Source organism: Sorghum bicolor, chromosome 2 (genome assembly GCF_000003195.3).
Source record: "Sorghum bicolor cultivar BTx623 chromosome 2, Sorghum_bicolor_NCBIv3, whole genome shotgun sequence".
Taxonomy (NCBI): Eukaryota; Viridiplantae; Streptophyta; class Magnoliopsida; order Poales; family Poaceae; genus Sorghum; species Sorghum bicolor.
Window position 1 is genome coordinate 7008027 of NC_012871.2, and position 121896 is coordinate 7129922.

The 121896-nt window shown below is 42.2% G+C and overlaps 9 protein-coding genes, 1 long non-coding RNA gene and 1 pseudogene across 10 annotated transcripts; 5 read left to right on the top strand and 6 right to left on the bottom strand.

Annotated features, from left to right (window-relative positions):
* Positions 3021 to 6084, bottom strand: LOC8078399 (F-box/kelch-repeat protein At4g19930). Its single transcript, XM_002461601.2, has 4 exons — positions 5895 to 6084; positions 5732 to 5814; positions 4235 to 5395; positions 3021 to 3649 (listed from the first exon to the last, which is right to left on the bottom strand). Exon 3 carries the CDS (start codon positions 5370 to 5372, stop codon positions 4239 to 4241), a length of 1134 nt encoding a protein of 377 aa, XP_002461646.1. The 5' UTR covers positions 5373 to 5395; positions 5732 to 5814; positions 5895 to 6084; the 3' UTR covers positions 3021 to 3649; positions 4235 to 4238.
* Positions 16064 to 17121, top strand: LOC110432236. The gene is made up of 3 exons (XR_002449645.1): positions 16064 to 16151; positions 16246 to 16375; positions 16474 to 17121. It is a non-coding gene; the product is annotated as an uncharacterized LOC110432236 (long non-coding RNA).
* LOC8078400 (putative F-box protein At1g47765) lies at positions 18303 to 22145 on the bottom strand. The gene is made up of 5 exons (XM_021452666.1): positions 21977 to 22145; positions 20706 to 21878; positions 19181 to 19213; positions 18867 to 19059; positions 18303 to 18781 (listed from the first exon to the last, which is right to left on the bottom strand). Exon 2 carries the CDS (start codon positions 21853 to 21855, stop codon positions 20710 to 20712), a length of 1146 nt encoding a protein of 381 aa, XP_021308341.1. The 5' UTR covers positions 21856 to 21878; positions 21977 to 22145; the 3' UTR covers positions 18303 to 18781; positions 18867 to 19059; positions 19181 to 19213; positions 20706 to 20709.
* LOC8078402 (protein YLS3) lies at positions 55297 to 58744 on the top strand. Its single transcript, XM_002459466.2, has 3 exons — positions 55297 to 56053; positions 57866 to 57952; positions 58339 to 58744. Exons 1-3 carry the CDS (start codon positions 55699 to 55701, stop codon positions 58527 to 58529), a joined length of 633 nt encoding a protein of 210 aa, XP_002459511.1. The 5' UTR covers positions 55297 to 55698; the 3' UTR covers positions 58530 to 58744.
* LOC8063678 (exocyst complex component EXO84B) lies at positions 61955 to 70773 on the top strand. The gene is made up of 7 exons (XM_002459467.2): positions 61955 to 62485; positions 63990 to 64087; positions 65735 to 66776; positions 67525 to 68034; positions 68670 to 68858; positions 68932 to 69065; positions 70265 to 70773. The coding sequence occupies exons 1-7, from the start codon at positions 62267 to 62269 to the stop codon at positions 70425 to 70427; spliced, it is 2355 nt and encodes a 784-aa protein (XP_002459512.1). The 5' UTR covers positions 61955 to 62266; the 3' UTR covers positions 70428 to 70773.
* LOC110432852 lies at positions 72040 to 73182 on the bottom strand. Its single transcript, XM_021453826.1, has one exon. The coding sequence runs from the start codon at positions 72793 to 72795 to the stop codon at positions 72385 to 72387; it is 411 nt and encodes a 136-aa protein (XP_021309501.1). The 5' UTR covers positions 72796 to 73182; the 3' UTR covers positions 72040 to 72384.
* On the bottom strand, positions 75337 to 104400 carry LOC8078404 (annotated as a pseudogene).
* Positions 81143 to 88462, top strand: LOC8063680 (coatomer subunit gamma-2). The gene is made up of 18 exons (XM_002459469.2): positions 81143 to 81443; positions 81678 to 81775; positions 81886 to 81936; positions 82381 to 82494; positions 82581 to 82781; positions 82890 to 82991; positions 83216 to 83323; positions 83394 to 83624; positions 84336 to 84586; positions 84685 to 84856; positions 85247 to 85402; positions 85502 to 85552; positions 85795 to 85935; positions 86016 to 86216; positions 86309 to 86440; positions 86524 to 86697; positions 87387 to 87626; positions 88022 to 88462. Exons 1-18 carry the CDS (start codon positions 81395 to 81397, stop codon positions 88214 to 88216), a joined length of 2667 nt encoding a protein of 888 aa, XP_002459514.1. The 5' UTR covers positions 81143 to 81394; the 3' UTR covers positions 88217 to 88462.
* Positions 95853 to 97867, top strand: LOC8063682 (UDP-glycosyltransferase 91C1). The gene is made up of 2 exons (XM_002459471.2): positions 95853 to 96589; positions 96731 to 97867. The coding sequence occupies exons 1-2, from the start codon at positions 96143 to 96145 to the stop codon at positions 97727 to 97729; spliced, it is 1446 nt and encodes a 481-aa protein (XP_002459516.1). The 5' UTR covers positions 95853 to 96142; the 3' UTR covers positions 97730 to 97867.
* LOC110432556 (DEAD-box ATP-dependent RNA helicase 52B-like) lies at positions 108358 to 113440 on the bottom strand. Its single transcript, XM_021453255.1, has 7 exons — positions 113248 to 113440; positions 112057 to 112907; positions 111896 to 111979; positions 111112 to 111354; positions 110113 to 110280; positions 109841 to 109954; positions 108358 to 109154 (listed from the first exon to the last, which is right to left on the bottom strand). The coding sequence occupies exons 2-7, from the start codon at positions 112858 to 112860 to the stop codon at positions 108627 to 108629; spliced, it is 1941 nt and encodes a 646-aa protein (XP_021308930.1). The 5' UTR covers positions 112861 to 112907; positions 113248 to 113440; the 3' UTR covers positions 108358 to 108626.
* Positions 115549 to 121223, bottom strand: LOC8078405. Its single transcript, XM_002461607.2, has 8 exons — positions 120723 to 121223; positions 119964 to 120127; positions 118728 to 118933; positions 117320 to 117574; positions 117111 to 117197; positions 116520 to 116692; positions 116285 to 116394; positions 115549 to 116069 (listed from the first exon to the last, which is right to left on the bottom strand). The coding sequence occupies exons 1-7, from the start codon at positions 121148 to 121150 to the stop codon at positions 116286 to 116288; spliced, it is 1422 nt and encodes a 473-aa protein (XP_002461652.1). The 5' UTR covers positions 121151 to 121223; the 3' UTR covers positions 115549 to 116069; position 116285.

Consider the following 121896-nt stretch of genomic DNA (forward strand, 5'->3'; position numbering starts at 1 on the left):
AAACCTGCTTTGGCTCTGATATTGGAGCATTTTTGGCTACCAGAGCACCAAATGAGGTGTCAGACCCTCAGTATACATTTGGGCCTTGTTTAGTTTAAAAATTTTTGCAAAATAGAAATAGTAGCACTTTCGTTTGTATTTGACAAATATTGTCTAATTATAGACTAACTAGGCTCAAAAGATTCGTCTCGTCAATTCCGATCAAACTGTGTAATTAATTTTAATTTTTATCTATATTTAATACTCCATGCATATGTCTAAAGATTCGATATGACGGGGAATCTGAAAAATTTTGCAAAATTTTTCAGAAACTAAACAAGGCCTTGGAGCTGCCCTGAGAAACAACTTCTTTGGTGGAAGTCAAACCTATGGGACATTGAAAGCGATGTCGTGGTGTCACTAATTGGTTGCTATACGCTCTGGTTCATGACAAACTTTGCTTTTTTCTTCCAGATTTGTATTCAAAAATATCCAACAAAATCTGTATCCATATGAAGAATATAGTATCTCTTAAAACAATCGGAAAGCTATTCCTGTGGCTAGTGACTAATAGTATTGATTTTATAATATTACTAATATGTACCATTTAAACTATACAGCATATATAAATAAAGCTTTAATTAATTTAATATAACTAATGAAATTAATTTAATTTGACTAACTAGATTTGTTTCAGTTAATATGACCAATGCTATATAATGTAAGCCAAAGAATTTTTTTTTCCTTATAACGTTTGCCTTTTACCCCATATTTCATATATTATGCTGGATTGAGCAGGTGTAATGTTTAGTGTTCTGTGAGGTTTAGAAAGTTTGCGACAACGCACATAAGGAATAATGAAATCTATTACTTGGCTCAAATGTATGCGTGTGGAATTTTCTTTTCGGCAAAGTGTATGCATGAGGGTTGAGGACGTGTGGATGCTATGATCATTAATTCATCCTAATAGTTTGATTGCATAGTAATGGAGTTGTCTTGAAGTCGCTGGTTTTCTTGAAAGCTTCGGGACAAGGAACCCACCTCTTTCCGTTGTTTGTAGCAAGTGCCATTTTTATGTTTGGCTTTGGCATTTTTGTTTCCATTCTTCTATCCGTTTTTATTTACATGTCATATTAGGTTTGTCCTAATTAAGTCAAACTTTTATATCTTTGATTATTGATCTTCTAAAAAATTATATAGGTCTATGATATAAGATTTATGTTTTTAGGTTCACTATGAAGAACACTTTCATAATATATAATCCAAATGTTGTAAAGCTACAAGGATTTTTCGAAATTGATGAACAAAGTTAGTAATATTTGACTAAGGGTAAACTTAGCGTGACATGTAAAATAATGACGGAGTAGAATGCTCAACCTTTATTCGTTGAACATTTTTTTGAAGTACACACTGAGTTCTGACCAAAGTGCAATTGCAGTAAACTAAGAGCAGGTATAATAATGAGCTTATAGCTAAGCTAATACTGATGTGGAGGAGAGAAGAGAGGAGTGAGATAATAGCTTGACTCTTGTGCAAGCACCAAGCTGAGCATAAATGCATAGGCAGTGGTAGACCCAAATAGCAAGTATTGTGATGAGAAATAGAAAAGAGAAATTGTCTTACAGATAAGTATGAGACTATTACTATATAACTTGGTTCTTATCACTTAGCTTATAGTTAAGCACTTGGCTTTACTATTAACCTTGCTCTAAGATATTAATAGCTAATAAACGGTTCCCATACGTTGGAAAACATGTAGTTTTGTGATTTCCACGTCGGAACTGATTTCCATCTGAAACTAGCCCTCTAGAACTGCTCCGGCTCTTGAGAATTAGCTTCTTTGTTGAAATGAAACCTGCAACAGTACAATGGAAGACAGACACCAAAAGTGTCTGTTGTTAGGATGGTCTTAATGGAGGTTTTATTAGAATTTCATAGCATTAAATATGTTGATGTGGCACTATATCGATAAAGAGAGATGATAAAAGTTTTATGAAAATAGTAAGTTTCATAGGGATAAAACTATTTTGCACTATCTGTAAAATATGGTTGTGCTGAAAACCGAGCATGAAATCCCCACTAAAACCGACCAAACTCTGGTTCATGATAAAATTTGCTAAAAGACATGCTTATTGATCAGAGTCCATTTTATGTTTTCTCTATCCAATTCCAAAACTGTATTTGAAAACATCTGATAACATCCTTATCTCTAAGAATATAGTACTAGTTAAACAATCTAAAAGTTATTCCTATGCCTAATGATTATTCGTATTAATTTTGTAATATTACTAATATGTATTCCCTTCATTCTAAATCATAAGATGTTTTATTTTTTAAGATATATAGCTTTTGTTATGCATTTTCGTATACACTAGGTCTAGATATATAGTAAAAATAATATATATATATATATATATATATATATATATATAGGAAATTTAAAATGTTGAATGGAGTACCATTTAAACTATTTCAAGTAATTACTAATAATATTAATTTTTAATATAAATAAAAATATCTAAATAAGCTTTAATTAATTTTTATATAAGTAACAACATTAATTTAATATAGCTCATTATGTTAATTTCAGTTAATATGACTACTGATATATAATATATTTTAAATAGTAGGTATTCAACTTTAAAATGTAGAAAATATTTAAAGGTTATGCCCACGAGTATTAGTAGCTCGTGTTTTATCTTAAATACTTCCTTCTAGATATGTAGATTTTACTATACACTTCTAAATACAAAGTAAAAATAATGTATTGAGAAAAAGCCAAGAATTTTTATAATTTGGAACTGATTGAGTATTAATGATGCACATATAATTATGTGATTTCTAATTAGTAGTTATGATTATTTTTTAATTATAATTAATATGATAAATATTATGACTAACAGCCTTTATTATTGTTTATCCATATGTGTCGAATATAGTATACTTATTTCAGTGTCTCATCATATGATTTTGTTTCTCTAAAATTATTGATTGATATTTATATAGATATAATAAAGCTAATGGATCCGAATGCAAATCTGTATTCAAACAATACATTTTTTGTATTAGTATCCGAGAATATTTGAATACATATCGTTTCCCAACAAAAAAAATATGGTAACCAATAATATTCATATCAAGTTCCATGCGTATGCACCCGTAGCGCGCAGGGTACAGGTACCGTCCCCAGTATTCCACCTGGCAGCAAATGAGCGGAAGCCGGCTACACTTCAGGGTTCACTGAGCAGCTATCTTGCTAGTAAATAGTTGCTTGATGACCGTCCATCACATATTCACAATGACATCAAGGTTGCTCAACGATCTCAGGTTTCTAGTGGACAAGGACATACACAAGGGACTATTGACCAAACAGTATCACATTGGATATGCAACCTGCTGCAATTGAAGCAATAGACATTCTGTAATTCATATCAACTACTACTATTTCTGATCATGGAAGGATAGCAATATATGCGTAACAAGTTCAAGCCATGTAAGAGCAAGAGTATACGATCCAATTAATAGCATGCAGGTGGACGGAAGTTTTCTGTCTTCTTCAGAGGTGAGCCCTGAACTTCTTAAAAGCACAGCATGAATCTGTCTCCATTCCATACAGCTTCAGCTTTCAGGATTATGTTTTAAGCTTCTTCCTCCAGCAAACAACTGCTTCCTGCAATTTTTAGGTGAAAATTGCAACAGATACACCAAGGTTAAAAAATAATGGAACCGTGAACTGTCTTTGCTAGAGATAGTGTCAAAATGTTTCAAAATATGCAGAAAAAAGGAGCAAAAGTGTTGCCAGACAGGTTAAAAGAAAGTGATCCAGTGACATCAATGTTTACTATTATTTCCTATACAGTTTCCAGTTAACTAGGCAAGAATTGTTGACAATAATGTTTGTACCTTGTTGTACGGATGCTGTATTTCATACATTTATTTTTCATGGAGAAACTCAGGCGATCAGTAATTAGTTGAAACAAGTGAGTGACAATGTGTCAGGTGATCTTTTGCGGACTCTTCTCCACTTGTTATCAGATTGTTGGCTCATTCAGATAAAATCAAGTAATAAAATGGCTGCACTTTAAAAGGCATATTGTTCTCAGGACATTTTTGCAGAACGTTTTCCACTTGTCATGAGGGTGGTTGCTCATTAATATTAAATCAATTAGCAAAGTGACAACATTGCAAATACCAAAAAGTTCACCTCATTAAATTAACTGGATATAATAGAAGAGCAGGCAATTGCAATACTCACTTTATTAAATGGCATCATTTGCTATGCTCAATAGGTTTCCCGTGTACAAACCAATTCCAACACGGGACCCCATCTCTGCCACATCTGTGTAAGTGTTGATCCTTGGATTATAAATCCTCAACAATCCTCTAGATCCAATATAAGTAACTATACTCCCATTCTTCAGTATCACCAAAGGATGTGCAAGGAATTCATCATGGATACTCAAATTGATCTCTACGGTATGTTTTCTGACCCATAAGTTCTTTTCAGTGTCCACCAGAAACCACAGGTCCATCGAAACATGTAACATACAATGGACCAGAACTAAGGATCCATTAAGGGCAGCCAGAGAAAGATTAGAATAGTAAGCAGGGATGCTTACAGGTCCTCGGAGAATTGACCTCCACTCTTCTGTCAGAAGGTCAAAGGAAGCAATGCCTTTTGGTAGAACTTGTCGGTTGATCAGATCCTCGTCCAAGAGAAAATACACAACTCCATCGATGACGACTCTGCTCAGCGGGCTCATATCAACACGATCCTGAGCGGCCTTCTTTCCTCTCCACCGAGCATCGCCACTGCCACCGAATGTGAAGACCTCACACAGCTGCATGTAGCGGCTGCTGAAGAAGGCATTATCAATCACACGAAGCAACTTGAACTCCCCCGTCGAGGCAACCTGTCCCAATGCAACAGAAGCTCTGTAATTCATGAAGTCGAGCTTCCTTGGCGTGTGTTCTTGGGACAATCCTTCAGGCAAGGAGAATCTGTCTCCAGTGACTAGGTTGAGCAACTGGCAGCTCTTGCTTGTCCCTTTCGCAATGCAGGCGAGGTTACGCTGGGTCGATATCAGCCACTCGTCTTCTGTCGAGCGGATGATCTGCTTAATGACCCGGCCAGAGAGGTCTATGATGTCGCAGAGGATGCCGTCATCACGAAACGATTTGTCGTGGCCAGCGACGATGAGCGGCCGGCGGTGACGGGTGGCATGAGCAGCGATGAACTGTGGGTCGGAGAGGAGAGATCGCCATGGCCGACAGACGGCACGGAGGCGGCAGAGATCCTTGACCGGAAGGCGGATCAGGATCTCATAGAGCGTGTCGATAGGCAGGACGCCTTCCCCTGCTTGTGTCCTGGAGCGCAGAGTCGACGACGCCATAGCTGATGCTGGTAACAACTGACCTGCAACCGCCGAAGAAAGATTTTTCCATTTGTGACTGCAAGAATTCCATGTAAAACAAGAAGAGTTGAATGAGCGGCCCTAAATATGGGGTGGGTGCTACTTAGTTCCCACGAACTTTGAAAATGTATTGCTCCAATTTACAGATTTAGGCATGTGTGGTACGTAACAAGTTTGAGACTCAGAAATGTGTTAAGTTCTTGGACCTAGGTGTAGGTGGCATATCTCTGTTCAGAGGCTGCCGATGCATTTTTAACTGTAACAAGAAGCAGGCACAGACGAGAAGGAATGAGGGTTCTGCAACCGCAGGTCTAGAGGGGATCCCAACGAGAGCTTACCAGGCAAGCGCGGCGGAACCCAACCGGGATGGACCACCGCGGCCGCGCCGCTTCGCTTGAGCTTAATTGCGGTCGATGTGCGGCTGCGGAATGGAAAGATTGCAGTGATTAGCGGTGCCCCGGCCGGAATCCAACGGATGCGGTACATATTCTAACCGCTTACCAGCAGATCGCGACGGGGAGTTGTTGTTCGGGGGACCGTTCCGGCGGGCACGAGGCGGTGATGCGCCGTGTGCGATCCTGCGCTGCGCCCAACCGTCGACCGGAGACTGTGAGGACGCCGCTGAGGAGGAGCGGAGAGGGGAAAGCGGAGCGCCCAAGCAAACAGCAGCAACAAAAGGCGAAAGGCGTGGGCCGTGATGAACCTTCTCGACTTCTTCGTAACTGGGCCAATGGGCCACACTACTGCTGACCTGTGAATACGCAAATTCCACACCAATCAAGTGGTACTTTTTTTTTCCACTCAAAAAAAAAAGTGGTACTTTTTTTGGTTAATGAAGAAGCATACACAGACACAGGTATAATCTTCCCTAATTTTAATTCAATTTAAATAAAAAATCAGTTTCATCAAATACAACTTAAGTTTTTTTTTTTTGATATAGTGCATTCATCTCGTACTCTTCCAAAAAAAAACTACAACTAATTTCGTAATAATAATGGTCTATTTGGTAGAACTCTAACTTAAACAAAAGAGAGATGCAGCTATAACTTCTCTAAAGAAACAACTTGATGAAACCCAATAATAATCACTATAATGTACAGAATGTTGAAGGCACTTTATTTAATTTCGTTAACGAGCCTCAGAAAATCTGTTGACCAACGCATCTGTGAGGGTTAAGGCAATCATGATAGCTAACAACAACTGCTCTGAGGGTCACCCATGTTACTTCGAGCAGCTGTCACCTTTCAACCATTGTCAAGTCCGAGCATAGCCTTGTCTTTAAGCAGTGGGCTTGTGGCAAATGCTAACATTGTTTTCTTCGTAACCATCTAGGAATAGTTAGCTCGTGTCGACCCTTGGGTTACATTTGTGACCTGGGTACAAGGACTAGAAATGATGTAGTGTCGCTAGCCCCAACACCAAAAAGAATTATATATAATTAGTTGTGGGACATCTGGTTCATGACAAATTTGCTGCAAGACAAAGTTGCAAAATTTTAGGATTTCGGGTACTGTAGCACTTTCGTTTTTATTTGATAAATATTATCCAATCATAGACTAACTAAGCTCAAAAGATTCGTCTCACAAATTACAGCTGTGTAATTAGTTTTTGTTTTCGTTTATATTTAATAAATCATGCATGTGCCGCAAGATTCGATGTGACGGAAAATCTAAATTTTTTGGCAAAATTTTTTGAGAACTAAACAAAGCCTTATTAATCTGAGTCCTTTTTATATTATTTTTTCTGTATTCGGTTTTCATATATGTACCGATAACATCCGTGAGAATATGTACTAATGGAGACTATCTAAAAGTTATTCTAATTACTAAGCTTTAATAATATTACTAATATATACTTCCTTCGTTCCAAATGATTAGCTTTTTCTTTTTTTTTCTAGATACATAGCTACATATATATTATATCTAGATACATAACATCTAGAAAAACCAGAAGATTTACAATTTGAAACAGAGGGAGTACCATTTAAACTATTTCAAAGTAACAGATAATAATATTAATTCTAATATCAATAAGGATATATAAACAAAACTTTAATTAATTTATATATACTAATGAAATTAATTTAGTATGGCTCATTATGTTAATTTTAGTTAATATGACCAACGGTATGGAATGTAGTTTTCACATAATTTGCATTCAACTTAAAAATGTTGAGACTATTTAAAAGTTGTCTATGAGTAGTTAGTAGCCTGTATTTTGTTTTAAATACTAATGATACACATATAGTTAATGTGATTATTGATTTATATTCTATATATTTAATATGATTATTGATTTTTGACTAATATAGTTACTATGATTATTGCTTTATAATTAACATCATAATTAGTATGACTTATCGTGTTTTATTCATATGTACATAACTTAGTATTTTTATTATATTTTGATATCTCATTGTAGGATTTTGTTTCTCTCAACATATAAAAAAAGTTAAATAGGTATCTGAATGCAAATCTATATCCAAACTATCCATTTATATTAATGTCTGAGAATATTCAAATATGTACCCATATATCCGATAAAAAATATGGTAAATACTGATATTCATTCATATCCAATTCGATGCATAACCAACCCGTTTCCACCGTTTTTCCTAGCAACAGAGAAGTAGAGGTAGGCTATTACACATCATTTTTTTAAAAAGAGTAAAATACACTGGCGGTCCTTTAACTTGTCAGCCTGTGCCACGGTCCATGAACTTGTAACCCCAAAAAAGTGACCTCTGAACTTGTCTGCCTGTACCACTTTGGTCCATGAACTTGCAAACGCAAAACAGTGACCCCTGAACTTGTCGGCCTGTGCCACTTTGGTCCATAAACGTGTAAAGATTCTTTCAATGCATCAACAAATATTTATTTATTTCATAACTAATTATTAATAAAATGCTAAATTCATGAAATGTTTTGTGTAGCCTCTTCATGTGTACTTTGACTAGAAAAAATATGAAACCTAGAAAACGAATAATTTTTGCTTGTTTTAAAATTATCTCTTTTAATTAATAAATGCAACGAATTGATATATTATTTGATATATTTGACGTTACGAAAAAAATATATCAATTTTGTAAATTAAAAAAGAAGTGCTGACATCATCGCTGACGTCAGCACCATAAAAGGTGTCATGCATGGCCTACCAGAGGCGGCCACGTGGCAGAACAGTGCCAATGCAGCCGGTGTTATTTTCGTATTTCCATATTCATGGACCCATGTTCATGGACCAAAGTGACACACGTCGACAAGTTCAGGGAGCACTTTTTCACGTTTGCAAGTTCATGGACTAAAGTGGCGCATGCTGACAAGTTTAGGGACCTCTTTTTCGCGTTTGCAAGTTCATGGACCAAAATGGCACAGAGCGACAAGTTAAAGGACTGCATGTGTATTTTACTCTTTAAAAAAAGCACTGCTTTGCGGGACGAGGGATCAAACCCCGCCGGCCGCCGGAGCCTTCACCGCTGGGCCACATGGACATATAGGCCACTGAGAAAGAGTTGTATGCCTATTATTGAATAGTTGCTTGATGACTGTCCATCACAAATTCAAAATGACATCAAAGGCTGCTCAATGATCTCTGGTATATAGTCAAGGGACAAGAGATATAGACAAGGGACTATCGACCAAACAGTGCAGTATATAGTACACGCAACCTGCTGCGAGCAATACACATTCTGCAATTCATATCAAATACTTCCTCTATCCACAAAACAATGCAATTCTCGTTTTTCAAGAAATCAAACAATTTAAAGTTTGACCAATTCATATCAAATACTTCCTCTATCCACAAAACAATGCAATTCTCGTTTTTCAAGAAATCAAACAATTTAAAGTTTGACCAAAATTATATAAAAAAAATTACTAATATTCATGATGCAAAATTAATATCATTAGATTAGCCATAAAATATATTTTCATACTCAATTTATTTGGAGACATAAATATTAATACCATTTGCTATAAACTTGGTCAAACTTGACCTACCTTGAACAGCATGCATCGCATAATTGCATTCTTTCCTGGATGAAGGTAGTACTATTTCTGATGATGGAAGCACAGCAACATGAGTGTAACGATTTTAAGCCGTATAAGAGTTATACTATCCAAGAACAACCATGTGGAAGGAGTGTCATAAAAAAACGTGGAAGGTCTTCTGTGTCCAAGGTCGTCTTCAGAGGTGAGCCTTAGCTTTTTAAAAAGCACAGGATGAATCCGTTTCCATTCCTTCATGTAGCTTCAGCTTTCAGGATTAAGTTTTCAGCTTCTTCATCCAGCAAACAACTGCTTCCTGCAATTTTTAGGTGAAAGTTGCAACAGAGATACCAAGGGAATTTGGCAGAAAGGTAAAAAAAAGAAAAAAGGGGGCGATCCAGTGACATCGATGTGCTCAGTCGCAACTTTAGCTCAAAAAACAAAAGGTGCAGGCATATTTGTCCAATTTTTTACAATTTGGCCTTTTTTTTGAAAAAATTTCACAATTGGATCCCTGGAAAACTTAAATGCAGAAATGGACCCAGGGGTCGGCGCCATGAATCATGGCGTCGAGGTATCACGTCTCGACGCCATGGTTCACGGCGCCGAGGTCCTGGATGCGGCCAGCATATATTCCGACGTGGCATTGGCAAAAAAAAAAATATATATGTCGGCGCCACAGATCTCGGCGTCGAGCTCGGCGCCACGGATCACGGCGCCGAGCTCGGCGCCACGGATCCTGGCGCCGAGGTATTGAGACCAAAAGCCCCGCCCGAGGCCGCGCCCGAGGCCGCCTCATCCTCCCGCCCGCCACGCCCGCGCCTGCCGCTGCGCGCCTGCCTGCCGCCGCTGCGCGCCTGGCGCTGCTGCGCACGCCCGCCGAGCCGCTGCCCACGCCGGCCGCGGGCGCTGCCCCCGGCCGCCGCGGCCCCTGCCCCCGGCCGTGTCTCCGCCGGTGCGGCGGCCGCGCCCCCGCCGGTGCCTCGGACGCGCGCCGAGGCTGCCGCCTGCCGGCCCGGCCGGCCCCGCGGCTGTCACCGGTCGGCTCCACGACTGCCCCGGCCCCGGCGCTGCTTTGCTTAGGTAAATTTTTTGTTCTTGTTCTAGTTGTATAATTGTTTAGATAATGTAGTTTGTTTTCTAAGTTGTATAATTTTTAAAATAATTCTTGTAGCAATTTTCTATATTGGTATTATTTATATGAATATTGTTATGTAATTTAGAGTTGTTTATTTAATTTAGAGTAGTTTATTTAATATTTTAGAATTTAGTTATGTAATTTAGTTAGATAAATCTAGTTTGTAAGATAGATATTTAGGTGTTTTATTTGTATTAGTTATATGCCTAGTAACATGGTTGTTTTGTATATCAATTAGATGGACAATTTAGTAACCTTATATCATGGAGGAAGTGTGGAGAAAGATCAATTTGGCAATGTTGATTTTGTTGGAATGCAAACGGTCCCTTTGATGTTTGATGAGCGGCCCTTGTTTTCTGAATTGATGGGTGGTGCTCGTGATGAGCTTAAATGTAATTCGAATGAAGAAGAAATCTTAATTGAGGGGGTCATTCACCATGGCGGGTCAGGGACAATTTTTAGGCGGTTGGTCCCAATTGTATCCGATGTTCAATGGGACAAATATGTCAAAACTGTCATGAAGAGTGACTTTAAATGTTTGGATTTGGTTGTGCGCAACTTGTCCAAGGAGCCAGGCCCTCTAGTGGATTCTCCTCTTAATTGGCAACCACCCATTGGTGGGTTCTCGCCGGAACCGGACAATCCGGCACCCTCAGCTTCTCTTATACCCATTCAGGACGTGGGTGTGGAAGATGTGGTTGTCGTTCCTGATGCTCAATCCGGTCCCAATGAGTCTGGAAGATTTGTCGGTGGTGTTGGTGTTGGCTGCCTAGAGACCCCTATGACCCAGACTATTCAATGTAAGTGGCGTAGTTGCATTATTCATTTTGTTAGCCTTTCTTCGTTCTATTTAGTTGTCTCAATTGTATCCATATTTGTGGTTTTGTTGTAGGTGACAATCCAAGTAATGATTCTTGTCATCCTGTGCCTCCATCATTTAATGTTGACGCAGCTTTTATAGCATCTAATAGTTTGGATGTCCATATTGAGGATGATGAGGAGCCCTATGGCACAGCTAGAGCTGTTGATTCCGATGATGACCGCCCAGTTGCACCTTTAAGTGAACAAGAAATGGAGCTTATCAGACGTTTTTGTCCTGATCGTGATCCACTAGTTCACGAGTTTAGTGACCTCAGTCATTCTCAAAATGCTTATGCAGAGGGAAGAGATGATGAGCTGCTGGAGGCTCCTGAGCCTAGTGACAGTGTGCAAATTCAGAAGGGCATGATCTTTAATGACTTGCCCAGCTTAAGAAGGTGGTTACAACAATATTCTGTAATACGTAAAAGACCCTTCAAGGTGATGCACTCCCATGTTGAGCGCCGCTACACGGTTGTGTGTGAGATGTCAGATTGCAACTGGAGGGTCTGTGCTCGTAAACAGAAGGCCACCGGGAAGTTTAAGATCACAAAAATTGTAGGTCCACACACTTGTGCCCAGACTGACCTTCAACAGAAGCATCGACAGTTGACCTCTACACGTACGTTATGCACAACTTTAAAGGGTCAGTCCAACTTGAAGGTCAGAACAATTATGGACATGGCTCAGAAGATATTTAAATATGACATAAAGTATGGCAAAGCATGGAGGGCAAAGCAAAGGGCCTGGAAGATGATATATGGGGACTGGGAGGAGGGGTACGAGCAGCTGCCAGCAATGTTCAATGCAATGAAAGCAGCTAATCCAGGCATGCATTACGAGTACATTCCGAAGCCTAATGAATGGAGGAATGGGAGGCAGATATTCTTTCGTGCATTCTGGTGTTTTCCACAGTGTGTCCAGGCCTTTAGGCACTGCCGTCCAGTGTTATCAATTGATGGTACTTTTCTGCTTGGCAAGTACATGGGCACTCTTTTGGTAGCCATTTCCTGTGACGCTGACAACGCATTGGTTCCTTTGGCTTTTGCTTTGGTGGAGAGAGAGAACAAAGACAGCTGGGGTTGGTTCATGCGCCTTGTTCGGATACATGTCATTGGCCCACATAGGGAGGTTGGTGTCATATGTGATAGGCACCAGGGCATACTCAGTGCCGTACAGGAGCAGATTCCTGGTTATGCACATTTGCACCATCGTTGGTGTACTAGACACCTTGCAGAGAATTTACTTCGGAAAGATGGTACGAAGGACAACTTTCCTCTATTCGAGGAGGTTGCTCGAATGCTTGAGGTGCCGTTTTTTGAGGAGAAGTTGGAGCAGTTAAAAACCGCAACAAATGCAGAAGGTAGGCAGTGGCTGCTAGGTTTGATGAGGGAACCTGAGAAATGGACAAGAGCCCATGATAATGGTGGATGGAGGTACGAGTTTCAGACTAGCAACATGGCAGAGTCATTTAATAGTGTGCTCAAGGGTATACGTGCCATGCCAGTCAATGCCATTGTATCTTTTACCTTTTATAGGCTAGTGGCCTGGTTCAACGATAGACATGCTCAAGCTTTGCAATTACAGAGTAATAATATGAAATGGGCACCTAGACCTAAGAAGCACCTTGACAAGGCAAAGGAAAGAGCTAGGACACATGACATAGAGTGTTTTGACCATGCCACTGGCAAGTACCAGGTCACTGAAAGGGGAGGTACAACGTCAGATGGTGAGATCCGACCATCAAGGAGTTATATTGTTGTCCTTACTGATTTTTCATGTGGATGTGGGAGACCAAGACAGTACCACTCTCCTTGTTCTCACTATATTGCAGCAGCTAGGCATCGCAACTTTGACTACGAGACCAAGATACCATGGGAGTTGAGTGTTGATAGCCTTGTGCTAACTTGGTCGCCCCGTTTTGAGCCTTTCCTAGATGAGGGGCAGTGGCCAGAATACATTGGCCCAAGGTACATTGCAAATCCAGGTGCTCGCTGGAACAAACGTGGAACCAGAAAGCGTACGAGGCATAAGATGGTCATGGACCAGATTTCAGGTAGAACGAGGCGAGGGAGAGCAACCCCGTTTGTTACTGACCCTGAGCAAAATCAATGTGGCAAATGTGGTAGACTTGGACACAACTCGCGTACTTGCCATTGGCCGCTAAGTCAGGTGCTCTTAATATTCTATGTACTTTAGTTGTTAAATACTTTCATATGCAACTTACTTTTTGGCAGACATACATGTTCTAGTGCTCCTTTGTTTAATATAATGACATTGTAATGTATTATTTTTTTCCTGCTTAATTACTAACTAATGGATCAAATTTGTTTATAGGATGGAGCAGTTCCACCTCCTGGATCCATACTACGAGGAGAAGCACCGACGACGACTCACTGCCGAGGGAGCGGTACTTACTTTGATCTTTGCTTTTCAGTTATTATTAATTTCTGTACTTATTATGCATTAAATAACTTGATTGTATGGTTGCAGGAACTACCCCCGCTTCGACCTCGAACGCATGACAAGTTCGAGGAGATGCGGTATGACGACAGGTACACACCTCTGCTGCAGAGGGCTGGCCTGGATGTCATATCGTATCAGGTTCGTCGTGGGTTGCCTCCAATTAACCCCGCGGCGATCACAGCTTTGGTTGACAGGTGCACCATTTATCCATAGTAATCGTATGTTTTTTTCAACAAACTTTATCTATCTTTCTAAAAACCCTAACAACAATGTTCTTTAAATTGTAGGTGGAGGCCAGAAACTCATAGTTTCCACCTACCTTGTGGAGAGATGACTGTTACACTCCAGGACACTCAGAAGATCCTGGGTTTGAGTGTTAGAGGTCGTCCAGTTATCGGACACTGCAGGCCCGATGGTTGGAGGGTCAGAGTTGAGGCCTTCCTTGGAAGACCACTTCCTCCGGAGGCACCGACGCAGCGCACCACTGGGGTACCAATTGCTTGGCTTAGGCAGAGCTTTGGTAATTGTCCGGCACATGCGGACCAGGAGACAGTTGCCTACTACTGTAGAGCTTGGATCTTGCACCTATTTGGGTGTGTTCTTTTCCCTGACGCGACAGGGGACACTGCATCGTGGATGTACCTCCCGTGCCTCACTGACTGGGACACCACAGGTACTTTTCCCTTACACAGTTATTATTAATTTGCTTACTTATGTTTACTTATGCATTGATTAAATTGATTGCAACTGTTACAGGTACTTACAGCTGGGCTTCGGGAGTGCTGGCTTACCTATACCGTAGCCTTTGTGAGGCGTGTCGTCGGACCGCAAGTAGTTCTTCCGTTGGTGGTTGTGTTTACCTACTGCAGCTTTGGATGTGGGCTCGTCTTCCAGTTGGACGGCCCATAGTTGACGCTCCTCGGGAATGGTTTGCAGTGGGCAACCCTCGTCACCGTCCGACGTTTGCCCATCTTTGGGACCAGGCGAAAGTCGCCTTCAGCAGGACTTCACGTGCGTACGTACAGTATGCCAATGAGCTCGACACGCTTAGGCCCTCCATGGTGAGTAAAATGCAGTAGTTCTTGTTTAATGTATGCTCGATAGTTTGTCTAACTTGCCATATACATGTCTTATGTTTGCAGGTGAATTGGGAGCCGTACACGGCGAATGATGCGCTGCATCTTCGAGTAAGCAGCATGTGTAGCGAGGATGAAGACTTGTACTTGATGATCTGCCCTCTGATTTGCTTCTATGCTGTTGAGTGGCACCTTTCAAATCGAGTAGCCCGCCAATTTGGCTTGTGCCAGCAATGGCCTGTCCCTCCATTTGATACTTCCGTGGAGCTGCACAAGTAAGTTATTTTGGTAATTTATTCCATGCAATTGATAGATATGTTGACTGCAATTTATTCAAAGTTCAATATTTATTCAATGTTCAATACCATAAATGTTGCTGAAAATTACATGATTGCTGAAATTTATTTGCTACTTGGTCCAATATAAATCCTTGCTTAAATTTATTACCCCCTATATGCATGTTGGTACTTTTTACATGCTTGCTGAAATTTATATAAATGTTGCTGAAATTTACATGCTTAGTGCCTATCCATGCTTGCTGAAATTTATAAATGAGCTATTGCAGATCCATGCTTGCTGAAATTTATATCCTTAGTCATTTTCATCGTATTTGATGTGTGCTACTACAACCTACTTGCTGAAATTTATTTCATACCAACTATATTCATGTTGCTAGTTCAATATTTTAACCCCGTACTGAGTTTTAGAATCAATGTTGTTAAATCTGTATTATTATTTTCATCTTTAATATTTAATTTTAGGATTGATCGTCAGAAGCAAAAGAAGACAGTTGAGTTTCAAACGTTGCATCGTCAGTACATAGAGGTGTGGGACCAGTTTCATGACAACCTCTACGAAAATGAGCAACCACATACCAACTACAATTTTCGTGCATACCTTACTTGGTACCTAGGTGTTACACGAACAAGGTTGAAAATTCAGTGGACCCAAGCAGATTATGCGTACCTTGAATCATCTGAGGATGAGGACACTTCCTATGACCTAGCAGCACGACAAGGGACACTTATCGAGGCAGCACCTGTCTTAGACCGAGTGGTACATGTCCTTTTCACTATACAATTGTACGATTGTTGTCCTTTCCACTTTATAAATTGCACCTATATAAACTATTACATGTCTTATCTTATAGGGCAACGCAATAAAGCAATCTGTACTTGACATCGAACGGTTTCCAAGAACAGGTGTGGACGAGCACACACTAAACAACTTTCTTGGAGTAAGTACTTGACATCGAATTTATCTAAGAACAAGTATTACGACCCTCATTTATCATATATCTAACAATATGAATTTTAATCTTTGCATAATAGAGACTAGCACGTAGGCTTAGGCGTGCTGCAGCTCGGTGCGGTTGCGGTACTAGTGCTGCGATGAATGTGCATGTGCCACAGGAACGACAATGCAACACACCTGTTGTGCATGGTACATCTTCTTTGGGAGGTATAATTTTATTAAATTTGTTGTTTATTTGAACTGAGCAATTTTCATGGTATGAGATAATGAATTAAGTGCACACATAATTTGAACAATGTTTATAGGATCTGGAGGACAGAGCTCGTCTCGGCCAACTATGGACACTTTTCAAAGCGATGATGATGAGGACGAAGAGGGGGTGGCCAAGGAGCGTGACTATGACGAGCTTGGGTTATCTCAGCTTCCTGATGCTCCTTCTACTCAGCCTACGCAGGTTGCAAGAAGACGACGTCGTTCGCCTTGTAGGTACACTCCAGGCACCGATGCTCTTGGCCACAAGGGTAAGGGTAAGACTAGGAGGCAGTGAGGATGACTTCTATGCTAACACCATGGTAGCAGCTTAGAATTGATGGCATAACTTCTGTTTTTTTGCATGTATCGACACTGTGAACTTTGTGGACTATTTGTACTATATGGGACTGTATGGTCTCTGTGGACTATCTGAACTATCATTCCTGATGGCGTATGTGCTTGTGTTGTGATATTTGGATGAATCAATGTTTGTATTGTACTCTGATGTCTATTTATAACTGTGGATGTACCAAAAACAGGGGAAACTCTTGCAAATTTTTTCCATGAATTATTCAATGTAGTGCACATATTCTGTGGTCCATTCCTATTGGTTTTCGCAGTGTAGGCTTTTCAGAAACAGTGAACCAATATGGCTTTTCATTGAATCATCACATCCGAAACAGTGAACGAATCTAGCCTTTTCAGATAACAATCCAAATAGACTTATCAGTTTTCAACCTTTTCAGTAATCGAATCTAGGCTTTTCAGATGACAATCCAAATAGACTTTTCACTTTTCAACTAGGCTTTTCAGTAATTGAATCTAGACTTTTCAGGTGCATTTATTATATACTACAACGGCTACCAACTATTGGGTTCCTATATATATACGCAGTGGTGAGAGCGTTGCTACTCACTTGAGATTGTTCAGTTCAAGTAAAAATGTCTGGAGGGTCGTCTAGAGGGAAGGGAAAGGGAAAGGCGGCGATGAAGGGTAATCCCTTTCTTTGGGAGGGTCCTCTTGGTCCTAAAGACTTTGAGGAAGCAATTTATGATAGGTTCCCCCTTGAGAGCAAACATAATTTTACTAAAGAGGCACCACTGAGGGCATATGATGACCGAAAAGAAGAGTGGCCAAAATGCATGCATGGTGAGGATTGTTTGGTGCAGATGTACACAGAGGGGATAGATGGAGGGCGTCGTTTCTTCAAATGTCCACGAGCATGGGTAAGTCATATTACTAATTCAACCTTCAATAAGATACTCTCTTGTGCTAAAGCTACATACTTATTGCAGTCATCCTTGTCAAAAGAGAATTGTTGCTTCACCAGATGGGTCGATCCTAGACCTATTCATCCCCATGCAGAGTACATCTACTACCTGCAGGACCGTATCTTTGATTTAGAAACGGAAGTTAGCTGTGGTTACAAGGACGACGAAGAGGACGACAACAGCAATGCTACTGGCTCCCAAAACACAATATGCAATGATCCATACTGCACATGCCCTAATCACAAGAACAAGGGCCCTCCTTCACCACCACCCCCACCACCACCACCACCAACGAGAGTATACTATGGAGAAGGGGCAACACAGTTTGCTATGTGGCCACACTACTAGGTAGAACTGAACTAATTCACAGGCCACATCCATATGTTTGTTGTTTGGTTTAATCACCTAAGGCATGTTAGGGTTAGTCGAAAGAACTATGTACCTTTGTGTGGTATATGTTCTCACATGCCATTCCCTGTGCTTGTTAATTGCTTGAATTACCTAAGGCATGTTAGGTTTAGTCTCGGACCTCTGCACCCTTGTTTGGTGCATGTTTTGACATGCCATTCAATGTGATGTGTGCTACTAGTTATGCAATATACTAGTTCGTTAACTTCTATTTCAACTAATTATCCTCATTTCATTGCCTATGCAATACTCAAATAAAAATATTGTCTACTAATAATGAAACCAAATTAAAATTGCTAAAGTGCATTACATAACAACAAATTGAAAAGTCCAACACAAAACAATATTGTCCATGAACCAAACAAAGAACAAGAAGGTAATGTAACTACTGAGTGCAACGAGGCCACTTTCCCTTCCTCTGGGCATCTGGATTCTCATCCATCGCTGCCTTCGCTCGGCGCACACGCTCAAGCTTCTTTTCCCTCTCCTCCCGAGCCGCAACAACACGTCTTCTTTCCTCCTCTTCCTTGTGCTCCCTCTTTTGAGCCTCCTCTCTACGTCTCTTCTCTAATATCTCTGCACGCTCTGCATCCCACTCCTTTAGGCCTTGTAGAAGCCGCTTGTCGGACTCCTTAATCTCAGTGTCGATCCACTGCTCAAAATCACACAATGGTGGAGGGGTCTGCAACAAATATATTTGTTCAAAAAATTAAATCATGCTTCATAGGACACAAATTAATAAGTGCACAATAGAAAAAATAACTTACAATGAAGTTACTGCGGCGTTGTTTTGGCGTAGGCTCCCAGACAAAATTCGAACACATCCAATACCTCTGCCGATAGGTTTCCTCGTCTTCCGAAATTTCTACCTTGCAAGGATCACCACAAAAGCACATAGGTACTGGAACACCGCTAGGAAGCGGCTTGTGGATGTACGGACTCCCGGTCGTCCGGCCATAGCTACAGTTCAAATAATTCAATTCTAAGAAATCATAGCAAATAACGATTGAACCGAAAACTACAATTTACCAAATGATAAATAATAACGAATGAAATTTATCGAAACATGTCGAAAGGTTACCTTGGTTTGCTACTTTTTCCACGACGTGGCATTCTACGATTGCATAAGAAAAATATTAATCATCCATTCAAAAAACTATAAATGGTTTATCTAAGTCTACAACATACGTGTAATATAGGTCAAATCAATGTGTCAAAAACTAATATGTGAAAGAGTATACCTAGCTCTTCAAGATCGATGGAACAAATCAAACTTTTGATGGTCGAAATATTGAATCCAAATTCGTGCTCGGTTTTTGGAGAGAAAGAGCCGAAAGGGGAGATGAAAATAAGAACTGCGTCCACGGGTAGCGAAGGGCGTCGGCTGGTTTGTAGTAGGTAGCTCGGCGCCGTGATCTGTGGCGCCGAGCTTCCTGCCACGTCAGATCCACGTCAGGAGGCAGCCAGGGACCTCGGCGCCTTGATCCATGGCGTCGAGACGTGATACCTCGACGCCATGACTCATGGCGCCGACCCTCTGGGTCCATTTCTGCATTTAAGTTTTCTAGAGGTCCAATTGTGAACTTTTTTCAAAAAAAGGGCCAAATTGTAAAAAATTGGGGCATATTTGGGTGGTTGTGCTATTCTCTCCCAAATGGTGTCTCCAATTCACTAAGCCCAATGATTGTTGAAAATAATGTTTGTATCTTGTTATACTGGTGCTGCATTTCGTATATTCATTTTTCATGAGAACAAACTCAGGTGATCAGTATTTAGTTGAAAAAAATGAGTGGCAATGTTTCTGGAGATCTTCAGCGGACTCTTCTCCAGTTGTTATCAAATTATTGGTTCATTCTGATAAAATCAAGTAACAAAATGGCTGCATCGTAAAAGGCATTGTTGATTGTTCTCAAGACAATTTTTGCAGAACATTTTCCACTTGTTATGAGATTGGTTGCTCATTAGGACGAAATCAGTTAGCAAAGTCACCACATTGTAAAAACCAAAAAGTTCAAGATTACTTTCTACTATCTGACAGTGGACCATTACTAACATTCTCCTATAATGTATGGGTTTTAGAAGTTTCGTTTTTCCTAGACAAGATTTCTGCCTCATGTCATTTTTATATTTTTGCATTACATTCTAGAGTTTGTAGGATTCTTATGCAGCATGATAAGACTAGATAAATTTCCTAAAACAATTCCCCCAGCCCCCGCGTCACTCTCTGCAGGGGTGGCTCAGGCAGCGCCGTCACCCCTCCCCCAGCCTCCGAGCTCCTCCCAGATAAAATTTTGCATGCATTTTCAAAATAAATTGTTGCCATGACATTTATCTAAACGAAATTAAGTATTATATATATATAACCCATGATGGAGGTCAGTGGATATACTGTGAACTCAAATTCATTATAGAAATTGCACAAAATCCATGATGGACAGCGGATGCGAACTCGTACATAGCATTGTTTAAATGTTGTTTAATAGGTCAAAACCTTTAATGAAGCACAAATAGCAATCTAGAATCCCACCAGTTTTTTGTCAATGTATCCAGACAAAGATATCTGCATCAATGGATAAATTAAAAGAGCAAGCAATTGCAATACTCACCTCATTAAATGGCATCATTTGCTATGCTCAAAAGGTTTCCGGTGTACAAAGCAATTCCTTCACTAGACACCATCTTTGCCACATTTCTATAAGTGTTGGTCCTTGGATTATAAATCCTCAATGATCTTCTAGATCCAATATAAATAACAATACTCCCATTCTTCAGTATCACCAAAGGATGTGCACGGAATCCATCAAGGACACTCAAATTGACTTTGACAGTATGTTGTTTGACCCACAAGCCCTTTTCAAAGTCCATCAGAAACCACAGGTCCATTGAAACATATGGCCTACTATGAACCAAAACTAAGGATCCATTAAGGGCAGCCAGAGAAAGATCGCCATATCTACCTTTAGCAAGGATGGATACAGGTCCTCGGAGAATTGCCCTCCACTCTTCTGTCAGCAGGTCAAAGGATGCAATGCCTTTTGGTCGAACATCTCGGCTGCTCACATACTCATCCAAGAGAAAATACACAATTCCATCAATGGCCACTCTGCTCAGAGGGCTCATATTAACATGATCCTGAGCGGCCTTCTTCCCTCTCCACGGAGAACCCCTGCTGCCACCGTGTGTGAACACCTCGCATAGCTGTTCACGGCGGACTTCGTCAGAGGCCTTCTTATCAACCACACGAAGCAACTTGAACTCCCCTGTTGAGGCAACCTGCCCAAATGCAACAGAAACCTTATGATTCGAGAACTCGAGCTTCCGCGGCGTGTGCTCCGGGGACAATCCTTCAGGCACTGGAAATCTCTCTCCAGTGACAAGGTTGAGCAACTGGCAGCGCTTGGGGGTCCCTTTTGCAACGCAGGCGAGGTTGCATTGGGTGGATATCAGCCACTCGTCTTTTTTCGAGCGGATCTGCTTGATGACCCTGCCGGAGAGGTCCATGATGCGGCAAAGAATGCCATCGTCAGGGTCTGATTTGCCGTGGCCTGCGACGAAGAGCGGCCGTGGGTGACGGGTGGCATGAGCGGCGATGAACTGCGGGTCGGAGAGAAGGGATCCCCACGGCTGACAGACGACACGGAGGCGGCAGAGCTCGGCGGCCGAAAGGCGGATCAGGATCTCAAAGACCAAGTCGATAGGTAGCACGCCGACCCCTGTTTCTCCTTGTGCCCCGGAGCGCAGTGTCGACGACGCCATAGCCGATGCTGGTAATGGCCGACCTGCAATGCAGCCGCCGGAGAAAAACTAAATTTTGCACTTGTGATTGCACAGATGACAGATCCAACCAAATAACAAGAAGCGAGCGCAGGTAACTTACCAAACAAGCGCGGTGGAACCCCCGGGATGGACCGCCGAAGCCGAGAGTTTACCCCGCCGGTGGCTAGGTTAGCCTTGCCTCCGCTGCCGTGCGGCTGCGCCTGACTGTTGTTGTGTGCGGCCGTGGAATACTGTACAAGATTTCGGTTGTTTGGAGATGACAATGAGGTTTTTCCACATGTGCCATTAAAAAATATAGTTCCTTCCTCGGTGGATATAATAGTGTTAGAGCATCTCCAAGAGATTATCTAAACTAATTATCTAAATTTAGCCATTTAGCTATTTTGTATAATGAGTTTTACTTGAAAAAACTAGAGTACTCCAGCAGATTGTCTAAATTAAGACTCTCTATATTCAAAGTCATGCCACGTCACCTGATCTCCCGTCTTTTTTGGATTGCATCGACCGCATCCGGTCTGGCTGCTCACAGGTGCCAGACCACGAGGTCGCGGCGGCAGTGACATCTCGCGCCGTCGCCGGTGATTGGTTGGGGACCACCGCAAGGGCCGTGGCGGAGGAACTGAAGCCCGCTAGGAACGCGCCCTCCTGCTGTGCTCCTGCTGTGGCGGACGAAGCTGATGCGTGCGTGGGGTGCGTGGTCGCTTGTGCGCAGGAAGGAGGCATCTCGCGCGCGGGAAGGAGGTGCCTGGCGCGCGGGAAGGCTTTGCTGGCGCGCGCGGAAGCCGAATAGCGACCGGCGCATGATATCCATCTTTGGATACCGAAAAATCCGGGAAGGAGTGTTATCCAATTTGGAGACTCATCTAGACAATCTGTTGGGAGCTGTTTTTTCCTCATATTAGCCAAATTTACATTTACAAAATGATTTAGATACTCTGTTGGATATGCTCTTAGGACACTTTTCTATAGGTCCTCTTGCTTAGCCAGCTAAAATTATTTTAGCTACTTTTGGATAATTATTGAAACTAAATTATTTTAATTTTTTTTAATTAGGCTCCGTTTGGTTCCTCTTGCTAAAATTTAGCTAGCTAAAATTATTTTAGTTACTCTTGGGTAACTAGTGAGGCTAAACTATTCTAGCTTCTTTTAGTCAATGTGTTTGGACTTTAGCTACTAAAGTGACTAAAATTTAGTTAGCTAAAATTTAGTAAGATGAACCAAACGGGGCCTTAGTGTATTTGTAAGTTTAACTACTAAAGTGACTAAAGATTAGTTGGCTAATGCCTTGTTTAGTTCCAAAAATTTTGTAAAATAGACACTGTAGTACTTTCGTTTGTATTGATAAATATTGTCCAATCATGGACTAATTAGGCTCAAAAAATTTGTCTCATAAATTATAGATATGTGCAATTTAGTTATTATTTTTATCTATATTTAATGTTCCATACATACGCCACAAGATTCGATGGGATGGGAATCTGAATTTTTTTTGTAAAATTTTTTGGAAACTAAATAAGGCCTAAAATTTAGCAAGGGAAACAAATAGAGCCTAAGTCATTCCATCCATATTCACTGCTAACCTTAACTGACGGAGCTGTAAATAAGGCCTTGTTTAGTTCGCAAAAATTTTCAAGATTCCCCATCACATCGAATCTTTAGTCGTATGCATGGAGCTTTAAATATAGACAAAAATAAAAACTAATTTCACAGTTTACCTGTAATTTGTGAGATGAATCTTTTGAGCCTAGTTACTCCATGATTGGATAATGTTTGTCAAATAAAAACGAAAGTACTACAGTAGCCAAAAAATCAAATTTTTGCCAACTAAACAAGGCCTAACTTAAATGCCCTTAGAAGCAAGATAAAAGTTTTATTTTCTCTTATGCCACTCTCTTAACTTGGTGAGTGTTTTGGTACCAAATTAATTGCCATTAGCCATTCTTGACCATAATAATTTAATTAGCATTTTAATTATTTATAATACTTTTTAGTTTTTGAATATGAAAATTCTTGTAAATAATTTTATGCGCAGATGACAGCATATTAACGTTCGACCAACAAAATCTCAGACATATTATCTCTGTCTCACAAAGTCACACACAATCAGCCTGCATTCACATAAAAAACGACAGAAACCGTAAACTATTGTTGCCATTTTAATGCGCACATACACACTTCTCTTCTTTGTATTCTTGAATGGAAAAAGTCTATATAACCCCCCAAACTATCTAGGGTGGACTACTTCACCCTCCAAACTATAAAATCGGATTTTCTACTCTCTGAACTTTCAAAACCGGTGAAATAACCCACTGGAGTGGTTTTGGATGGTGATTTTGTCTTTTTATTTTTTTATTTATTTCTATTGAATCTTTGAAAAAACATAATAAATTGTAAAAATCATAAAATAAAAAATTCAATTTTGTTGGACTCCTGATGAGTAGATCTACACAGTGAATATATAATATGATATATTTTAGTACAAAGTTTTTGTTGTAGCTTCAAATCTATGTTTTTCTGTAATTAATTCAAATAATTCATATATGCAGTTTCTATGGTCCAATTGTGTTAAAATTTTTATGATGGGTTCATTATTGTATGCTTGAACTACGTAAAAATTACGTACTCATTGGATCACGTATAACTTAGTTATCGATTTATTTAGCTCTATTCTTGTTAAATCTATGCATTCACATCGAATCAGATGAGAGAGAAGTTTCATCCATATAAAACTCATGTGGCTCGGTTACCTAGTTTATAGTCTTGATAACTGTGTCATGAAATTATGCATTGAGACTAGCCTTAGTGGCGGAACTAGCAATTTTAATTAAGAGGAGCCGAACAAATATGATCATATTTTTTAATGTGATAAAATGTACATACTTATATGTTTGAAGAATTTTTTGAAAAAGTTTCATTATTTCTTACCAAAAGCATCATATTTTAATAAAAAAAGATGAAATTGATATTTTTTTTTTGCTATAAATATTAATATCTAAGTATTTAAATGAATCACTGTGCTTGGGGACACTGCCGCCTCATAGCCCCCGGTTCCGCGTGGTGGCATCAGTGATCAGAGATAGCCTTTCTGTTTCATTGTACGTACAATCAGGTAATAGGCTGCACCGTGTCGACCTCGCCGCCGCCACACATGTGCTTCCTCTTGACACCAGGTGAGGAGGGGAGAGGACGGCCGTCGCGGAGCTCGCGAACGCGCAGCTGCGGCCGCTCCCCTTCCGCTCCTGCTGGTGGCGCACCGGGTGTCGGGCGCCCCCGTCAACGACGTCCTTCATGAGGCAGTCCACTTCGGCGCTGCAGACAAAGAGCGCGGCGCGCGAGAAAGCGGCGAGCAGAGAGCTGGCGACGGGCACAGCGTCGAGCACCTCCTGCCCCCGCAGCTAGCGCCTCAGATCGGAGCACCTGCACCTGCAGTGAGGCCGAGAACGACTCGTCCCGCACGGCCACCCCCGCGCTGCCCTCCAGCAGCGTCGACGACCCCCGCGCCCGCGCTGGTGCAAGAGGCCTCGGCGCTGGTTCACCTGTGAGTGCTTCGGGCGGTGCGCGGTTCTCTCCTCGCCCGAGTCGACCGACCGAGTACGCGCCGACGAGGACGACGACGACGAGTCCAGCGAAGACGCGCGTTCTCCGCCCAGGCCACCACGGCCGGCGCGCGAGTGAGGCCGCGGCAGCGGGGCTAGTGCGAGGCGGCCTTCCTCTACTGCACCAGCAGGTGGTGGCGGTGCACCTCAGCGGCATCTTCTACGGCGCTGCTGGTGGTGGTGCTTGTCAGACCCCCGCTCGCTGCGGCAAGGATCCGGCGAACTCTCCTACTTAACGGGGAAGAGAGGAAGAGGGAGTCCGCCGCCGGCAACCAGCCGCACGGGGATGAGTGCTTAGGGTTTAGAGTTTGGGTACAATGTATTTTGTTACAGAAATACCCTCCCTTCTTACTACTTATACTTCTGTCCTTCACACCTTGTTGAGCAGGCCTTGCAGCTCCATTCCGGTCCAGAAACCTTAGCGTTTGGGCGTTTGGGCCGGCTTCCATGTCTGGCAACGGAGAACAAACAGGAGTAGCAGAAGGAGGAGCTGGCTTGAGAAGGGAGACATGGAATACCGGGTGAATTGAGGAGGACGGAGGCAGTTCCAATTTGTACGCCACTGTCCCAATCTTTGCAATGACTTTGAAGGGCCCGAAGTATTTGAAACACAGCTTGTTGTGGGCACGGGGGGCCAGAGAAGACTGCACATAAGGTTGGAGACGGAGGTAGACATGATCTCCAACGTTGAACTTGCGGTCCGAACGTTTCTTGTCAGCCTGGTGTTTCATGCGTTGTTGTGCGCGAAGAAGGTGTTGACGCACAACCGCAACCATTGTCGCACGCTCCGCCAGCATGGACTCAACATCGGGAACAGAAGAGACAACAGCATCAGAAAGACCGAAATGCTTAGGGGGATGCCCATAGAGTACCTCAAAGGGAGAACGACCCAGTGCCGAATGTTGACTTGTATTATACCAATATTCTGCCAAAGATAGCCACTTGAGCCACAGCTTGGGACATGAGTGAATGAAGCAGCGAAGATATGTTTCCAAGCACTGGTTTACTCGCTCGGTTTGACCGTCAGATTGAGGATGGTAAGCGGAACTTAAGCAAAGCTGAACCTTAGCCAGCCTGAACAATTCGTTCCAGAAGGCACTGGTGAAAACCGGGTCTCTGTCGGAGATGATGTGTGTGGGCAGTCCGTGCAGCTTGAACACAGAGTCTAGAAAAGCCTGAGCCACCTTGCCAGCAGTGTATGGGTGATGTAAAGGAACAAAATGCGCATATTTGCTGAACTTATCGACAATCACCAAGATACAATTGGCAGTGCCAGAGGTGGGCAGACCATCAATAAAGTCCATGCTGATTACCTGCCAAGAAGAGGATGGCACAGGAAGAGGGGACAGTAAGCCTGGATATCGGGACCGGTCAGGTTTAGCCTGAGCACAGACTGAACATGTAGTGACAAAGTTGCGGATATCTGCCTTCATGCCCCGCCATGCAAAGTGTTGTTTGATCCGGGCATAGGTCACTGGGAAACCAGAGTGCCCTCCCAGAGCGCTGTTGTGGAGAGCGGACATGACCCTGTGGTGGAGAGGAACATTGCTGCCCAACCAAATGCGCCCTTTATATCGAATGATCCCACCAGTGAGACTGTAAGGGGGCGAGCTGTCAGGATTCACAGACAGTTGTTGCAACAGTTTAGAAGCGTAGGGATCGGAGGAATAACCAGTCACCACATCAGCTAACCATGTAGGCGTCACTGAGGATATAGCCTGCAGCTGAGAAGGCGCCTCAGGATGGCGGGAAAGAGCATCTGCAGCCTTGTTGGTGGTACCAGGTTTATAAATGACCTTATACTGCAGACCGGCTAGTCGGGTATACATCTTAAGTTGCCAAGGAGTGTGAAGGCGCTGATCGGACACATGTATGAGGCTGCGCTGGTCTGTAAATATGGTGAACTCATTGTGTTGCAAGTAAGAGCGCCACTGATCAACTGCAACTAATATGGCCAGGTACTCTTTATCATAGGTAGATAAGCCCCGAGTGCGCGGTCCCAGAGATTTGCTGACAAATGCCAAGGGATGCCCATCTTGCATCAGCACTGCTCCTACACCGGTATCGCTAGCATCGGTCTGGATTTGAAAGGGCTTGTTGAAGTCCGGAAGAGCCAATACAGGAGCGGACATAAGAGCGGACTGCAGAGCCGAAAATGCAGTGGAGTGAGTGCTGGTCCAGCAGAAAACAACACCTTTCTTGAGCAAATCATACAGTGGGCGAGCAATAACTGCGAAATGCTGGACAAACTTTCTGTAATAACCAGCGAGGCCGAGGAAACTGCGTAAATCTTTGACATCCTTGGGTACAGGCCAGGAACGAATGGACTCCAGCTTAGAGGGATCGGTGCTCACTCCGTCGGCACTGATCACATGGCCTAAATAGGCAATAGATTCTTGTGCAAACCGGCATTTGCTCAACTTAACCAGCCACTGATCTTGTTGGAGTAATTCAAACACTTGCCGCAGATGCACCAAATGTTGTTCCCAAGATGGACTATATACTAGGATGTCATCAAAGAACACTATGACACAAACGCGAAGCAGAGGCTTAAGGGTAACATTCTTGGCGCCCTGGAATGTATTAGGGGCACCAGTAAGGCCGAAGGACATCACATTGTACTCGAAGTGGCCCCAGTGGGTTTGAAAGGCAGTTTTGTACTCCTCGCCAGGTGCCATTCGGATCTGATTAAAGCCAGCGCGTAAGTCCAGACAGGAAAACCAACGAGCCTGAGCTAGCTCATCCAGCAGTTCATCAATGACCGGGATTGGAAACTTGCTCTTAACAGTGAGTGCATTCAACATTCGGTAATCAACACACATACGCCACGACTGATCTTTCTTTTTGACCAGAAGGACGGGAGAGGAGAAGGGACTGCGACTGGGCCGAATCATACCAGTGCGAAGAAGCTCAGACACTTGTGACTCAATTTCAGACTTGAGCTTTGGCGAGTATCGATACTGCCTGATGCAGACTGGTTGGGCTCCAGGAACCAAAGGAATGGAGTGGTCACAGTCACGACGCGGTGGCAATGTTGAAGGTTCTGCGAAGAGCTGACTGAACTCATCCAGGATAGACTGAACTTGGGGATGGACTGTGTGTGTGGGTTGATCAACGGCATCAGATGAAATACTGAACACCATAACCGACGAACAATTCTCTGAAACATCGCCTAGACCGTGAAGCAGCACAGAACCAGAACCATAAGAGATTGACATCCACTTGTTGCGCCAGTTAACTTTCATCGGCGAGAAGGCTTCAAGCCAATCCATACCCAAGATGATATCATAGGATCCCAAGGGAAGGACACGGAAAGTGGAGTGAAAGGTGTAGCTCTGGACTGACCATTCAACATCTGGAATTACGGTCTCGCATAAGATAGTGTCCCCATTAGCGACTTTGACCGACACTGGGTGAGGCAGAGGTTGGTGTCCTGACAGCAGAGAAGCAGTGGCTGTGCTGATGGAGTGAGAACTTCCAGAATCAACCAGAATAGAAACCTGATGACCCAATAGCTTGCCACTGAATTGCATTGTATGAAGTGAGGACTGGCCCTGAACTGCCGCCGCTGAGCAAGTGAAGAACAGATGTGAAGGTGCGTCAACTGCAGGTTCCTGATCATCAGAATGAGGATCCTCCTCCTCATCTTGGAAAGAATCCTGGAACAATTCCCAGACCTCCTGGAGAGCGTGAAGTTGTGGCTGGGAAGAACATTTGTGTCCGGGAGCCCATTTTTCGCCGCAACGTATGCACAAGCCACGGGCGCGACGGAAGTTCTTGAGAGAGGAGAGCTTGTCCTCGGGAGAAGAGAATTTTGAACCCGACGGCTTATCATCCGCCATACGACCCTGGGGCATTGGGGACCCCAGACCGCCGCGGCCAGCACTGAACTTGGAGAAATCCGTTCTGCGGTCCCTCGTCCGCACAGGACCACCAGCTTCTTCCTGCAAAGACGCCAAAGTATACGCAGCATCGAGAGAAGCAGGACGAGCAACAAGAATAACAGCACGAATGTCCTCGCGTAAACCATCGATGAACCGAGTTGTATAGGCTAGTGTGTCTGGGTTGGGGTTGTAGGATTTAAGCTGGTCAATGAGTTCGGTGAATTTGTCGATATACTCGGACACCGACCCAGTCTGACGAATGTTAAAGAGTTGGCGAAGTAACAGCTCGTGCTGGTCGCGACTGAAGCGTTCGTGCAGGAGGGAACAAAAAGACTTCCAATTAAGGGAGGCTAAGAGATGTTCAATGGACTGGAGCCAGCGTTTAGCTGCGCCTGTGAAATGCATTGTGGCCACTCGTATCCACATTGATGGTTCCACAGCATACATCTCAAAGTAATTGACCGCACAAGTGATCCAAAACTGAGCGTGATCACCATCGAATTTGGGAAAGTCTAGTTTAGGCAGTCGCCCCAGCTGGGCAGAATGGAAAGTAGGGGAGGACACAGGCGCGGAAAGAGCGGCAGTGGGGTGAACGATGCTAGTGGGGTTGTGCTGCTGGGGAAGGAATTGGGCAGTGGGTTGGGTGGGGGCAAAATTTTGGTGGAAGGCAAAGGCGTGGGGGTCGGGAGGAAGAGTAGGGTGGTGAACTCGGTAGGGATGAAATTGGGTAGGAGATGGAATCGGTGCAGATGGGATAGGGTTCATCTTAGGAAATGCAGGAGGATGATCACACGTACCGTGAACTGCAGGGTGGGCGAGGGTCGTCACCGACCCATAGCCCTGCTCGCGGTGCCCGTAGGGCCAGTCGGCCTTCTCTCCGGCAGGTGGGCGCGCGGAGGCCGACTCGGTGAAGGGGGCGACGCCGAGGCGACCGCTGCTCGTGCGCGTCGCAGGAGACCGCTCCACCCCCTTCAGGCGCTTGATCTCCAGGCGGATGTCGTGGACGGAGGCCTCCACCCACGGGCGCCATTCGTCGAACACCACGGCCGCGTCCTCCAGAGCCGCCACGCGGTCGTCGCGTTCGTCCCGCATCTCGGAGAACCGGATCAGCTCCAGGTCATCCATCTTCTCCTCGAGCTCTCCGACGCAGTTGGAGAAGCCCCGGTTCCATTCTTCGGCAGCAACAGCCGCCTCCGAATTCGCCGAGCAGTAATCCTCGAGGGCGGAAAGTCGGGCGGCCGGCCCTGGAACGGAGCTGGTGAAGGCTTCCACCGCCGCCAGACGCCGCTCCGTCTCGTCGTCATGATCCCGTCGCGCGGACTCCGCATCCGCGAATCGGGCTTCCCACTTGGCGTCGAAGGAATCGAATCGGCGGATGAGCTCCTCGAATGCCGACTTGACGGCGGGATCCATAGCTCCACGAGATCGCTGCAGCCGGGTAAAGTGGGTGTGCCCGGCAGCGAGCTCCAGCGCGAGGCTCCGGTCGACGGCTTTGATACCAATGTCAGACCCCCGCTCGCTGCGGCAAGGATCCGGCGAACTCTCCTACTTAACGGGGAAGAGAGGAAGAGGGAGTCCGCCGCCGGCAACCAGCCGCACGGGGATGAGTGCTTAGGGTTTAGAGTTTGGGTACAATGTATTTTGTTACAGAAATACCCTCCCTTCTTACTACTTATACTCCTGTCCTTCACACCTTGTTGAGCAGGCCTTGCAGCTCCATTCCGGTCCAGAAACCTTAGCGCTTGGGCGTTTGGGCCGGCTTCCCCTTCTGGGCCTTGCAGGGCTCCCATGATGGGGGATGCTGACAGTGCTCGGAGCAGCTGCGGCCGCTGGCCGCCGGGATGAGAGGTCCCAGCGTGCGGTGTTGAATGCAGGCATGCACTAGCCAAGAACGCGGTCCCAGCGTGCGGTCAAAACAGACGTACACAAGGGACTATTGACCAAACAGTATCAACCTGCTGCAACAATTAATACACATTCTGTAATTATTTATATCATCAACTACTATTTCTGATGATTAAAAGATAGCAATATGGGTGTGACGAGCTCAACCCGTATAAGGGGGTGTTTAGTTCTTATTTTTTCTTAAAAAAAATTAGATTTTGGTCCATCATTTTGCAAAATAGAACTAAACATCATGCAAAATTTTTTGGCAAAAAGTAGTTGTTCTCCATTTTGGATTTTGGCCTGAAGAGGCAAAAAATAACTCAAAATGAGTCTCAAGAGGCTTCATGACAACAATAAATTTTGCATTTTGGATAGAACTGAACATGACTCTGAAAATTTTTGACATTTTGTATTTCATCACTCCAAAGTAGTTGACATTTTGCATTTTGGATTCTATGGGGAACTAAACACCCCCCAAGAGTATGCGATCCAAGAACAAGAAGCTGGAAGGAAGTTTTCTGTGTCCAGGATCTTCTTCAGAAATGAGCCGTGAACTTCTAAAAAAGCACAGCATGAATCTGTCTCCATTAATTCCTTCATATAGCTTTAGCTTCCAGGATCAAGTTTTCAGCTTCTTCCTCCAGCAAACAACAGCTTCCCTGCAATTTTTAGGTGAAAGTTGTAACAGATACCCCAAGGGAAAAGATGACGATGGAACTGTCTTTACTAGAGATGATGGCGTTAAAATGTTTCAAATTAAAATATGCAGAAAAAAAAGAGGAGCAAAATGGTGTTTTGCCACAAAGATAAAGAAATTGATCCAGTGACAACAATGTGCTCAGTCACCGCTTTAGTTCAAAAGGGAAAAAGTATGGGCATATTTAGGTGGTCGAGCACAATAACTATTTTTATATCTTGCTATGTTTGTGCTGCATTTCATACATTTAGAAACTCAGGCGATCAGTATTTAGCTGTAAAAGGTGAGTGACAGTGTGTCAGGTATGCACGTATCTATAACATGAAAGAGATAATTTTCTGGAAAGTTGTTTAAATTCAAAATTAAGCCTTTCAATTATACTACAGCCAATCTCAACATCCATGGTTGCAAAAAAAGAGTTTTCCTGTATTGATTGTTGATTCTTGCACGGTCATGAGGTGACACATATTATACAACTTGCTATAGTTGAGCTATGCTGCTCCAAATTGCTACCTATATGTGGTATGCAGCAACAATTCAGCTATTGTGGAAAACTATAATTAATATACATGGTTTATTCTAATGGGATTTCAATTTAATCTGCACACAATGTGCTTGTTTTATCTGGGTGAGCACCTTTGAAACCTTGGGATCTATTGGTAACAGCTCTTCCTCTCATCCCAGTACATGAGACTGTATTTTTTCATAAAAGATGGTTTGTAGTTTAGAGATTATTAATTTTACTACTAACTTATGAGCACCATAACCATATAGGAGTAGTAAAATGTTGACTGTTTTTTTTAGTGCCATTCTGTGCTTGAATGTTTTCTGACAAGCACTCCTATGTAGGATTTTTTAGTGCCATTTGCTTGAATGTTTTCTGACAATTACTCATGTTCAGGATTCTATAGAGATTTATCGATACATACTCGCAAGTTAATGGAAAATGAAATACTTTTCTGGCTTTCTCTTGCAGGAAATGAGAGAAGGTAGGAAATGTATAGCAACTTCCATTTGCTGTCAGCACGCACCTTGATTTATTGGACACATGATTCATCCAATCTGGGTATCACGTTGATCTTTGGTTAAACTTGCATGTGCTTCCGTTCCTTGATTTTGGATGGAGGGTTTGCGGCATTTCATTTATTGATGCCAATTTGTATTTGCAGGACTTTTCAAGAGGTGGGCAGTTGTTAATATAACCTATTTTCAATTTTAATTTCTTCAACCTTGATCTGGAAGGTATTTTCTTTAATAATGTAGTAAAAAATGATGGAATGCCATGTTAGAATTGCTTGGATTACTTCTAAGTTCGATTTAGATTAGTCATGTGCAAGGGTACAAATTGGATTATTCGTAGGTCATGTTTATATCATATATGTGTCCATAACTCCTGAAAATACAGGCCTACGAGGCATTAGAATAAGCTCTTGCTTCCTTTCGACCAGCCATTCGCATCCAAAAGAACCCAACCAGGTCCCTCACCCTGTACTAAAAAAAAGGTTAAAATGCTTTGATCATTAATTTAAACCTAGCACCAACTGACATAGAAGATATGTCTTCGTCCAATTTTATATTGATTCAAACTCTTTTTTTTTTGCTTAGGCCACCAACAGGAATTCTTCTGCCACTTTAAAGCCAGGACTCGGCAGCCACAAACATGAGTGCTAACTTTCAGGGAAGGATGCTGTACTTGAGCATTTTCCTTTTACTTATTAGTGTAGCATTTTAAACTTTGGTGTAAAACAATAGTATTCTAGTAGATAATTAATTTTTCTGATTTATTGGAGGTCAATTTATTTCATGCTAAGTTTAGAATTTTTTGCTTGTTCCATGAATGATCACTTAGATGTGTGGGTGAATTTGAGCATTGATGATATAATGGCAACTTAGAATTTTGAAACTCCTGTATGAAAGGTCCTAATATGGCTAGAGGGGGGGTGAATGGCCTATTTAAAAAATCTACAAGGCACTAGAGCAAAGGATTAATATAACAAAAGGCGTAAAGCAAATTTGCTCTAGCTCTACAAGAGTTGCAAGCCACCTATATAAAAATTCTAGTTGTTATAATCACTAGGCACAAGCAATGACTAAGTCACTAATCTCTACAACTAGTTACAACTAGTTACTACTAGCCAAAACTAGGAACTACTAGTTACAACTAATTTGCAAGAAAGTAAAGAGGTGAGTGATAATTATACCGATATGTAGAGGATGAACCAATCGCAATGTATATCAATATATTCACCGGGAGAATACCAATCACAATATTGACACTTGTATTTTTCTCCCGAGGTTCACGTGCTTGCCGACACGCTAGTCCCTGTTGTGTCGACCAACACTTCGTGGTCCGGCGGTTAATTGGGATTCCACACCCAAGCTCACCACAAGCACCGCAAGGACCTACCACAAGTGAGGTAGCTCAAAGACACGCGCAATCCACTAGAGTGGCTTTTGGCACTCCGCCGGGGAATAAGCCCAAGAACCCCTCACAAATATCACCTTGATTGGGGGCGGACACAATCACCAAATCCCCTCAACAAATCCACAACCGTCTAGGTGACGGCAATCACCAAGAGTAATAAGAAATCCACAATTGCAATCACAACCTAGTGCCACAAATATGAATCACAAATGCATGAACACTAGGGTTTCCTCAACTCCTCTCACCAAAGAGAACCAACCATGGGAATGGAGAGGAGAGGGAGGAGATCCTCTTGGAGCTCTCAAATCGATCTCTAGAGCTTACTCTCTCACTAGAATGGAGCACAAATCCTTGGGGGTAAGAGAGGAGGAGGAGAGAGCTTTTCTTTTCTTGGAGTTCTTCAAGAGAGCAAGAATGGGGAATGGATTGAGGAGGAAGAAAGGAAGGGGTGAAACCCGACCTTATCCTCTGCCAGCCACTCATCCGACCGTTGCAGCAGCCCAAACTCGCGAGAAATTCCAGTGCGGGTAGGAAATAATTCCAGTCGCACACGCTTTTGACCGTTGGCGTGGGTGAACTAAAGTACCGGAGAATTTCCAGTGCGGGTAGGAAATAATTCCGATCGACCCCTCTCTGTTGCAAGCACAAACACTAGAATATCCAGGTAGGACAGTGAATAAATCCGATTGACCCCTTGCTGTTTGGGCATGACTACTAGCTCGGTTTTCCATCTCAAAACCCCTTTTTAAGTTGCTAACTTTCCCACGAAGTACCAAAAACAATTGAGCACTTAAGTTAGCATTTTCACAAATAAAATTTTTAGGGCTTTCTCAAGTATTCTCACCACGTCACTAAGCGCAATGCATATGCAAAAGAGACTCACACTTAGTGGCACTAGATAACCATTGCAATTAAAGATTTCCCCTCTTTATAGTACGGTTATCTATCCTAAATCCACCCACACCCTCTAAGTGTCTTGAGTGGCAAAACAAAATGGCCCTATTAAAAATACCTTTGCCTTGAGCCCATTTTGTTTTCTCTTTCTTCTTTTCCAAGTTGGAGCACTTGAATGTCACCTTTTGGTCATCTCCATCACCATGACCATCATCTAGCTCCATCACTTGGTGTGTACCAACCTATCTTTTTATTTCACTCATGAAAAAGGTTAGTACACATAGGTTTCATCAATTATCCAAAACCAAACTAGAGCTTTCAATCTCTCCCTTTTTGATAATTGATGACAACCTCTTCACAAAGATATTCAATAAAACCTTTTAGGTTCATGTTGCTGGCCCAAGCATTTTACCATGTGTAAAGGGTATGGACAAGTTTCATAAACTCGAATTGGTAGCATTGGCTCCCCCTACATATGTGCTAAGAGTTTGGATTTGAAAGCTTGCACATATGCTTTAGATAGGAGGCATAGGAGACAATGGCTACCAAAAGATGCTAAGGCGTAAAGAATGGACCTTTGAAGCGCGATACCAATCGGAGTTGCCATTTGAACACCATCCTTAGCACCATGGTTAGTTAGATAGCACTTGCAAACATAAACACTAGATACCTCGTGAGATCAACATTATAAACAAGGATCTAGTACCACTTGTAAAAACGAAACATGCAAGGAGCATCTAACTAACATCCTATGCATGCTAGTAATTTATTTCATCAATCAATTTTACAACTAGCAAACACCACACAAGCATGTATCGGAGAGAAAAAAAAATTGTGCTATGCAAACAAGCATATGTAATGCACATCCAAATGCAACATACAAATTTATGATCTTGCTCCCCCTACTTGTGTGCTTTTTAAAAAAATTGATCCTCTTCTTTTAGCAAAACCTATCTTTGTGAATTACTTCTCCCCCTTTGTCATCGATGACCACAAAAGGTGAGCTCAAATTTTAGATAGGTTGTGTGAAACCATGATATGTGAGGATTAGTTTCCCAAATTTGGTTCAATCTAGATTACATGCCTAAGATATTCAACTCGGTTTGATCCAATGGCAAGCTTTTTCACACCTCATTTCAAGGGTTATCTTGACAATGTTGAGTTAAACACTTATAGCTTATTTTCTAGATCAAACACTAGGATTGCAAGCCCACAAACATGTCATATGCTACCACTAGATCATTTCAAACATAGAAGCAATAGTGGTACCATACAATCATAAAATTCATTTTATTTTCATAAATGAGCCTAGGACATGTGAGGAATGACTAGATGCACTAAACAAGTCCTTAGCAAGGGATGGATGACATGTCAAACAATTTTACCTTGCTTTGCTCGAAGGTGAGGCATGTCATATTGTGGTGGTGCATCAACACATATTTGAGAAGTCAAGTATGTTCAATTCATTTCTCAGCTTGCAAAACCTCTTCTCATCAAGTGGCTTGGTGAATATATCAGCAAGTTGATCATCGGTGCCTATACTTTCAATACAAATGTCCCCTTTTTGTTGGTGATCTCTTATGAAGTGATGGCGGACATCTATATGCTTTGTTCTTGAATGTTGAACTGGGTTGTTAGTGAGCTTCACTGCACTCTCATTATCACATAGCAATGGCACTTGTTTGAATTTGATTCCAAAATCATTTAAAGTAGCCTTCATCCAAAGTAATTGAGCACAACAACTACCAGCTGAAATATACTCTGCTTCGGCAGTTGAAAGTGCTACACTATTTTGCTTCTTTGATGACCAAGATACAAGTGATCTTCCCAATAATTGACATGTGCCTGATGTGCTCTTTCTCTCAACTTTACATCCCGCATAATCAGAGTCAGAATAACCAATCAACTCAAAATTTGCTCCTTTGGGATACCACAATCCAACATTTTGTGTATGTTTCAAGTACCTCAATATTCTTTTTGTTGCCTTCAAATGACTTTCTCTTGGTGAGGCTTGAAATCTAGCACACATGCATACACTAAACATCACGTCCGGCCTTGATGCAGTCACATAGAGTAGGCTTCCAATCATAGACCGATACAACTTTTGATCCACCATGTTGCCACTAGCATCACTATCCAAGTTTCCATTAGTTCCCATAGGTGTGCTAATTGACTTTGCATCATCCATGCCAAACTTCTTGAGCATGTCTTTTATGTACTTTCCTTGACTTACAAATGTGCCATTCTTCATTTGCTTGATTTGAAGACCAAGGAAGTAACTAAGCTCTCCAATCATGGACATCTCAAACTCATTTGCCATCATATTTCCAAATTCTTTACAAAATTCTTGATTGGTTGATCCAAATATAATGTCATCAACATAGATTTGCAACACAAACAAGTCATTGCCTATCTTTTTAGTGAAGAGAGTGGTGTCAACCTTACCCATAATAAACCCTTTGGAGAGTAAGAAATCCCTTAACCTCTCATACCATGCTCTAGGTGCTTGTTTTAAACCATACAAAGCTTTCTTTAACTTGTAAACATGGTTGGGCTTCTTGTCATCTTCAAAACCGGGAGGTTGCTCAACATAAACCAACTCATTTATGTACCCATTCAAGAATGCACTCTTCACATCCATTTGATATAACTTGATGTTGTGAGCACAAGCATAGGCTAACAAGATCCTAATTGCTTCCAATCTAGCAACCGGGGCATATGTTTCACCAAAGTCAAGACCTTCAATTTGTGTGTATCCTTGTGCTACCAATCTTGCTTTGTTCCTTATCACTATCCCATCTTGATCTTGTTTGTTTCGAAAGACCCATTTGGTTCCAATCACATTATGATCCTTAGGCCTCTCTACTAACTCCCATACTTGATTTCTAGTAAAATTGTTTAGCTCTTCATGCATAACATTTACCCAATCAACATCTCTCAATGCTTCTTCTATCTTCTTTGGTTCAATGGATGATACAAACGAGAAATGTTCACAAAATGATGCCAATCTTGATCTAGTTTGCACACCTCTTGATATATCCCCAATGATATGATCCAATGGATGATCTCTTGCAATATTTGTTGGTTGGAGTATTTGCACTTGATTGCTTGCACTTGGTTGATCATTTGATTGGGATGGTGTACTAGCTTCATGTTGTTGATCTTGCACTTGAGATGATGAACTAGCTTGATTTTGGTCATGAGACCCACTAGCTTGCACATTAGAGGTAGGAAGCACTTGATCTTTGTCATCTTCAACATCAATTACCTCTCTTGGCCTAATATCATCAATTTCCATTCTCTTCATTGCATCGGCCAATTGTGTGCCTCTCACATCATCCAAGTTCTCTTCTTCATCTTGAGAGCCTTGAGTTTCATCAAATTCAACATCATGCACTTCCTCAAGTTGACCACTTCCCAAATTCCATACTCTATATGCTTTGCTTGAAGTGGAGTAACCAAGCAAGAAGCCTTCATCAACTTTCTTGTCAAACTTGCTCAATCGAGTGCCCTTTCTCAATATGTAGCATTTGCATCCAAATACTCGGAAGTATGATATGTTGGGCTTTCTTCCATTTAATATCTCATAAGGTGTCTTCTCTAGGAATGGATGACAATAGAGTCTATTGCTATAGAAGCATGCCGTGTTGATTGCTTCGGCCCAAAATGAATGACTCACATTATACTCATTTAGCATTGATCTTGCCATATCAATTAAAGTTCTATTTTTCCTTTCGACTAGCCCATTGGATTGTGGTGTATACTTGGCTGAGAATTGATGCTTGATTCCTAACTCATCACATAGCTCATCAACTCTTGTATTCTTAAACTCACTTCCATTGTCACTTCTCACTTTCTTGATTGTGGTCTCATACTCATTTTGCATTCTTTTGATGAATAACTTGAAAATGTCATATGCATCACTCTTGTCACTAAGAAATGCCACCCAAGTGTATCTAGTGAAATCATCCACAATCACAAATCCATATTTGTGGCCTCCAATGCTAGTGTATATTGTTGGCCCAAACAAATCCATATGCATCAGCTCAAATGGCTTACAAGTACTCACGATGCTCTTCTTTGGATGAGTGTTGCCAACTTGCTTTCCGACTTGACATGCACTACAAAGTTTATCCTTCTCAAATGTGACGTCCTTCAAGCCTCTAACTAGATCATGCTTCACTAACTTGTTGAGTTGCTTCATTCCAACATGACCAAGCCTTCTATACCATAGCCAACCCATGCTTGATTTCGAGAGCAAGCATGTTGACAATTGAGCTTCACTTGTGTTGAAATCAACAAGATAGAGATTGCCATATCTAAACCCCTTGAAAGCAACATTTGATTCATCAACACTAACCACTTCAACATCATCAACACCAAATATACACTTGTAGCCAAGATCACACAATTGAGCAATTGATAGCAAATTGAAGTTCAAGCTCTCCACTAGCATCACACTGGAAATGGACATATCATTTGAAATTGCAATCTTTCCAAGACCAATCACATCACCTCTACTATTGTCACCAAATGTGATACTCCTTACACCACCATCATTTGGCTTGATTTCTTGGAACATTTTTGATTCACCGGTCATGTGTTGAGTGCACCCACTATCAAGAATCCAATGCCTTCCTCCGGCTTTGTAATTTACCTACAAAACAAATCAATGTTTCTTAGGTACCCATACTTGTTTGGGTCCTTGGAGGTTAGTGACTAAGCCTTTTGGTACCCAAATGGCCTTCTTCTTTGGACCCACAATTGATGTACCAACAAACTTAGCATGCACACCCTTCTCACCCTTGGTAAGCACATAACAAGAATCAAAAGAAATGTAAGATACATTAGCATTTTTCTTGTTCTTGTTCATTTTATTGCAATTAAGCTCTAGGTGCCCAACTTGCTTGCATCTATTGCAATAACGACCATTACTCTTCACAAAGCTAGGCTTGTGAGTTGCAAAGGCCGTCTTGCCTTCCTTGGGGGTGTAGCCTAATCCCTCTTTGTTGAGAGAAAAGCGTTGGCTACCCAAGCACTTAAGCAAGCGGGCCTCACCGCCATAAGCCTTGCCTAGAGCGTGAGTAAGCTCATCCACCTCCCTCTTGAGGGTCTCATTCTCAATCATGAGGGATGCATCACAAGTGAAACCATCACTCATACTTGAGCTTGAGTCGGTTGTGGTGGATGAAGAGCTACAAGAAGGGTTAGCTTGTGATATAACAATAGGTTTATAAAAAGATTCATCTACAATATCACAAGTTAGTCCAATGCTTCTTGTCTCCTTCACGTCCTCCACCTTTGCTTGATCAAGAAGAATAGAGTGAGCTTTTGCAAGCTTGGTGTGAGCATTCTCAAGTTCCTCATGGTCTTCCTTTAGACACTCATGAGACGCTTGGAGCTCCCTAAGGGACTTCTCAAGATCTTGGACTTTCTTGAGTAAGCCCTTACACTCCTTTCTCTTCTTTTGGAAGCCTTCATTTAGTTGCTCACACATGTCCATGAGCTCCTCCTTGGAAGGGTCCTCATCATCATCACTACAAGAGTCATCATCATCACATGCATCATCATTATATGTTACCTTGGTGGCCTTAGCCATGAGGCATGTTGATGTAGCATCATCAAAGAGAGATTGTTTGTTGGAAATAGCAGCACCACCGAAAGCCTTCTTCATGGCCTCCAACTCCTTCTCATCATCACTAACTTCATCATCATCGGCATCACTATCCCACGTGACAATATAGCCACCACCCTTCTTGTTCTTCTTGAAGCTCATCTTCTTGGACTTCTTCTCCTTCCTCTCATTCTTTTCCTTCTTCTTGTTGTTGTCATCATCATCATCATCAAGATGTGGACAATTTGCCACCACATGATCGGGGCTCTTGCATTTGAAGCAAAGTCTTCCATTGCCATTGCCTTTGGTGAAGTCTCTTCTCTTTCTTGCACCATAGCCCTTCTTCTTCATGAACTTACCCATCTTGCGGACTAGAAGTGCCATAGCCTCATCATCACTATCCATTTCTTCTCACTTGACTCTTCTTTCTTGCTCTTGGAGGAGGATGAAGCCTTGAATGCCATACTCTTCTCTTTCTTGTCATTCTTTTCCCTCTTGTCCTCTTCTCCTTCACTAAGATCATCATTGTATTGAGCATCGGTCATTATGTCACCAAGCACTTCATTTGGAGTCACCTTGCTCAATCCTTCTCTAAAGATCATTCTTCTCAAAGTAGAGAATCTCTTTGGCAAGCACATGAGGAACTTATGTGAGAAGTCCTCGTCCTTCACTTTCTCTCCAAGGTTCTTAAGATCATTGACTATCACTTGGAGTCTATAGAACATTTCAGGAATGGACTCATCTTTTTCCATCTTGAAGTTGAATAGCTTGTCCTTGAGCATGTACAACTTGGCACTCTTGACATTTTGGTTGCCCTCATATATCTCAATCAATCTTTGCCACACTTCACTTGCTTTCTCAAGATCTTTGATTTGTTCAAACACTTTTGAATCAATCCCTTGATATATGGCATTTAGAGCGGCATTATTGCATTGTTGGTTGATTTCATCCTTGTCAGTGAGATTATCGGGATCAAGGATAACAAAGTCATTATTGGTCACATTCCACACTTTGGTATGAATGGTACCAAGGTGCATCTTCATCTTTCTCTTCCATTGATCAAAAGATGTGGTGCCATCAAACATTGGTGGTTTGCCCCCAACATGGTTGAACACAACATGAGCCATAATTTGCACACCGAGGTTGTTAAGCCTTCACTAAACGGTGACCACGGCTCCGATACCACTTGAAAGGTCCTAATATGGCTAGAGGGGGGTGAATAGCCTATTTAAAAAATCTACAAGGCACTAGAGCAAAGGATTAATATAACAAAAGGCGTAAAGCAAATTTGCTCTAGCTCTACAAGAGTTGCAAGTCACCTATATAAAAATTCTAGTTGTTATAATCACTAGGCACAAGCAATGACTAAGTCACTAATCTCTACAACTAGTTACTACTAGCCAAAACTAGGAACTACTAGTTACAACTAATTTGCAAGAAAGTAAAGAGGTGAGTGATAATTATACCGATATGTAGAGGATGAACCAATCACAATGTATATCAATATATTCACCGGGAGAATACCAATCACAATATTGACACTTGTATTTTTCTCCCGAGGTTCACGTGCTTGCCGACACGCTAGTCCCCGTTGTGTCGACCAACACTTCGTGGTCCGGCGGTTAATTGGGATTCCACACCCAAGCTCACCACAAGCACCGCAAGGACCTACCACAAGTGAGGTAGTTCAAAGACACGCGCAATCCACTAGAGTGGCTTTTGGCACTCCGCCGGGGAATAAGCCCAAGAACCCCTCACAAATATCACCTTGATTGGGGGCAGACACAATCACCAAATCCCCTCACCAATCAACAAATCCACAACCGTCTAGGTGACGGCAATCACCAAGAGTAATAAGAAATCCACAATTGCAATCACAACCTAGTGCCACAAATATGAATCACAAATGCATGAACACTAGGGTTTTCTCAACTCCTCTCACCAAAGAGAACCAACCATGGGAATGGAGAGGAGAGGGAGGAGATCCTCTTGGAGCTCTCAAATCGATCTCTAGAGCTTACTCTCTCACTAGAATGGAGCAAAAATCCTTGGGGGTGAGAGAGGAGGAGGAGAGAGCTTTTCTTTTCTTGGAGTTCTTCAAGAGAGCAAGAATGGGGAATGGATTGAGGAGGAAGAAAGGAAGGGGTGAAACCCGACCTTATCCTCTGCCAGCCACTCATCCGACCGTTGCAGCAGCCCAAACTCGCGAGAAATTCCAGTGCGGGTAGGAAATAATTCCAGGCGCACACGCTTTTGACCGTTGGCGTGGGTGAACTAAAGTATCGGAGAATTTCCAGTGCGGGTAGGAAATAATTCCGATCGACCCCTCTCTGTTGCAAGCACAAACACTAGAATATCCAGGTAGGGCAGTGAATAAATCCGATCGACCCCTTGCTGTTTGGGCATGACTACTAGCTCGGTTTTCCATCTCAAAACCTCTTTTTAAGTTGCTAACTTTCCCACGAAGTACCAAAAACAATTGAGCACTTAAGTTAGCATTTTCACAAATAATTTTTAGGGCTTTCTCAAGTATTCTCACCACGTCACTAAGCGCAATGCATATGCAAAAGAGACTCACACTTAGTGGCACTAGATAACCATTGCAATTAAAGATTTCCCCTCTTTATAGTACGGTTATCTATCCTAAATCCACCCACACCCTCTAAGTGTCTTGAGTGGCAAAACAAAATGGCCCTATTAAAAATACCTTTGCCTTGAGCCCATTTTGTTTTCTCTTTCTTCTTTTCCAAGTTGGAGCACTTGAATGTCACCTTTTGGTCATCTCCATCACAATGACCATCATCTAGCTCCATCACTTGGTGTGTACCAACCTATCTTTTTATTTCACTCATGAAAAAAGTTAGTACACATAGGTTTCATCAATTATCCAAAACCAAACTAGGGCTTTCACCGTATCAACATACGGACAAATACTATTTATATATGTACTCGAACTTGTAATGATGGTATGAAGATAGGGTAAAATTTATTTATGGATTTATTGGCATATGAAAAAATGGATATCAGATAATTCATCCTGCTGATATAAAACACCATCTTAGCCGCATCACGGAAAGGTCTGTACAATATAGTTTGTGAGCCTGCGACGCCGGGCTCTCCTTGACTATGTTAACTTTATGAATTTTACTTTTTTGATTAAGTGTCACTTTAATGTTGGTATTTAATTTCATAGTATTGTTATCTTATCGTACGTTCTGTGTGTTTTTAGTATACAACTTTACTTGTCCCGTAGCAACGCACGGGTATGCTACCTAGTGCTAATATCATATTTAAACATGAAAATGGTTCCTAGATCCATAACATAAATTACAAAAATACCCAAAGTGCATTAATCCAAAGCATAATTAATATTATGTAACTAGTTGGAAAACATAATATTCTATGTTGTCAAAGCAACAAATAAACAAAACTGACAAGGCTTATTCTCAAAATCCAATACGTAGGTAACGTCATGCTGATGTCGGATAAAATAGAATGATAAGTCCTCTTCTTATACTCACACCATGGCCACCTCCTACTAGTAGCATTGAGTATTTACCTTGGAGCCTCCTGCAACAAACCAACATGTAGTGTTTAGTACATGCTTATTCAACAAAACAAGCTATGGAACAATCAATTACACAAGTAAAATTAATACCACAAAAGCGTCAAGAGACAATTAGCGAAAAAGGTACCATTAAACAACCTGAATCAATTCACTGTGTTCTAGTCATGTCACAACAGGAACTTGCTTTTGTATCAGGCAAATGCCAGTTAGCAAGGAAAGGGAGAAGATCAGAAGATTACTAGTGTCACACTTACATCCCTTGTCTAAATTGAAAAGTGAAATAAATAGAGGAACTACTACAATTCACGAGGAAAATTATGTTAAGAACCATACTGAACTCAGAGCTAGTCAGTGAGTTATTTACTAGTATATTAAGTTACTAACTATACAAGCGTCCATTCAAAACTCAACAGAAGTTAGTAATTTGTCTGTTTCAAGTATAACTTCACTAAACACAACGCTAATAACTAATTCATAATGATAGTAAGAGCATGTATATGAACCGAAAATACACTGTTAGTTGATAAACAATTAGGCCAGCCATCCATTTCAATCCTTTAGGGTGTGTTTGGCAATTACATGGGAAGAGGATAGGAATTAGTGGTCGGAGTTGATAGAGGAAATTAAGGTAGGAATTAGGGTGTGTTTGGTATGGGGGTTTTGAGGGGGGGAATAAAACCACAAATCATGATGGACGGTGAAGATCTATTTTTCTTTTATTTAAGAATACAATTCTCACCCAATTACCATCCCTCCTGTAGGGAATTGATTAGTGGAAGTTGGCGCTCTAAATTCCCCTTTCCCTTCCGACTAAAACTCCCATTCCCTCAAAACAAACAAAAGATTTCAAAACTCTTGTCTCTGAACTCCCATTCTCTACTTTCAGTTACCCCAACCAAATGAGCCCTTAGTCCCAAACAACTCATATAACTAGCAACATACTTTCTTTTAAATACCACAAGAAAATCTTAATCTTTAGTGGCACCTCCATACGCCAAATTTTCTGCGACACTTTAACCCATTATTGACAAGAAAGTTGTACATTGACTTAACAGAGAACACTCCATTTTTATGTAACCGCCATAAGTTTTCCCTATGAGAAGTTCTAGTCTTTTTTTCCTATAGTTATTGATTTGTTGTTAGAGGTTGGTTTTCATAATATTAAACTCTATATCTCTTTTGATGGTTGCATGTTGTATGCTAGAGGCAAGAACATGCAATCAATGGCAAATGTACAATGGAAGGTATGAAGCATTGTCACATAAGAATTTGTTCTTTCACTTGCATAGAAATAGTTTTTCTTTGCCTCTGGATGTAAGTGATTGCAAAACTTTCAAAACCATTGGACAATTGATTTGCATAACAAATTACAACCTCTTATGTGTAGGCCAATGCTTCATCGAGTGCTAACTCACAAGCTGAAGGTAGAGAATGACACTTCTGACATTAGAAATAATACAACAGTTGATAATAATACTTCATGGATCGAGACTGGACTTAACTACATTATTAGTTATGTACTTATAAATTATTGGTACACAACTTCCTTCCCACCATAAAATTAATAAATGCACGTATATATACCCATATAAGACAACAAAAAAATTGCATACCAATCATTATTGATGCCATCTAAGTAAAAAACCAAAAAAAAAAAAGAGTACAATGCAAGCATGGCAATACTGAGTTACTAACCTCATTAGTTCTCACCATGATGTAGGCTCAAGAAGCTTCCAGTATGCACACTAATTCGAGAGGAATGCCTTAGCATCATCAAACTCGCGAATGTACTTGTTCTTGGGTCATAAATCTGCAGCAATCCCATGGATCTAATAACCGTGACAATCCTGCCGTCCTCTAACACCAACAAAGGATGCATCGGCGAAATGTGTCCAGAACGCTCAATCTGCACACTGTACTGTTTGACCCAAAGGTCTTCCTCAGAATCCTTCAGGAACCACAGGTCCATGACGCGGCTTGACTCCTGAACAATGACCAAGGAACCATTCAGGTTGGCCAATGTAACATACAAATTGTGCCGGCCGCCATGAACGAGGCCTCTGGGTCCCTTGACGCTCGGCCTCCATTGCTCCGCCTCGAGATCGAACCGGACTATCCATCCTCGCTCATCGGCACGGCGATTCACGACGGCGAAATACGCCGCCACGCTCAAGCAGTAGACCACCCCACCGACCACCACCCTGGTCCATTCATTCCACACGAAAGACCTCGGAGGTCCATGCATTCCCCTCCACCGTGCACTTCTGCTGAGGGTGCAGACCTCGAACAGGTCGTCACGGTCACCGCCGCCGCCGCCGCCGCCACACCGTCGTCGAAAGGGAAGCATCCGCAGCACCTTGAGTTCGCCTGTTCCGGCGACCTGCCCAAACATGAACACGGGCTCCCCATAGTCGCGCAGGCTGAACCCGCGCGCCGCGTGGTCCCGTGCAAGCTCGCCTGACAAGTGGTGCACGGCGCCGGTGACCGGGTCGAGCAACCGGAAGCTGCCGCCGTCGATCGTCTTGACGACGCAGACGAGACCGGCCGAACCGGAGCACGCCGCGACGCTCACGACCACGTCGCTCGCGTGCCCCGCCGCCACGTGCCTGACGATCTGCCCCGACGACATGTCCAGGACGTCGACGAGGCTGTCGCGGTCCAGGTCCACGTGGTCGACGTAGGACGCCACGACGTACGGCTCCCGGCGGCGCGCGGCGTGGGCGGCGGCGAACCACGGCGCGGTGAGGAGGGTCCGCCACGCCCGGCACACGGTCCGCAGCCGGCAGAGCTGCTTGCCCCGGAGACGCAGCAGGATCTCGCACAGCGCGTCCAAGGGCAGAGCGCCCGCGGCGGCGGGAGTGGCGGGCGCGGCGGGAAGCCTGCGACGTTGCTGTGTGTCGCGTGGCTCCGGCGAGGACATGCTGGATACACGATCGATGGATCTTCGACGTGCAGGCTGCAGAGGTTAGATCGTATTCTACAGTTAGCTAGCGCGATCGAGAAGGCGCCGTTGCGAGGGCGGAAGAGGGCACATACCCACCCACCACGCGGGGACGCCGTCGCCGGAAACACTGTCGGCGGCAGGGAGCGCGCGGCGAAGACGAGGAGCGGGTCGCCGAGGGAGTTGGGGCCTAGCCTATGGCGTCCAGCCGAGGGTAGTCGAAAGGCGGCGCGGTGAGAATCTGGGACGGAACTGCCGCCGAATCTCCCTCTCCGCCTCTCGTGTACTAGCATCTTTGTGCTGACGAAGCAACGGAAAAAAATGGACCTTTTTTTTTGAAAGAGGAAAAAAAAATGGACATTGTGGACGTTTTCGGGCTTCTTCGAATATAGACGGCCCACGGTAGGGCTCATGCTGGGCCGGCGTTGGCCCAAAAAAAGGCTTTGGAAAAAAAAAACACGCCTAAACTGTAGTGACGTTGTTTTCCTTCAAAAACGTAGTCATATACCGTACATCATAGAGCATAGTTCAACGTGGAATGCAGTTCCTATTTTATTTGGAAAAAGTCTATATAACCCCCCCCCAAACTATCTGGGGTGGACTACTTTATCCTCCGAACTATAAAACCAGATATTCTACCCCCTGAACTTTTCAAAACCAGTCAATTAAACCCCTTGATCGGTTTTGGAGGGTGGTTTTGTCTTTTGCTTTTTTATTTATTTTCGTTGAATCTTTGAAAAATCATAGAAAAAACATAAAATGAAAAAAACTAATTTTGTTGGACTCTGCATGTGTAGATCTACACAGTGAACATATAATTTGATATGCTTTAGTACAAAGTTTTTGCTATAGCTTTAAATCTATGTTTTTCTGTAATTAATTAGAATTATTCATATATGCAGTTTTTTTTGATGAGCTAATTATTGTATGGTTAAAGTATAGTAAAAAATTTGTACCCATTGGATCAAATATAACTTAGTTATAGTTTTATTTAGCTTAATTCTTGTTAAATCTATGCTTTATCTATAACTAAGTTATACGTGATCTAATGAGTATGAAATTTTTACTATTGTTCAAGCATACAATAATAAGCCCACCATAAAATTTTCACCACAATTGGACCTTAGAAACTACATATATAAATTATTCTAATTACTTACAGAAAAACATAGATTTAAAGCTATAGCAAAAACTTTGCACTAAAATATACTATATTATATATTCACTATGTAGATCTACTCATCGGGAGTCCAACAAAATTAGATTTTTTATTTTATGCTTTTTTATGATTTATTATAAATTTTCAAATATTCAGCGGAAATAAATAAAAAAGAAAAAGACAAAACCACCCTTCAAAACCACACAAGGGGGTTATTTGACCGGTTTTGAAAGTTCAGGTGATAGAATATTCGGTTTTATAATTAGGAGGATAAAGTGGACTACACTGGATAATTGAGTGGGTTATGTAGACTTTTTCCTATTTAATTTTATACCAGCAAATAGGCCCGCGCATTGCAACGGGAGGAAATCTAAATATTCATAGAAAACAACGACAGAATAGGATATATCTATTTATGTTTGACCATTTTTATAAAATTTAAAAGCTATATTTTATTTATGATGGCCATGACATCCCAATAATAAGATAATGTCCAACTTAGGTGTATCAAAACAAAATACAACATTGATAAAAGAATTTATTCTTTTTAGAAATATTCGCTCACAAATATATCATAAGTTTATTTTTATACTATTGAACTATTTGATTATTAGACCATTGATTGATCCATTTGCTCACATGGAGACGGAGTCAAGAGATCCAAACACACCTTACGGGACCAATTGCCGCCTAGCAAAAGTGTCCATACGTTGCAAGGGAGTCGTTAGCAATTTCTAACTTCTATCTGACTCGCCTTTCACACTTAGTAATGGTGGCCTCGACCTCGTTATACGGTAGATGGGTCATGGGGATAACAACAACGTAGTTGGCTGAGCTCCAAACAACATGCAGTGCCATAGTAATCATAAAATAAATTAGTTATGAAGTCTTATAAAAATAATAAAACATAATTAACAAAAATATAATATTTATATTATTGTTTGCTATATGTTTAGTAGTTTTTTCTTGTACAACATACGGACATATTTGCTAGTCTTAACTACATCAACAACTTAGCAATGAAAAAGGTTGATTGCAGTTATTATTTATTTCATATATTTAGGAGATAAAATATATATATGACACGGTAAAATAGAAAAAGAAATAGGGTACAAAACTGGACTCCGTGTAGAAGCATAAGAAAAAAAACAAATCTACACAAAAAGATCGGACATGATGTGCTAAAAGGAAAAATGTAACAATCGTATTAGAAAAATAAAGAAATAGTGATGGACGTGATGGACTCTAGATTGCAGACTTATCTAAAAAAAGGAATAGTATAGGAGGAAAATATGTATTTGGCAGCTTATGATTCCGGATCACATATATAACCCAATATATTTTGAATCGGATTTTGTATCGTGCTAGATAAAAGCTATTCTAACACAAGATACGGAATATGAACGTGATTGCCTGGGTATTGACAGATGCTTTATTATTGCCAGACAGAAAATACCTGGTTCTTTATTATTGCCGGATAGAAAAATATTTGGTGAACTGAAATTTTCACAATTATATATTAGAAAAAGATAAAAAGAACTATTCATTTCAACGTATTTTCAAATATAAATGGTAGCGGCTGCAGCAGTATAGTGATACGGGCACACGGTCCAAGATTTGTTGGTGGAAATTCAGAGTATGTTAGCTTAGTTGATAAACTATGACAGAAAATATTGTTGGTTCTATTATGAGAGAAAAATATTGCTGAATGGATAGCAGATTCAGCTGATAAGTTCAAGTAGACAGTTTTCCATCTCGAATGAAGTCGACTTTGAGCTGTTTGATAAATACCCAACCACATACTCCTAGGCATTTGCATGGATTGCTACAGGTCCTGATCATCGACCTATAATTATTACAGCTTGTTGCAACTAGCCCACTTGTGAGCGTTGGATTTGATTGATTGCAGAATGCAACCGCTAGAAGATGCCATGGCGTGTCATCAATCAATTGAACTAATGTCATAACTGTGACCGTTTCTGGTTCAGGCCCAGCTGACAGCTTGATCCATTTCCATCGGAACAGTTGGCTGAATAGCCAGTTTGTTTGTCCCTGCCCGTGCCAGCTCCTCCATGGCCATGGCGACCCGAACGGCGAGCTCGAAGCAGCCATCTCAGGCCTCGTTTACATCTATTTTTTTTATTTTAATACTGTAGTACTTTATTTTTATTTGACAAATATTTTTCAATCATAGAGTAACTAGACTTAAAAGATTCGTCTCGCGATATACAGATAAATTATATAATTAGTTTTTATTTTCATTTATATTTAATACTCCATACATATGCGGATATGCCACAAGATTCAATGTGACGGGGAATCTTGAAAAGTTTTTTGTTTTTAGTTTTTTGGATGAACTAAGGCCTTGTTTACTTCCACCCTAAAACACAAAATTTTTCAAGATTTCCCGTCACATCGAATCTTTAGACGCATACCTGGAGTATTAAATATAAATAAAAATAAAAACTAATTGCACAGTTTGGTCGAAATTTACGAGACAAATCTTTTGAGTCTAGCTAATCCATGGTTGGACAATAATTACCATAAACAAATAAAACTGCTACAGTGAATTTTTTTTCCTTTGCCAACTAAATACGGTTATACGGCCTAAACAAAACCCTCAGTAATTAAACGTACATTCTCCAAAAGTTAGCCGGTCATCCGGTGCTCCGTTCCTTTCTGCGCTGCTGCGCTGTGCTGTGTGCGCTCGCCGCCGTCGTCGTGGCGTCGCTAGTAGTTCCCCGTGTCGTCTCGATCGATTTGCCTGACGATGTGCCGTAGCCCATAAGTCGTTGAGAAACCTCCACACGCGCGTCGTCATCCTCCGCCGCATATCCGCGGACACGAGACCAGAGAACAGTGTCGTCGGCCGGTGCTAGCTCATCGGGTCGCGATGGTATAATATAATGGATTCTTTGCCCTCGCTCTTCCACCGGTTCATGAGTGATTCTAGTGAAAAATATAATTAAGAAATATTTAGCCAATCAGATGGACTATTTAAAGATCCGAGCAATTTTATTTTATGTTTTTTTTTAAAAAAAAAACAGTGCCCAGTTATTGTTAATAATATATATATATTGAGCATTACAACAGTAGGTACATGAACAAATGCATCAAGAATTTTTGTTTTTAATCAGCATAATAGACAACTCTTTTTGTGTATGTGTTTTTGAAAAATGCCAAATACGTGATGAAGTTAGGAAAAATAGTCAATATCGAAGTCTTTGACCCATCAATCAAGGAGTCAATCTTAGAAGTAGATATTATCCAGAGAAAAATATATAATTTTTTTGAAGGTTCACTGTCAAAATATCTCGCAGATGTTATGAGAACCGGATGCGCCGTAACATATACGGATGTCAGTAATGACGGAATAATTAAGAACAAATCTAATGACCACATCTAGGCAACGTGGGCTGTGTCTAGTAGTACGTATATTGTCTTTTTCTAGAATGTAGGCTACTTCAATTTTGCCACGAATATTCATTAATTTTGATTTGACTAGGTTCGTACAAATATGTCTTAGTAGTATATAGTATTTTTTAAGATAAATTTATTCATATAGTTTTTATATTTTCAAATTCAATAACTTTTCATAATTTATATTTTTAATGTTTGACTCAAATCTTATCTAAAACAACTTTCTTTATACATACGGAGGGAGTGAGTACAGGAGTTGAAGTTTGAACCCATGCATGTGTTACTGAGCTTCCAAAAAATTTTAATGTTAAGATTGACCAATTTGATCTTAAAAAAACTCTCTTTGTCTAGGGAAAAATGCAATTATGGGATCTATGTCAGTCAAAGTAACTCAAACTTAATCAAGTTTATAGTAAATATAACATTTATGTCTCCAAATAAATTCTATTATAAAAATATATTCTATAACTAATTTAATGGTACTTAAATTATATCATGAATGATAGTAATTTTTATATAAATTTAGTCAAAGTTTAAACGATTTGACTTCTCGAAAAATGAGAATTACATTCTTTCCTAGACGGAGGGAGTACATGCATAATACTCCATCCATATTGGCAATTCAAGTCGTCTCACACAGTGACATAGAATTCAAAGCATAACTTTGACTTCTTATTTTTATAAAAATATTTATTAAAAAGTGACATATATATTTTTATGAAAGCACTTTTAAGACAAATCTATTCATATGCATGGTTTTCATATTTCTAAACTCAACAACTTAAAATTTATTCATGATTTATATTCTCAATATTTCATCCAAGTCTTATCCAAAACGACTTGAATTACCGTTATGAAGTGAATAAGTACTAGTAGTTATGTAATATATTATCATGGTAAATTCATTGGGAGATATAAATATTCATGCTAAAATTAAGCGCCTAGTGGGCGATCCTTGCCCGGTTCTAAACTCCATGGAGCCGGATCGATAGACTGTGAGCATTGGTCCTATAGGATAGAAACAGAGAACCAGGTGCTATGCATGGGAGCGGGTCGTAGAGCATCCGCAATGTATAGATTCAACCCCAATTCTATATAATGATTTGACACCACTTATTAAAATTGATCACAATATATAGAATCAGCCTTGAATCTATAAATGGGACCTACGAGAATAAAAATCTATCACTCGAGAGAGGGAGCAGGGAGAGAAAAAGGAACATAGTAGCTCATTCTTCAGCCATCACTTAGTATCTATTTTTTTTATTCGATCGGAGCCGGTTCCATATATGACACCTGGTCCTTCATCGATCCAACTGCGCAATGTATAGGACTTGATTCTATAGCAGCAATAAATGTATCAAACCGGGTAAAATGCAACCACTGCGGAGACCCTAAAAAATTGTTCTTTCTCTCCATGGGCGGATTTAGGGGTATTCCCCTGTATTCCTAGGAATACCCAAATATTTTGGTACACTTTTATATAAATATGTATATATACTTATATATATATATAGGTACAATGCTATAATATATAGTATTTTCGCACTTTTGAGCTCAAAACATGTAAAAAAACTGGCATTTTCAATTAGAAATCTATATTCTAGAAAGCAAATTTTGGTTTAAATTTGCTGACTTGTAGTGCAATTAGCTATATTTTAAGCCTATGGATTCGACTTTATGAAAATGGAAATGCCCAAGTTTCAAATCCTGACTCCGCCACTGCTTCTCTCCTGCCCTTTTCTCTCTCTCTCTGTTCCATTGCCGCTGCCAGGGGTAAAAAAATACCACTAACTAGATTGTTTTTCACTATATATATTTATCAAATTATGTATGTTTTCTTAGTAGTATATCATCTTAAATTTAGAGTTGGCTTCACCCTCGGCTCTTGTTGCACACTTTTCCTCTACCACTGCAGTACACTGGTTGAATTCTCCTCTACCACTGTAATATCTCGAAAGTACTGTTGGCTGATTTGTCGTGAGTTGACAGATTCGGCTGATAAGCTCAAACGAACAAGGAAACGCCCTAAGTCAAACGTCACAGGAACACGTCTAGTTGAGTCCAACGCTACAGTTGTATGGAATGGAATGGAACGCAACAAGGCGGGGAAGAAAACGATCGTGCGTCCCTTTCGTAGTACCGTCACGGGATATTTTGATCCCAAGCAATCCGCACAAGCAAGGGGCGGTTTATGGCACCTGTACAGGCATTACAGCAGCCCCCACCTCCCCCCTGTCACGTTGCCGGGCTACAAGACGAGCACAGAACAACCCGTCAGACGATCGGTTACCAGACTGCCACAGTTGCCTCTGTTGGCTAGGCTTTGTTTAGTTCATCCCAAAACCAAAAACTACAGAAAATTAAAATTTTTTAAACTTAGTTAGTTTATGATTAAATAATAATTACTAAATAAAAATAAAAATACTACAATATCTAAAACTAAAAAGATTTTAGGGTCTTGACGGCTTGACGACGCCCTAAAACCAGTGGCGGACAAATGCAAAGCTGTAGCGGATCATGGGAGGTCCGGCACCCTCCGAAACGCCCAAACCTCACACTGCTCTGTTGCTGCATGTATCCGTCTCTTTGATATCCTGTCGGTTTTGATTGATTAACATGCATGCATGCAGGGGCGAAGCCAGTGACAAAATAACCCTGGTGCACAGCTCAAATGACATATATAACTCTCTTGAAATATATGGTAAATTTGAAGTTGTTTAGTAGTAAAATATTTTTTACCCTGGTGCCTAGGCACTCGGCAAGCTGAACCTGGCGTCGCCCCTGCATGCATGAGTGCATGATCGACCACGAAAATTAAACCTTATCTTTTTTTTTCCCCTTGAGATCGAAGGAGTGATTCAATCACCAAGTCGGATTTCCGGTGATATATTCTCTTTTTTTTATTCGGGTTTGAGGATAAGGACAGAAGACAAGACCCAAAAAGAAATGTGTATATCACAACTCAGTTTCAACAGCCATCTTTTTTGTGTGTGCAAATACTTGCAGAGAGCGACGCTTCTTAGGTCTTGTTTAGTTTGTCACCTAAAAACTTTTCACCCATCACATTAAATATTCGGTCATAACTGTTGCACATATACTAATAATGGATTAATTAGTCTTAATAAATTCATATCCGAGTTTCTATATCAGACGAGCTATGTAATTTGTTTTTTTATTAGTCTATATGAAACATGTACCGACATATTTGATGTGACACCTAATTTTTTGTTTCATTTTATGAACTAAACAAGACCTTAATTAATCACCGAGTATACTACTATCACCAGAGCATCCATCCATAAGGCTTGTCCCTCGCCGTCGGCATATGAACAGAGGCAAAATAAGCAGCGAATCAGCACTCAACGTAACGGCCGCCGTCGATCCACGCACGTCACCACCGCTACATCACTTGCGTCACGCCGCACCCGGCCGACCGGTGCTCCCACGGCACCCGTCCCGCCGGAGCCCATAGGCGACAGCCACACGTCCGCGTCCGGCCGGTCCGCCCGCAACCAACTCCCGGCCGGGTCCCGCGCACCGGCACCGCCGCGCGCTCACACCCTCTATATTCCGCACCCCGCCCGCCTCTCGCCATAGCCATATCGATCCCTCCCGGCACAGCCGCAGCCCAAGCAAGTTCCCAACGCCCCAACCCAGCCCTTTGCAACTCCGATCCGTTCCGGTCCTCGATCTCTGCCAGCAGCTCCGGCGGCCGTCGGCGGCGGCGGGGCGCCATGGATTCGAGGAGGGTCGTCTTGGCTGTGTCCGCCATGGCGGCGGCGCTGATGGTGGTGCTGTCGGCGCCGGCGGGGGTGGGCGGCGACTTCGCGGCGGACCGTGCGGAGTGCTCGGACAAGCTGGTGGGGCTGGCGACGTGCCTGACTTACGTGCAGGAGGATGCGACGGCGGCGGCGCCGACGCCCGACTGCTGCGCGGGGCTGGAGACGGTGCTGCAGAGCAGCCGCAAGTGCCTGTGCGTGCTGGTCAAGGACAGGGACGACCCAAACCTGGGGCTCAAGATCAACGTCACCAAGGCGCTCCGCCTCCCCGCCGTCTGCAACGCCCCCGCCAACATCTCCGACTGCCCAAGTACGTACTGTTCGATGACTAGTAGCTAGTACTAGTGCTACCAATTATATATATTAATTGCCAGCTGATTGCTGCTTAATTGAGTGCTTAATTGTGATCTTAATTGCTGCTTTACGTACTCTAGCTAATTCCCCACTTGGTGGTTAAGACTTCTCCGAGAAAGTGCCAAGTACAGTTTCTTTTCTTTTAACAATACGCTTAATTTTATACACTAAGACTTGAGTGCTTGATTTTCCTTTTTTTTATAAGAAAAACTTTATGGACGGGCCGCATGCAATGCAAGCATGTATGGTCGATAGCTTCACCTCAACCTTTCAATTTTGATATACGCCGATCCATGTGTCAACCAAAGAAAACCTCCATTACTGGCCTTGTTTAGTTCCGAAAAAATTTCGGATTTCGCTGATGTAGTATTTTCGTTTTTATTTGACAAATATTGTCTAATCATGAATTAACTAGGATCAAAAGATTCGTCTCGTGATTTACAGACAAACTGTGTAATTAGTTGTTGTTTTCATCTATATTTAATGCTTCATGCATGTGCCGTAAGATTCGATGTGACGGGGAATCTTGAAAACTTTTTGGATTTCGGGGTGAACTAAACAAGGCCTAGCTTTCTAGAAAAACAGGAGTAGCTAGAAACGAATTGGTGTAAAAATCGATATACGACCAGGGCAAAGCCCCGACAGATATGATGGGTCCTAAATTTGTAGACGTCACGGCATGCATGCAGTAGTTTCATGGCAGCCGGCCGGCGTCGTCACCTCGTACGACGAACGAGGAACACAACGCCGTGTCGCGACAAAAAGCCTAAGGACATGTTATATTATATACTATTATTAGGACAGCAAAACATGTCACGAGAATTCCGTGTGCCGGAGGAGACACGTATCGGGAATAGTATCTCGGGTCGGGACCGACCGACCTCCCGGCCTTGTTGACTTGCTGTTGTCTCGGTGCAGTCTGCCGCCCGCGGACGCGGAGCCAGTGCAAGAAAGGCCTTGTTTAGTTCCCAAAAAATTTTATAAAATTTTTCAGATTTTCCGTCACATCAAATCTTTAGACGCATGTATGGAGTATTAAATATAGACGAAAATAAAAAACTAATTACATAGTTTGGTCGGAATTGATGAGACAAATCTTTTGAGCCTAGTTAGTTCATGATTAGACAATATTTGTCAAATATAAACGAAAGTGCTACAATATGTGTTTTGCAAAATTTTTTAGAACTAAACAAAGCCATAGGCGCCAAAACGCGCGGCGGGCTTCCTTGCGGGCGCACGGCAGTCTCGGCAGCAGGGGCCACCCCCGTGATCGGCGTGATCCATCGATCGATGCCGCGGCCGGTTCGGTGTGGTGTCACGAGTGGTTGTATCAGTGATGATCATTGTGGCCACTTCTGGGCTACACCCGGCCTGACGGTACTCTGACAGGGACAAGTGTGGACTCCCCTGCCTGACTCTAGTCCACACGTACTCACCCACCACACTCTGCAACAAGAAAAAAAAAAAGGAGGTGCAAATCCAAGCAAGCAACAAGTCGGCAACAAAATGGACCTAGTGGCTGTAGCTGAGTTTACTAGTAGCTCGTTAGGCACGGGATTACAATTCCAAACTGGAACAGAAGTCCATTGCACGGCTCTTTTTTTTCAGTCAGTGAAAAAAAAAACATTGGAATAAATTAACACACAGACAGCTAGCTGGTTCATGTGTTTTTTTCCTCGGATGCTAATGATGCAAACCTGCAAGGCTGCAACTAACTGACATGTGATATGTTTTTGTTTTCGTGGCGACGACACGACACGTACGGCAGGGCTGCTGAACCTGCCGCCGGGCTCCAAGGACGCGCAGGTGTTCGAGCAGTTCGCCAGGCAGGCGGCGGCGCAGGGCACCGCACCCAGTAAGTTCCACCCATGCTCACTACTACTACTCACTACTAGTACTTCTGTATTCGTCTCCTTGCATGGTTTTCAGGGTGGTTGTTGGCAAAAAATAATACTGTATACGTACTACTCCTATGCATGTAGCAGTGCTCTTGCTGTCGGTTCTCTAAATTTGAAATTTCAAGGTCATCGACTCGATCGTGGCGATCGAGCATCTTTTGGACCTCGCTTTTGCACTTGTGTTCCGACTGCAAATTGCAATCATCAATCATCATCACTAGCTTTATTTATTTATTTATTTATTTATTTATTTATTTATTTATTTATTTATTTATTTATTTATTTATTTATCTGATGCTGTCTAACGCACGCCTGCCTAACCGTGCTGCATGGTGCCCTCCAGGTGGCGGCGGCAGCGCGGCGAAGGCGAGCGCGAGCCCGCAGAAGAGCGGAGCGGCCGCCGGTCACGCGCAGCGGTGGTTGGGAGTGGGGAGCAGCAGGGTCGGTGGTGGTCGTGGTGATGGCGGCGCACGCGCGGTGGCGGTGGCGCTCGCACTCTTCGCCGCCGGCCCGCTCGCCTTCTTGCTTGGATAGTTGGCGCCGGCCGGCTTTGTGGCGTGTGTCGTCGGGTGCGTGGGTGCGTGCGTGGTGCTGTACTTTTCACACTGGGAAACCGGAAACCAAAGAAGTTGTATCAAGAGTTTGAATTAAAAAAGAGAGTGTGTCGTTGTACAATTTCCTTTTGTCGCGCGCCTTCCTCCAATAGCTCTAGTAGTTACCGTCATTTTAATGAATATGAATTGAGAGCCATGTAGCACCATGGAAGTGATTAAGAGGGAAGTTGTCAGCAGGAAGCGGATACAATTATGAATTATTCTATTTAATTACAAAAAAGCATTGATCTAAAGCTACGGCAAAAACCTTGTACTAAAGACTACCATACTGTGTAGATTTACTCATGCGAAGTCTAACAAAATTGAATTTTTTCTATTTTATGATTTTTCTATGATTTTAGTAAGATTCAGCTAATAAATAATAAAGAAAAATTTAATAAGATGATCAGTTTAAAAAATTGACGAGTTGTTTTACCTAGTTTAGAAGTTTAGAGAAAAAAATATTTTTTTATGCGCGTGCGCGCATTGCAGCTAAGGCCTTGTTTAGTTCCAAAATATTTTGCAAAATGTGAATAGTACCAATTTCGTTTGTATTTGACAAATATTGTCCAATCATAGACTAACTAGGCTCAAAAGATTCGTCTCGTCAATTCCGACCAAACGGTGTAATTAGTTTTTATTTTTGTCTATATTTAATACTTCATGCATACGTCTAAAGATTCGATGTGACGGGGAATCTGAAAAAATTTTGTAAAATTTTTTGGAACTAAACAAGGCCTAAGAGATGAATGGCATGTGCAATCTTGGGCTTGCGGGCCATGGGATCTTCGGCTAGGAGGGCCCGAGGCGGCCATGCAGCTGAACGCTGACGAGTTTCGAGCTCGGCGCATCGGGCTGTAAAGTCGTTCAGGCCTTCGGGCGAGCAGTGCATCAAACAGGCCCAATGAAGTGGTCGAAACTGCTACCACTATTGTGGCAAGCCAATGTAATTTACGTAGCAAAAAGAAAAAAAAAATCTTTAGTTGATCGATGGTCTGATTCAACATTTCATCCTCTTACCAATTTACTACATATAGAGTACTACAGTATTTATTAAACCAAATCCTTCTCTAATGTCGGAAATTTACGTTGAAGTCATGCATTATTACAAAATTGACGCTAAACTATTGTTTTTTGTGTATATATAGATTGCCCTCATAAAGTGCATTATCTATTGATTTGGTATACTACTCGAATTGTGTATTCGGCTTTCGTCAATTAGTTTCTTGTGACGTATTTTGTATCATTCCACTTCGTTTTTCCTTCGAAACTGCTTTAAATGCATACATTGACTATATGGCTTGAGTTCAAGAATGTGAAATAACATGGTGGTTTAGGGCCGACTATTTGGACTCTCCTACACCTACACGTGATATCTCACCAATGTGCTATGCTACGTTACACGAGTACGGGTACGAATATTGGATACAATACGTATCGGATACGCGGATACACACTTTCTAAAAACAAAACCCACTAAAATGGTGTATCCGAGTATCCGTATCCGCGTATCCGACGAGTATCGGATACGGATACGTCACCCCCCTTGGAGTATCCGTGTAACATAGGTGCTATGTATTAGCCATACCTTGATGTCTAGAATTTTCGTTGTAATCGACTAAAAAACAAATCTATAAATTGATTAGGTCAGAGCTCTATATTAACCATACACCTCTAGACTATATAAAAAGTACAAACTCCTAAACGTACCTAATAGACATATATAATACTCCTCAATATATGGGCACACACAATACAAACGTCATCATATACGGGGCATAGTATACCCTGTGTCTATAAACTACTATAAATAATATGTGGTTCCTCTAGGCGTACTCTAAGGCCTTGTTTAGTTCGTAATTTTTTTTGAATTTGGACACTGTAGCACTTTCATTTTTACTTGACAAACATTGTCCAATCATAGAGTAATTAGGATTAAAAGATCCGTCTCGCGATTTACAGATGAACTGTCCAATTAGTTTTTTTTTCATGTATATTTAATATACCATGCATGTACCGTAAGATTCGATGTGACGAGGAATTTTGAAAATTTTTTGGAACTAAACAAGGCCTAAATCTTCTACTCACAATACATTCTATAATTGTTGGTTGTGGTAAAACAAGAGATAGTTTTGTTGCTAGAAGAAACTAGGGATGAATTTGACTACAGGGACCACTAAGCACACTTCATTTTTTGAGCGTTTCAAAAAAATTTCAACTTTCTATTCTAAATTGTAAATCATCTAGACAATTTATATTGAAGTGGAGGAAGTAATATTTACTATACGACTAACGCGTGAGTGAGGGAGAGGAAGTACTCTCTCCATCCCAAATTATAAGTCATTACAAGAATATTGGAGAGTTAAAGCATTTCAAGTTTGAAAAAAAATATAGAAAGAATTGCATAGATTTATGACATCAAATAGATATAATATGAAAATATAAGTAATAAAAACCTAATGATACTTAGTTGTTATTATAAATGTTATTATCTTATGATATAAATTTGGTCAAACTTAAGGTGATTTGACTCTTCAAAATTCTTGGATGACTTATAATTTGGTACGAATGAAGTAGTAGCTAGAGACCAAGAAAATCTAGAAGACCAACAAATGAAAAGAAAAGAAACTACTAAAATGTTGGGAATAACATGTAGAACATATTTACTACTATGTTTGAAAGAAAATACAGTATTATTCTAGTTCTATCTTCATTCAAATACAATCGATCAAATTCACAGGAAAAATCATTAAATATCTATGTCACTAAATATGTATACATTGTTATAAAAAAATATCTAAAAGAAAATAGTGAATCTAATGACAATTTTTAATTAAGAACATTTTGATTATAAAAATAAATTAACTTTAATTTAAAATAGTTTGACTCGGGCAGAACAGAAACAAACCTGATGGCCCAATCTATATCTATATATCCTATAAAGACAAACCCCACTAAGCTAATTCTCTTGCACCTCCTTGCGCCACATCATCCATTTATCCTGTTGCTGCATGTAATTAAGTGCCCACTCACAAATAATTTCAGTAGTGGATGCAGCTGCCTACACATGACCATGCATGCATACTGCTAGCAATTATTTTCTCACATGATCTCCTCTCTTCTTCTTTTGAAATTGACTACTAAAACTATATATAGATGACTCAATAAACTACAGTAAAACTATATTTATATTCCCCTTCATACCCGCAGCAACGCGCGGGGAATCCTCCTAGTTTTTCTAAATTCCAAGGTCATTGTCATGTACTCCTACTGTAGACAACAGCTAAAAGTCTGGGCGGAAACTTAAACTTCAGGCGCACGCGTAATCCCACGCACAAATCATCATCGCCTATCCTTTTTTTCGACACAAAAATACAAAAAATAATCGTATTCTTCCGCGAACCAAACCAAGTTGTACCAAACCCAAGCCAGCCAACGCAAGCCCAACTGCCCAAGTCGCCCCAAATCATTCGTCTCCTTCCTCCTCCGCTGCATTTCTTCGTTTGATTGCTCGATCGATTGATTGATTGGCGAGCAACACCAACTCCCACCACCCGCAACCGCAGCAATCTCTTCCCTCGCCAACTCCGTCTCGTCGAGGAACCCCATTCGCATTCGCCATTGTCAAGGAGGAGGAGGAGGCCCGGTCGTCGCGTGAGGAGGCGTTGTGGATCTCGGATGGCGTCGGCCAAGTCGTCGCGGTCGCGGCCCGCGGGCCACTCGGGGGTGTTCCCCGTGGGCAGCGCCGCCGCGGTGGGGAGCGGGGGCGGGGGCGGGGGAGGCGGAGGAGGCGGCGACGGCGGGGTGCAGCTCGCCGACAAGCTCAAGATCTTCAAGACCGACAACTTCGATCCCGACGCCTACGTGCAGTCCAAGTGCCAGACCATGAACGAGAAGGTGAGCCTGCCCTGCCCTGCCTGCCTGCTTGCCATCTCTGATCCGGACTAGGCGAATGTGGAGATCTGTGGATGCACTGGTTGGTGTTGGAATTGAGGCGAATTGCGCAACAGCGGTGATTCTGTTCTCTGGGCGATTGGTGATTCAGGGAATGCACTTTGGCTAATTGCAGGAGGGTGCTTGATGGACATCTCAATGTGTGTGTTCTCAGCGCAATGGGTACTTTGTGGTGAAAAAGTGATCTGGCATAACTTGTGGGGATGATATCGGAATTTGGATGCTTCACTCAACGAGACGAAGAATTTTTATACTGGTCCAAATATATTTTTTTGTTTACTGTGTTGTGTGTTGAAATTAGAAAACATGTCGAAAACAAGAGGAGTATTGTCTTGTGATTTTATCTGCACATTTGAGTACAAGCCGGGGATTTTGAAATGCTTGAGTTTACGCTTGGATATACTGTCACTCTTCAGGTTGCATCATGATATGGTTATGTGTTGGGTTTTACTTAGAAATGAAATGTGGTCATGTTGATGTTGCCATTTAGAAATGAAATGCGGTTATATTCAGTTTTCTGGTGGACATGGGGAAATCATGCCATTGCTTTGGAAATAGTGCATTTTGATTTTGGTATGACTATTGCTACAGAAGTTTTGAGTCCAAACCTAATTATGATGATCAGAACAATTAAAGGGATCACAACCGTGCTAATACATTTCTTTTTTGGCGACAGAAAAAAATGGTGTTTTGTTCTTTTGGCATCATCTGCAGCTTGAAAAGCTACTCAATTTAAAGAATTTGCCCTTGCATGCTATATTAATTGAGTTAGGGTTCTTAATTTTGTGGTAACTTTTGAGTAAATGATTGAGAATGCAACAGATTTTGTATCATGTGTTTCCTCTATCTATTCCTCACTAAGGGTGTTACTTCAATGTTTGCTTTTTGTGGCAACTGGGATAACTTCCTTTCAGCCTAACAAGATCCATGCGAGTTTAGAAATTTTTAACTTTTGCATCGACAGCCATCCCTTTGTAGGAGTATGGTTTAGTATAACCACTGTGTAATATGCCTGATTTGTTCTTGCTAAAAAAACAAATTCTCTTCGTTTGACTTTCATGTTTGGACAGTGGATTTGGTTCATGAGAATAATTTGGACTGAGTTTCTTGCTCACTTTCCATAGCTTTTAATTTTATCATTTTTCATTATCTGGGATGCCGGTATGTAGTAAATGCATGTCCATGGATTCTTTATGGATTCTTTATAATGCACTAGCTAATGCTATTTTTTTGAGGCATGATGGCATTGGCATTGGTCTTTCTACTCTCTTGGTATTTCGCAATTATGTTTCTTAAGACATCTGCCCTTGTACTCTCGTAGTCATCTGCTTATTGTTGTTTCGTATGCTGCTGACATTGTTGAAGTGTTGAATTCCACCTGAGCGATCAGTATATTGTTAGAGTGTGCACCAGACATAACTGACAAGGAAAACCAAATTCATTGCAGGAAATAAGACATTTGTGTTCTTATCTCCAAGACCTAAAGAAGGCTTCAGCTGAAGAGATGCGCAGAAGTGTGTACGCAAATTATGCTGCATTTATCAGGTCTGGCATTCACCTCTTTTGCAAAATTTCCTTAAATGTGTTGTGCTATTTAGGGATGGCAATGGGTTGGGTTAGATATGGGTGCATTAAACAGCCCTCCACCACAAATCTTGGGACATAAAACCAAGCATGCACCTGCAACACCCACACCCATGGCTAATCGGCACCTGAGATCTAGTTGTCAGCCGATGGCTCTCGCCGCAGCAAGAGAAACTCCCCTCAAAAGGGTGGCACAAATGCAATAAATTCAAGAAATCCATTCAGCCAAGCAACAAATGCATACAAGAAACTTGGGCATCCATCAAAAGGACAGAATTGATTAATGATGGATCTGACTGGTTGCCATGACTGTCGTCGCTGTTCTCAGCACCTCATGCGGTTGCCATCAATGCCGCAGCCATGGTTACGAATGGTCCTGTGGACATGGTGGCTATGGAGTGGCCAGAATAGGGAGGTCAGGAGGGGGCACAGTGGATGGTGAGGTCGGTAGGGGGCTTTCACCTGCAGTGGACTGGGAGGTTGGGAGTGGACCTCAACCTTGTTGCTTAAGGAGGCGAGCAGCATTGCTGGTGAACAGTGACATGCACTGTTTATGGTGATTTTGGTGTTGTGGCTGGGCACATGAGGGAAGGGGCTGAGATGGTTAAGGTGGCAGAGGAGGGCATGCCTGAGAGCCGTGGTTGTGTAGTATGTCCTTGTATTCAGTTACATGTTTGGCACCCATGGGTAAAATCGCAGACCCACACCCAACCTGCTTCATTTCAGATAGTGGACCTGCCATACCCATCGGTGGGATTTGCACCCACACTCACAACCATTGAGTACACACCCACATACCAACTGTCAGTCTATGACATCTGGTCCAGTTTGAATTGGATCTATAGTGGCCTATGTTGTGTATTAATGTGAGATTATAGGGGTTTAGTCCCACCATGGTTGTTGAAGGTGAGTAGTCCTTACCACCATCCCTGGGTTAACCCTTTTATATGAAGCGAGAGCAAAAGCATAAGTGGGTTAGTGGGACTGTGGGAGTGTGTGGTTCACTAAGCATGCAGAGTGGATCTGAGCCAGCCGTTTGGACCCAAGAGCATTACACCATCACCTTTGAGATATCGAAACTCCCTTTAATCATGATGATGTATGTACCCTCCATAGACCAGCCCATGCATTGTGTAGTATCTTTTTATTATCATTTATTTTTCTTTCGCATAAGCATAACAGCTCTTAACCATCATCATGCTGAATGCTGCCTACAGAAACAGCTATTAATTTTTTTAGTAATTCAGTGCTATATCAAATCTTTTTCTTTATGAGTTGAATTATTTAACCCATTAAACCAATGCTTATGAAAAGGTATTTGCTTACTTTTATTGTTGTGTTGATAAATCTTTGTCCTCTCATTTATATGCATATCTGGTTTTGTTTCTCTCAAATGCTTTGACAATTCCAAAGATTATTTCCTTATCTAGTATTAGCATACCTGTTTTTATTGATTGAGGGTTCTATCAATGTTATCTTTTTATATTCGCCCTGAAATTTTCTTCTTAAATGTCTAGTTTGTGACATGTGAAATCAAAGTTTGCATTGTACCATTGTGGGACATCTTTTGCTCAAATAATTACTTCGTATGGATTTTCTTGTCATCAGAACATCTAAGGAGATATCAGACCTTGAAGGGGAGCTACTGTCAATTAGAAATCTGCTTAATACACAGGCAGCTTTGATTCATGGTCTATCTGAAGGAGTTCAGATAGATTCATTGACTTCAGGCCCTGAAGGTTCTGTAGAAGATGGCATATCCAATGTTGAAGATCAGGAGCCTTCAGAAATACAGAAATGGTCTGCAGATTTCCCTGACATGCTTGACGTTTTGCTAGCTGAACGAAGAGTGGATGAAGCACTGGATGCACTGGATGAAGCAGAACGGGTTGCTGTTGATGCAAAACGAAAACAGACTCTAACTGCAGCTGAAGTTTTGGCTTTGAGAAGATCCATCTCTGATAATCGTCAGAGGCTGGCAGATCAGCTTGCTGAAGCTGCCTGTCAGTCTTCCACTCGTGGTATTGAGCTTCGCGCTGCGGCTTCTGCCCTCAAAAGACTTGGTGATGGCCCCCGAGCTCACAGCCTCTTACTCAGTGCACATAATCAAAGGCTTCAATGCAATATGCAAACTATACATCCATCTAGCACTTCTTATGGTGGAGCATACACTGCAGCACTTGCTCAACAAGTTTTTTCAGTCATAGCTCAGGCACTCAGTGACTCTGTGGATGTCTTTGGTGATGAGTCATGTTATGCATCTGAACTGGTAACATGGGCTACCAAGCAGGTTTTGTCCTTTGCGCTCCTGGTAAAGAGGCATGTGCTGTCCTCTTGTGCAGCTTCTGGAGGCTTGAGAGCAGCTGCAGAATGTGTTCAGATATCACTTGGCCATTGTTCTTTGCTGGAAGCTCGTGGTCTGTCTGTTTCATCTGTTCTCCTCAAACAATTCAAGCCCAGTCTTGAGCAAGCGTTAGATGCTAACTTGAGGAGAATTGAGGAGAGTACTGCTGCACTAGCCGCAGCTGATAACTGGATACTCACATATCCAACAACTGGTACTCGTCCATTAACTAGATCATCTGCTGCTAATTTGGCACTTCAGCCAAAGCTCTCTAGCAGCGCACACCGTTTTAATTCAATGGTTCAGGTAATGGTTACCTCTTATTGTTAAATTGCAAGAATGAATCTATCTTTCTGTTGTGTCCAGACAGATGATAATAATCTTTTTTAAAATCTTGTACCAACAAAGATACTGTTTGGTTCTCTAAAACGTAACAACCACATTACAGAGAGTATGCATTACTGTTACACTTGTTTGCTTCCTACTGTATGTAATCTATGTTACCTGAATCCATTTCCAGTTCTAAACAGAGATCGCAGTCAAGCATCCTAGCTCTGATTACAGTGTTATCTGATCCCATTTCCTTTTGCATTATCACTCACTGAACCAAAAACCTCGAAAGTTGTAGCATATTAATGGCATGGCATAGCGATGTGTCTATGACTAAATATATCTTTTGCCACTACCTCAGGCGTCCTTTTCAACTCATTTGTTTCCTGTTCTTACTTGCATTGTCTGTTGAACTTATGTTCTCATCAAAGATGCCACAGCCAGATTGACCAAATATTGCATTGATTTCTCTGAAAATCCTCAGTTGGCCTTTTTCTCCTGTCTTTTTTATGTATTTCAGACTAGTTATAGTGTGTTGAACTGATACAGTAGGTGTGCAATCACTAGAATGATTGATGATGCCAGCAGAGTTGTCTTGAATCACGAAAGTTTTGCTTAAACTTGAAACATAATTTTCTTTGTCCTCACTTTTGCACTCAGCTTCTTCGGAAGTGATGATTAGCTTGTATCTTGGCTCTATATTAAGCCTCTTGTTGAATTTCAGGATTTCTTTGAGGACGTTGCACCACTACTTAGCTTGCAATTAGGTGGTTCAACAATGGACGGGATCACACAAATTTTCAATTCATATGTAAATTTGCTTATAAGTGCTTTACCTGGTTCCATGGATGATGAAGCTAACTTAGATGGTTTAGGTAATAAGATTGTTAGAATGGCAGAGACTGAAGAGCAGCAGTTAGCTTTATTAGCTAATGCATCTCTACTAGCTGAGGAGTTGCTACCTAGAGCAGCCATGAAGTTATCATCAATAAACCAGTCTATGGATGATTTGCGTAAAAGAGGAACAGATAAACAAAACCGTGTGCCTGAGCAACGTGAATGGAAAAGAAAACTACAACGAATGGTGGACAGGTTGAGAGATAGTTTTTGTAGGCAGCATGCTCTTGAACTTATATTTACAGATGAGGGTGATACTCATCTCAGCGCAGAAATGTATATCAGCATGGACAATACTGTTGAAGAACCAGAGTGGGTTCCATCTCCAATTTTCCAGGTACTTACTGGAATCGCTCGTTTGGGTCTCTCATGTAAATACCTCGAATTTTAGATAGTTTTCAGATTATTAACATATGCTTTTGTCCTTCTAATTCCCTTTCGAAACTAACGTCTCAGTCTATGATATCTTCTCATTCTATTGCTTGGAATCCTTTATGTATTATGACCAGTCCTTTTATCATGATCATATACCTAAAAGAGGACATTCGGGACTAAATTAATTGAGCATATGGACAAAAGTGAATGGTTTTGGGAACCCTGTGTTTAAGTCACTAGAATGGATGGGTTTCATGTAGAATTCTGAAAGAGAAGCTTATATTGCCCACCTTAATTTTGACTTTTCTTCAAGTTTCACCATGGAATATATTTTAAAAAAATCATATTAGTACAATTTTAATAGCCCAATGTTTCACTATCAAAATTTGAGTAGCATAGTCCTTCATGGACTTTCCACTTTGATAAATAGGCCTTCTCTGTTGCTTATATGCTTCATATTAGATGTAATTTGTTAAGATAGCAGGTTTCATGGGGAAGATTCGTTTGTCCAAATGAGTTGTTTTCCTTTGCATGGGGCAAGCATGTCATAGATAATACTATAGTCTTTGGATAAATGTCATTTGCTGTTTATTGCAGGAACTGTATGCAAAGTTAAACAGGATGGCAAGCATTGCTGCAGAAATGTTTGTTGGTAGAGAAAGGTTTGCTACTTTGCTAATGATGCGCCTCACTGAGACAGTCATACTGTGGCTCTCAGAGGACCAGGCCTTCTGGGAAGAGATTGAACAGGGAGCAAAACCTTTAGGGCCCCTAGGTCTGCAACAGGTAAGCTCCTTTACTCCTTTTTATTTTCTTTACATCGCCAACTGTTATTTTTCAAAATTTCCATTATTTGCAGTTCTACCTGGACATGCAATTTGTCATCATATTTGGGCAAGGTCGTTTTCTCTCTAGACATGTACATCAAGTCATTTTGGACGTCATCGATAGGGCAATGGCTGCATTTTCTGCTACTGGAATGAACCCTGATAGGTACAATGCTTCTCACTTTTGCCCTTCTTTTGGTTCAGAATTAAATGCTGATTCTTTTCTTTGCATACTTCAAAAATCAATTGCTAATTTTCGTTATGTAACTTTGTTGTATTTTGCCTTGTATAAGTTGGACTACACCGATGTTCCTCTCTCTAGAAAACAAGAGGATGAATAATAAGTTATAACTTGGGTTATATGTCCCTGTAGGCTGTAGCCTGCTGCCCTCTGTAGCCTACAGTAATTGCAACTGACAGCCAGTAGTAACCTAAACAATTTGCCCTACTGGGATGGTTTTTACTTTTGACAAAAATGGCTATTAGACAAGACCTTGATAAATTATTCAAATTGCTTTCAGAAAATGAAAAAGAATGGAAGAAGCATTCTCTTAAACTTCAGCTAACTGATACCAAACACAGTATATCATCTACCTTTTGAATTCATTATTGTCTGCTGCATGGTTTTTAAGGTGGTAAGGCGAGGCGTGGTGACAATACCCCCTCATAATGCCTAGGGGCCTTCATAAGGCGAGGTTAAGCGATGCCTTACCATCCCTAAGCATATAGGAAAATAACAGCAGGGAGGAAAGAAAAAGGAAAAAAAAACTAGAAAAGGGCAAATGAAAAGAGTGATTGGCTGAGCTTGCCCACGAGGTCCCTCTGCTGATCTGTGGCTCTGCTCCTTCCCTCTCTCTTGCTGCTGCTCCCTCATATCGATCTCTGTCGTGTCCCCCTTCTGGATCAGCTGCCACCGCCACAGATGATCCAGGTGGTGCTGCTTGCTGGCCACCTGTGCCTGATTTGGTGGGGATGAGAGAGGAGGTGGCTCAATGGTCTTTCTGGTTGGTTCCATATCGTTTTCCTCTGTTTCGCCTCCAGTCTCCTTGGATCTCTCACTAGTTTTGGCTAGGCGACAGGACGCCTTGCTCCCTGCGAGCACCTCATCGCCTGAGCGTTCGATGCCTTAGAAACACTCAGTACTTTAACACTAACAAGGCTGTGCAACACTTAGTTCAGTCATACTTCCGAAAAGTCTTGGAAGGATTCCCTCACATGTTTCTTGATACGTGAGGCTGTGCCTCTGAGGTAGGAGTAGTTTCTAATAGAACTACAGCTGGGTTTCTCTTGCTCATGAGGCCATGAGGGAGTTTCACATAATTTTGCTTCTACTATCAACAAACCAACATTCTTGCTTTTTTGCAGTGTCCTTCCCGGCGACGATTGGTTCATGGATGTCTCCCAAGAAATTGTCAGCATGATAAGTGGAAGGGGTAGAGCTGCCAATGGTGACAGGGAAGTGAACAGCCCAACGGCCTCAGTTTCAGCGCACTCCATGTCATCGTTCAAATCCCACGGAAGCTCCTAGTTTGCAAGTTGGTATTTTTTGTAGGCAGATCATTGTATAATAATCAATAGTATATTCTTTCAACCTATTCCTCCACTCATTTGTTTTTCTTCTTTTCTTTTCCAAAACTTTTGTGCTAGTATAAGTATAGAGGGATAATTGTTTGACCTAGGAAAAGAAATCTTGAGTCATTTTGTTTTAGAGAACTGAGGCCTTCATGTGTTGCACGGCCGTATGGCATGAGATCTGCACCTATCTGTATCATTCTTTCATCAGTTTTTACTTGCCAGTTTGGCACACCACATTTCATCGATACAGGATTCTGCGCTTGAAGTTGTTTGATATTATTATTGTTATTATTATTATTTTTTGATTCTGTGTACAGTGCCCGTCCTGCCCTAACATTACTACATTAGAGCTTTTCGATCTTTATAAACACTGTCACTACAGCATATGGCTTCATATGCTCACTGAACTAGTTTGGCGGCTATTCGTCCAAGTTTCATGAAAAATTCGATCATGACACGATTGATAGAAAGATATTTGTGTACAATCTTTTCCATGCCAGCTCATTGCAAGGAACTTAAATACTGAATTGCCAAATCTTTTATAGGTTTCGTATAAATTTTGTTGTATATGACTTGTGAATTCGTTTATGCCTACAATTACTAGTCAAGTAAAAAAAAACGCTTTTGATTTGCTCCAGCAAATTGTTAAACCAAATCAATTGGTAAGAAAAATGAAAGGAAAAGACAAAAGTTGCGTCGTGATGCCCTCATGACAGAAATGATTGAAAATACTATTCATTAATTTATTGTAAAGAAAAAAACACTAAATTTGGTAGGGAACCGAGGAAACAAAATGCACAGGAAGCCATGCGTCTCGAAACTTGTTTTGAGCGTGACAACATAAAAACGGCACCGCTATGCACCGCCATTCTTCAGGAGTTCCACCGTCATATCTACAACCGTGACTGGCATTTCTAAGGCTATCATTTTGGGTTATATATGTAAACTGACCATGTGTTTCGTGGCGTCGGCATCATTACAACATTTCTACAGCTTGGAAATGGAAGACTCACCACAAACTAGCGTATTCGTTCGGTTGCATGGGAATGATTCCCAGCCGAACAGTTCCTCTAATCTTTACTAGCGCGGAATGGTTCCGGGCATGGAACAGTCTGTTCCGGTGCGCTTGCCGCTAAGCTATTTATATTTTTTTCGCTATTACGCGCTATAGCGTCGCTAAGTTACATTTGCTATGACAACTTTCACCGTTACGAATTATAGCGCCATTATGATAAATCTTCTCAATCTGACTCTCAAAACTCCATCTTATACTTGATTATCATTTATCATTTGCAACCAATTTGGTATTTTAGACAATTAAGCTTTCATAAACCATGTTGTAATATCATATTAGTATTTAGTAACGTTACCTAGACTTACGAAAACATATTTTTATACATCAAAATTCATTTTACCATATTTTTTTTATCAATTACTCGGGTTTTTTAATGTATTTTTAATAAAACGCTATCTGTCATAGCGCTATTATAGCTGTTGAAAAAAGTTGTCATTATTTTCAATAGCCCGCTATTTTAAACTTTGATTAAAAAAGAAAAAAAATCAAATAGTGGTGTTAATATAACACACCTTTCAGTCTTTTTCACTCTATTCGCCACATATACAAGTTTTAACATTTTTAACCGACCAGCCTACACAAAACTGAAGCCCGTGCCGAGTGCAACGCAATTGATAATTCTTCTATGATCTCCTCGAACCTCGACCATACAAAAGAGTAAAGAAAAAAAATTTACAAGCACAATCTCACAATTGCACACACGATGCCGGCCGCTTGCGTCGTCGCGAGAAAGGAGAACCCCAACAAGCAGCACGCATGCATATGCATATGCATGCGTCGCCGCGCGCCAGCCATCCCAATTCCCAACCGCATGCAGTGCAGGTAGATGCGCACCCTACTGCTGCGCGTGCGACGCCGGGGGATGCCCCATGCAGGCGCAGAACGCGGACGAGATCCGCCGCCGCCGCCTCGCGGGCCTCTCCTGGCGCTCGCCGTCGTCTGCCCTGACGACGACGACGACGCTGGCCGCCGCCGCCGGGGACGCGGAGGCCACCACGTCTGGGCTCTCCACTATGACGCCTGCCGATGCGGCGGCGCCGGCGCCGCCGCCCCCGCAGCCGCTGTGGCGCATCAGCGAGCGCGACACGACGCGGGGCGAAGGGTCCCCCGCGAGGACGACGCTGGGTGTCGTCGTCGTCGACGTCGACAGCCCCTTGAGGTCGAGGCCTCTCAGCGGGTCGTCCCAGATGCGGCCCGACGAGCCCTGACGCCGGAACGACACCGACGACCTCTGCAGCCTCGACATTGACGACGGCTGACGGCCGGCCGGTCTCTGCGTGGCACGAAAGGCCGATGATGGGTGCGTGGACTCCAGCTCGAAGACTCGCCTTTTTCTCTTCTTATAATGTAGCGGCCGGCGGGCCGCCGGCGATGATGCGCTGGTGGTAGGCAGGTATGGACACCCGTACGTCGTTGTTCTGGTTGGTTAGCCTAACATAGGAGCCAGTTTGGCGCGAAAACATATATATAGGGTGGTTGCTGCGGAAGGGGGTTGAACGGCGCCCGTCTACGAGTCCAACGTCAATCACATGGTCTTCAATTCTTTTTTTCCCTTATTATTACCGAGAATGTCTTACAGTAAGTCAACAAGAAAATGATGGGAAATATAACATATCACTTTCAGTTTCGTATCTTTTCCTTAAAATTGAAATTGATATAATATTGTTGAAATTGATATAATTTTAAAATTTGCATAATAAAAAGTAGGCTCTGATTTTATAAAATAGAAAGTTGGCTATCTCTTAATTTTCGGTGGTCATATATGGCCAACCACTAACGCTAGCTATCTAATTTTGTAAAATAGCAATACTATTGTAGACCTATAAAAAGTTTTCTATTTTATAAAATGACTAAACAATGGAATCTAGCTAGTAATTTTAGCCAAGCTCTTGGGACTAGCTAAAATTAGTTTCCAAATTGCAAGATTTGTCTATTATGTAAAAATAGAAACAAAAATGCTCCTTCACAGTCGCTTGCTTGATATGGAGTTTATCCGTCACTCGCCTTCCTCTGTATGGTTCGCGCATGTGAGTTCCTTGGTCGTCCGATTCGCCGATGCTCGCGTCCATGGCATATGTAGAAGAAGAGGCGGCGGCGGCGCCGTCCTCCCCAGTGGCCGCGCCCACGGCCGATGACCACCCTACCCCCTTCTTTCCCTACTCTGGTGGGCTTAGAAGGGGCTGGCTGGGGGAGGCAAGGCGGCCAGACAGTAGGGATTGTGACTAGGCGGTTAGAGCCCCTGGTGGAGGTTGCAGCAGCTGGGCCAAGAAGGGACAGGGGAGCTCCATGGCTGGAGCTCCACGGGCATGTCAAGCCAGGTCACCGGAGTTTCATGGCCGGAGCTCCATGGCCAAGCTAGATCAAGGTGGGAGAGTGAGAGATGGTGGCCGCTGCGGGCACGCTAGGGTTACACCAGATCTCTGCGACCGCGGGTAGCCACCAAGCTCGGGTGCAACCCTAACACGCCGCGGTGGTGCAGTGGGTGGCAAGGCGGCAGAGGAGAGGCGCCGGCGAGGCAGGCGGGGGTAGGGCTGAGGACGTGGAGATCGGCACGGGTGAGGACAAGGTGGAGGAGTGGCACTGGAGAATTATGCGGCTGGGCACACAAGTATGAGGGGAGGGGCGCATTGCGGAGGAGAAAACGACTAATGGTTTTGCTAACCATGAGTCGACTACCAAGGAGACATACCCAAAATAGAAAACACACTAGAAAACTACAAGAGCTTGTATAAATTTTTTTTCTTGTCCATATTTAAAATAGAATATGACTTCATAGTTGCATGCTATAATGTTTATCTATCATTGACACGTTCGTGCGCCTACGCCCACACGCTTGATCGTGCCAGCATCCACGACTAGGGCTCCGACGAGGACCTCGCCGGCGTTGGAGACGATGACCTTGTCGGTGTCAGGTAAGTTTAGCGCCCTCCCTTCTTCCTCACTCTGGTGAGCATAGAAGAGGGTTCAGGGGAGGAAGGCTGGTAGGTAATGGGGAACGATGGCATGGTAATTTAGGAGCCCTAGTGGCGGTGGAGGCGTTCGGGCAAGGTCGGGGTGGGAGAGCTTCATGGACGGAGATCGCCGCACAAGAAGAAGGGGGTGGAGGAGAAGGCGGGCACACTAGGGTTTCATCGGAGCTCGCTCCACTACAACTGCGGAGCTTTAGCAAAACCCTAGTGCGTCCCGGTGGGGTGGTGGGCGGCAGCGAGAACGTTAGAGGAGGGGCATCGGTGTGGGAGAAGATAATGACCGCACACGAGAAAGAAGGTGGGGAAGGGGCGCAAGGAAGAAGTGCGAGGAGCCGTGATATTGGGATGGTGACCGATGGTTTAGCAAACCATCCTTTGCCGACCGACCCTATTTAAAATTACCACATCATCACGTTTCTTAGAAGAATTTAGAATTAGATCGCTCTACATGTCGATCCGCCCAATATCCACTGCTTCTGAACCGGCCGCTCGGTGCAGAAGCTGCAAAAGTAGTGTTTTTCAATTAAAAAATAGAGACAAACCTATAATGCGGAACTAGAGAGTTTCAACAGAAAAAAAAATTGAACAAGTGAGTTTTAACTGAAAAAACAGAGACAATCTCATAAATGCAATGGTGACTTATTAAACTGAACCTATTGATGACAAGTTCTAATAAAGTGAAATGCGACGCTGATATCATGTATAGCAACAAGAAAGTTCTGATAAAGTGAAGTACTATGCTGAAATCGTGGATAGCAACTTTCTTGTTGAAAGGTAAGGTTAACACTTGAACAAGTTTCAGAGAACTCTGACCTCAACTCTACTATATGCATAGTTATGGAAATGGATGATCACATGGAAGGACATGAATTCTGATTGTATATGCATAAATGATGCCTCTATGTACGTTGATCCGCTCTTATTGTACAGGTCTGACGGGAAACATCACAGAAAACGGCTACAAAGAATTCATTTGTAGCTCTGCAAATACTCGACGAGATCATCGACGTACTGCTCCTGCCTCGCCCTGTCCCCAAGACCCCAACGACCTTCTGCAGCTCCCGGGCATTGCGCGCCAGCTCCCGGCCCTCCTCCTGGTCCGCCGCCATCACCCGACGAACCGCCGCCGCGACGTCGTCCCCACGGAACGACCCGTCGTCGTCGTCCCTTGGCACCTCGACGCCGACGCCGTGCGCCGCCATGGACCGCGCGATGAGGCCCTGGTCGACGACGAACGGCAGCATCACGAGCGGGAGGCCGAACCGGAAGATGCTCTCCACGGTGGAGCCCCAGCCGCAGTGCGTCAGGAACGCGCCCACGGCGGCGTGCTGGCGCACGCGCACCTGCGGCACCCACCCGGCGCGCGCCACCCCGCGCCCCGCCACGCGGGCCTCGAACCCGTCCGGGAGCAGCGGCAGCGCGCCGCCGGAGTGGCCCGCGGGGCGCCGGACCGCCCAGAGGAAGCGCGCCCCGGAGCGCTCCAGCCCGAGCGCCAGCTCCCGCACGTGGTCCGTCGTCACCTGCCGCTCGTGGACGGCCTCCCGGACGGCGCCGAGTCAACGGCCGACGTCCTGCCGGAGAAGGTCGACCTCCTTAAGGTCGCCTTCGACGTCCTTGCCGATGCTTGCTGCGCCGGCGGCGGAGAGGAACGTGCCTTGTGGTCGTCGGGTGGATGCCGCAGGTGAGCGTGCGCGGTGGGCGCCTTCATGACGCACGCCGGGTGGAGCTCCCTGACGGAGAGCTTCCTGTTCGGCCACCCGCTGGTGATGCTGCCCCTGTTCGCCGACCAGGGCCTCACCGCGCGGCTGATGGCGGAGCGGCGGGTCGGCCTGGAGGTGCCGTGGGACGACTGCGGCAGCGAGGACCGTGCGGCGGGTGATGGTGGAGGAGGAAGGGAAGGAGTTCTCGTGCAACGCAAAGCGGCAAAGGGATTGCAGGAGGTTCTTTGGGACACGGCGAGGCAGGAGCGCTGCATCGATGAGTTGGTCGAGCACTTGCTGCAGCGCCGGGGAGATTATTAGGACGCCAAGTGCCAACCTCCAGCGTTAATGTATCCGTCCAACAATAAAAATGAGAAAAACTCATAGGAATTGCTACACTGTTTTCCCAAGATTTTGGGGGGGGGGGGAAAATTATGTACGACCCGTTTGTAGCCGGCGTAGTGCAGACAGCCACACAGCTAAGCTAACCATAGCACGACACGTGAACAGAGAGAGCGAACACCGGCAGGGAGAAGGGTTGAGTTATGATTTCTGATTCAGTGTCCACGTGTCGTGTCGTGGTTGGTTGTCCGACCTACATAATTTTCTCTCTCCAAAATTTCAGGAGATGAATAGTAGCTACTGGACCTTAATTCAACCCTACCTGCTCAACTGCTATGGTTCTTCTTCAACTTCCCTTTCTTTTGTCTAGATTGGTTCCTCACGATCGGCAGCCACCTTCAGTTTGACACCACTACCAAGCCTGTCTCTGATATTCTTCATCATGTTAACCTAGTGTCATCGGACCAGCGTTATGATTTCCCTATGCATCCCTGATCCAATTGCCATCTCCCGCCATTCGCGGCTAGCTGTGGCCCTACCGCTACGCAGCCACACCTACATGCTACTGTTGACTGACTTACCTCCCATGTGTCCCTTTCTAAGGTCGTTGGTTGTAGACCGCTAACATTGGGATGAAGCAATCGATGTCGCCTACAGAACTCTAAGTTTTGAGCCAACTGAACAAAGTAAAAGACAAATCACCCTAAGCAAAGTGCTAGCTCACCTGGTTCTCACATCCATCTATTCATCAAATTACTTTTCATCCCTCATCTCTCAACTCTAATTAAGGACCTATTAAAAAACTAATAAGGAAATATATATAATTAGAATCGGTGGTGGAGCCACGTTATGACCATAGTGGGCCATGACCCCCTATCCTATATAATAGTATGTACTGTATGCATATTGCATTCAATTTATTTATCTCCCATAGAACTCTGTGACTCTATGAGAACTATCCAATGTTCTATTTGTTGATCTGTTTAGATATATATGCTTTCAGTGGTAGATGACATCCGCATCGACAGCGAAATACCTGTGGTGACTTTGTAAATCTCGCGATTTGCCGACTCAGTACTTCGCGTACATGTATTTATAGGGGTGAGTGTGTGTGCATACTATGAGTGTGTGCGTTATACCGTGTAATTCTAAAATAATAGACAAGAGCTATGCGTCATGCATCATCTCATATTGAGATTGTACCACATGCATATTACAATCAATTCATTTCTCTCCCTCACACGCAAGACTACACTGCACACACATTAACAAATTTAACAATAGTGCAGTAGCAATTACGCCATACTTGTTGTTTAGTGGATTGCAGCTCGCAGTATACACTACTCACCCACCAGATATTGATTTGTCCATTCTACTTTATCTTTATTTCTCATGCAACTTTAGTTATTCATTGTTCTCATCAGTTTAGTTTACATAGAACTTGAGACCAAGAAAGACATTTCCATTACATTTGAATTGTTTGTACTACCGTTGGTTACTAGGGTAGCAGCGTAGCTTTGGATTGCGCTCCTAGCACATTCACGCAAGCTCCGCCACCGATTAGAATGCGACAAAATTCAGTAATAAAGAAGAGAAGAAGTCCCCAAATCGAAGGATGAGGAAAAACATAGAAATTGATACCAATATGGTGTTTCAAACTCATGAATACAAAGAACCCTAAATTTTTTAAATTGAAGTTAGTTTAATGTGGTTAGAGGCGGCACACATGGGTTTCTTCCCTCCATTTCAAGGGCCTATTTGGTGTGGCTTATGCTAGCTCCAGCTCCACAGTGCGCATGAGGTAGAGCTGGTCAAGCCAAAATTTATGGCTTCTCTCACTACTACGAATCATTTTTAGAAACATAATTTTTTTTAGAGACAGCTCTATCAAAATCTACCTCTAACAATGTTATTTTGAATCGGTATACCTCTAGTGTAGAACTTGATTTGTTGAGGTAGCTCAATTTTGAAGCTAGCATTTCTAGAGGTGAACAAGAATTCCAACTGTCTCAGGAAATGGATTTATAGAGGTGATTGGTAATTTGGCCAACCTAAGAAAAGTGCTATATAGCGAAATCCTAGTCTTTGCAATAATAATTTAGTACTCGAAGAGATCTACAACTTTGTGATTGACAACTTGGTCATTTGAAATAATTTAAGGCCCAAAAACTTTGTTTTATATTTTCATCATTTGAGATTCATTTTTTTTTTAAAAAAACAAGTGACCCCGGATGGAGGAACTACCTAAAGTGAAGTCGTATTACTCGAAGGGATCTATGATTTTGTAGTTGATTAATTTTTTATTTGAAATTATTTAGTGATTAAAAAATTTATTTAATTTTTTTTAGATTTTGAAATGCACTTTTTTAAAATTTTAAAGTACCACGGATGAAAAAACAGCCTAAATCTTTGAGACGGTTGCATTGATATCCTAACTCTTGTGAGCTCTACTTGTTCCTCATCTTCCCGTCACACGACAATTGGAAGCAACAACAATCCTTGCCTTAGTTGGAAAATGCGGGGATACATGGGCTGGTGCGGCAAGTCCTTCCTCCTAGTACTGTTGCCACCGCAATGCCTAAATACCTAGATGTAACTTTGATATTTATTAATAGTCGGGCCAATTCCAAATATACATGTGAGTTGAGAAGTAATTTGTAAAATTTATAGCAATTTTCGAATGAAAGCATTCCTGTCAATATGTTCGATAAATGTGTTAGTTTTGGTGGGCTCTGAAAATTCTGAGCGAATAAAAGAAGACAACAATGTTTTGTGGCTAATGCTGGATCAAAGCATGTCATTTTAATCTTTGATAAGTAATTACCATTCATATTTTTGTTAGTTCATGTCACTGTATGCTACACTAGATTGAAGAATATTATCACCTAACTCCAAAATTAGTTTTAGTAAAGTGAAGCTAGTGATTCTGCATATTACATATTTATTTACATAACTAGACATAACTTGCTGAAAGAATATTGCTCAAACGCTAAACTGCACATTAAACAACACATTGGACTATGAAACTACAAATTTGCATAAATTGGAGAACTAAATTTTAGATTTTTTGGACTCTCTCTTTTATTACATAGCATACTTTCGAATTAATAATTTCCTATAGTTTGTGTATCTCAATGATTATAGGTATTTATGCATACATAATCAATGGTAATTTATCTCTTACCTTTAACCATCCAATTCGAGAACTATGCATGTAGTAGAAATGAGGTAAGAGTTGAAACTTATTTAGGTGTCAATCTAATTTGCCATCAATACAATAGATAACCTGCATATCTAACCAATTTTATCTGAAGCTGTGTTTTCAACAAGAAAGATGTCTTCACTACAACTTTTGATCTTATAGCGATTTAATTTGGCATTGCATAACTCATGATGACATGATTAGTTTCTTGATGTTAATCAAAGACTTGTTTCTCCACCATAGCTTTGGTTCCTTGGCGTTAAGTTGTCATTTGCTCTTGCCCTTGTTTAGTACCTCGAAACTAGATCCTTGCTTAACCCTTCACCTTATCTCTTACATCATGTTACTTTACATCAACACATAAATCAAATTTTTTGGTATCATAATCCTTGCTTGAATGTTTACTTCTATTTCAATGTCGTGATCAATGAAACTTCCATATTGCGTTTCCTTTGAAATATTGATTTGTTACACAACTTTATTCGTTTTTGATTAAGAATACCATTCATGACCAAACAAAGAAATTCCCTTCGATTCACCATTGCTCTTAACCACACATCTTGACGTATAATCAATCTTGATTAATACCAATGAACTATCAATATTTTTCTCGTAAATACAAGCAAACCATCATTAAAATAAACATACCTATTTTCCTTTGTCTCTTTTAATTTATCAATGCAAGATTGCATTGGAGATATGACATGAGCTAGCAACATCATTTCATTCCTTTGCAATGAAACATCTTCGAAACTCACCAAATTCATTAGTGTTTAACTTGTTTTGTCAGTCAAAGACCAAAGCCACTAGAGAGTTTAGATGCACTTTCACTTAATCCAAGCTTACAAACTACACTCGTTAAGGACAAAGACAATATATCTTATACTCAAAATCATACAATAATTATATATTGTATATGAAACTAAAAATGAATGGACCCATAATATTTATCTGCCTCTTCTTCTATTGATGGTACATTGATACCATCCGTGTATTGTTCACCTCTGAATTTGAATTTCATCTTAGTGGTTTGAGTGGTTTCCAATACTTAGGTCTCGTTCAGTTCACAATGTTTTTTCGTCTTTGGCTATTGTAGCACTTTTGTTTATATTTAACAATTATTGTTCAATCATAAACTAATTAGGCTCAAAAGATCCGTCCCGCAAATTACAGGCAAACTGTACCATTAGTTTTTATTTTTATCTATATTTAACGTTCTATATACATGTTTCTAAAGATTCGATTTGATGAGAAATCTTAAAACTTTTTGGAAACTAAACGTGTATCATTTTTAAATAAACAAACAAGTATAATAAAAATTTAATAATAAATAATATGATCAAGGATCAAGGCGTCGGTGTCCACAGTTGAATTGCATCCGAAGGAAAGGAAACGCTGCTCAACGACTGGCAGGGTGGTGTACCCCTCCCCCCTCTCTCCCCCAACAAGTCCTTTCCCGGCGCCAGATTCAGATCCATGCCGCACGCTTCTCCATTCCTGTAAGCTCCGCGCCTCCTCCACTCCAAATCCAGCGAGCCCACCGCCCGGGCCCCGGGGAAACCCCCTCGCGCCGCCGCCGCCGGCTCGGGCGCCCTCCCGCGCGCGCGCGTCGCCCCGACAGCAGCCGCAGCCATGGCGCAGCCGCTCGTCGTGAAGAAGGACGACGACCTCGACGAGGAAGGTGCGTGCGCGCGCGCGCGCGTCAGCGCCTCTCGTCTGTCTTTCTCGCCCCGTTCCTCCGTTGCGCGCGCGCGCGCGCCTCGGGTTGTGTGTGTGTGCGCGTGTGCCCGTGCGCGCGTGTATGTGTCCAGATCCGCGCTTGCAGCGCCCTAGATCTGGCGCGTTCCGGCGCGGATCCCGGCGTCCGTCGCCATTGCGGCTGGCTGATTGCTCGCTTGCTTGGTTGCTGCTGCAGAGTACTATTCGCCGTTCCTCGGCATCGAGAAGGGCGCCGTGCTGCAGGAGGCCCGCGTCTTCCACGACCCTCAGCTCGACGCGCGGCGGTGCTGCCAGGTGTCTGTCTGCCCAATCGTGTTTCACCCCCCTCCTCCCCACGGGATCTCCAAGCTTGTGCGAATGTGAATCAGAATGTGGTTTCTCATGCTTTCTACCTGCATCTGTAGGTTATCACCAAGCTCCTGTACCTGCTCAACCAGGGTGACACCTTTACCAAGGTACAGTGGGACATCGTTGATCTTACCGCGATCATAATTTGGCTCGGTTTTTAGATTCAGAAGATTGCCAGTACTCGTAGTATATCTAAAATTCTTGTGAAGTTTGGCCATAGTTATCGTCCTCTAAAAGGAAGTTGGTACCTACAAAGTTAGGTTCAACACCTGGTACCCTGAATAACATTAGGTGAGGAGTTACTTGCTAGGTTAATGTGCAGAGAGTAGACCTTATGCATGTTTCAAACACTACAAGTACAAAAGGGATCTGAGAGTACATATAATCACTTGTGATGTAGTGCAGTTCCTCAATACACTAGTGTGCACATTGAGCTCTAGTCCAGGACGTGTGCTACTTGATAATTTTACATGAGTGGAAAAATGCCCATTGTGCTCTCTAGTCCAGGACATGTGCTACTTGATAGTTTTACATGAGTGGAAAAAATGTAGGTTGAGGCCACAGAGGTCTTCTTTGCAACAACCAAGCTGTTCCAGTCTAAAGATGCAGGACTTAGGAGGATGGTGTACCTCATGATCAAGGAACTCTCGCCTTCAGCTGATGAGGTTGGTGAATATTGGTTGCTACTATGTGGTTTGTCACATTATGTGCAATGTGGTAATGACTTTCATTTGTGATCTATTGGGTGTAGGTTATCATAGTAACCAGCTCTTTGATGAAGGACATGAATAGCAAAACCGATATGTACCGTGCAAACGCTATTAGAGTTCTTTGTCGTATTATCGACTCAACTCTTCTCACCCAAATCGAGAGGTATTTGAAGCAAGCCATTGTTGACAAGAATCCTGTTGTTGCCAGTGCAGCCCTTGTTAGTGGCATCTACTTGCTTCAAGTATGTCCTGCAATTATATTATGTGCTCCAGTTGGATATATTGTTACTAGTTGGTGGCAGCTTTAGATCCTTCTGATTATGTTTTCTGCATGTTTGTATTATTGGCAGACAAGTCCGGAAGTTGTAAAAAGATGGAGCAATGAAGTTCAAGAGGCTGTGCAGTCAAGAGCTGCTCTTGTGCAGTTTCATGCCCTTGCTCTTCTTCACCAAGTGAGTTCAACATTTGGTGCTTATTAAGTAGGATAGACAGGCATATCCATAATATGTCCACAATATCCTCAACCTCAAATGATAAAATGAATTAGATGCTTGGCAAAAACTTAATTAGTCAGTTCTTGTTTGTCTGCTACTTATGCAACATGGAGCACTTCGATATGCTCAAGTTATTTGTTAATGCACAAATATGTCATAATCTCATCTATGTGATGTTTCAGATTAGACAAAATGATCGGTTGGCGGTCAGCAAGCTTGTCACTAGCTTGACCAGGGGTTCAGTTCGCTCTCCTTTGGCCCAGTGCCTACTTATTCGCTACACAAGCCAGGCATGTGTTCCATATCTGCCAGATCTAATGTAGATAGATCATCGGTATCTGAAATATGTGGCATCTACAGGTTATTAGAGAGTCTGGCGTGAATCAAGGTGGGGATCGTCCTTTCTTTGATTTCCTCGAGTCCTGTCTCCGGAACAAAGCAGAAATGGTCATACTTGAGGCTGCAAGAGCAATTACTGAACTGAACGGTGTTACAAGCCGTGAGCTTACACCTGCAATCACTGTGCTGCAGTTGTTCTTAAGTTCATCCAAACCTGTTCTCAGATTTGCAGCTGTTCGCACACTTAACAAGGTTGGTCCGCTGCTCTGCTTATTTCTTTACACTAGCTGTTACTTATTTTGGTTTGTGATGGATTTTGTATTTTCCATGAATGGTACCTAAGAAGTTAAGGTCTAAATCTCAAGTATCTAAATAATTTTTTTAACATAACATTCAGTTTGTGCATTCTTTAAATTCTCTCAGTAGCCATGTGATATAACTGGAAGATAGGACAGCTGATCTATCATCTCCTTGATTGTTCAGTCTTGTTACATATGCTTTGTGTTTCAACAACTATTTCATTGAATTCTTGGCTGTATGTTTGTTTATACATTGTGATCCATACCAGCTGATCCTTGGGTAGGACAAAGGCATGCCATTTGGTTACTGGACTGAATTTCATTTGTTTGATGCAAGATCAGACATTTCAGAATGACATCTTTTATCTAAAATGTTTTGAATCTGCAATTTTTCTTTCTATTGCATATAGCGAGCAACAGATGACAACATTGCGTTATCTTTTACATTTTGTTTGTTTGGTGATCATATGCATTTTCATTATGTTGTTTGATCTGTTGTGGAAAATTTGTCCCCCCTTCTGGAAAGCGGTTTTATTATTCTGGATTTGCTGTTGGATTAACAGTTTCCTACTGATATTATGGCCCAGATTGCTTGTAGTGTTCTTATCAGAATCATTGTTGATTCCATTATATTTACTGACTGCTCATGTGAATAATTGTACAGGTTGCATCAACTCATCCTTTGGCTGTCACAAATTGTAACATAGACATGGAGAGCTTAATCTCTGATCAGAACAGGAGCATTGCGACCCTTGCGATTACAACACTGTTGAAGACAGGCAACGAGTCAAGTGTTGATCGTTTAATGAAACAGATGACCAACTTTATGTCAGACATAGCTGATGAATTCAAGATCGTTGTTGTCGAAGCAATAAGATCTTTGTGCTTGAAGTTTCCTCTGAAATATCGCTCATTGTATGTACATAGAAGCATATCTTCTTGCACTATTATTGTTAGATATTGTAAACTACCTTTTTCATCTATAAGCCTTGATTTCCATTTATCTTTTCCAGGATGAACTTCTTGAGTAATATTCTACGGGAAGAGGGTGGATTTGAGTACAAGAAAGCCATAGTTGATTCAATCATTATACTCATTAGAGATATTCCTGATGCAAAGGAAAGTGGTTTATTTCACTTATGTGAATTCATAGAAGACTGTGAATTCACCTATTTGTCCACCCAGGTAATTATTAATTAATCATTCTGCAGGCATGTAATTTCGAAAATAGTTGTAAGATTGATTTAATTTCCTTTTTGTAAATATGTTATTTTTCTTTTGCTTCTGTATATATAATAGGCTGATCAAATTGAAATAGTGACTGCTGAACACATTTTGTTTCTAATTATATATCATTATATCTTCTGCTGTGAGCTGTCTAGAGATGGGTATTTTCTGCTTCTGTAGATATAATGAGCTAATCGATTTGAAACCTGCAACTGAACTCATTTTGTATTTTTCTATGTTAACACTGACATTGATGATTATGGACTAGTAAAATACCTATTCCTAAACTACTTTAGTAAGTCAGCTGATTTCTTCATGTAATCGAATTGCTTTTTAATCTTGTGGCAGATACTTCACTTTTTGGGAAATGAAGGCCCAAAAACATCAGATCCCAGTAAATACATACGTTATATATACAATAGGGTGATACTTGAAAATGCTACAGTTCGAGCTAGTGCAGTCAGCACATTGGCAAAGTTTGGTGCCTTGGTTGACTCACTCAAGGTACTTACATGATTTTTTTTATACTTCAATGATGTTCTTTCTGTGCAGTGTGTTTCTGATTTATCAAATGTCTATTGCACTTACAATCTTTTTATCCAGCCTCGCATATTTGTGCTCCTGAGACGCTGCCTGTTTGATGGGGATGATGAGGTTAGTGCAAAAGTTTTCCCATGAAGATACTTATGCTCTGTTTTTCATGATTTAATAACCCTTTCCGCTGCGCGCCTTCCTCATTTACTGTTTTGCCACCTCACAAGTTTTTTTTTTTGAGGAAACAACTTTAAGTGTTAATTGTAAAGCAAAAGTTATATTTAGATAAATGACCTGGCTCGATTCTTTGTTTTTCAGATAGAAATATTTCCTTGCTGATGTTTGAATTGCTTACCTTGTAGGTCCGTGACAGAGCGACCCTTTACCTCAAATTGTTAGGTGGGGAAGCTACAGTTGGTGAGACAGAGAAGGATGTGAATGAATTTCTCTTTGGCTCACTTGATGTTCCACTAGCAAACTTGGAGACGAGTCTGCGGAATTATGTATGTCTTTGGTCACTGGAATATAATTATGCTTTTGCTCTATTATCCTCACATCTTATGTTATCATTATTTGTTGACAGGAACCTTCGGATGTACCTTTTGATATTTCATCTGTTTCAAGGGAGACAAAATCCCAACCCCTTGCTGAGAAAAAGTCTGCAGGCAAGAAATCAGCTGGTCCGGCATCTGCTGTCAGTGGCCCTGTTTCTACTGTTGATGCTTCGTATGAGAAGCTTCTTTCATCCATTCCGGAATTTGCTGATTTTGGAAAGCTATTTAAGGTCGGTATATACTATTGTCCTATAAAAGATATCCATTATGGACCTGTCTGAATCTCGTTTCATGTGTTGTAACTTTTTGCTCGCTCTTCCAGTCATCTGCACCTGTAGAATTGACTGAAGCTGAGACTGAATACTCAGTAAATGTTGTGAAGCATATTTTTGATGGACATGTTGTGCTTCAATACAACTGTACCAATACAATTCCTGAACAATTGCTTGAACAGGTATGTAACTCCTTTCATATGTAGGTTTACATGCATATGTTGCGTGTTTATGATTCAGTGCCTATAACTCCTCAATTCTACAGGTGGTTGTTTTTGTTGATGCTTCTGAGGCTGATGAATTTTTAGAAGTTGCTTCGAGGCCTTTAGAATCATTACCATATGATTCTCCTGGACAGACCTTTGTGGCTTTTGAAAAGCCAGAAGGTGTCATTGCCACTGGCAAGTTCTCAAATATCCTGAAATTCATTGTTAAGGAGGTATGTGTTTTGCTTGCTCCTCCCCATTATCTTATGTTTTTCTATGTGCATTTTGTGAGGATAAGTGCCCATGAACAAATGGAAGGCATTCTCGACACCTTGGCTACTGCAGAAATCAGTGCTTTGTGTTTAGCTTGTGATGTTTATATTGAAAGTTCAGTTCCAGTTTTTGTTCCTTTTGGGAAAATGCTAACCAGGCCTTCCCTATCGGAAGAACCATTCCTACTGAACAAAGAAGGCAGGCCATGTATGAAAGCTTATCATAAAACATGATAATTTAAGTGGAACTATCTGGTTCTCCAGCCTAAGGCCCCTTGTTAGTCATACCAGTAATCGTGGTTGAACTCACTTTTTATCTGTAATCTTTGGTTTTTTGTCTAAATTGTGGTTGATCTGTACCGAAAATGTTGTGAACTGGAAATCAGCTCTACCTTCTTTGTTGCTATACGCACTAGGATATTGAGCTTCATGGTCCTTTTGAATTTTCAGTGAAATTGTTAAATCTGTTAGTTGGATGCCCTTGACTCCATGCAAATGTGTTAAACTATGATCTACATCTGTGTTTGTACTTTTCTGAATAAGATCATCATATGACATATATTCACTTAATCGGCTCAGATAATTTGTGAAATCCTTTCCTATCTTTCCATTTGAAGCGACAAATGATGATTTGTTGATTTTGATTTAAGGTTGATCCGTCCACGGGTGAAGCTGAGGATGATGGTGTTGAGGATGAGTACCAGCTTGAAGATCTTGAAATAGTTTCTGCGGATTATATGTTGAAGGTGGGAGTATCTAACTTCCGAAATGCCTGGGAAAGCATGGATCCGGAGAGTGAGCGTGTTGACGAGTATGGGCTTGGAGTAAGGGAGAGCTTGGCTGAGGCTGTAAGTGCTGTGATAAGCATCCTTGGCATGCAGCCTTGCGAGGTTAGTCTCCTTCATCTTTCTTTTTCCTATGGAATGAATGCCATGGTCATATAATAATAAGTCGATTTGTAATAATTTTGCATAAAAAATTATACAGTTGTTTCTACTTCGTGGAGAGAAATTGCAGGATTTAGAGCTTTTTTCTAGAAATTTCCAAGGCCTGTACTAATTAGCAATCCTGGTCACTAATAAGTTGTATATCCTTCCCCGATATTCATTTTTTTTTTAATTCCTATAAAATCTAGCAGTATTGATAGTTCAAGCAACCAACACCTCAAAGGGTTATCACCTTGATTTGGAACCCGGGCCATTTCACATATTTATGCCCTGCCCTATGCAGGAATTAGCACTGCTTTTCACCTTAAATGATGACTTGTTTCACCTTTGGTTTGTAGGGAACTGACGTGGTCCCTAGCAATTCAAGGTCGCACACTTGTCTGCTCTCTGGCGTTTTTGTCGGTAACGTGAAAGTCTTGGTGAGACTGTCATTTGGAATCAGTGCACCGAAGGAGGTGGCCATGAAGTTAGCAGTTAGATCTGATGATCCAGAGATCAGTGACAAGATCCACGAAATTGTCGCCAATGGCTAAGAACACTAGTATAATATTTTTTTTGACTCCTTTTTTGTTTTGGCTTTCATGCTACGGGAAGCTTGAGGGGATTCAATTAATTCTAGTATATGTAAGCTTGGTTTCCAGTTGGATCCATCTTTTGTTGCACCACCATTCTTCCTCGACACAATACAACAGTTTTTGGTTGATTTGGATCTGTACAATTTTCCTTATATACCGGGGACATAATAGTATATGCAATAATAATCAAGTAAAGTTTTGTTATTGACGTCACCAACAAAATCCTATTTTCACGAGGTAACTGCTTAAATTCGTGGTCTCATAAAAGGTGTGGCTTTCACTGATGCTTATGTACTAGTATTTGGTTCAGTTGCGAGATTTGAAAAGCTGCCGTGAGCTGTAAAAAAGTAGATCCGACCTATGTGCCGTGAAGTTGTAAACTGTTGTCTATATTTCTTGAAATTAGCTGTGAAACATCTCTTTGTTTTCATCCATTAATACAACCAAAAATAGGATTCAAGACCCTCTGTCTTTCTTGAAAACGGCTGTGAAACATCTCTTTGTTTCACCTATTATTTTCATCCATTTGAGAAAGCCAAGAGCCAAAAACAGAGCCAAATGCTGTGAAATTTTACTATGCATTAAAAAGCAGTTTCTTGTTTCAGCATTTTCGTTGACGTGCTGCTTTTTGGCATAAGCACTATCTAGAACACAGCCGAACTCCTAGAAATAGTCTGTTTCAACTGTTCGACTCTGTTCTTCAATATTGGATCGTTAAAAGTGGAGGTATTAAGGCCATATTTGGATCCATTTGCAATGGCAACTTTTGCTGCTAAACTTTAGTCCCGCGTGGGATGTTTGAATTTGAATCCATGGCATAAGTTTAGTCCTCCATCCAAAAATGACTAATTTATCCTCATTAAGGCCTTGTTTAGTTCCCAAAAAATTTTGCAAAATTTTTCAGATTCTCTGTCACATCGAATCTTTAGACACATGCATAAAGTATTAAATATAGATAAAAATAAAAACTTATTGCACAGTTTGGTCGAAATTGACGAGACGAATCTTTTGAGCCTAGTTAGTCCATAATTGGACAATATTTGTCAAATACAAACGAAAAAGCTACAGTATCGATTTTGCAAAATATTTTGGAACTAAACAAGGCCTAAATTAAGCCATGGGAGAGAGAGGGCACGGGTGGGTGGATGGGGAGTATCTGATGTCCAGTGCGCCTCCAAAGACGTTTTAGTCCAGTTTTACATCCCTTGAGGTGCAAATGAGTTAAACTTTAGTCCACCTTATTTGCTCACTTTTAGCCCACTTGTTTGGATCCACATGGCAAAAAAATAGGCTAAAAGTATAGGACTAAAGTTTCATAAACAGGGTCTAAGTTATGGGGTTGTGTTGTGATGTTGATATACCTTGAAGGTTGAAGTGTGATCTGTCTCCATGTCACTTGATCTTGTTTTTTAGTCAATTATTAGATCAACATTCAATGCTTCATCTGTTTCTTCTACCTGCGGATTGCCAATGCTTCAGAGATCTTGCATTGCCAGTCGCCAGTTTGTCCGCGGTGGAGGGGTAAGGGCACTCACCACCTATCATAGAGTCTAAAGTTATTTATTACCTCGAACAATATGGACTTAGAGTCTAAATAAGACTTGAAGTCTTATTTTTTCTATCTCTTTCTTCAATAAATATGCTGCCACATCAGCAAAATACCATAAATAATATATAATTAATTGTCTTGGACTCTGTGATAGAGTCTTGCATTGTGAGTGCATTGCTAAACTTTAATTACTTTAAGAGTATCTCCAAGAGATTAGATAAAATTATATTCTAAACTATAAGATTTAGCCATTGTGTAAAATAAAAAAAACCCACACAAAACATAGAATTTCACAACAGTCTTTGTATAGGATAGCTAGTGAGGACAATATGCTATATATGTCAAGCGAAAATTTAGGAATAACAAACTTGCTATTTTAGCAGACCATATAGTATACCTGTTAGACTTTAATTTTTGCTTTAAAAATGTAAAAATAGCATAGATAGCATAAATAACATATCTATTGGAGTTACTCTAACAGCTAACCTTTCAAACATACTAACTAAAAAGAAACTAAAATAGTTTTCCACTAATCACTCAAGAATAGCTAAAATAGTTTTAGCTAACTAAAATTTAGTAAGGAGAACCAAACATCTCTAAGAGATTCGCCAAATCATTTTCTAAAAGTAAATTCGACTATTGTTGAAGGAAAAACATCTCCAATAAACTTTGTAAATGACTCTTCAAATGTAGTAGCTCTTCAAATTTAGTAGCTCTCCATCCCACCTTATTTGCTCTCTACTTTTGGATACCCTACGTCACTAGTCATCCTTTATAGAGTTTGTTGAAGTACTCTGATATTTTCTTGACAAATCTATTTTAGAGAGTAGCTAAATCAGTAATTTTGGCTAATCTCTTGGAGATGGCTCTCAGTCCTCTACTCTTGTGCATTTCGCTCCAAACAATGGCCAGCTCGCTGAGCAGGAGCAGCCATGGCAGAAACCCAGCAGCATGAAGGCGGCGCGTCGTCTCCTCATCATCTGCACGTCGTGGTGTTCCCATGGCTGGCGTTCGGCCACATGATCCCGTTTCTCGAGCTCTCCAAGCGTCTGGCGCGGCGCGGCCACGCCGTCACCTTCATGTCTACGCCGAGGAACGCCGCCAGGGTGGGCGTCGTCCCGCCGGAGCTGTCCGCGTGCCTCCGCGTCGTCGCGCTGGGCCTCCCGGACGGCGCCGAGTCCACCGCCGTCCCGCCCGAGAAGATCGGCCTTTCCAAGAAGGCGTTCGATGGCCTTGCCGCGCCGTTCGCCGACCTCGTCGGGCTGTCCTGCGCCGACGCCGCCGCCGGCGGTGGTAGTGAGGATATCAATATCTTGTGCTCCACTGTAGCCGACAAATTTTGTGACCCGTGTTCCCACAAAAATATCTCGGTTTTCTGAGATTTGTTTACTCCTGTATAAACCGTTAAAATTTAGTTCTAAAATTATTTACTGATCCATCCTCGTCAGTTTTTTTTTTAAATTACAAAGTACAAACACTCACAACATAAGCATACTCATCCCTATAAACACACGCACGTAAATCCTACCTTTATGGGCACATTCGATGGACTGACCTAATAAATCTCGAGATCCACGAAGTTACCATAAACGTTTCGCTGTTGACGGAGACGTCGCCTAACACTAAAAAGAGTAAAGTCTATCACCGGTTCCTAAACTTGTTCGGGGATGTCATTCCGGTCTCTAAACTCGCAAAACGACTATTTAAGTACCTAAACTTGTTCGTTTATGTCATCCTGGTCCTTAAACGTGTAAATCTCTTATATAGGTCCTCAAACTTGTTCAATTGTGTCATCCCGGTCCCTAAACTTATTTTTAAGACTTATCTGGATCAAAACAGGGTGAATCTAAAAACTTTTTCATATGAACTCAAATAAAGATAAACTTTATATCAAAATTGTAGCCAGCAGCACGATATACAACTTTGTAGTTGAAAAGTTTTTAAACTAAAATCATTTAGAGTCTCAAAATTTTTTATAAGATTATAGATTTTGAAATTTAAAATTTAAAATTTAATTTTGTTACACTAAACGACATCAAATAAAAAATATTCAACTACAAAGTTATGGATCACATTGAGGGCTATAACTTTGCTATAAAATTTGTCTTCATTTGAGTTTATATAAAAAAGTTATGAATTTTTTTTAATATAGAGTTTTTAAATCACTTTGTTTTGACCTAGATGAGGCTCAAAACTAAGTTTAGAGACCAGGATGACATAATTGAGTGATTTTTAAGTTTACCGACCGGGATGACACAGGTGAACAAGTGGACCGAAATGACAGAGACGAACAAGTTCGAGGACTTAAACGGACGATTTGTGAGTTTAGGGACCGGTACGACACGACAGTACAAATTTAGGGACTGGGAGTGGACTTTACTCCACTAAAAAAGATCTTATTTTTTTTCTTGCTTAATTTACTGTAGATCGCGGGCGCCATCTTCCTCGTCCTGCTGGTGTCCATCTTGGCGTTTTTGGGCCCGCGACACGTACCCGAAGCACGATGGCTCGGCACGAAGCACGCTATTTTAGCCCGGCACGAGACAACTAGCAGGCTCGGGCTGGCTCGGCACGGTAGAGCAGGCCGTGCCTGGGCCACACCCCAGGCACATGGGCCAGCACGTCACGACCCGAAAAAAGCCATGGGCCTGTTGAAGGCCCGACACCTCATCGAATATGTAGGGCGCACGACACAGCCTTCTCTTTCCTTGGCCGCATGGCCGCATCCGCATGCATGCTACTCTTCCTCTCCTGATGCCTCTCCTCCGTGATGGCGGGAATGCATGATGGACGAGTGGCTCCTCGCGCACTGCAGAGGATGAATGCGTCGGCGGCCATCCACGATGGCTCCTCTCCTCCAGTCCCTCTGCGCTTGGGGTGCGAGGACAACATGCTCGTGCTCTGCCCCACCCAAGCCTCGAGATTCTGCTTCTCTGCGGCTCGCCGAGTCCCCTCCACCACCGGCACTGCCCTTCTCTCTCTGTTCTTTGGATCTGTGTTGTGCCATGGGCCGGCACAGCCTACAGTTTTGGGCATGCTCAACCGTCCGGTCCGACACGAATTCTGGCCTGTAGTGCCATGCTTGGGTTGGTGGTCAGGTACGAGGCCTGGAGAGGCACGGCCTAGTGAGGCATGACATGCCGTGTCGGCCTAACCCCAGCGGGCCGTGCCTGGTCCATGCCCGGGCCAGGCCGGCCCGATGGCCATCTACACATCGACCCACGGTTACCAGGGTCCATTCAGGTTGTGATGGAGTGGATTCAGATTTCATGTGTTTAAGGTCACTCACAATGCAGACTCTATCATAGAGTCTAAAGTTATTTATTACCTCGGACAATGTGGACTTGGAGTCTTATTTTTTCTACCTCTTTTTCAATAAATACGGTGCTACATCAGCAAAATACCATAAATAATATGTAATTAATTGTCTTGGACTCCTTGCATTGGGAGTACCCTAAGAGTCCACCGGGGTATATTTACAGTAGATACGGACTCGATCCATCTAGCCAAAACGAAGAAACCTAGCGAACCTAGTTGAATGGGCCTTTGTCTCCATCTACATCTATCTCCGCTTCGTCTAATCCGACGTCAAACTCCCGGTCGTGCCCTCGTCCCGACGCCCGTGCTATCCCCGCCCCTGCTGCAGCATGAGAATGACGACGGGAGGCGGGAGGCAGAAGAAGGTGGTTGACAATGCAGGCCAATGATGATAGATGAGTTCCATAGCTAATAGTAGCTAACATGTAAAATGCCATCCAACTCAACCCACCCAATTGCTCAAACAAAAAAAAAATGAAATGGCTTCAGCCCTCAAATCAATCATAAAATGTGTTCAACCCAGTCCTTAAAACTAGAATAGATCCAACTCATCCCACATCATTTCTAAACCATATTTTTTGCCTAAATACTCTTTATGCAAAAATATAGGAAACCAAAGATCTCTTTTCTCAATCTGATGAAGTTGCTCTTAGATAGAGATATATACCAATCTCAATGTCCGGATGGCTTGGAGCCATCATGACTAGTTGATGTGAACCCACTAGAGTTTTCGTCCGATCTTTCGATGAGAGGCGCTGGATAACTCGATTAGTGAATGGAGATGACGTTCACGGCCCGACTACAGCCTTCCAAGGCCGCGCCTTAGCAACCGATACACCGCCTCCAATGGCTGTCACGATCTTGTGGAGCGCAACACCCGGCCACTAGGGCACTCGTCCTGCAAGCAATCGAAGAACCAGCAAGAACAAGTAGACAAGTACTAAATTACTAGATGTAAATGAAGGTTTCAAACTCAATCTCTAATGAAGTGGGGTTTCGAAAACAAGAAGACGGGCGGCTGGATCAGCACGCGCGTTTACAAGCAAGTAGCGAAGGCTAAACTTTATCTAATCAAAACCCAGTTGTTCATGGCAGCTCTAGATGTAAATAAATAGAGGGGAGGACGACCAAAGGGGTGCTAGAGTCGTCCTCCAACCCTAGGACGCGTCCCTAATGGACTCAACTTGATACATGGGCCATTGGTCCAAAATAGGGTGACGCAGCACCAAAACAGAAAAAGGTGTCGGCACGAAAACAAGGACTGCGCCCGACTCATAAGCTGCATAGATATGTGGTTGGACCCATTGGAAAGTAGACTTCATGAGCTTTCCAACAAGTATAGGAACGTCCCAGTTGGAGTCCATATGACGCCGTGGTGATCCATACAAGTTAGAGTTATTTTCCAGTCCGAATCCAACTCCCAAAACGTGTTGGGTTTGGACTCTTTGTTTCCTTGCTTTAGAAGCGACGTGGTAACTTGATAGAGGATGTTGTGGAGGCTTGGACCTGACCTCCAACCACCTTTGTTAAGTTATCACTCTTCCCATATGCAATCAGCCCTTGAAGTTGGTGTTGCCTCAAATTCCGAATGCAGTTGAACCTTCCCTTGCTGATCTTGTCCATTATTCCTGAGCAACACGAAAGTGCACGTGTCTCCATTGTTTGAAGGTTGAGTTGACGGGCACGAGCACGAGTAAGAGAACCAACTGGTGTAGGTGCGGATATATCGATGGTGTTGATGTCCTCATCATCGCGTCTGGTTCCATGCTAACCTGCAAGGGAGAGATTATGAAGGTAAGGGGTTGTTTGGTTGGCAGCCCTCACACGCTACGCCACATGTGTGGCCGCCATGCCACTTTTATCAGTTGTTTGGTTGAAGAGCCAACTTAGGCGGCCAGAGTTCATGCAGAGCCAAAACTCGCCACATTCTGTGGCGGCCGATTTCCACACCACAAGCTGTGGCGTCGCCACAGTGCACCACACATCAGGTGGCAAATGATGGCTGCCATCCAAATAGTCTCTAAGTGACTAAAAGGTCTTCTCCAAAGTGTCAAGGTGGCCTGCGCCGCCTCAGCTTCCACCTTTGCATCCAACTTTGTTACACCTATAAATGTCTTCGCAATATGTTAGATATGTTTAGTTTGTAGAGGTAACAAGTGTTCTATTGAAAAAATTGTGAAACAGTCACTCAGAGCGAGTGTTCAAGCGGTGGTGAGTGTGTCACGTTTTTGTCATGACCACAACAACCACTAGAGGAGAGAAAAGGGGAATAAGGGTATGCTTGGTTGGTTTCTAATTTTTGCCCAACCAAAATCATGGAAACGTAAAAATTTTAGTCAGCTGTTGGTCCAATGCCAAAGAATCGGGTCAAGCCTAAATTCTGGCTTGGCATGATTTTAGTTGGGCAAGAATTGGAAGCCAACTAAACAGAATGTACGTGCTACTGATGAGAGTGGTTGGCTAGTGCCTAGGAGGCTAGGATCATCTAGGTAGTCTGCATCCAACCAAGATGTTGTGTTTAGCTGATACATGATCGACTTACGATACCATCTTAAACGTATGCATAGATGTCTTATGGACCGCGCCTCAGAGCCATACATCTGCACGGATGGTCCTTGCACAATTTTTTCCCCTATCGCTAGCCTTTTAGGTGGTTCTCGCGTCAGCCTCCGTGGGCGGATAAACACATTGTAAACACAAGTGCGTGTTTCACGATCCAAATAATTAATCTGAGTAGAATAAACCTTTTAATTTGGTGTCAGGTGCATAGTTTTAAATATCCCGCTATAGCTTTTTGAGGCAGAGTGCCGCTATTTGTGTTCATGTATAATTTAGCCGCTATATTCCGCTATAGCCCGATTTAGCTCCGCTATTAGCTGTTTTAGACATGAACCGCTAAACGTCTTAGCTCGCTATTTAAAACATTGTCAGGTGATATCAAATCAGGGTGCTGCCGCACCATTTCATCTGCACTGTCATCTCATCTCATCTCATTTCTCATCTAGAGTGGTGTGGCCATGGACACCCAAGACCAAGAAGCTCTCCACATCGTCGTGTTCCCATGGCTGGCGTTCGGTCACATGATCCCATTCCTGGATCTCTCCAAGCGGCTGGCGCGGCGCGGCCACGCCGTCACCTTCGTCTCCACGCCGAGGAACGCTGCCAGGCTAGGCGCAGTCCCGCCGGAGCTCGCAGCGCGTCTACGCGTCGTCAAGCTTGACCTGCCTGCCGTCGAGGGCCTCCCGGACGGAGCCGAGTCGACGGCCGACGTCCCGCCGGAGAAGGTCGAGCTCCTCAAGAAGGCGTTCGACGGTCTCGCCGCGCCGTTCGAGCGCCTTGTCACCAAGGGCTGTGCCACCGCCGCCGCCGGCGACTCCGAGGTGGCCGCGTTCTCGAAGAAGCCCGACTGGATCATCCTCGACTTCGCTCAAAACTGGATTTGGCCAATCGCTCAAGAACACAAGGTGATAGTGATACTGACTATATCTTTCTATATCATGCTGTTCTTAGCAGAAATTAGAGAGAGATATGTGCTGTCCTGACTAAAAGCTACAGTATTAGTTTTTCTAAATTTCCTTCTTGTACGTCTTCCCTGCCGACGCAAGATCCCGTGCGCCATGTTCCTCATCTTCACAGCAGGCTTCTTGGCCTTCGCCGGCTCGAAGCAGCAGAACGAGGCGCAGCCACGCACGACGACGGAGGACTTCATGGTCCAGCCGCCGTGGATACCGTTCCCGACCACCATGTCCTTCCGCCGCCACGAGGCGGAGTGGATCGCCGCCGCGTACCGGCCCAACGCCTCCGGCGTGTCCGACGTGGACCGCTTCTGGCAGGTGCATCACCCGAGCTGCCGCCTCATCGTCATCCGCAGCTGCCCCGAGGCGGAGCCGCGTCTGTTCCCGCTCCTAACAGACATCTTCGCCAAGCCCGCCGTGCCCGCGAGCCTCCTCCTGCCCGACGACGAGGAAGACGCCCGGGGCGGTGACGACGGGCGGTCCTTCTCTGACGCCATGCGGTGGCTGGACGAGCAGCCGCAGCGGTCGGTCATCTACGTGGCGCTCGGGAGCGAGGCGCCGGTGACGGCGGACCAGGTGCGGGAGCTGGCGTTCGGGCTGGAGCTCTCCGGCGCGCGCTTCCTCTGGGCGGTCCGGCGGCCCGTCGGCCACTCCGGCGAGCTGCTGCCGGACGGTTTCGAGGCCCGCGTGGCGGGGCGCGGGGTGGTGCGCGCCGGGTGGGTGCCGCAGGTGCGCGTGCTGGCGCACGCCGCGGTGGGCGCGTTCCTGACGCACTGCGGCTGGGGCTCCACCGTGGAGAGCCTCTTCCGGTTCGGCCTCCCGCTGGTGATGCTGCCGTTCATAACGGACCAGGGCCTCATCGCGCGAGCCATGGCCGCCAGAGGGGTCGGCGTCGAGGTGCCGAGGGACGACGCTGACGGATCGTTCCGCAGGGACGACGTCGCGGCGGCGGTGCGGCGTGTGATGGCGGAGGATGAGGGCGAGGAGCTCGCGCGCAATGCCAGGGAGATGCAGAAGGTGGTCGGCGACAGGGCAAAGCAAGAGCAGTACGTGGATGAGCTTGTGGACTATTTGCAGCGTTACAAATAAGATTTATTCAGGCATTTCAGTGTTAATGTTGCATGGATAATGTTGTCTCTGAGAATTTGGTTCTTGTATCATTCAGTGTAAATTGGAGAACATTTGTTCTGGAATATTTGCTCCCTTTCTTGAAAGCCATTTGTTTTATTGGTTGGCACATCTTCAATCATACATACATTATTAAAGAGAGTAGTTTTTTTTTTTGAGAGGAAGAGAGTAAGAATTTTAAGCTACTTGCAGTGAACCATTCCAAACTTTGACTATAAAATGGCTCCATCAATTTTTATAATTGATGTGTGCCTTTTCTTCTTAAAATAAAGATCCAGCGCCTCCTATTACTTAGGACAAAGCTACAGAACACCCAAGTGTTCTAGGAGCTCCCCACACGTGATTTCTGGAGTCTTATGCGTATGAAGAGCAGCATGCCGTCTGATCCGGCACCCGGCCGAGCTCGCAGCTCCTTCCTCTCTCCCCTCCGGTGGCGGTGGTGGCGGCCGAGCTTGCAGGCGCCGACAAGGTAGGCATCGACAACCTGTTCGTTTGAACTTATATGTCGAATCTACCAGCCATTCAATAGTGTTTTTTTTATAATAAATCAGCGAATTGTACTTTTAGTTATGGCTTATCAGTCAAGCAAACAGGGCCGCGATCCTCCTCCTCCGGCTGTTGCTCCACAGGAGACGAAGACAACAACGATAGTGGCTTGGGCTCCGGTGAGCTCTTCCCCTCTTTCTTCTTCAACTTAGGGGGTATGGAAGGGGCCGACCGGGGGAGGCAAGCAGGCTAGGCAGTATGAATGGTCGCTGGACGGTTTAACATGGAGCTAACGGTGGTACGGGTGATCGGGCCAGGTCAGGGCGAGAAGGCTCGTCAGAGTTGGAGAAGATAGCGGCAGAGCTCGCTGAAGCTAGAGAAGGTGGCAGCGATGGGGGAGAGGAAGAGGGAGGCCGCCGTGGTTGGCGGCAGGGGCGAAAGGACAAGCAGAAGTGGTAGCGGGACTGGAGGATGAAGAGAAACACTGTGAAGAAAAACAAATAGATTGTGGAGTGGTAAGGAAACACACGAATGGTGGGTGGACAAACTCATTACTTATTGTGAAGAAAAAAGTCGAATGTGGGTGGGAGGAAAACACACGAATGGTAGATGGATAGGCTCATTACTTAATTGGTACCAACATTTAACGTGAATCAATCCTGACCTACTCAGATGCACACATGAGTTGTGCATGCAGCCATCAATTCAGATTCAGATGGAAACAACAGCAAATCAAGTCACCATCGTAGACAGACAGACATGCAATGGCTAGCTAGGTTTTTTTTTTTTGGAAAAGAACAGGAGAGGCAGAAGAGCCCCTACTGAAAATTATTATTAAAGCAACCTAGGAGGTTGCAAAAGTTGCAGCAAATTACAGCAAAACAAAAAAAAGGGAAGCAAAAAAAGGCTAACAAGGGGAGGAGGTGAAGGTACCATTCAGGAGACAAAGAAGGAAACAAAAAAGATTAAAGCAGTTATATATACAATGGCTAGCTAGTTGAGTTCAAACTCTGATCTACGGTAAATGTGTGCTAGCAGTATTGGTGTTCCCATGTCCCATGGTTGCCGTTGGGCCACACCATTGTCATATCTTTCTCCAGATCTCCAAGCGGACGACGCCGACAGAGTCTGACAACTGTTGGCAAACGGCAACGTACAGCTCTTTGAATGTTTGCATATTACAAATGAGGCTAATTATTCAGCTTTATATATTTGCAATTGCTGAGGTCAATCGTTCAGTTGTATTGGAATTACATGTTTGCAACACTTTGGGCTGTTTTTTTCAAAGACCTGGTTGTGTATTTTACCTTGCTTTACCGCGGGGTCAAGGTTACTGTATTCTGCTTACTCAACGGAACTCTTTTGCCATATTTGTATCCACGGGACCAAATGGTGGGTGCTTATAGTAATTTAGTCCGATTTTCTTAAAGAAAGTAAGTGGTAACTATGATCTAATTACGCACCAGCTGAACTATTCTTATAGCCTTAGATATCGGTTATAGGTCTAACTTACGCACTAGGAATGTGAGTGTGTTAGGGCGTCTGTGTGTGGTGTGGGTTGGTGCATGAGTTCAAATATTACAGCTTGTAATCAAAAGTTGAGGCAATAAAAAAAAACAAGATCCGATTGGGACGCATAGGTCACTTTGTAGGGTTTAGATTGCACACGGGCTAGCTTAGGTAACCCAATAGAGAAAGATATAAAATGATGAGGCCGGCCAGTAAATCAATGAGACATATATTTAATGATGATTCTTTGGTCTTTGCCCAAAATATTATAAACACCCGTAGGAAACACACAACGGGAGTGTCGTAGTATCGACAAGGACACCTACTAGAACACTACAAATCTCATCAAAAGAAATACGGGACATCAAGTTAGAAGAGATAGGGTTTGGAGGTAAAAAGTAAATATATATTGATTTTGACGATTTTGTATTGGGGTACCTCTGTCTGTCACGATCCTCTTATATATAGTGAGAGGATTGAAGGAACCGCGACATCTAAGAGGGGATGAATTAGACTACTTAAAAAATATTTTTTTAAAAAAACTATATGGCCTCTAATTTTCCCCTAGTCAAAACATATACAATAAAGAAGCTACCTAGATGTGCAACTAAGGTTTAGCTAGGTGTGCTACTATCTATACCGTAAAAGAGTTATGCAACTTAGCTTCCAATTCTATCAACTAGCCTATCAAACTAAGCTAGAAAAATAAGCACATAAATACGGAAGCTAAAGAGAGTTAGAGATTATAAACTCTTATAGACGATTCCGGTATTTTTATTGAGGTATCGACAAGCTCATGATTTCCCGTAGTTCTCATTGAAGCCCCTTTGCAAGGATGCCTTCACAAAGGCCAAGCTCCCGGTCAGGTAACACCATAGATAGCCCTCGGGCCATCCCCACACACAAGTGGGTTTGGCCTCTCTTGGACAGCTTCTACCATCTTTCCCTTTCCGTCTGGTACATAGTGGCAGAAACCACAAACATGGTTGGTATGACCTCACAGGACTATAAACCCCTCCGAGCATAAAAATGGTGTGTACAAGCACCGAATGAGCAAGAGGTATGTAAACCTCACTAACACTAGACCTAAACCTAGAGCAAGCACGCTTTTAGCTATGGCCTAACTAGTCTAAACACTTCGCAAAGCACCTATATTAATCGCCAAGTGATTTCACTAAGCACTATGATGACAAGAGCACTGGGTCTCAACTCCTTTGGCCCTCAACTCCTACACCCATCAAATGGCCAGCCAAGGGAGTATTTACAGCTCCCAACACGAAAACTAGCCGTTGGTGATGAATCTGCAGCTTTCTACAAAGCACCGGATGATCCGGTACTTACCATCTGATGGTTCGTTTGACACTTTTCTGAGATGATCCGGTGGTCTTAAAGAAGAAGCACCAGACTATGTGGTGCCACTGTTCATTTTAGTTTAGTGAACACTGGATTAATTGTGTGTTGCACCGGATTAATTGTGTGTAGCAATGGATTAATCCGCTGTCCTTTTTTTCCAGCACGACCCACTTTCGTATTTTGGGCATAATTTTTAGCTTCGAACTCCGATTTTGATGATCTTCGACTTTTTTGGAAAGCTAATGAAGATCCCTACAACTCTGAGCTGATATCATGTCAATTTGAGCAGATAAGTCATGAGATAACCAATTTATCCATCCCTTTTGTCTTGGCTTCAATGGCTTGAAATTTGTTTGTGCCTTTACTTCCGGGCTTCTACTTTGTGTCTTGGACTTATAGCATTTCTTGTAGGTCTTTGACATGGCTTTTGATGTCTTGCTTGAGGTGTTGATCATTTGGATAATCACTTTGCTTAATTCTACCTTGCATCCATAGCAAATGTCGTTAGTCCAAGTAATCATGCTAATCATCAAACACTGAAAGACAAACTATATGAGCCATAGGGTCTATTTTCCTTTAGGGGTGGTCTCATACCACTAGAAAATCGTCCCAAGATGTAATCTGCAAGTTTTCCACGAGTTTAGAGGAGTCCGGCTAGAACTATAAAAACTGGGCTCATACGTGGAACATCGTTGGAACTTTCAACGAGAGTCAAAAGTTTAGATATATAGTTCTGACCCTTGAAGCATATGTTGGAACTTCTGATGTGGAGCAACCCTCGCGCAGTGCCCGTCAAAACTACCAACATATGCTGGAACTTTCGACAAAGGAGCAACCACCAGAGACAAGAGTCGTTTTGGACACGTGGGAACTTCCGACACCTCAAGTTCAAATGTAACCTCCCCTGATCTTTTTTCCTGTCAACAGGATGCCAATGAATAACATCGTGGGAATAGCAAATACCAATGCCATGCTCGTAGAAAATGCAAAGTCGGCATTTTCACCACATTTTTGAGGCAGAGATAAGAGATTGACCGAAAATAAAATAAACGGAGCTAAGCTATCCCGAAAACAATAATTTCAACTTCCCCCATCATCAAATGAGCTGGTGCAGGTGGGCATTTTAAGAGTTTGAGGAGGACTTGAATAAGAATCTTATTTGTAGCTCTGCAAATAGTCCACAAGTTCATCCACGTACTGCTCCTGCAGTCCTGCTTTGCCCTGTCGCCGACCACCTTCTGCATCTCCCTGGCATTGCGCGCGAGCTCCACCCCCTCATCCTCCGCCATCACACGCCGCACCACCGCCGCGACGGCGTCCCTACGGAACGATCCATCAGCGTCGTCCCTCGGCACCTCGACGTCGACCGGGGCCTCGCTACCGATCGCCACGTAGATGACCGACTGCTTGGGCTGCTCGTCTAGCCACCGCATGGCGTCAGAGAAGCCGGACCCGTCGTCGTCGTCACCGCCCCCGGCGTCGTCGTCCTCGGGCATGAGGAGGCCCGCGGGAACGACGGGCTTGGTGAAGAGGTCTGTGACAAGCGGGAACAGACGCGGCTCTGCCTCGGGGCAGCTGCGGTGGACGATGAGGCGGCAGCTCGTGTGGTGCAGCTGCCAGAACACGGCTCGAAACTTAAAATTTCCTGACGTTTCAAATTTCCTTGACAGGGTATATATATACCTTGACGGTTTTGAGAACCGACAGGGAAATTAACCTTTTACTTTGTCGGTACCTAACCGTCAAGAAAACTAATTTTCCTGACTGTAACAATACTTTTTTGACATATATACTCTGACGGTTTAATAGTTAACCTGACGGACATCTCCAACAGTTTGGTATATGACTTGCTAAACTTCAAAATTTGAAACATGGAAAAAACGTTCTCCAACAGTTTGCTAAACTTGCTTGCCATCTTGTCCCATTTGCTATCCGTCGGAGCCGTGCGCGTATGCGGCTTGCCATCGCTCGCCCGCGCCTCTCGGAGCAGTCGGAGAATTCCGCGACCTCTTCCCGCACGCTGCGATGGAGGCAGGCCTAGAAGATCTCCTTCCGCTCGCTGCAGTCGCTCTGCAGAACTGGAGCTTGGTGATGAGGTGCTCACGCTCGACGATGAGTTCCTCGATCTGCGCATATGCCTGGCGTAACATCTTCACGAGGCGGTCGTATACGCGGTACCACGCGGGCAGGTAGACGTGGCTCGGAACGGGTGCCGGCACCAGCGGCAGCACTGTCGTCTCTGGCCATGAAATCCGAGGGAGGTGATGGAAGGGAAGGCAGCACTGTCCTCTTTTTTTAATGGAAAGGAAGGCAAATGAAGAGAAGACGTCGTCTCTGGTCAACAACCGATTCGGTGGGCTATCCTCTTTTTTTTATTTGGCAAGTGAGATATAGCAAATTGGTGGAGATGACTTCTTTTCAACTTGGTAAAAAATTATAGCACCTTGCTAAAACACATGATTTGGCAGATGAGAAATAGCAAACTGTTGGAGATGGTGTACTGACAAAGAAATTAAAATAAATTTCCCTGACGCTAGCCCTGACGGTTATTCCTTGACGGTGCACGATTAGAAAAAATATTTTTCTTATTTCCCTGATGGTTTCTATATTTCCCTGACAGTTATGGGGAATTTCAGAATCCAGTAGTGAAGCGGTCCACGTCGGACACTGCCGGAGGCGTTGGGCCGGAACGCGGCGGCGATCCACTCCGCCTCGTGGCGGGAGAAGGTCATGGTAGTCGGGAACGGTATCCACAGCGGCTGGACCATGAACTCCTCCGTCGTCGTGCGTGGCTGCGCCTCGTTCTGCTGCTTCGAGCCGACGACGCCTACCGGGAAGATGAGCAGCATGGCGCACGCGATCTTGTGCTCTTCAGCGATTGGCCAAATCCAGTTTTGAGCGAAGTCGAGGATGATCCGGTCGGGCTACCTCGAGAACGCGGCCGCCTCGGACTCGCCGGCGGCGGCGGCAGCACAGCCCTCGGTGACAAGGCGCTCGAACGGCACGGCGAGACCGTCGAACGCCTTCTTGAGGAGCTCGACCTTCTCCGGCGGGACGTCGGCGGTCGACTCGGCGCCTTCGGGGATTCCCTCGACGGCAGGCAGGTCCAGTCGAGCTTGACGACGCGTAGACGCGCTGCGAGCTCCGGCGGGACTGCGCCCAGCCCGGCAGCGTTCGTCGGCGTGGAGACGAAGGTGACGCTTGGAGAGATCCAGGAATGTCATGTGGCCGAAGGCCAGCCATGGGAACACGACGATGTGGAGAGCTTCTTGGGTTTCCTCCATGGCCAGTCACTGGATAGCTTAGCTTGACAGTGCAGATGAAATAATGGTACAGTAGCTTATTAGCGCCCTGATATAGTGATATGTAAGCACGACAGCAAGGGTTTCTTCTACTCTTTTGATGATATAAAATCGCAGATCGTGATCCACGCATATGAATTATATAATGTGTGGATGTGGAATCTATATCTAAACTGGTGTTAAAAGTTAGTGTAAATTTCACAAACTCACAAGCATTTGAGGATAACAGTCACAAAACGATCAACTATTGTGTCCGTTTATTAGAAGGCACACCAATAATCAGTGTTGTTGTCTAAACCAGCCACTCTTTCTCTTTTTTTTTTCTTTTTTCTTTTTACTTTGAGCCCTTGCACACGTCACTAGGTGCACACGTCAAGTGTCAACCTCACCGTTTCTCCATGCCAATGCCACGTAGCCGCGTCCACTAGATTGTAGGACAAATAAGGATTTATATGGATCTATAGGGCTAATTGTTAGTCAACTAATATTTATATCTAACCTATCTAAACAGAGAACTAATTGGTGGACTAATCTTGTACCCAAATCTCTTGCTATTTAGTGGCTGGTCAACCTCAACTAATTGGACTAGTTTTTAGCCCTGTATAGTGTAGATCAACCCATGGCAAGGGTGAGCACGAGCACGAGCTAGAGTTTAATATAGGAGTAAAATCCACCGCTGGTCCTTGAATTTGGCGGACGGTGTCATCTAGGTCCCTAAACTTCTAAAGTGATCTCTAAACTTTCAAGGTAATCACCACAGTTCCCTAAACTTGGCCGGTGATGTCATTCTAGTCCCTGAACATTTAAAGTAATCACCACAGGTCTCTAAACTTTGCAAGCGGTATCATCCCTATCCAAACATAGTCTAACCTACTCTATAAGCTAACGTGAATCCAACATGTGTCAATTAATCAATCATTATTTATCTCATATTTATCAGAAATATATAAAAGTATTTACATCAATAAAAAACAAATTAAAGTATTAAACTAATTTACAATAACAAATATATTAGGTTTAAACTAAAGTATAAAAATAGTAAAATTAATTAAATATTTATGTATCATTGATAGTATTACAAAATAATATTAAAATTCCTATAGTATTAAAAGTTTTCTCTATTAAAAGTTACTTCTAATTTTAGTATTATTTTAAAACTTTTAATAATGTTATTATAGAAGTAACATTTAATAGTAGTATTATAGTATTAAAACTTTAATAGTAGTATTATGGTATTAAAATATTTAATAATAATGTGATAGTATTAATAATAGAGAAAAGTTAACCTTTCATAGTAGTATTATAGTATTAAAGCTTTTAATAGTAGTATTATGGTATTAAAATATTTAATAATAATGTAATAGTATTAATAACAGAGAAAAGTTACTTCTATAATAATACTATTAAAATTTAAAAAATAATACTAAAATTAGAAGTAAAATTTAATAGAGAAAACTTTTAATACTATATATAGAAATTTTAATATTATTTTGTAATACCATCAATGATACATAAATATTTAATTAATTTTACTATTTTTTTACTTCAAATTAAACCTAATATATTTGTTGTGTAAATTATTTTAACACTTTAATTTATTTTTTGTTGATATAAATTATTTTATATAATTTATATTTTCATGATAAATATTAGATAAATAATGCTTGATTAATTAACACATAACAGCTTATAGAGTATGTTAGACCCTAGTTGGCAAGGATGATACCGCTTGCCAAGTTTAGGGACCTGCAGTCATCATCTTGAAAGTTCAGGGACTGGAATGACACCAATGGCCAAGTTTAGGAACATGTGGTGATTACCTTGAAATTTTAGGGATCTAGATAACACCGTATGTCAAGTTTATGGACTCACAGATACCACTTTAAAAGTTTAGGGACCTAGATGACACCGTCAGCCAAGTTCAGGGACCGGCGGTGGATTTTGCTCTTAATATAGATTAACAAAATAACACTGGATTACTAAAACTTTTTATAAATCACACTTTTATTTATTAAGAGTTAAATGTCTGTAGGACAAACCTATATGGATTTATGTTAATTTCTGCGTCAAAAATGTGAGGACCACCGTACACCGAGTTTGCATTTGTTGTTTTTCCCCTGATCTTATTTCTCGCATACCAATCGGATCAAAGTTAACTCTAGGGTCTGCTTAGATCCTCGAAATTAGGCTAAATTGTAATTACTTTTTTGAACCATCTTGTTTGGCGGACCATGAATTGGAAAGCAACATTCTCTGCTTTTCCACGGTATTGTCCGAATAATGTTGTTTCCAATATTTTGGTTCTTATAGAGTTCAGCATAAATTGATGAACATTGGTTATGAAATATTTGCGCCCTTGTTCAAAAAAAAAATCTTTTGTTTTCTTGGTCGGCATATCTTCAATCATAGTCTGATTTGGATTTTTTGAAAAAGAATACTCCCTCTATTTTCTTTTAACTATAATAACAAGGGTGAAGCATAGTAGTACGACAAAGAGCTCTTTTTTTCTGGATCTAATTAAATATGAGAATAATTATTCATCCTTATTACTTACACATTTGCACTTGATGTCTTGAAGACACGGTTGTGTATTTTACCAAGACCTAGTTGTGTATTCCAACGTTACTGTATTTTGCTTACCCAATAGAGCTCTTCTACCGTATTTGTATCCACTAATCAATACTCGAGGCACGTAAAATCCCGTGTGAATCAACAAAGATCACCTTGCAAGGCTAAATACTCCTTAATGACCAATAGCTCCCGTGTGAATCAGCAAGGACCACCTTGCAAAGTTGAATACTCCATGACCCACGCTAAGTAATACGGTGAGGAAAAGGTGAAAAGAATCTCAAGTGGATAGTGAGGAAAAGGTGAAAAGAACCCCAAGTGGGTAGTGAAACAGAACATACTCTGACCATGTGCCTGTTGAAGAATGAGCCAGCGACTCATAGGCAGTTGGTTAGGGAAATGAAACCCACCGGAGCCATAGCGAAAGCGAGTCTTCATAGGACGATTGTCATGGACCTGAACCTAGGTGATTTATCTGTTGTGAATAACGGCGGATAAACAACAAAAAACACAAGATCAAAACACAGCGGAGACACAAGATTTAACGTGGAAACCCCTCCAATGCGAAGGGAAAAAACCACGGACGTCAGCCAGCAAAACACTAGTCACTTGAGTTACAACGGTCACTTGAGTTACAACGCCGTACGCACGGCTTACAAGATCATGTATTCGGTGGAACCCTAATTTGGATATATGTACCGTGACGGACCTCCGCTTCGCTCCGTCGGAAACTGAATTTGAAACATATTCAACACTATCCATGACCAGGATGAAGCTTGGATGAAACTAAGCAGAGGTCTGAACCGACTAATGTTGAAGAATCAGCGGACAAGTTGTGCCCATTAATTTGTCCCAAATTTCTCAAACGAAAATAAGCGATAACTTTGATACGTTTGGGATGCCAATGAATATGATCAGGAGAATAACAAAAGGCCAATGTCATGCTCATAGTCATAGCAAATGAAAAGTCGGCGTTCCCCACATCAGCAGAGATTGCCAGAAAATAGCAGAAACAAAGCTTGAGCTACCCTGAGAACAAATAACATCAACTTTCCCTATTACAAATATTACCCTGAACAATCACAAATATAATCCCATGAAAGTCAACATCTGAAAACTTTCCTCTCATCACAAATATAGATCCTTCCATCATCATATATAATATAAATCCATATAGGTTTGTCCTATGAACATTTTACTCATATAACCAACAAACATCTATAAAAATATATTATCTTAGACAACGAGTGTCTACATAAAAGTTTGTTCTATAAGAAGTTTCGTAACACCAATGTTATGTTTATACTGAAGTTTTGATAGTGATGGTGGTCAAGATTTAAATGACAAACTCAAATGAAATTATATCTATGATTGGGAGTAAACAAATGATATAAAATGCAAACAGATATTCCGTGAAAAGAGACAGCACAAGCATGAGGCGTAGAAGAACCCACCAATTCAGATAATAACATAAGCCAATCCCTAGTACAACACAAAACACAAGATTTAACCAGAACCAAGGCAAAGGGGACATTTCCCGACACCGTACTCGTCAAGTCAAGCAACAAATTCCAAGCATTCGTTCCACCCAACAGGGACTAATTGATCATGGTTGACCCATTTTTCGCTTAGAGTCTGGTTTAGTCCCAAGAACTCATACTCTGACCACCACCATAGCCGCTGCCACCGCCGCCGCCATAGCCACCACCGTATCCTGATGATCCCCCATATCCACCACCACCGCCACCTCCTCCAAAGGAACCACCACCATACCCTCCACCACTGCCCCTATCTCGCCGGAAATCACGGCCACCAAATCTGGCACCGCCACCTTGTCTGCGGTTTCTACCACCTCCGCCTCCATAGGCTGAACGGGCGGCGTACCCCTCAAGCCACTTAGGAACCTCCTGGTTGGCCTCTTTCATGAGATCACTCAACGGCCTTGCAAGTGTAGTGTTGCTCTCGTTGAAGAATGCAGTCGCCAGACCAGATTTCCCAGCACGTCCGGTCCTTCCAATCCGATGAACATAATCATCTATATCATTAGGGAGGTCAAAATTAATCACATGGGCAACATGCGGTATGTCAAGACCACGAGCAGCAACATCAGTCGCCACAAGGATGGGAGTTGCTCCACTCTTGAAGGACCTAAGTGCATGCTCCCTTTCCTGCATAAAGAACAAACAGTAATATGGTCAACCAAGTATCAAGGAATCTCGAACATTAAGGTTACATAATAGCCATATCATTAAAGCAATAGCAATAAAAATTCAGCAGTCCATGTGGATGAGAAGTGAATCTATTTTCTGAATATGCAACTCATTATCTTTCTACTCATGAATTGTACTAACAATTAACTCTACAGGTCAGAAGCACCAAAGAAGAAAGCAGTGATTTTTCGGCAAATGAAATAACAGCGCCAGAAGATGTGTTCTTTTGTATTCAAATTGCTAGATGTAATCAACACCCTAATAACATTCCAATAAAAACAATAATTGAAATTTCAAATGTACACATCAATGGCACCTTTTAACGTGCTGAAGAAACAGAAAAGATTGCAAACTTTAGAGTTGAGTTTTATTAATTGGATGCTCAGATTTTGATTTTTGAGCTTTATTCATTAAGCAGATACACAATAATGTCACAAAACACATAGGTAACAAAATTGCATCTGATATATGTACTCTTTTCTAATGATATACTAGCATTAATAACAAATCAAATTGCACAATCGATTACTCATATTATTATCTTACGAAGATACTAAGTGATTAAATAAGTATGCACATGCGCTATTGATTGCAATGTAAAAAAAAGCATGCAAGGTAGTCAAACCATGAAACCAACAACCTACCTGCTGTGTCCTGTCTCCATGAATGCTAGTTGCAGGGAATCCATTTCTAAAAAGCCAGTCCTCCAGAGCATCAGCCCCCCTCTTTGTCTCCACAAAGACCAAAGTAAGAGCGTGCTGCATCAAACAAAGAAAAAAAAGATAAAGTGCCATGAAAACTGTGAACAAGTTAGGAAATAATAATATACAAAATAGTAGGATATAACCATTAAGTTTAATAGGTGTTAGAAACTTCAACCCAATAACATAACAACAAATCCTGAAAAATATAGTACCTTTCCATGTGTGCCATTAGCCTTTTGTGCATGAAGAAGGTCCATGAGGTAGCTTCGTTTGTCTGAATCAAGGACAAACTCCACCCTCTGAACAATCAAATCGGTGCTTGAACCAACTCTCCCAACAGCAAGAAAGATGTAATCAGCAAGGAAATCCGCAGCCATCCTCTGCATAACAATATATATATAATATTCAGCACACAACTCCTATAAAACCAAACTATTCTACAGCGAACAACTTGTGATAAAGATCCTATAATAGCAGAAATTAACCACAAAATGCTTTGGGAAACACCACTATACCGTTATGAAAAAACTCGACCTGTGGGGGGTAACCAAGTTTATATAATCCCCACATTTGAGTCATGACCATCATACCATTTTCATGTACCATCAATTAACTGTGTTGCACTTCTCCAAGAGAAAATAATGCATGATAATACTGAAGAAGTTTTGGAAGTACATAGGAGAGGTAAATAAGGACAGAAAGGTACTTCATTTTCTTTACAGCTTCTTCATAACAAATATTTACGTAGGAAATGAAAAGGAACACAAATATTTTCAGCAAAAATTCTACATTTTATGGTGGCCCTTGCATCATATAGTTGTGAAACTCAGCAGTATTGCATTGCAAACATAGCCTCCATAGCTCTAAAACAATTAGTCAGACCCTTGTTCAAAAAAACATACTATGCCAGAAATAGAAAAAAAAAATAAGGTCTGTCTTCCATAAATTAATAATTTTCTGATTAAACCATGATTGATCGCAAGAATTTAACGCATTAGAACTGACATTAAACACATTTTTTGTGTATCAAGCACACAGTCATTGTGATGAAGGAAACCAAGAGAAGAAACGACTACACATGCAATCATACAGTGTAGGCACTGCATATCCATTGGTTGCTTCAAGTCTATGAAACCACTAGAGTAATAATAGACACAACAGAATACATGACATTACTTGAAGGGTGGAAAGAGAACAGGAAAGAAACAAACCTGTATCTCTTTTGGGAATGTCGCACTAAACAGCATTGTCTGCCTCTCACCACGTTGAGGCATGTCCATTCCCTCAACAATTTTACGTATCTGTGGCTCAAAACCCATATCAAGCATACGATCAGCTTCATCGAGAGCTAAATACCTTATCGATTGCAGTGAGACTCTAGCCCTCTCCAACAGATCCATTAAGCGACCAGGAGTTGCCACAAGGATTTCCACACCTCTCTCTAAGTCCCTCAGCTGCAATATTTCAAGAAATACATTATAAACAAAGATGATTTTCACATTTCATTAGTAGTGTAGACCAAAAATCAATAACCCAATGACACCACAACATTCTGATACATAAGAAAAAATAATGATGCAACTAGTGATTCAAGACATGTTTGCTTTCATATCCAGATATCCATATACTTGATGTGGCATGGCAACTAGCAAAAGAATACTTTGAATCTACTTTTGTTACACTAGAACAACCAATGTTGATTCTCCAATAGCAATATGAGAGTCATGGCACCTTTTTCTTCCTTGCAGTACAATACAACTACAATATTTTACATCAATTGCCATGTACCATTTCATTCTTACAGTAGAAAAGAATGTAAAAAAACAAAGTTTACAGCAATTGATATTGTTAAAAAATCCAAACTGAAAAAAAAAACATCGATAATTTAAACTGGAAGGAGCCACAATAACTACCAAACAAAAAAATGTGAAGAGATATGCAGCAATTAATATACAAGCAATAACAATAGAAACACATCATCAACAAAACAGATACCTGGTTAGTTATTGGTGCACCACCATATGCAACCACAACTCTGACACCAGTCTGGTATGCAAACTTCCTTGCTTCTTCATGGATCTAAGGCATCAATTGTTAGAAGAAAAACAAGATCTACAAAAATTATTAGTGACTAAATGTTTATTGGTTTGACATACTTGGACTGAAAGCTCACGAGTTGGTGATAAGATCAGAGCCAGAGGAAAAGCAGTCCTTGAGCTCCGCGACCTCTGTTGTGGCCTTGGAGACTTCAAGATGCCACTGATGATTGGGAAACAGAATGCAGCAGTTTTTCCGGATCCAGTCTGTGCGCAGGCCATGAGATCCCGCCCAGCAATGGAGATTGGGATGGCGTAACGCTGCACTGGTGTTGGTTTCACATACTTGCACCTCCGGATATTCTCATTCAATGCGTCACCCAAATCAATCTCTGCAAATGTGTTGGCTGGTGCAGGAACGTCATGACCACTGGTCTCAACAGGGATGTCTTCATAGGCATCAAAATTGATGCCAGTATTCTCCTGGCCCTCAAAGTCAACTTCTTCAGCCTCAGCTTTGGCAAAAGGATCGGGCTCACGGTCTCTGCGGTCCCAACCCCCAGGACGGGAGTTCCAAGCACCACGTCCTCCGCCCCCGCCAGCACCACCATAACCCTGGCGAGGAGCACCAACGCTGCCACCACCACCATTCACAATGCCAGCCCAGCGAGGGCCACCAACAGCAGCACCCTGACCAGAAGGTTGTGCGGCAGCCGAGGGCAGTGGTCCACCTTGTGCCGGTGCTACTAGGCCCGCTTGGGTGTCAAAGCCGGCACCAGCTGGCCGGCCGCGGAGGTGAGGAGGCACGTAGGAGCTGCGCGTGGGGCGCGAGTTGCCATGAGTCACAACAGAGCCGTTAGCAGCAGCAGTCGCGGGCGCCGATTCCTCGGCGTTCGCAACTGAGTCAGCCCATGAAGATCGCATAATTAGCACCAGTCACTTGATGGAGATGCCCCGCTCGCAGATTTAGCCTGAAACATATTTTCGACGCAAGTTATAGCTTAAGTGGCAAGCGAACCGCTCAAAACAAACGAGGATAAAGTAGAATTTATAACCAATAAAAAACAGTCCAGAAATCTAAAATCCAGTATGATTTTTGCGCTCGAGGCAAGCAGGCGCGGAACCAGTAAAGGACATGCGTATACCGCTATACACCCTATAATTTTTGCGAAACAAATCGAAGCCAGTAGGCGCAATACATGTATACCCATGTACTAGATCAGATCCGAATACGAATAGCCAAATAGCTGGAGTTAGGGTTTGGGTGCTCGTTTCGCACGGCAGCTAAGGGAAGAGAAGGGGTAGTCATACCTAGTGGTTGCTCTTTCGCGGCGAAGGGACCGGCGAAGAACTGGGAATCTGCGTAGGAGGAGGAGGCGGCGGCGGCGGCGGAAGCGTCGCCCAGTCGTTGCCACGGGAGAGGAACTTGTTGCAGGTGGGGGGTGAACGGGAGAAGGAAAGCGAGACAGCGGTGAAGCAAGGGGGCTCGCTATCTATCTTGTGGAAAAGTATTCAATCCAGCGGCAGCCCAGGCTATATATGTAACAGGCCCAGAACGGCCCACAGATCATAGCGCGCGACAATACATAAACTTATTACATGATCCACGATTCAATAAGTGAAATTTTTACTACAGCTTAAGCATGTATTATAATTATTCCACTATAAAAGTTTCACCACTCTTACACCATCGAAATTGCACCTATGTATTAATTGCAGAAAAACATAGATCTAAGACTACAGCAAAAAAATTATATTAAACATACCATATTATATGTCCATTGTGTAGACTCATTTGGAGTCCAAAAAAATTAAATTTTTTATTTAATGATTTTTCTGTAAGTTACTATGATTTTTTCAAAGAATCAGCTAAAATATAAAAAACGCCTTTGAAAGCTGCTTATAATCGGTTAAGGAGGTAAAATGAACAGTTTTAAAAGTCATGGAGGTGATTTACCCGTTTCCAGAGTTCAGGGAGGAAAATAGACTTTAGTAAAAAGTTGAAGAGGTAATGTGGATTTTTTCTTTTTTCAATGACAAAAGATCGGATGACCTTAGCCCACGGAGTTAGTTATCTTTTGTAGTACTCACTTTCCAACTTTCTCGAGAGTAAAAAAATATCTCAAGTTTGATCAAAATTATAGAGAGAATAAATAGTTATAGTATGAAAGTATAATTTATGAAGAATATAATAATACTTACTGGTATTATAAATGTTGTTATTTTATTTATTATTATATAAATTTGAAGGTTTTAGCAGTAGGGTTTGCGTATATGAATTTTAACATCTCTTGACTCAATCCTTCGAAGGTGATAAGCAGTGGCGGAGCTAGAGCAAATCCAAGGAGGTGCACTCGCCTTTTATGGGTGCAAGACTTTGTGACATCTAGGTGCAAATATAGTGAAAATTTAGCACTTACTCTGTTTTTTATTTTTCTCTGGGTGCGGCCGCAGCCAATGTATTGACTATGGATCTGCCCATGCTCAGGATAGGTTTATATATATGTGTTCATAGAGATAAGTGTGCATGCATATTGTGAACATCTACGTGTAATTCTTGAAAAAAAAACTGAAGAGCACGATTGTTTATCGTGTCACCATAAAAATACGGACGAGAATGAAGCTTCACATGCACCTTCCTATTTGAGAATGGAAGGACAGAAGGAATATACGTAATAAGAAAAGCTAAACGCACTCCAAAGTAAGTCTTTGGGCATAAACTGAGCCAGATTTGACAATTTGGCTTAGACATCTTTTGAATCTGGGAATGAAAGATATTCTTAGATAGGCATTAAAAAGAAGACTAAAAACAGAGTTGTTCATTTGCAAAAAGAATTATTCCACAAGGAAAATCGATAAACGGCATGGACACAAATTATAGAGAGAATTACAAAGATTTATAATACCTAATAGTTACAATATAAAAGTATAATTATGAAAGTATAATTTATGAAAAATCTAATAATACTTATTGGTATTATAAATGTTATTATTTTATTTATTATTATATAAATTTTAAGGTGTTTACAGGGATAGGGTTTGCTTATATGAATCTCAAGATTTGCCGACTCAATCCAATCTCAAGATTTGCCGACTCAATCCTTTAGAGATGCTCATAAGGATAGATTTACACATATGTGTTCATAGGGTTAAATGTACATTCGTATTGTAGGCGTCTACATTATACTGTGTAATTCTAAAAAAAATCCAGTGAGCACAATTGATGATAATCGTGTCACCATAAAAATATGGACGAGAACAAAGCTTCTCATGCACCTTATTGGGAATGGAAGGACGGAAGGAAAATATGCAATAAGAAAAGTTAAAACGCACTCCAAAATAGGCTTTAGGTGTAAACTGAACCAGATTTGATAATTTGGCTTAGACATCTTTTGAATCTGGGGATGAAAGATATTCTTAGATAGGCATCTCAAAAAAGAAAAAGAGACTAAAGAGTTATTCATTTGCAAAAAGAATTATTCCAGAAGGAAAATCGATAAACGGCATGGGCACAGAAAGGCAAGATCAAAAGTACAACGGAATAGACAATGTGGTCAAATCAACAATGCATCTCTCCAACGAACAAGGGAAAGCTAAACTACTGAAAGTTGATACTGTGAAGGGGATATGCCACGTACAAGTAATAACCTTTGAGTTCCAAACTCCAATACTTGTTCCATTCGTACAACAAAATCAAAAAAAAAAAATCAATGGCTCAATTCAGCAACAATGTAGCATGCTGAGTAGATTGGCATCAACTCATATATCATATCCATAAGCACAGTGAGCTCGCAGGCAGCTCAGCTACATGAGAAACACAGAAGCCAAAACATGTGAAAACTTCTCCACGAACAATGTTACACATCAGTTGATTATTATTTTGTATCTAGCATCTGAGCAGAACTGAAAGGGCCCCCATGATATAATCATGTAACGGAGCCACAAACTTATGTTTTATCTCCTCAAATTCTACTCAGCAAAAATGATGTTGACGCCAAATTTTATGCTAGAAATGTCATGAGACAAACTACAAGTATACAACAATTAACTGTGGTGTCGAACAGCATGCTGAAACAGAAGTGGCAACCTTTCTAGACCACCATCAAAACCGAGTATAATCCAAGTATCAGAGACTGCATGATAGAGGCAGAAGATAATATCAGAAAATTACTAAAAGCCAATGATTTCTGATTTCAGTTGAGTGAAAAATTGAGGCCACCTGAAGCTATATATGACTAGTTGATTACAGATCATTATTGTCATTAAAAAATATATATATTATGAAACAATATTAAGAATAAATTTGGGGGAGCAAAATGCATTTTTGCCTCCAGGGACGGTATACTACCTCAAACAAAGGCAGCAAGCCATCTCATCTCTGCACCATTTCCATTTGATAAGTAAAATATCTTTTTCCATTTCTCTTCTGAAAAATTCTCGCGCCGAATGATCTTTTGCCTGGTCAAGTGTATTGCCAATTTTCAGTTATTGAGTTAACAAGTAATATGCCAGAGTCAGCCATCGCAGATTATCGAACACTATCAACAGATAGAAATATGCCAAATTTCTAAAAAGAAAAATACCTCATGTAATAGTGACACACAGTCTCAGCTTCATCTAAGGTGTAACGTGGAAAGATCAAACGAGCATCAGAAGGAACATCTGGCAGCTCCTGCCGTAGTTTGCCGACTGCTGTTGAGTGTGAAAAGGCCCCCACCATCATATCATTGTGCACCATTGGTCTATAAGCATTGACCTGTTTATAGTACAAGTGAAACATTAAATGTGTATGTCCAGGGAACTGATTACTAGTGTTAAAAAAAGTGCGGTGATGCTACACATCGTACACTTGCCACATGTATTCCAGATCCCCATCGAGCAGTAAAAAAAAGCTAATACAGACTCGTATGTTTATTTTTACAAAAGTAGGTCACTCAGAAGCTGTATATTTACTTATTAGGCAACGAAACAGAGTACATGAAAGGTTACCAAAGACAAGAGAAGGAACACATAGAAAAGTGTAAGGAACTTAAAATTTTTTACTACATCACAACCAAAAAATACATGCAAATAAGCAGAAAGGATATGCAAATATTTGCAACTTTCAAAGGAGGATACTGAAGGACATAAAAGAATGCAATGCTTGAACATGGTGAAGCATCACTGTAACAAACCATTGTAAGCTCTTTTGCATGGATCGATCGACAGGATCGGACAGTTACAGGTTCCTGGAAGTCACTGAATGTAAACCAACTATTGTACTGCAAAAGGAAAAAAAGAGAATCTTTTAATGCGTTTCACATTAATGGGAACTTTTACACATACAACTTATCGAACATTGAAGTGGAAGCAACCAATTCAGTTCTGGTGTCAATGCTCATACCTGATCAATAGCGAACAATACAGGCACGTCTTTAACAAGGGACAGCTCCTTCCTTAAGCGAACTACAACACCAACTGAAGCATGCGTGTGAGTTATCCCAGTTTGAATGAGATCATATAATGTCGACCCTTCAGGCATTTCCATTGTGTCAGCTCCTTTCATCATTCCAACACCAGCACCTTCTCCCAGGGGAATAGGCTCAAAAATTTGACATGGTAATTGTTGTAAGCGTGTTTCGTTGAACTTCAAAAAATCCTAAAGCAGCAATAGAAACAGATTTAGAGGAAAAGATGTTCCATCCAGTACAATATAATATCAGACCAAATATATATGTTATACTCCCTCCATCCCAAATTATAAGTCATTCCAAGAATCTTGGAGAGTCAAAACATCTCAAGTTTAACCAAATTTATATGGTAAAATAATAACATTTATGATACCAACAAAGTATCATTAGGTTCTTCATTAATTATATTTTCATAGTATATCCACCTCATCTCATAAATCTTTATAATTCTTTCTATAACTTTGGTCAAACTTGAAATACTTTGACTCTCCAAGATTCTTGGATACCTTATAATTTGGGATTTCGGGAGTACATCGTAGGCTTAAGATGTACTACCTCCAACTAAAAGTCATGTAGTGCAAGTGGAAAACATGCAGCATTTTACATTTTGGCACAGTAACTTTTAAAATATTTAGATTGGACTCACAAATTGATAAGTGCATAATTGTCTTAAAGATACTTTCATACCTTTTAATAGGTACTATAAATATGTCACAGTACAAATTAGTGGTGAGATTTGTATTTTTAAAAAAAATGTAAAAAATTATCTGCTTGTTAGCAATGGATGTGTATGCTTAATACAGTATCCATGGACCCAAGTGTAACAAAGGAAATATATACAAATGAACAAGCGTAAGTTTACATTCCTACTAACTTATTATCAATATACAACTGAGATTATAGAAACCCAGTTTGCATACAGTAGGGAGTACAAACTGATGATAGAAAACAGCACAAGTAAGATGTGTTTAAAATAATATCAATCTTTAGGCAAATATATGACCCTATCAGCTACTTAGATTTTGCAGTAACAATTTGAAAACAGAAGAGGCTCCACCAGTACCAAATAAGATTCAATGTTAATCAATATATGCATGAACAACGTCCACCTATCAAAACAGCGTATTCTTGCAATTGTTGCCATTTGATGGTTACTACATCATCACATACATCAAGCTACCATTATTTGGAGTGTGTAGGCAGATTACAAACAAATAAAACAAGGAAAACAGATGATAATGCATTCTATCTGCATCCATATATACTGAGAAAAGAAAAGAGGAATATGAAAGATACTCTATTCAAAGCAACTGGAACATACAAAATCACAGATATTAGCACCTGCAAGATCTTGGCAGCCTGTAATGGTGTATCAAAGAAATCACTATATGTGTTTCTATAAAAGAATCCTCCATGAGTCCAATCCTTCCCTTGTGGAACATAAAATACCAGCCATCCTTCAGTACGTGCCCAATGGACAAGCATCGCGAGTGCAATGCTTTTACCACAACTCCGTGGGCCATCCAAGACAATTTGTTTTTTGGTATCTGGATACAGGCAAGCAGGAAAAATGATTGAGATATTGAGATACAGTGTTGCTGCAAATATATGTGTACATATGCAATCACATTGTATTTAATATGTTTTGCAATGGCAATGTGTTCAGAGAAAAACAAAGTAAAAATATGGATTCTCATAAATATGGCTTAATTGTAGTGCAAACTAAACAGCTTTCCTCTACCAATATATGGGATACAATAGCATATTAGTATATTATACACATTCAAATGTGCCATTATTTGCATGGTTATAGATTGATGGGTACTGCAATTCTTTCTACAACACCAGTACCAATTCAGAACTTGTTAGTTAAGGCCTTGTTTAGTTCCAAAATTTTTGGCAAAATGAGTACCGTAGTATTTTCGTTTGTATTTGACAAATATTATCCAATCATGGAGTAACTAGGCTCAAAAGATTCATCTCCCAGATTACAGGCAAACTGTGTAATCAGTTATCGTTTTTATCTATATTTAATGCTCCATGCATGTGCCGCAAGATCCGATGTGACAGGGAATCTGAAAAATTTTGCAAATTTTTTTTAGGAACTAAACAAGGCTTAAGACAAGGAAAAGTAAGCAGAATGGTCTTCTTTTCGCAATTAATCTTGCTAAGTGAAAAAATCATGTTCCTTCTGTCCCATAATATAAGGTGGGCACACATTTAAAAATTCAAAATCATAATCTTTCACCAACAAGCAACAATTAGTCTAACAATATGAAAACTTTGGATTTGGACTTCCAAATACTTTCTAATAAGTAATAATCAAACTTTTGTTGCCACGAACGATATGTTATAAGAGAAATTAGCAGTAAAAGTGTGATATTGAAGACCCCGCCAAATCAAACTGTCTTTATATTTTTGGATGGAGTGGGTACCACCACTTTTAGAATTAACAAACCTAGCTCCTCAGTCACCCTTTCTTTTCTTTTGCTCTGATAGTATGCCTTAAAGTGTCAACAATCCTACGGAAGTAGGATCCAAGAATCCAATATGAACAAGTATGAACCCATTACACACCTTTGAGCTTTGTTGTAACAGCAGGATCAACAATCCTACGGAAGTTATCCCGGAGATCTAGGAAGCTCTTCCTCACCATGACAGCACACCGTCTTGTCTCCTGAAACTCTTTCATCATGCCCGCTGGCAACCCTTCTGGTAAAACGGCATTCCATTCATCCAAACTGCACATGACAGAGGAATAAAAGAAAACTCGACATTCCAAAAGAATCTGCCAACAGCATCCAAGAAATTCAATCTGAGCAATATTCAGTCTCCTGGTTGCAGCTTAATGTACGAAATGGATTATCTTTTACATCTAATGAGACAAGATACTACAAAATACTATATAATACAGTATTTTGGATGTACCTTACTTGGAAAAAGGTAATATTTCAACAATTAGACATACACATTAAGAAAATGAATACAATTTAGTCAAAGCATGAAATGGCCTTGGAGTTAGCAAAAACATACAAAACTAGGACAAATCAATGGAGCCTCTAGATAACATCAACCCCAGACTCCATCGTGAGATTACAGATGAAGCAACAGAATGATTAATAATGCGCAAAAATCTACAAAGGATCAACCCTACTTAAAACGGTACTATGACCAAATCCCATACAATCTACCAGACAAAGTTCAAATACCACAACAATTTGCTACCTAAATTGCTAATGTGGCCAGACACACCGTGGCCACAATGCCACCATAAGATCCAAACCTTCAAAATCCACGCACATTGGCGATATAATTGAGAGGGGGGAGGGTGCCTACGTGAAGTCGACATAGACGTTCGCGTCACGGTGGGCGAAGGACCCGAACGTGTCAGTGAAGGCGAAGAGCGGGCGGCCGCCGGGGCCGACGTCGAGAGCGGGGTCATATGTAGGGGGCAGCGGGTCGGTGGGCAGCTCGAACTCGGTGTCAATGTCGTCGCCCGCGCCTCCGGCCGAGAAATCGGCCCCGGCGGCATCATCAGCCGACGCCACCCCGCGCGGGTCCTTGGCGCGGACCTTGCCGCGGTTTGACGTGGACGACGCCGGCTTGCCCCCGCCCTTGGCCTTCGCGTAGGATCGGGAGGCGAGGAGAAGGGAGGCAAGCGCGGCGGGCGGGTCGGGGAGTGCGGTGGCGCGAGCCCCGCCGGAGGATACCGCGGCAGCGGCAGCGGCGGCGGCGCCGCGACGGAGGAGAGGGCGGAGGAGCATTTCGGCGGCGGGGTTTAGGCCGTCGGAGCGGAGAAGGGTTAGGAGGCTGATTGGACTCTTGCTGGGTCGTCTTGGGGTCGTGGAGGTGACTGGTGGGCTTTCAGTTCTTAACGGGCTGGACTTTTAGGGCCACGTATTCCGAGAGAAGTTTGGCCCAATTTTGAGTTTTCCGCGTCTATTGAATTCCGGTTTTCTCTCAGACTATTGCGGTTAGTGCACTCACAATGTAAGACTTTATCACAGAGTCTAAGACAATTAATTACATATTATTTATGGTATTTTGCTGATGTGACAGCATATTTATTGAAGAAAGAGGTAGAAAAAATAAGACTCCAAGTCTTATTTAGACTCTAAGTCCACATTATTCGAGGTAATAAATAACTTTAGACTCTATGATAGAGTCTGCATTGTGAGTGCCCTTAGAGGCTTAAAGGAGGTACAAGTACAATAATGGGTTTATAGTCAAGTTAATGCTGATGTGAATGAGAAAAGACAGAAGAAATGATAGTTTGGCTCTCATGTAAGCACTAAATTTAGTATGGATGTATAGGTAGTGGTGGACACAAATAGCAAGAGTTGTAGGGATGAATAGAAAAGAGAAGGTGTCTTAGGGCACTCACAATGCAGACTCTATCATAAAGTCTAAAGTTATTTATTACCTCGAACAATGTAAACTTGGAGTCTTATTTTTTCTACCACTTTCTTCAATAAATATGTTGCCACATCAGCAAAATACCATAAATAAT

Coding starts and splice junctions, on each gene's coding strand:
- LOC8078400 (XM_021452666.1), bottom strand. CDS start 21,855: ATGGCGTCGTCGACACTGCGCTCCGGGGCACAAGGAGAAACAGGGGTC.
- LOC8078402 (XM_002459466.2), top strand. CDS start 55,699: ATGGATTCGAGGAGGGTCGTCTTGGCTGTGTCCGCCATGGCGGCGGCG. Junction 56,054..57,865: donor CAACATCTCCGACTGCCCAA/GTACGTACTGTT, acceptor CACGTACGGCAG/GGCTGCTGAACCTGCCGCCG. Junction 57,953..58,338: donor GGCGCAGGGCACCGCACCCA/GTAAGTTCCACC, acceptor GGTGCCCTCCAG/GTGGCGGCGGCAGCGCGGCG.
- LOC8063682 (XM_002459471.2), top strand. CDS start 96,143: ATGGACACCCAAGACCAAGAAGCTCTCCACATCGTCGTGTTCCCATGG. Junction 96,590..96,730: donor CAATCGCTCAAGAACACAAG/GTGATAGTGATA, acceptor TGCCGACGCAAG/ATCCCGTGCGCCATGTTCCT.
- LOC8063680 (XM_002459469.2), top strand. CDS start 81,395: ATGGCGCAGCCGCTCGTCGTGAAGAAGGACGACGACCTCGACGAGGAA. Junction 85,403..85,501: donor CCTTGGTTGACTCACTCAAG/GTACTTACATGA, acceptor CTTTTTATCCAG/CCTCGCATATTTGTGCTCCT. Junction 85,553..85,794: donor TGTTTGATGGGGATGATGAG/GTTAGTGCAAAA, acceptor CTTACCTTGTAG/GTCCGTGACAGAGCGACCCT.
- LOC110432852 (XM_021453826.1), bottom strand. CDS start 72,795: ATGTCGAGGCTGCAGAGGTCGTCGGTGTCGTTCCGGCGTCAGGGCTCG.
- LOC110432556 (XM_021453255.1), bottom strand. CDS start 112,860: ATGCGATCTTCATGGGCTGACTCAGTTGCGAACGCCGAGGAATCGGCG. Junction 111,355..111,895: donor GTGCACCAATAACTAACCAG/GTATCTGTTTTG, acceptor GAAATATTGCAG/CTGAGGGACTTAGAGAGAGG. Junction 109,955..110,112: donor CTAATGGCACACATGGAAAG/GTACTATATTTT, acceptor TGTTTGATGCAG/CACGCTCTTACTTTGGTCTT.
- LOC8063678 (XM_002459467.2), top strand. CDS start 62,267: ATGGCGTCGGCCAAGTCGTCGCGGTCGCGGCCCGCGGGCCACTCGGGG. Junction 64,088..65,734: donor AATTATGCTGCATTTATCAG/GTCTGGCATTCA, acceptor TCTTGTCATCAG/AACATCTAAGGAGATATCAG. Junction 68,859..68,931: donor GGCCCCTAGGTCTGCAACAG/GTAAGCTCCTTT, acceptor CATTATTTGCAG/TTCTACCTGGACATGCAATT.
- LOC8078399 (XM_002461601.2), bottom strand. CDS start 5,372: ATGGCGTCGTCGACTCTGCGCTCCAGGACACAAGCAGGGGAAGGCGTC.
- LOC8078405 (XM_002461607.2), bottom strand. CDS start 121,150: ATGCTCCTCCGCCCTCTCCTCCGTCGCGGCGCCGCCGCCGCTGCCGCT. Junction 120,128..120,722: donor AACGTCTATGTCGACTTCAC/GTAGGCACCCTC, acceptor TGTCATGTGCAG/TTTGGATGAATGGAATGCCG. Junction 117,575..118,727: donor AGGCTGCCAAGATCTTGCAG/GTGCTAATATCT, acceptor TTGCTGCTTTAG/GATTTTTTGAAGTTCAACGA.